The sequence below is a fragment of the Muscardinus avellanarius genome, assembly GCF_963383645.1.
Source record: "Muscardinus avellanarius genome assembly, chromosome: 7".
Lineage (NCBI taxonomy): Eukaryota > Metazoa > Chordata > Mammalia > Rodentia > Gliridae > Muscardinus > Muscardinus avellanarius.
This window is the reverse complement of record NC_137793.1, coordinates 72,054,636-72,177,334: the sequence shown is the minus strand read 5'-3', so window position 1 is coordinate 72,177,334 and position 122,699 is coordinate 72,054,636. Positions and strand designations below refer to the sequence as shown.

General features: G+C 40.1%; 1 protein-coding gene across 2 annotated transcripts; it reads left to right on the top strand.

Annotated features, from left to right (window-relative positions):
- Positions 1-16,277: 16,277 nt before the first annotated feature.
- TGFB2 (transforming growth factor beta 2) lies at positions 16,278-96,943 on the top strand (the record flags this gene model as incomplete). Of its 2 annotated transcripts, XM_080699577.1 has the most annotated exons (8): positions 16,278-16,623; positions 31,527-31,610; positions 69,201-69,364; positions 90,351-90,483; positions 90,606-90,716; positions 92,395-92,572; positions 93,742-93,895; positions 96,785-96,943. In XM_080699577.1, the coding sequence occupies 8 exons, from the start codon at positions 16,278-16,280 to the stop codon at positions 96,941-96,943; spliced, it is 1,329 nt and encodes a 442-aa protein (XP_080555703.1). The 2 variants fall into 2 exon arrangements, with proteins under 2 accessions (XP_080555703.1, XP_080555704.1); XM_080699578.1 differs by lacking the exon at positions 31,527-31,610.
- Between the last annotated feature and the right edge of the window lie 25,756 nt (positions 96,944-122,699).

The window sequence follows — 122,699 nt, the reverse complement described above, 5'->3', positions numbered from 1 at the left end:
CTTATTTGAGAGCAAGTCCAAATTCTTTAAAATATTTTTGTTTCTTTTAAACTACATAGATAAAGAGGTTTTTAAATTCTGGTAAACCACTTAGGGCTTTTTTTTCCCCCAATATTGGGAATTGAACCCAAGGGCATTCTACTCCCCATTCCTGCTTAATTTTTTATCTTAAAGCAGAGTCTCACCATGTTGCCGAGGCTGGCTTCAAACCTGCAATCTTCAAGCCACCACACTTGGCTTCATAGAGCTTTTTAACAACAATTTTGCATATATGAATACATTTACTATTCAGTGGCCACCAGCTAAACTAATCCTTTTATGGCGGTCTTTGGGCCACAATACTTCTTTTCAAAGTATTTGGGTTACAGTTTCTAGATACCTACAGATGTAGTAAAATACAATAGCAAAGAAAACATAAGATTTAATTATCAACAAAAACATGGACAAACTGGAAACATGAATTTTATTGCCAATTAAAGGAATTATAAGGTAGAAGAAAATAGTTAATATAGAATCTTCAAGGAGCATGGATACTTCTACAAAAATATAGTAGATCAAATGTTACTTTCCCAACCTTTGAATAATATTTTTTCTTATGTGCATTTGTTATTTTTACTATAGATTTTTATTAATATCTGTGTTGAAAGAGTCAAATGAAATGAAAATTTTCTTTTTTTCTCAGAATTTTTTGATGACTACAGAGTACCATTATTATGCTTAGTATATTGATGTGTATGCCACATGACTTTTACTTTTAAAATATCTAAAAGTTTAGTATATTTTATTTATTTTTTTATTCATTCATTTATTTATTTATTTTTGTGGTACTGGGGATGGTACCCAGGAGCTTACTACCTCCAGGCTACATTCCCAGACCTATTTTTCATTTTATTTGAAACCAGGGTCTCACTAAGTTGCTGAGAGCCTCACTAAGTAACTGAGGCTGGCTCTGAACCTGTGTAATCCTCCTGTTTCAGCCTCTCAAGTACTGGGAGTACAACCACGCCTGGCTAGTATTTATATTTTAGCATTTGTTATTGTGTATTTATATTTTGTTTTTGTCTTTTGCAGTTCTATACCATTGAGCTATACTCCTCCTCCTTTTGATATTTTATTTTGGGGCAGGGTTTCCCAGGTTGGCTTTGAACTTGGATCTTCCTTCCTCAGCCTCCTGAGTATCTGGGATCACAGGCATTTGCCACCACAGCTGGCCGTAATTGTTAAGAGGTAGAGTCTCTATGTTGCCCACGCTGCCCTCTAACTCTTGGACTCTGATTCTTCTGTTTCAGCTTCCCTGGTAACTGGAACTACAGGTGCATACCACTGCTCCAGACAACATTTTAAATTTCTTAAGGAATTTTACTCATGTGTGGTTATAAATACCAAATAGCGCATTTTTAACCAAGATGGAAAGTAATCTTAGCTGCTATTATTTGTCTTAATGGAATTTGAAAATTAAGCCAAATATTTAAAGAATATCCATTGAACACCTATTCTAGGAACTGTCCTAAAAAGTTTTATATATGGCAAAATAGGGGATTCCTCTTTAAAGACAAAAGAGTTGAATCTCCTATTCTTTATTAAATTCCTGCAGTTATTTAACATATTTAAATAGTGTGGCAATTCAATTGAACAGTGATAACTTAAAATAAGTCAGTTATCTACTAGGAGTTAATGTTTTGTTAAAAGATAACCATTTAAATAAGGCTATTTTGCTGGGTGTGTTGGCGCAGGCGTGTAATCCCCTCGCTTGGGAGGTGGAGATAGGAGGATCTTGCAGGTTTGAAGCCAGCCTCGCTGGCTTAAGAGACTCTGTTTCCAAATAAAAAAAAAATATAAACTAGGTCTGAGAGTGTAGCCTGGAGGTAGAAGGGTTCCATCCCCAGTACTACCAGAAAAATAAATAAATAAATAAGGCTATTATAATGGAATTTGGGTTCCAGCTTAATAAGGGCCTTGGAATAATGAAGCATATCTAGAACTGTGAATATTATAATTTGTTGGCTCTCTGTATGTTTGCTTTGCATTTTGGAGTTACCACTTTTCCAGTTGAGAGCAGCAGTATTCACTCTATTCTTTTTTTCACTCATCTGTTGGGATCAAAATGACTGACTGATATTTGTCTCCACTCTGTACGTCAGACCAGGTATAGAGACTGGTGAGCACTGTAGATAATTATGAGCAGAAAGACTATTTGAGGTGAACTGGCAGTAAGAACAAATTTTGGAAACAGGAGAGAGAACTGCTTCGTGCCTACAAAAAGCTCTCTCATTCCTTCCCCAAGAAAACAGGAGCCTGAATTTTGGCCAGCAGGGTAGATGAGTCTTACTGACTACTGCAACAGAGGTAGGCCTGGTAAGTTTTTTTACTAAATGGGATTTTTCTGAAATTTGAGTTAAATATATTAATCAAGGAGACCTATGGACAGATTAAGGAGGAGAATGGTATTTGAAGTAGGCATTTAGAACTGTGATGTTTTAACAAAATGCTGAGTTCTTATGAATTTAATCAGAATTATATAGATGAAAGATATGTTCTAACTATTCTTAAATAATTGTAGATTTTTTTAAAGAGTGTTTTCTAGCTTAGAAAACCGCATTAGTATTTTTCATCTAGCTTACTAAACATAATTCAGGGAGCTAGGATTTAGGGCTTTTATCTAGATATGTGGTGAGTCGTTTTTATTTTATTGTGCTTTTTAAAGAATATCAGACTCAGCATTGCTCACCTCACTTCTTAATAGCAGAAATGCATAGTTTTCTGTTAAGTGCTCTTTGGCTTTCTACTGAGTAAGGTGGGTAAGGTAAATAAGAATGTATATTGGAGGATTAGGTATAATTTCTTAGTTTTAGTCTCTAAAGTGATACTGTACAATAAAACTCTTGATGGAAATATTTTATGTCTTCACTATCCAATATAGTAGCCACTAGAACAAGTGGCGGATGAACATTTCACATGTGACTAGTGATATGAGGAAGGGAATCTTTAATTTTACTTAATCTTAAATACTTTAAATTTTAAAAGCCACGGGTGGCTAATAGATTTGTCACAACTAAAAAGAGAATCAAAAGTTACAGGGCATATATTTAATTTGATAAACTAACTGGATTTTGAAATTTAATCCTATCTTGAGTTTTTTCCACAAGCTATTATTAATACATTTATTATCAATAATATTATTAGAAATTACAAATATTGGTATGGTTTTATTGATACTTAATCACTTTCTTTACTGTATTTTGAAAAAGCTACAAATTGCTTTATAATTAAACCATATCTTGGGATAACATCCTTAATGTTAGGCTACTTTTAAAAACAAATAACATCTGATTTCTAGCATTGCCCTCTAAAGTTTTATAATTATTTCATCAAATTTCAAATCTTATTGTTTTCAAAAGAACAGGTTTATGAGACACTGAAAAGGATATATTGGGCACTGCTGGATCAACAGATGCCAGGCACCATTTATGTTGTGAATTCTCATGTTGAAGACTTCTCTCTGTCTGCGCCCACTTGTTTAGGAGATTTCTTGAGGAAGCGCCTTTCGTTGGAGGCCCTGTAGTTGTCTTAAGCGTTCCATTCTATTTCTGGCAATATGCTGCATATATTGCCAGAGCAAATGTAGGTTGCAGATTTGGAGGGTGGGGGATAGAAAACAGAGAGCACAATGAGTGTTATTAGCGCAGCCTATTTAGAATGATGAGGTGTTAACCACATTTGTATAAATAACAGTTTCTCTAAACCCTGAATCATTATCCTGCATTTTTAATGCAATTGGTTTATAAACATCAAAGGGAGAACACCAAATTTGTATCGGGTCAGGACCAACTTGGCTCTGAATGGAGAGACAGCTGAGCGCTGTGTGCATGTGTGTGGGTGGCCTTGCAGCTGTTGATTCACCCTCGGACTACTAGACAGTTGCTTCTTTGCACCCGCAGAATCAGACTTCAATCTGAGGTAAAAATGTATCTCCCCTCCTTTGGAAAGGACATAAACAATGGGTTGACATCAGCCCTGAAAACAGCAGGGAAGCAGCCAGACACAGCAGTTGTCCTGAAATACTGAGTACTACCAAGCCTGACATCGAGGCAGTTTCCACACAATAATAATATTTGTCTTTGTACAATAACAGTGAGTTCTCTTAAGTGTATTATAAATATAAAAGCTCATAGTCTAAAAAATTCAATGTGATGTTATCCTTCTCTACAAATGGCAGCAATGCTAGAAATAACTAGATTGCATGAGACACAACTGCCATGTCTTGGTCCAGACCAAGACCTTCAGATACACTCCTTAACATAAGTAAAATTCTATTCACATTGCTAATTTGAACCAGTATTTATTATTACATGAAAATATAATTTTGAAAAGAGAATTGAGGTGGACCCTTAGTAGATATGTGTCCTGACACAAATCTCTGAAACTTTTTGAAGCTAGCATGTAAATTAGGTATAACAATATATGGTTTCTATTGTAAGGATTAAAATAATATATGCACAGTACCTGTCAAGCAGTGTCTGATATTGTAGTGTTGTAGAGCTTCAAGAGATGCTCTCTATTATGTAGGTACTTGGAAGATTAAGAGCCATGACTATAGACTTGTCATTCATTTCTCATCTACATAAGTGTAAAGGTGTTTCTTCTACAGGGATCTCCCACAAAAACTTAAGTTTGACAAATACATTATTTATTGAGGTCTAGTAATTCTAATTCTAGAATTGTACTTCTAGAAACTCTCCAGAAAATTCCTGATTATAGAAAATGCTGTGTGGATCATATTGTAGAATTGTTTTTAATAGCAGGAATTTTAATCTCTAAATTAAATGATTATAGAACATTCACATAAATGATGCAACCTCCACTTTGTTGCTACTCTTTAAAATGATCGCTTTGGACTAACAGAAACACACGTCAATGACATCTTAACATTAATTATAAACATTACAGATGATGTAAAATTTTTTAATGTCCTAAATGTATTAGATGAATATAAGAATATAGTTTTTTTAAGAATATAATTTTGAGCCAATGCAGTGGTGCACACCTGTAATCTCAGCTACTTGGGAGCCTGAGGCAGGAGGACTACAAGTTCAAGGCCAACCTGGGCAATTTAGACCTTGTCTCCAAATAAAAGATAAAAAGGGTTAGGGATGTAGCTCAGTAGTAGAGTGCCCCTGTGTTCCACCCAAGCCACCCCCAATAACGTGTAATTTTGATAGTCTGAAAAGACAAGTCTCACTGAGAAAAGTAATTCTGACATTTAATAAGATACTAAAACATAACTTTTGCCTACTTATTTTGCTCTAGAATCCAAACTCTCAATAATGTTTTTAGAACACCAGTAGGATCAGGGAGAGAGAAAACGTATTGGATGACTGCAAAAACTCTTATTTGCTAGAATCCTGTTTTGTTGTTTATAGTTTACTAATTACCCTGCAAAGGACATTGAAGTTTGACTTCCCTATCATTGTGTTCACTTGTTTCTCTATGTCTCTTGATTAATAAAAACATTTTTAAGTGGGATCCACTGTTTTCTTATAGTCTAAATTTATTTACAGTTTCACCTGTAATTTCAGCTGCTCATGGGCAGCTATGATCTGAAAATATAAGAATTTCAGAAAGAGTTGCTGCATGCTATTCTGAGTAGCATGATAAAAAGCTACACTGTCTTGCTTGGGGTATGAATCATCCCTTCATTTACCAAATTCATACTATATGCACTACTCATCCATTAGTAGTGGTGCTTATATTTAAGCAGTCCTTATGTTATTTAGTAGTAGCCCTAAAGTGCAAGAGTAGTGATGCTGGCAATTTGGATATATACCAACAAGGAAAGCTGGAATGTGTCTCCTTTAAATAAAAGGTGAAAGTTCTTGATGATAAGGCAAACAAAAAAACACTAAGGTTGCTAAGATCTGCAACACAGTAAAATATTTTTAGAGAAATCCTATTCACATAACTTATTACAGTGCATTATTATCCTATATTGCTAATCTTCAATTATGCCTTATTTATAAATTAACAAGTAGAGCCGGGCGTGGTGGGGCACACTTGTAATCCCAGCATTTGGGAGGCTGAGACTGGAGGATTGTGGTTCGCAAACAGCCTCAGCTACTTAGGCCCTCCACAACTCGTGAAACCCTGTTTCAAAATAAAGAATAAAAATTGGGCAGCAGATTTAGCTTGGAGGTCAGACGCCTCTGGGTTCCATCCTCAGACCCGCAAAGAAAAAAAAGAAAAATTAACAAGTAGGTAAAATAAGAATAAATATTCATTCTCTCCTCTCTCTCTCTCTCTCTCTCTCTCTCTCTCTCTCTCTCTCTCTCTCTCTCTCTCTCTCTCTCTCTCTCTCCCCTCTCTCCCTCTCTCCCTCTCTCCCTCTCCCTCTCCCTCTCCCTCCTTTCCTTCCCCCCCCCTCTCTATATATGTATGACTTAGTACTATCCACAATTTTATTCATCCATGGGGTAGTCTTGAAACATCTACAGATAAGGGTAGGTAGAATACTGTATTTTAGAATTTTTTTTAGAAGTTGTTTTTTAGAGTTTGTTTTCAACCAGATTATTTTGCATAGTCTCATCAGTCACTCAAAAGAACAGAACAAGTAAGAATAAGAAAAAACATCTACACAACATTTATTGTTTACCAGTTAACAATGTAAGGTTTTTCTAATGCCCTTACTTCAATCTCAGGTAACCCAGTGAGGTAGGATGATATTGTCCCCATTATACAGATGAGAGGACAAACAATAGGTTAAATAACTTGCCCAAGGTCACACAGCTGATGTAGTCAAATTTAGGATCCAGTCACACAGCTGCTGTACATAGCAGTGATGCCTCACATTTTACACCGTATTTAATGTCTTAAAGTGAATGAAATTCTAAAAATTGAACTCTGGAAAAATAAATAGACATTCTAATTTTGGGGCCTGATTTAAGTAGGACATGCACCTATGGCCAGTGGATGACAGAAATAGATATCATGTAATGATAAGTGAAAATTTTTCTGGCAGTGTAATTGGAAGTTAACATACCATCCCAAGGTTTATTTCTATTGCTGTCAGTTCATTATACAATGTTCTGTTGGAGAATTTATTACCAGTCTTGCCTGAGCATATCTGATAATTAAAACTTCATATTTAAATTATCTGGATGCTGCAGAAATAGACTTATCAGTACTTCCGGAATAGGGTCCCAACAGTTTTGTCTGTTGGAAATTTACTTTGTATTGTTGCTCTTTTCAATACTAAGATACAATATACTGCCTATGTCCTGATGTTTGTTAATGACATTAGATAACTCATATGTAAGTGGCAGACGTTTATGCTATTAGGAATTTAGGAGCTGGGCATGGTGGCGCACGCTTGTAATCCCAGCATTCTGGAGGCTGAGACTGGAGGATCGCAGTTCACCAACAACCTCAGCTACTTAGCGAGGCCCTCCGCAACTTAGTGAGACCCTGTTTCAAAATAAAGATAAAAAAATAGGGCTGGGGGTTCAGCTCAGAGGTAGAATGCCTCTGGGTTCCATCCCCAGACCCACAAAAATTAGATATGAAATTTTTATTTTTAATTTATTTTCACTAACAAATCAGTAGAAAATATTTTTGAGATGGAAGTGTTATGTTTATTAGGTTTTTTTTTTTTTTTGAGGTACTGGGAACGGAACCCAGGGGCATTCTACCTCCGAGCTACACCCCTATCTTTTTTTTTTTTAATTTATTCGTTGTTTTGAAATAGGTCTCACTAAGTTGCAAAGGACCTCACTAAGTAGCTGAGGCTGTCCACCAACCGTGATTCTCCTGTCTCAGCCTCCCAAATGCTAGAATTAGAAGCGTGTGCCACCGCGCCAGGATAGTATACTACAGTTTTACAAAACACTTTACAGGAGAAATATAATATGCATTTGCTTAATAAGCTGTGATGAAAATTCTCAGTAAATCCAACATGTTGGTTTTCTTAAAATACAAAGTTGTAGGACATACCACTCTCCTCTAGATGGCATGATTTAAGCTATCATTGAATCAACTGAATAATATAATTTTTTTCACCACTAACAAATGAGTTTCTAGTTTCTAAACAATCAGAATAATTGTAATATTAACTAAATTGTTAGAACTGATCCGATAACCAGATTGACTTTGTAATGGTCACTTTATTATGACCTTAATTAACTTAAAATTATAAGAGAAAGACTTCTTAAAGAAGCAAATACCAAATCCAAATCATTTTTTTTGTATTGCTGAAGTCACTTCAGGTCACAGTGACACACACATTTTTAATTTATTCCTTTGGCTTATGATAAATAGACTGCCACTTGTAAGGAACTGTAAAGGTATCTGTACGCTCATGGCAATCTATAGATAACTGAAATAATATAAAAAGCAACCACAAATGTAGGCATCTTGATCACACAAAAAAATCTTCAACTTAACAAAAAATGCAAGCCTTTCAATTATATGAAGTTAACTTTCCAGATGTCCCTAGCTTTGTGCAGTTACTGTTTATTAAACAGAAACGATAACATGTAAAAGGCCAGTATTATGTGACCTATCAGCACATAATACTTTCTCTACTGGCACTAAAATGTGAAGGGGCAGGACTTATTACCTTTGAGATTCTTTAGCTGTTCCTCATTTCCCAACATTTAAAAAATAATTTCTCAGACTTTATGCAGGATGCATGAAATGCATGTTAATCCCCAATCATTATTATATTTACTCTTCTCTTTCTGCAATGGGATATTGGCTTTCATGGTATGCAAACGAATCCTGACCAAGCACCACTTGGAGGCTTCATTTTTGTATTGATACAGGTTTATATTGATGTAATTTGTGATGCAAATTTTAGTATTATTGATGTTAAAAAGCTAGCATTTTCAAAGAGGAAGTAGGATAGTATTTTTAGGATCTGCAGATTATTATGAAGAAGGAAAAAGACTTGGAAATACGAAAAATATGTATCACCACTGTAACAAAAAAAGGTGAAAGTCTAATGTTATGTTCGTGCATACTCAGGTTTTAAAACAGCTTCATCTTAAGAGTGACTCTCTGAGACAATCTTGTTTTATCTTCTTGGTTTGACCTATTTACATCCTATTCACTCTTACAAGTGCCTGGGCTTATGTGATAAAGTATGTGGTCAACCCAGTTATAAGATTTTTGAGTCTTGAAGCTTTCTTTTCTAAAATTTGAAATAATCATTAGGGAGAGTTGGTGGCCAAGAGTGTCAAGTTTTACAAATCAAAATCATCCATACAGCTGAGCTTTAAAATAATGCTTATTTACTAGTTTTATCTTAAAATTACATTTAGGTTTTCATTTTTATGCAATTACTATTGCCCCCCCTTTTGCTTTCATTTTTAATTGTAGACTAAGGCAGCAGAAAGGCAAAGTGAATTGAAATATGGTTTGATAATTTGCACAACTGGAATTTCACACAACCTATGAAGTCCACTCGGATGATGACAGATTTACCTAAAGATCATGTTTAAGAATATTTCCATTTTGTGTTATGTCATTCTCAAATATGACAATATAATTTTTCTATTATTTCACTTGTCTCTTTTCCTTCATTATCCTTTTATTTTTACTTGGCTGAAATACTCTCTCCTTCTTGCTCCTCAGCAACCTAGTTCTGGTTTCTTGCTTTGTGTTTGTGAACTGCAGAGATGGTGGATAAGTAAGGCAGAAGCGGGGTTTCTGGGCTCCAGTCAGTGCCCTACACACGAAGGAAAATTCGAGTTTCTTGCTTCCTTTTGTCAGCATTTACATTTTATCAAGCACATGTCCATGTTGTTATGCTATATGACAACTGTCCTCATCTGCTTATTTATATCAGTAACTTATAATTTGAATGAATGCATTTCACCAGGGGCCAGGAACCAAAGGCTGCCACTTATTTTAGAACATGGCGATGACATGTGCCAAACTACTGAGAATCTGCCTCCCAAAGAAAGACTTTTCTTCTATAGGAACTGTCACAGAGAACTGAAACTGTAGAGATGGGAGTGTTCCAAAAGTTGCAAGCAGTAATCAGTCAGTTATAATTTCAAAGGGAAGAGGTAATGTTTCCACAGTGGATCATTGGAATGTTAGGATTTTATCTCTCTAAAGCCTCATAACCTGTGGATATGCTATTATTCCTTGTTCCTGTCTCTTGAGATTATCCCTGCATCTTTTGCCAACTCAGATACCTTTAATTCCTTCTCTTTCCACTTTCCTCTGTACCCATTGTTTCCTCCTATTTCTCTTTCTGAGAGAAACAGGAAATAAAAGAAATGTGAGGAATAATAAGTAAAAGAGGATGAGAATGTGAAGGAGAAAGAAGTGAGGAAGAAATGGAAGAGGTAGAGAATGTGAAGTAGAGAAAGGTGAGAGAAAAAGGAAGTGAAAGAAAGCTGAAAGAAGATGTGAAAGAGTGGAAGAGAAGTGAGAAAAGGATGTGAAAAAATATTTTAGAAAAGGAAATGACAGAGGAAAGGAGAGAAAAGGATGTCTGAAGAAGAGAAAATGAATGAGTTAGAGAATGTGAGAAAGTGAAAGTGAGGAAGAGGAAGTGAGCAGGATGCCAGTAAAAAGAAATGGAAGAGGAAGTCAGGGAGAAGCACTGAAAGGGGAAAAGGATATGGGAGGCATAGGAAGTTACAAAGGAGTTAGGAATAGGAAGTGGGAGGATGTGAAAAAGGAACTAAAAGAGAGGAAGAGGATTTGAGAGAAACTAAAAGGAAGAGGATGTTGGGTAGGAAGGGGAAGTGAGGGAGAAGAACAGGAAGTAAAAAATAGTATGTTGCAAGTGAAGAGGAAAAGGATGTCAGAGAGATTGGAAGTGAAAGAAAAGATGATGTGAAAGAAGACATGAGAGGAACAGAAAATCTCTTCTTTACCACTTGTTAGATTACCCTGGAGATACAAAAATGGAAATGGTAATTGGATTACTTTCCACGTGGAACTCACTTGCCTTTCCATTTCATTATGCTAGATTATTATTCTATGGAAAATTATTGTTTTAGAAATGTACATATAACATGAGAAAAACTGATAAAGACCAAGCATTGTTTTTGAATTATAGAATAAAAGATAAAATTACAAGAAGCCAGACATGGTGGCTCACGCTTGTAATCCCAGTATTTGGTAGGGTGAGACAGGAGGCTTACAAGTTCTTGGCTAGCCTCAGCTACTTAGTGAGGCCCTCTGCAACTTAGTGAGGCTTTGTTTCAAAATAAACAACAATAACAACAACAAAATAGGGCTAGGAGTGTAGCTCAGAGGTAGAGTGCTCCTGGGTTCAATACCCAGTACTGCCAAAAAAAAAAAAAAAAATTACAAGTAAGAAAGCCAGGTGTGGTGGCACATGCCTGTGATCCCAGTACTTGGGAAGCTGAGATAGGATTCGAGGTTTGAAGTCAGCCTCAACAACTTCTGGTAGCCCTGTTTTTTAAAAAAATTTTGTAAAAAGACTGTGGGTGCAGTTCATTGGTAGAAACCTTCCTCCCAGGCTCAATCCCCAATACCATGAACAATAAGAATAAATTATAATAAGAATATAAAAGGCTTTTTGGTGTATTTTTTATATTAATGGGTTATTTTAAATCTATTAGGTGTCACTATTTGTTGAAAATGTGACTCAGTACAGTAGTTTTGTGTATTTCTTCTCCCACATCCTGGTCTTTTAAATATTGGAAACCATTGAGAAATTTCACGATTGTTACAGTGAAGTTGTTCTTTGATGAGAAGGACCTATCAGCTCAGATGCTCTTGCTATGACCCCTGTGGGTAATCCAGGACAGGGACAAGCAGTTCTGTTATGTTTGGCCTCTTACAGGAATTGCACATTACTAAAGTGAACAGGTCCTTTAATGAGTAGAAGGGCCACTGGTTGGATATTGTCCCCTCTGCCTCTCTGAGTTAGAAACAAAGATTTCTACTTTAGGATACTAAATAATAAGAGACCTTAATGGTGAATACTGAACACTGATAATTATTTAGCCTTTTCTTCACCAAAAGTATGTTTTCTTGTTCTTTTCTCTGACAATTACTAGGTGCTAAATACTATTGTGTTTTAAATAATGATCATGTGCTTGGAGGCATAACCAAAAAGCAAATTCTTTGTGCCCTGGCTTTTCATTCTATTTATGTTTGATAAAGAACAGAGGCCAGATATGTTTTATTACAAATTTCTTGACAGAAATGAAAGAGGAACAGGATAAGATAATGATGGGCAACTCTTAGCACATACTCAATCCCAGTCTTATTTTGGAAGTACCTCTGTGCTTTGTATAATTTGATTCTAGCAGTGATTTTATGTGGTTCTTGTTTTGTAAGTGTCCCTGTTGCACAGATGAGAAACTTAAGAGCGTCCAAATAACTTGGTCAGAATCACAGACAGAAAGTGACGGGAATAGGAAACCAAGAAACCCCCTGCTCTCCTGCCCACTTAGTATAATCAAGGTGATGTGTAGAGTTCACTCTTACCATAAAGATTGTATCAAGTCCCTAGCACACAGAATGTTAATAAATTTAGTGACTGTTTTGCTTCTTGCATACAGAGATAAAAGGGTTTTAAAAGGTTTATTTAATACAAGGATTTGTTTCTGATAACCAGGGAGATAGCTGTTAATGGTCTCACCTGTTCCACCCTGAAAGAACGGCTCACCTGAGAGGTAAATCAGAGCTCATCCTCCCCAGCTGTGCGTGGACACTGCTTACTTCCCCATTCCACAGGATTTCAACACCCTAGGCCCTGCCTCTCCCTCCGGGGCCTCATATGAATAGGTTAGGGGTCTTAGGTGATATATAAGCAGTAAGCTCAACAGACAGTAGTATGACCCAAAGTGTGGGTGTTTACAGTGGGAAGGGGTTGTCAGAATGTATGACTGATGTTCTTTTCCTAGAAGTGCTCTAGATAGACTTTTGCTGCTTTACCACTCTCTGGTCTTGTAACACAGGTGTATCTGTGTCTACAGCTGGAAGCTAGTCTCCAGACACTGAGAGAAGCTTTCTGGCTTGAGGGGAAACTGAACCCACATCCTCAGCTGACTATTCTGACAGCTAACTTCGGAAATCAGCCGTATTCCAAAGAGACATGCTCAGCAGCTGTAGTTTGTTGTCCTGCTCTACATTCTATCACTGCTCCAAAGAGAGAAATCTTCCCTTTTTGTCTTCTCTATAGCTAGATTACTGTAGTTCTCCAACTGAATTCAAAAGGATGACTTACCTGTCTGTTGTATTTTATTATGGTAATTGCAGTGGTCACTGGCTAACTTGTGACTTGCTTCAATGTGGAGCTTGCCTCAAGGAAAGCAACTTGCTGCTTCTGACTTATAGTTTTCAAAATTAATCAGAAGGTTAGAAAAAATCATTTATTCCAGACTCTTCCATGAGTTAATGGAGGCGGGGATCAGTGGAGTTAGAATGTTTTCTGCTGGGTTCTCAGAACCTTCAATGTGATCATGAGAATTGTGATTTTATAACAGGGCAATAGAGTACCCTCTATCTCTGAAACTTGTTTGACTACAAAATTCCTGTTTGTCAAAACATGTTCTGAGACCAGTGTTTCCTAGAAATGCATAATGGGTAAGAAAATAGACAACAGATTCTGACTGCATCATCCAGCTCTATACTCACTGTGGTCTTAACATATTTACCTTATTTGTGCCTTAGTCTCCTGATCTGCAGATCTAGATAATAATATTATCTTACTCTGTATATTGTACCTTGGTTCATTATTTATTCAGTCCTCTGTATATAAATGGTATAGGCTTCATACACATCTAAAGTGAAAACTCCAAAAGCTTTAGAAAGTTCCTTGTGAGTTTTGGGAGGGGGGTACTGGGGATTGAGTTTAGGGGCATTTTACTTCTGAGCTACACCCCATGTCCTTTTTATTTTTTATTTTGAAACGTGGTCTCACTAACTTGCTGAGGATGGCCTCAAATCTGTGAGCGTCCTGTTTTGGCCTCCTAAGTGCTGTAATTACAGGTGTGTACCACCATGCCTAGCTCACAAGGAACTTTTTGAACTAGGGAACATCTGAACCAAGCAAGTAATATAGAGGTCTTGAATTTGGGGGAAAAGTTGACAGAGTTTCCAGTTTAAGTCATCTGTCTAGTCAGTATGGCCAGAGAGTCTTGCTAAAATTAAAATGTTGACTTTGAGTAACTAAAGGTGAAATAAAAGAGAAAGGGAAAATTGAACAGTGGCAAGAATTATTCTTGTATTCATCTAATTTGGAGTAGGTCGAAGCAGAAAATATCAAGTTATGAGCAGTGGATAACAGTAGACATCAAACACTTAAAATCCCAGCTTCCTGGATGTATGCTGTGGAAAGAATGAGGTGGTTTGATAATGTCTAGTCTGAGGAGAAAGTGAAGAGAAAGCCATACCAGAAGTGGGTCAGGCAGCAATTTAAGATGGTCATTCATTCATTCAAAACAGTGAAACAAACATAACATCCTTTAGGTGAAAAATATGGATGTCTCTTTCCCACCAGTTAAACAGAAGGTTAGACTGTAAACAACAAATAGGCTCCAGGATAGCAACCTGTTAGGGAATCCTAGAAGGTAAGTCAGGAATATTAGGTTGGAAGGCATGTGTTCAGAGCTAGCCTGACTCTCCTTATACTGGTGTGTGTGTGTGTGTGTGTGTGTGTGTGTGTGTGTGTGTGTGTGTGTGTGTCGTGTGCACACGATACAGGAGGGAAGGCTTCTACTCCGAGCTGAGCCAGCGATTGAGTCTGAGAGAGCCACACTAAGTAAAGACAGGATGCTTGCTAGCTCCACAGACCTGTCCGAAAGGCCTCTAGAAAGTCAATACAGTAAATCGCTGTTGTCAAGGCGCACATGCCGCGGCTCCTCCCTTCCACGCAGCCATCCACATTTCCACACCCCCTTCACGGTTCGGGAGAGCTCGTGGTCTAAGTAACGAGAGGACTTCTGACTGTAATCCTAGCACGTCACTTTGTTGAAGGCAAACACGTGGTTTAGAGAGAACTTATAAATCTCTCCTCCCGGCAAGATTCTGATGTTATCTGCTGGCAGCAGAAGGTTCGCTGAGTGGGGAGCTCCAGAAGCTCCGGACAAGAGAGGACAAGAGAGGGAAAGAAAGCGAGCGAGCTAGGGAGCTAGCGCAGAGCAAGGGCGCAAGCGGAGGGAGGCAGGGCTGAGGGATGGAGACCATTAGTGTAACGGTCTAGGGAGCCTTTCGGGGACCAACTGAGGGCTGCCTGCTGCAGAAAGGAGAAAGGAAGAGAGGGTCCATTTCAGGGCGGCAAGTGCCTACCTACCCCGAGCGAGAAAGCCCAAGTGGGCCAGGAGCCAGGAGAGGTTGGGGAGGGCGGAGGTGCCGGGACCCCCTACCCCACGCAGCCCCCTTGGGAATAAAGCTCGCAGCCGGGCGTCCCGGGGGCCGCCCTGGCGCTGAGCAGCGGGTGAGAGCGACCGACCGCGGCGGCGGCCAGGCTGGCCTCTGGAGCGGGAGAAGGAGGAGCGGAAGGAGGGAGCTGGAGGCTGGACCCGTCTGCAGGCGGCGGCGGCGGCGGCAACGTGGAGTGACCTAGCGGGTCTGCGCGGGCCGGGGTGGAGGCCACTGCGCGCGGCTCCGGGAGCGGGGATCGCGCCCCCGGCACCGAGCGACCCCCGGCGGGCGCTGCCCAGCGCATCTGCCTCCCCGCGGCGCGCACACGCACGCACAGGCGCACGGACACACTCACACACACTCGTGCACACACGTGTGCGCTCCGGAGCTGCTGCTGCTCCTGCCCTCGGCTCCGCAGTGGATTCCTTTAAACATCAATCGGAGCGGGGTCCGCGCCGGCACCCCTCCCGTCAGTGCGCCTGCTGCCTGCCTGCCCCGGGACCTTTTCCTCTCTTCCCTTTTGGCCGGAGGAGCAGAGTTCAGACCCGCCACTCCGCACCCGAGACTGACACACTGAACTCCATTTCCTCCTCTTAAATTTATTTCTGCTTAATATCCACTCGTCTTTCTCCCCCACCCCCATCTCGCTCCAAGAAGATATATTTTTTTTCTGATTCTCTAAAGTCAGGGTCAACCCCCCCCGCCCATTCCATATTAATATTTCCACTTTGGGAACGACTTGTATTTTTCTTTTTTTAAAGGAATTCAAGCAAGATACGTTTTGCTGCTGGGCACTGACTCTCGATTGTTTGCAAAAGTTTCATATTAAAAACTAAACAAGCCTAGCTAGCTATTCTGACAATTATCGGGTTTTTTTCTTTTTTTACCTTTTTTTAAAAAAAAACTTTTTTCATCCTTTAAAAAAAATGCACTACTGCGTGCTAAGCGCTTTCCTGCTCCTGCATCTGGTCACGGTCGCGCTCAGCCTGTCTACCTGCAGCACCCTCGACATGGACCAGTTCATGCGCAAGAGGATCGAGGCGATCCGCGGGCAGATCCTGAGCAAGCTGAAACTCACCAGCCCCCCAGAAGACTACCCCGAGCCCGAGGAGGTGCCCCCGGAGGTGATCTCCATCTACAACAGCACTAGGGACTTGCTCCAGGAGAAAGCGAGCCGAAGGGCGGCCGCCTGCGAGCGCGAGAGGAGCGACGAGGAGTACTATGCCAAGGAGGTCTACAAGATAGACATGCCGCCCTTCTTCCCCTCCGAAAGTAAGTACTGTTTTTCGCGTGCATCCCTTTGGGTTAGCGCTGTCCCCAAGCTCACAGAGCCGCGGCCGCTTTGAGAGTCGCCCTCCCTCTCAGGGTCCCGTTCGCTCTTTTTCCGTTCAGTCCTTCGCCCTGTCCACGTCCCATCCAGCGTAGAGTATTGGAGACCCGCAGGCTTTAAAACGTTCCCTGTTTGCTTTATTTTTTCTCCATCTCTCCCTTCCCCCCACGCCTCAGTCCTTTTTTAAGGCGTTATTCTTTGGGTCTTCCCTGACATTCTTTGCCCGGCCACCAGCTAGGAGTCTGTCTTCCTCTTCCTCTGTCAAACTAGAGGCGCCCCCCTCTAGCGGGGGGGGGGGGGGTCAGAGTTTAACCGGGGAATCTCGGTAGGATTGTTTTCTTTGCCCCATCTGCGTGGGGCGCGCCGAGCTGGTGCACAAAGGGTTAAAAGAAAGTGGCTCCCAGCTAGCCTCTCCGGAAGGCGCCCCCTTTCCCTGCCGACCTATCAGCTGGTTGCCTGAGCCTTCTCCATTGTCTCTCACTCCCCTAAAAATGTCAGCATTGGCAAGACAGAACCCGGTTTGAAGACCCCTGGAAAACCTCTTTGGCTGCGGAATCTATTGCCAGCCCTAGGTGTTTACATTCCCCCAGGGCAAAGCCCTGCAACCAAGTTCTCTTTTGACTTCACCTGGAGTGATAGTCAGAACAGCTTCGCTTCGGACACTTTTTAAGGTTTTGCTGCACAGTGTTTTTCAAAAGTCACCAAATTTACCTTCTTAACATCTCCAGGGGAGCAGGTCATTTTTCTTAAGGGTCTATGGTTAGTCTTTTTAAACTTTGATTTCTCTACGCCCTCTCTTTCATAGGCTTTCTACAGTGGCTTCGGTGCATTTCTAAATGTGAGATAGAAGAAAAAAAAAAGCAGCTGATTTTTAAAATTTTTATTATCATACTGGCTTCTCAGAGAGCAGTTTCCTCAGACCCAGCTGGCATACAGTAGCAACGGAGTGAAATGATTTATTGTGGGGTTCTTAGAAGGTGGAGGGAGGATAGTGTAGAATTATTTCAGAGTTCTTAAAAAGAAAGAAAGAAAGAAAAAAGCAGCAGCAGCCTCTGTGATACCTGAGAGGGTTAAATACTGGGAAGAAGAACTCAAGAGAAAAAAAATAAAAACGATTCAACATTTGTGTATTCCAAATCCCAAGTCATAAACTTTTCATTGGCCGCCCATGTCTCTCCTCCCCTTTTTCTGCCCTATATACTTGCTGACTGCCTTTGGGAAGGCTCTCTGTCTTGCCTAAATAGATAATACAGCCATCTTGGTAATTTTATCCTAGAAGTTCTAATTGCAGGGTGGTGCTTTTCTTTTTTAATATTTATTTTTAGTTTGACAAGAAACAGCTCTGTGACTTGTCATGCCTTGCGCTTGATGGCCTTGGAATGTCTGCCCACATGTCTAACCCCAGTCTTTCTGGACACCTTTCTTTTGCTGCAGTGTCTCTTCTTCTTGTTCAGTGGCACAAGAGGGCAGGGTATCCTGGCAAACAGGATGCTTTTAGTCTTGTAATTATGGTGCTATCCACATCAGTGATACATAGACTCCACCCTGGTTATTCCTTGTGGGAAGTAAAGCTTTCTCTCTGGGGTGGAGCCAAAGAAATATTAGGAAAGGAAAGTTCATTGTAATTAGTCCAAAACCATTGAGACTGAACTAGGAGTGGGATCAGTTTGCTGTCTCTAGTCCTTGGATCGATTCTACTGAAATCTGGGCAGACAGACAAGCGTGTTATGTCGAGCCCCGATAACTCATCCTTCAGTGTTTACATGCAAAAGCTCAAATAAACTTCCAGAACTTTTACAATGCAGAGAGAGGGGGTCTGATTTCATCACTGCACAGGTGTGGAAAGAGCAAGTTACTCAAGAGGGCATTAAGTTTTTGTTCTCTCTCAAAAAAAAAAAAAAAAAAAAAACAGTTTGAGAGACGAAGATGAGCTGACAGCCTGACCCAGCAGCACAATCATTAACAAATTGGAAAAATTCCTGAATTCTCCTGTATTATTAGGAGGATTTCAGGGTATGGCCTCTAAGATCAGTGTGTGGATTCTCCTTTCAATTCCATTCCCAACCTCCAAATAAATTAAAATCACAGATAAGTCCAGGACAATAAATAGACTTATTAGTTTCATAGAATAAATACAGGCTTTAAGAAAGCCCGTTTTCCATATGGAAGTTTAGGAGCAGAAAGCCATATTAATAGCAGATTTGATACTACTCTGTAAGGACCATGGATAATTTTATAGAAAGTAGGTTAACTGATTTTCCAGGACTTTCTAGTTATACTGGAATATAGTAAGCTCTTCCAAAAAAAGGAAAAAAGAAAAAAAAATTACTCCACCATATTTTAAAAAAGCAAATTAAAAATACAGCATTGGCTTTTATACCAGCTTTCTCTCTTTAAAACTTTTCTGCCTAACTTTCAACTGGGCTGCCACCGAATGGCTGCGGGGAGGGCTTGTGTACTGTCATTTCTTGCGGTGGATCCTGCGAGGGTCACAAGTCCCAGGGATGAAGGCATGGGAAAGATTACTGGCTCAATTTTTTTTTTTTTTTACCACCATCTTATTAGTGTTCAGGGAGTGACTTCAGCTCAAGTATTACAAATATGCTCTAATTATACTCAATGAGCTATATATCATTACAGAGATTGCTGATAGCCCTTTCTGTGACATTTAATAAAGTTCAGACTAAATATTTTTAGCAATGTGGAGATTTAAAAGGAAAAATATAAGAGATATTGTATATATCCTCAGGAATATTTTGTCTTAAATATTATCCTTGGCCAACTGTACTATATAACTACAGTAAATATGAATAGAACTGGTCAGGTGCCAAGCTCCTAGTATGAATTTTAGTCAAGAATGTATTTATGGGATATAAATAAGACTGTGTCAACATTTAAAGAAGGGGTCTGATTAGTTTTGAATTTATTCATATTGATCTTTTCACATGCTGTTAGTTTAAGGCTCAAAGTGGAGTTATACTAAGGTTTACTGATAGTTTGCCAAGTGGGAATTAGTGAACTTTGAATAGTGTAACAATCCATTTAAGGTTAAGGCATATCAACTTAAAAGACATCGCACAGGGTTTTAGACATGTAGAAAGAGTGATCTTGTTAAATATAGGAGGATTCCAAATAGCTGACTTTCAAATCTGTAGATTCTTGGACAGGCACTTAAAGGAAGAGAGGAAAGGTTTCAGTTTCTTTCTTTCCTCTCTGGCTTTCATTGTAACAGATGAGGCACATGTTGTGGTTTTTACCATGGTGATTATGTACCAGACCTCCCCACCTACCACCACCAAAATCTGGAGACATTCATGGTTGTCATGACTAGGGATGGAGCAGTGTGTAGAACCCAGAGATGCTTATAGCCATCCTATAAAGCACAGGACAGCCCTCCTTGCCCCGGATATCAAAGAATAACCTGTCCCAAATGGCAATAATGTTTCTGGCAAGTGGCCCGGGTACCCTGGTATTTATCTTGGGCCACGGATTTTGATTAGTGGTACCATTTTAAAAGTAAAAATAGAACTAAAATATCTTTATGATTAAAGGATATTAAAATGAAAGCACTAAATGGGAGGATAGTCAGAAAGTTATTTCTTTGTATGGATTAAAATATTTTGTATGGCATATACTTTATTGTTATCTTAAAGCATCTCCATTAGGGACATCAAGACCTTTCATTCATTTAGTTAACCAATGCTATTGACTCAGCCACCAGCAATTTCAGTCAGCAGCAATGTGATAGTAGTCAGTACACAGAAGAAAGAAGTGAGGAATTATCTTGGATGACTCTTTTGAGAAAAATAAGCACTTGTGTTAATGAAGAGTGGAATCTCCAACCTACATAACTAAGGGAAGTAAATAATCAGGTCAGTTTACCCGATGATAATGAATTAGATAAACCAAAATATGCAGCCTAAAAAATCACAATGAGGTTTCCTTTGTAATTGTTTCAAGTGAATGCTAAACATTTAATACCAAGAAGTCTCCTTTTGTATTTTCCCTATAATTTTCCAAGTGAAGCTGTGGAATGTAAAATGAATACCAATGATGCTACGGTTTTGGGGAATGTGACTTACTATTCTACCCATGAATATGTCTTTCTATCTACACAAATTGCTAGTTTGTTGGGCAACTGCCCAATAGAGGAAAATATTAGCAATTGCTGGAACACAGTAGTAGTTTTGCTTTATGCAATATTTTGTTTTATTTTTTTAATAAAATACAGTGTGTTTTATGTGGGTGTGTGAGGAACAGAGACAGGGAAACAGATCAAAGACAGACTTGAACCTTTTGACTTCCAAAATGATTGAATTATTAATACACAACAGACCAAATTCCAACTCTTCCCTTTTTACTACATCATTGCTTGTATTAACTCTAGTGTCTAATTGTGGTTACATTTAAAGTTAGGCCACATTCTCCTCCTTCAGGATTTCCTCTTTTTTACTTTTCCGAGTGTGTGGGGGGGAAACACTCAAAGAAAAATATTGTTTATAACTGAAGGAGTTCGGTCCTCTTTGTTGCCAAGTGAGGCCTGCCTGCCTTTTGCCTCTCCTGAGGAGACTCTCCTGGACCCAGGCTGAGCTTGGTGAAACTTAATAATTACTGTGGGGACCTCCTGACCTCTCAGAAGGAACCTGGCCACCCTTTGTGTCTCCACAACGCCCCCTGTGGTCTAAACATGGACCTGCACTTTTTGAACAGTGACTCTTCTGCCTGGAGAAAAAGACCTGATTTAACCTAGACACAGTATCAGCCTTACGAAGATGCGAAAGAATGACAGATCATTTTTCCTAGAGGAAACAGAGATGTTAAAAAAAAAAAAGGGCTAATGACTCACTGTTGAACCCACATCAAATCTGGGTTAGAATTGAGGTCACTGACTCCTAGGCCTTCGCCCAGAGATTACAACACACTTGGGACTGCAGTTTTAGAAGGTTCTGGAAGATAGAGTGGAGGAGGCTGGCCCTGAGAGAGGTGTGCAGGCCACCCTTGGGGGTGCAACTGCGGCCGACTCCTCCTTTCCCAGTGCACTCCCACCACGCATTTGTAGGTTCAGGACTGTGCAGCAAGCAAAGGAGTGGTGGAAAAGCTCTGTTGGAAGAGCCCTTGCAGCTCTCTGGATGCAGTATTTCCGGTCCTGAGGGAGCCTGGTGAGAGGATTTGGATTTGCCAGATGTGCACTGGGCTTAGGCAGCCCTTCTGCTTATGGGTATTCCACTCTGCAGATTCTGAACAGCTTTATGAAATGTGGCTCTAGCTGAAATAAACAAATGTTTTTCCATTGTTGTTTTTAAAGCACATGGGGTGCTCTTGCTTTTTTAACCTGAAAATTCACTTTTCTCCAGGTATTTTCAGTTTGATAACATGTTAGGGATCCTTTGGTGGGTTTCTTTAGACTGAGAGGTTTGCTTCAGTCATTTATTTAGAACAAATTTGCATCATGCTCCCCTCACAGATATTTTATTCCTAGTTTGTTTTTTTTCTAACCTCGGGACCCAGAAGGAACCCTTCACTGCAAGACACTCCTTCAGAGCTTGGCCTTGAGATTGGCTGGGCGCCCTTGACTCTGCATGAAATGCCCCTTGACCTCTTCCTCATGACCCCTGCACTGCCTCCTTGCCTTACACGGTGATGGAGTATCTGCATGTATGGGGCCAATACTATCATGTCCTTATTTGATGCTCCGCTGAGTTGGTGGGAAACAGCAACCTCTTCACTAAAGTGGGCCACCATTCCTCCTGGGGCCATAGAGGACTGACAGTGCTGTAGATGAGGAAGCACCTGGTGCAGCTGCCTTAAGCCTGTAGCAGGCCTTTGCATGGCAGCTGGTGTTCATTGAGTCACAAATACCATTGACTACAAGATGCCCATTTTTTTTATGGGCCATTGAGAAAGGAATATCACTCCAGTTAATTCTAACATGCCACTGATTCTAAGAGTGGCTCTGGATTTTAGGGATATTAAAATATGATTTAAAAGTGGTGCCCTGGAGCCGGGGCATGGTGGTACATGCTTGTAATTCCATTACTTGGGAGGCTGAGACAGGAGATCTCAGGTTCGCGGCCAACCTCAACTACTTAGTGAGCCCTTGCAACTTAGTGAGACCCTGTTTCAAAATAAAGAATAAAATAAAATAGAGCTGGGGGTGTAGCTTGAAGGTATAATGCCCCTGGGTTCCATCCCCAGTACTGCAAAAAAAAAAAAAAAGTGGTGCCCTAGGAACCCTGTCCACTAGCCTGAGATGCCTTGGGACCTCCACCCCATTCTTTACTTTGTAGGTAGGTTCCACTCAATGGATCTACTTCCCTTTCTCACTCAGTTTCCGAGGTGACCTTTCCACCTGAGAGCGGGAACACAGAGTGGCAGGGCTGGTAATCTCCCATAGAGAAGACCTTGAGAGTTTAGGCTTCTTGGGATCAGCTTTCTTAGATGACATCCAAGATCTTTCAAAGTCTGGCTCCTCCTCATTGCTCAGCACGTTCTCTTACTAGATCCTTAAATGAAAGCTATACTCCTGCCATAGCACCCTCTTTGCTTTTACCCACATGGGCCTTTTATTTTTATGCCATTGGGCCTTGGTGCTACTTCTTCCACTGGGATATTAATTTTTTTTTTTTTTTTTGGTACTAAAGATTGAACCTAGGGGCACTCTCCCACTGAGCTACAATCCTCCTGCCTCAGCCTCCTGAGTACTTGGGGTTACAGGCCTGAGCTACCATGCCAAGCTGAGATCTATCTTTTTTTTTTTTATTTTTTTGGTGGTACTGGGGATGGAACCCAGGGGCCCTCTATCACTGGGCTACACTCCCAGACCTATTTTATATTTTATTTGGAGACAGGGTCTCTTAAGCCAGCTGAGGCTGGCTCTGAACCTGCACGATCCTCCTGTCTCAGCCTCCCAAGCGCAGGGATTACAAGTGTGGGCCACCACGCCTGGCTGAGATCTATCTTTTTACTAACACCTTTCAGGACTCTTCCATTCAGACTCTTGATTGTATCTTTTGCTGCACAGGAGCTTCTTAATTTGATCCTATCCCATTTATTGATTCTCGATTTTATTTCATGAACTTTAGGGGTCTTATTGAGGTAGTCTCTACAAAGTGCCTATATGTTGGAGAGTTGGTCCTATGTTTTCTTATAGTAATTGCAAAATTTCCAGTCTAATTTCTAGGCCTTTGATTCATTGTAAATTGACTTTTGTGCAGGATGAGTGATAGGGGATGAATTCCATTCTTGTATATATGGAAGTCCAATTTTCCCAATACCATTTGTCAAAAAGGCTACCTTTTTTCCAGTGTATGTTTTTGGTGTCTTTGTCAAAACTCAACTGGCTACGGTTTTGTCTCTGTAGCTGCTTTTTTTTTTAATCTTATTAGTCTTTGTGTTTGTTTTTGTGCCAATATCATGCTGTTTTTGTTACTGTAGCCATGTAGTATAATTTGAAGTCAGATATTAGGATCCCTCTAGCATGATTTTTATTGCTCAGAATAGGTTTTGTTTTTCCATATGAATTTTAAGACTTTTTTCTAGCTCTGTGAAGAACAACCTTGGTATTTTAGTAGGAATTGTGGTGGATCTCTAGATTCAAGGTCCTTAGTACAGGAACAAACTTTCACTTCTCTGCGTTCATAGAGCACATAATCGTTACAATAAGTATTTAACACATGAATACCTATTACTTTAGAGTAAGACTGAACCAGAAAAAGGGTCTGGATCTGTGAGTTCAAAGTGTCTGGACCAGGAGATGGACTTGGAGACAAAATCTGTTCACCTTCCATATCAAGGAAATGTGCCTGATAGATGTCCTTAAGCTAAAGGCAGCATAGGGCTTCTTATAAACTCACATTTCCTGTTTTCAGTTTTTCAGACCATATTGAAAAGGGTGGTGTAATGATGGTGAGAAAAGCTAACCTTACTGGGTACCTACTATGCGCCAAGCATAGTTTGAAATATTTCACATGTGTATGTACTCATTTTGGCCTCATAAGTCACCCTCCAAGTGTGATGCTAATATTTTCCCCAGGACATCTGAAGACATGGATATTGCTATTTCTATCAGTGATGTCCTGTAGAAATAAGGATTTCTGTCACCACAGGTAGTAGAAGCCCTACACCCTAATATAGATGCCCAGAAAATGAAGAGTATAACTTCTCTTGCTCTCTTGAAAAATGACATAATGCTTCTGTGAGAGAACAGTGATCTTCCTCTCCTACCAAAATTACATTCACAAGCTCAAAATTGTTTTCCTAGAAAAAGAAAAGCTTTGCACAAAGCTTGTCTCTTTTTTTTTCTAGCCGCTAACACACTCAGCTTTTATCTCTCCAGTTAGTTGATTCAAAAATTGTTATTTTATCAAGCTCTTGGTTTTGTTCTTTTACTATTACCATTTTTCCCACACAAATCTTTTAATAGATTTGATTCACAGTACATTCCCCTGGTCTCTTCCAGATACTATTTATTTATTTATTTATTTATTTATTTATTTGGGAAGACAGGGTAGTATCATACAATGAGCATGGGCTTTGGAGCTGGACAGTTCCACCAAGTAAAGGAGGAGAATAAATAAAAAGGGAATGGCATTGAAGGAATCTCAGAGACTGAAAGTTAGAAACCAGCCTGCATAATGGGGTGAGGCCATCTTTCAAAATAAAGTAAAAAAAAAAAAAAAAAAAAAAAAAAAAAGGGCTGGGGATGTAGCTTAGTTTAGGGGTAGAGATCTGGACCGGCATGTGCAAAGCCCTGAGTTCAATCCTCAGTACAAAAAGAGAGAGAGAGAGAGAGAGAGAGAGAGAGAGAGAGAGAGAGAGAGAGAGAGAATATGAATGTCTTATCTGGGGCCTCTGGCCATGGTTAAAAGTAGTCCTATTCAATTAGCAGGTTGGCTCCCTCAGTTCCGGTTATCAAGACTGATTCATTGAAATTTAAGTTGTTTCCTGCCTTCTCAAGATCTTGGCTCTACCACTGCTGGCTCTGTAGCTGGGACTGCAGCCCTTTATCTTAGCTAGCCTCAGTTTCTTCATTTGTGAAGATGAAGAGAATAATGCCTTTTTTTCTGGCATTGTAAACATCGGCAATGACCTGGGTAAAGAAGCCCCTAGCCAGCAGCTTCGGACATCCTTGGACCTGCTCCCAGCCCTCCCCATCCGTCTCTCCTCCTCTTCTGCTGAGAGTCTGTGTTGAGAAAGAAGCCAGGACATTGGGGAGTCAAGGCTGAGCCTGCTCAGGCAGCCGTGGTTAGACACAAGTAGACCTCATTTCACCTCTATAACCCAGGACTGCCCCAGCAGCCTCTGAGCTGCCAGGTTTAAGGGCTTTAGCAACAGAATGACTTTAGAAAGAAGTATCAAAGAGGAAGCTGGTTGGGGTGATAGGGAGGGACATTCAAGACTCCACCCCAAAGGATCTGAGAGGGAAATGGAAGTGACATTGGAGAGGGAGGCCAGCTGAGGTCTTGGGTCACTGTTAGCCCCGAGAGATGTTTGCCCAGTGAGTTAGCCTCCTGACTCTCCCAGGCAACCCAGCAACAGCACCTCGCTCTGTGAGAAAACACTGCAGTCTGACAGGGGTCAAAGTCACTGGATTTTGTGTCTTTTAGACAGAGGGAAAACCTCACCGTGCTGAGAAAGCAAGACTTTGGATAGGGCTTACCCTTCCCTCCATTCTTGGACTTGTTATGCCTGATAAGTCAGAAACATCTGGCTCAGATGTTCCTTTAACCAGTGACTTGAGAAACGGAAGGCAAGTGGAAAATGCGTTCTGGATGTTGTCGAGTGCGTTTCCAGCCCTCCACGGCAGCTGTTTCCTTTCACTCCAGCCCGTCCCACACTTTTCTGTTCCCAGGGAAAGAGTCTCTTGCCCCAGGACTTCTTGGGGCCTTGCGTGCTGGTAATAAGGAAGCAGGTTGTTTCTGAAGAAGAGACACTGTGTTTCTGAAAGAAAAGTCACAAAGCAGCTATTGGAGAAAAGGAGGGCTCCGTTGGAGTTGTAGTTTGTTTCAGGAAATACCATAACATCTCTCTAGTCTCATGAAAGGAAAAGAAAAACGCCATGACTTAGACCCTGGCTCTGCTCTTTGGGCTTTGCCTGTTACTGCCCTGACTAACACCACAGCTGTCTTGACAAGCTAGTTCACAGATAACCGTTCATTCATAACTTTTGGCTGTTGTAACAGTCTTATTTATTATCTCCTCTTGTGGACAAGAACACAGAATTGGGTTCTAAGACGGCACCAAAAGGACCACAAGTCTACACCGGTCTTTGCAAATCTTTCTACCTGAAAAAAAAAATGGATGGATTTTTTTTTAAGTGGACTTTAAAAGCACTGAAATGTTTATTGTTGCTAAAACTTAAATGGGAATATTCTGGAAAATAAACTTTTTAGGTTTTGGATTCATTTCAGTGATGGTAGTTTCAATGGTTTCTAGACCAACTTTACCTGAGACTATTCTGACTACACCAGCTGCAGCAGTGGCTTTGTTTTTCCTTCCAGTCAGGGATCTTTGTTTATGTGGCTGTGCATTTCCTCATCCATTTTAACTTCTGCTTTGACATTTTAATGGTAATCCCACTAGAACTATTTTTACTCGTTTTATAATGAACTCTTGTGATTATGCTCCTGGTTCAAACGGTTCAAAGAAAGAAAGATGTAGACCTTATGACTTTATTCTGATTCTATTTTTTTTTTATGGTACTGGAAATTGAACCCAGGGCCATTCTACCTTCTAACTACACTACCAGACCTTTTACTTTTTTGTTTTGAAACAGGGTCCCTAGATTGTTGAGGCTGGCCTCAAACCTTCAATCCTCCTGTCTCAACCTCCCAAGTACTGGGATTACAGGTATGCACCACTATTCACAACTCTGATTCTACTTTAGAAGTAGAAATAAAATGATCATAGACAAGACATTTCTCTGGAAAGGATGAATGATTTGGTGGAGGTCTCTCAGGTCTTTTTGTTGGCAAATATTTCCACATCCAAATACATCCCTTGGCACTTTGGACTCTGGACATAAGGAGAGAGACAGAGAACGGAGAAATTCCAGGCCTCTGACTTTCACCTGGAAGTGGCCAGGCAGGAGCATCCCCATCGGTGCTGATGCAGCAGGCACCATCTTTAGAGATGTCTGTTAAACTCCACCACCCTAGGCTTCTGGCACTTTCTCCACTGTTTTGCATTTGAGATACCATAAGACATTTTCCTTATGGTCTCATTTATTTCAGTAGTAATTTAGCCATTCATTGATACCTCTCTTTAGAGAACCCCACCTTCTGCTGTTCAGCATGTTCAGTAATATTGTGGATGAGGTTGATGAACTAGAAGCTGGCATGCCACTGTTTCACCTACTAAACTTGTGCTTTTCTTCTCCGTGGAATGAGGTGATGGAGCTAGTTTGTCTTGGAAAGTGAGATATTTCAGAAGAATCCCCCTGCCAGAAAATATCACCATTAATAATGAAACTATGCATGTAGAGACATGTCTAATTTCATTAATTCTTTATCACAAGCATTCGATTCTAGAGTTAGGGACCTGAGCCAAGATGAGCCCAAATCATGATATATACTTGGACTGGTTTTCTTTTTCTCAGTAATAGTTTCTTGAAATTCTCTAAGAAGAGGAAAACTTACTGCAGTTTAGTATTGGGAGGGAAGAATAGTACTGTATAGAATTATTAACATCACAAGAGAAATGCAGTCTATGTTTGTGTGGAGGGTTTGGGAGGATTGGGCAGGAACTAATTTGACATAAAGTTTATTGAAGCATTTTAATGGCATTTAATTAGGCTTAAGATGTCATCACACTAAGAATGCCTTTATCTCTAGCTCCCCTACACATGCTCACATTATACAAAACTACTGCGTATTCAGAACATTATCTTTCGAGATCAATTGGAGTCTCATAAAAGGCTTTCTAATTTGTAAGTCAAAAAGACCTGGACCATTGGTTCTCGTGTGTGTGTGTGTATGTGTGTGTGTGTGTGTGTGTGTGTGTGTGTGTGTGTGTGTGTGATTGGGATTGAACCCTGGGACATTCTACCTCTGAGCTACACCTACAGCCCTATTTTATTTTTATTTTGAAACAGGGTCTTGCTAGGTTGATAAGTCTTACAATTTGCTGAAGTTGTCCTTGAACCTGCAAGACTCTTGCCTTAGCCTCCCAAGTACTGGTATTACAAACATGTACCACCATGCCCAGCTCTCAACTTGTACCATGCAAAGAAATCACTTGTTGAGTTCATTATAAATGCAGATTCCCAATCCTCTGTCTCCTACTTCCATCTATATTATTATTGAGTAGTTTTAAGGTGTCCTCCAGAAACCTGCATCTTGACAAGAGAGACAGATGATCTCAAAACACACTCTAGAAACATTGTAGTTTTATTTCTTTTATTTCTGTCATCACAGGCGAAATTTATAGTTCATGTCATAATTGTTTATTTTGTAAGTGGTCCATGTAAAATTTTAATTCTAGATCTATTTTATTCTTATGACTTGTGTGACCCATAGTGCCCATTATTCATTGGTGCCCAATATCTTCTAAAAAGTTTAGTCTCTAAAGGAGACTATGGATGTCCCAAGTTTCACATATATTTAGAGCTTCATTGGTCTAAAAAACAAAGGTATATTCATAACATTATGCCACTTCAATCATGTAAATGATTGAAATTGGTCATTTAAAACTAAGAACTGCTTCCTATGGCCTGTGTAGTGATCTTAGCATCTTTATACTTCCATCCAATTCATGATCTTAACTTCTAAGGCACTAGGTCAGCACCAGAGCTCCCTCTCCCTCAACACTGCTTACAAACCAAAAGAAAAGAAAGGATTTTAAGACTGCAACTTCGTAGCGAAGGGAGAGTAAACCAAAGGTGCATATTTGAGGACTGCATGCTAGAAATTGCAAGTGACAAATAGGTACCTCACTGTCTTCCCACACAGACTTCCCTGACCAGAGTGACCATGGCAATGTCAGGGATCTGAATCCCAGGGACAGAACCATCCCTCTTCTGTACCAGGACATAGTCTGGCCTGAAGAAGGTGCTGTTTCCCAGGAAAAGGACTGAAATCCCCCCAGGAAATGCAGGGCCATTGTTAAAAGTCTTGCTAGCCAAGCAACTTCTCTGTAGAGCCTGTCTCTCTCCAGTTATATTCTTGGGGTTTTTATTTAAGATAACTTTCAGCATCTCTTTTTTAAAGGTCAGAGGTGAGTGAGCAAACTTTGTTTGACTTGTTAATCTTGTGACAAACAGTTTATAACCAGTGTAGCTTCTTGTCTTTGCTGACTGGTTATTTGAGGGAATAGTCTCCCTATCAAACTGCAGAGAAAGCTCTAAAAATAAACAGCATGGTGGTTGCTTATTGGTAAGAACATATGGGAGCAGATGTCAGCTGGAGGCAGCATGTGGTGGTAATATGACAGCAACATGTGCTTCTAGAAGCCAGTGTTGGGCCTTCATCTCTCCCGCCCCACTGGCCGTGTGGAGCCTGTGTCTCAGTTAAAATGTGTTCTGGCTAGAAAGTATCATCCATATATGTGGGAAAATGTCACTAGAATCTTGTTAGTGGGCTAAATGTTGGTGAAGGTAAGTTACAGGTCTGGATAAGGCCATCATTGTCCATTTTGAAATTGAGTGGTAAGATACACAAATATGGAGAGAGAGAGAGAGAGAGAGAGAGAGTGTTAGTTGAGTTTATAAGGCTTTTGTCCTATCAAAAGAAAGTATCAAGTCAAGCCTGAATAGTGATAGAGTTACTTTTAGAAGATGTGCCCTCTGTAAACAGAAGGGGCATGGATTCCTAAAATCTATGCAAGGAGCCAGGATGGACTTATAAAGGGGCCAGGCCTGGGAGGCAGACAGGGATTCTTTTATCACAAGTTATATAACTAATATAACTGCATTCCTCACTACTTTTTATTTGTCAGTCTCTTTTAAATATCGCATCTCATTTTGATTTTATAAAAACCCTCAGGGATAGCATTATGCCTACCTAATCTTACAGGCCTAGAGGTTCGAGTAAACTTGCGGTCTTGTCTGAAGATTCATGGAGGGTTTTAATCCAGATCTCTTGAAAAACCCTACCACAGGCAGCAAAACCTTTGCACACTCAATGATGGCTCCACCCCCCCTTTAATTCAAGGCTTTTTTGTTCTGTATTGTTTTGTTTTTTTGGTATACTTTCATTTCTAAGAGTAAGGTGGGCATTATCCAAATCTGGCCGCTATTCCTTTAAAAAATGTAAAGCTAAAAATTTCTGGATGTTATAACTCCCAGGGAAGAGATGCTTAATTCATTTCAAAAAGCTCTGGATTTTGAATTTGTAGTTAAGCAGCCATATATTAGCAACTTAATATATACTTTTTTTTTTTTTTTTACTTATTCAAGAAAGAGTTCTCATATGCAGGCTAACAATGATAACAGGTTCTGAAAGAAACCTGAAATCTAGGCCAGCCCAAGAAAAAACAGGTTTTATTCTTAATAGGTAGACTGCCCTTTGCCAAAGGGGGTCAAGTTCTTTCTATTCATCTTTAGTGTAATTCAAGGTATTTATTTGACTATTTCAGCTTGTAAATTGTACATTGTCATTTTGATGCTAGCATGTGTTAAAAGGGAAAACTGAATTCAGGAGTCTGATGGCTGATTAAGGAATGCCAGGAGAGCTGGTAGCATCCAGAGCCCTCCAGAGATCCCCCGGCCCTAGGAAGCAGGGACCTTACATGTCTGGGGGTATGATAAGAGCATTCAGTGATTCTCTCTTCTACTTTGAATCTTTGTATAGTTCTGTGCCGGCATCTCTTTAGTAAAATAGCTAATGACTGTGCTTTTTAAAACTCCTAGCTGTCTGCCCAGTTGTTACAACACCCTCTGGCTCAGTGGGCAGCTTGTGCACCAGACAGTCCCAGGTGCTATGTGGGTACCTTGGTGAGTACACTTGTCCGCTTTCTTCTTCGTTTGACATGGTGATATCAAGATATGGAGTCCATTGCTAGTTTTCATCTCCTGTGGGGAACTCATCAGAGGCAAAGTAGGATTCTGAAACGTAGCCTTGTAGCTGAGCAATCATGAAAGTGCTTGAAACGTTCTAGTCAGAGTTTACATGAGAAAAACTGATGTGTAGCTAGAAGCAATAACCATGACATGACTGCAGTATGTAGAAGAATGAGTTGGGTGTCTGAGATACCTGTTCCAGGAATCACAGACAGACTGGAAATATTGATCTCTTGACTCCCATGGAGACTACTCTCTGGGGGGTTGGACAGTATGGCCTGAACACCAAGGGAAGGTTGCTCTTTCATATATATATTTTTTAAATCTGTGTTGCTGTTCCTGACACATAGTAGTTGCTCAGTTAAACTTTGCTCAGTTTCACTTTGCTGAAGCACAATGAAGGACAGAGACTTTTCTCTTCTTTGAGGTTCTAGAGGGAAGCCACAGGGAGAGTGACTCTGATGTCATTATTTGTGACTTTCATATTGATGTGTCTGGGTTGCATGAGAAAATGGGTTGGCATGGGTCAGGCCCTCAGCTACCTGGACCTGGGAACTTGCTATTGCTCAGATGTTTTATCCCTGACCTGAAGACCAAGCACAGTCTCCTCAGAACCTGTGCAGTGTGTTAGGCTGAGGGGCACCAAAGCCAGAGGTTTGCCCCTGTTTTTGACTTGCAGCTTTCATCAAGTCCAGCAGCATTTATTGAATACCTTTTGTATGCTGGGCATTGAGACCTGAGCAATCCTGACCTGGAATAAATTCAGTGGCTAAGCGGTCCCAAAAACTTGTTCAGGAAGAAGGGAAATGGACTGGCAATCCTGGCCACGGTTTGCCACCCATATTTGAGCCCCTGAGGATGTTTGGATTATGTTAATTGTGGATGTGCATGGGGACCTGGATAGGGGCAAAGGCAATGTTTTTATTAACCAAGTCAAAGCCTGGATCCCAAGGTATCCTATTCTGCAAGTCACCATGCCTAATTTTGCTTTTCAGAGGTCAGTATAGTTTATTCACAGTGGCCTATCCTGGGGTTTCCTCAAAGGGAAGAGGAAACCCAGAAAAATAACTCTGATTTTTCTTGAGAGCACACATTTATCTTAAGAAAGCATCAAAGTGGCTAGACACTGCTGTATGAAGGAAAAGAGCAGAAGATTTAATGCAAGCTTAGAAAGCTCCCTTTTGTGGAACAGGTAGATTGGATTTCATTTGCAAGTTAATGGATCTTTATTTTGCTTCATTCTCTAAACTGAAATGTCATCTGTCCAATTTTCTCCAACTTGCTGACATTCTATTTTGGACAGAAAGAGAGAAGGGAAGGGAAGAAGGAAACATGTGTTGAATCCCCTGTATGTCCCTGGTGCCTAAGACACATAGACCTCTCCCCCAGCCCCTCGGCTGCTCAGGGAAGGCCAGGGCGGAGATCCCATCTTTCAGGAAACTGCTCTCTAGAGACACATGCCTTGTCCCTGGCCACAGATGTAGCTGGTGGCCGAGCCAGCATCTGAGTTCAGGTCTGGCCTGGTGCCCTCCACCCTCCACAGAGACCCCGAACTTCTCTCTTTTTCCTTTCGCTTCCCCTCGGGAATCCAGGCCCACTCGTGACATCACTTTCTTACCTACCACTTTGCATCGCTGTCCTTTCCAGCCCCTCCACCCGTGGGAAAGCAAGCGAGAGGCCTTCCCTGGTGTTTTGGGTGGTTTTTCTTCTCATGCACTTCTTTCTGCCTGGGATTATTTTTGGTCACTTACTTGCTGTGAGCACACTTCGAAACCCACTCTGCTCCTCAGTGAGTTTGGGAAAACCAGGTATCTCTGAAGGTGTGGAGGGGGAGCTGGGGCGCAGGCTGCGGGTGGAGTCCCACGAAGGGCCTGTGGGGAACCCTGAGGATGTCTCAGGTCTTCCATGCAGGACTGCTGAGCATTGGTGCTCTATGTTAGTTTTTTTTTTTTTTTTTTTTTGTCGTCTCTATTCTTAGAAATAGTAATTGAGTAAAAATGCAAGTGAGCTTATGCCAGGGGGCGAGCATCCAGGTCAGGGTGAATTTCTCCACGCTGAGTAGTGTGATTCTGAACCCTCCTGACGCAGAGTCTACCTTTGCCAAGCAGCTCGAGGGCCATCCCTGTCACCTTGCATGACCGCCTCTTCATTCCAAGGAGATTCTTGTAGCGGCCAAGGCAGTAGGGACCGGTGGCGCCTCCCGCTTTCCTCACTCTCTGAGAGCCTTTGATAACTACGTGCCCAACAGTGATGACGAGATTGATGCCCCATCAGCTTTAAATACGATACACTGGGAGATGAAGGAGCCCTGGCTCCTGACAGACCACATGGCTGCAGAATCAGTTTTCTTTTTCAAATTCATCATCCCCAGTAATAGTAATATTGGTTAAGGTGAGGTCAGACTGCCTACAGGCTTCCTAATAAGATAGAGGAATCCAGAGGATAAGCAAGAGAGACAGTCTCCTTGTGAATGAATGGATTCATAATTGTGGAGATGGATTCAATTTTTTAAGTATTTACTGAGTAAGAAGCTACTTAGTAGTTCCCTTAGGATGTGGAGAAGGTGTTCAAAGTACAGTTTCTATTTGTATCTCCTAAGTTATCTTTTTCTTTCTTATTTCTTTTTTGCCTTAAACAAAATAATTTATTTTTAAATCATCTCATTGGAGCATTCCAATTATACCACATAATGAGAAGTAAAACAATACATTTATATAAAAATGTGGTGTATACACACAGTGGAGTTTTAAAAAGCAGGTTCCTTGGCCCTGTCTGAGACCTGCCAGGCCCTTGGAACAGCTGGGGTAGGCGGGGCCGAGGAGTTCGCACATTTTAAACAGACCCTGCAGGTGCTTCTGGCCTGGCTGAAGCTTGCAGCTGTCCAAGGAGCTCTGATGGTGCAGGCCTGTTTACTCAGAGACATCCCACACGGAGGAATTCTGATCCAGGGGGGCCTGTGTTTGACCAGCTGGTCTTGCAAGTGTGGGACCCTGAACCCATAACCTGGTGGAGTTTTGGCCACGTGCTCCCATTCTCTCAAGTGCACCCAAAGCCCAAGGTAGCCCCGTGGTTAACAGTAGTGAACAAATCCCCTGCTCACCATCTGCCACAGTGAGAGCAATGGGTGTACCAGGAAGTCAGTCAGTCTCACCGGGTGCGTGGCAGACGCCAGCTTGGAAGTGATGCGCTGGAATGGAAACTTTCACTTGATTATATGTGGCCAGGCAGCAGTGGAATGGGAAGGGGTTTTTTGAAGCTAATGTTTAATGTCCATGTGACACATATTATGTAATGTATAAGTTAATATATAATTCCCTGGGGTAGTGTTTGGTTAAAGCACTGCCATCCTCTTTATGGCCTGAATCTAGTTCTGACACATTCCATGGGGTTAGGATCTAGCCAACAATGGAATGTAAACTCAACTATCTCGGCCAAACTCAGTTTCGGGTAACAGCACTTTTCTCCTTCCAAATGATGTTTTTCTTGAGCAAAGGTATTAGAGAAGGTGGGAATCCGACCAAGCTATTAATAAGTAAAGTTAATGATAAATTATGTGGTATTTGGTTCCTGTAACCCTGAGCCCTGGTATTCTGATGTCATTTTCTAACCACTTAGTATTTTGAATCTAACCATATGGCATGAATATTCTATAACATCTATAGATATTTGTTGTTGTTGTTCATTATACTGTTTAGAGAACTATCCAATTCTTTTGTGGGATCTTGCATCTCTAAATAGCCTAAGTGGCTACGCAAATATGAGAAAAGTGACAGGGTGAATTTTACTTCCTGATAAGTCTTCAATTAGAAGATCCCTACATTAATTATAAATATAGATATTATTCTAATATAAATGCCCAATGTGTGCAAAGATCTTGGGGGGAAAATGAAGAGAGGACATCCTTATGATATGCTAGTTTAGTCAGTGATATTTTAGTGTTTACTTATATCAGGCACCAATCTAACCACAAATGATAACAACAGTGAATAAAACAGTGAAAGTCTTTACCTTTGGGAGCTTATATTCTAGTGGAAGGTGTGTGTGTATGTGTGTGTGTGTGTGTGTGTGTGTGTGTGTGTGTGCACGTGCGCGCACGCGTGTGTGTGTGTGTGTGTGTGTGTGTTACTGGCTATTAAGCCCAAGGGTATTCAACCTCTGAGCTATACCCACATCCCTATTTTATTTTTGATTTTGAAACAGGGCCTCAAGTTGCAGATGGCCTCACTAAGTTGCTGAGGCTGGCTGAAAACCTGTGACCTCCTATCTGAGCCTCCCGAGTACTGGGATCACAAGTTTCCCCACCATGCCAGGTTGCAGATAGAAAATTTATAACAGATTAGATAATAGAGGTAGGATTTGAAAAGAGTTATGGGGGGCAATTGGACTTGATGCAGAGGGATGGAGGAGTGAGTTTTATATAAGCAAAACACAGAAAGGTGAAGAAGGTAGCATTTAAGCAGAGATTTGAAGGAAATCAGAGAGCAATCTGGGGCTCTGTGGGAAAGAGTATTCTTGGGAGAGGGAAAATCTAGGCTGTTCCTTGCATATTTCAGGATTACCAATAGTGTTTTAGAAGATAAGATTAGAGAGTTAATAGGGGACAATTCACATGGGGTTTGTAGACCATCATGAAGTCTGTGATGTTTCTTCTGAATGAAATGAGGAAAGAGTGGTTTCCACCAAGAGTCCACTGCGGCTATTAAGTTAATGGAACTTAGCAGGGCCAAGGTGGGAGCCAGAAGTCTGGTGAGCAGGTCTTCGAAATGCACTGAAATGGAACTGCAACTCTATTTCTAGGAGGGGAAAACTGCTCTAGAACAAGTATCTCAAGCTAGACTTGCTCTGTGCTGAGTTTTTTCTTTCACCAATCGTTTGATAGGTTCTTTATGCAGATTGTGGGTTTTGTCTCATTGCCTTTCATTAGTAGTCCTGAATTATTGGAAAATCACCTTTCTTTCTGGAAAGAAGCAAGCTTTGAATCCTTCTGTATGTGAAAATAACCCCTTGGGTATCCCATCTTGCTCTGACACATGTGAAATGGCAGCTGCTGAAGTTTGTACCTGCTATAATTTCTAGCAATAGCTCTCTCAGACTTGTTGGATAGGGATACATGGTATTAGATCCATAGGTGGTCCTGCCTTGGGCTACAAGAATTTCAAATTGCCTTTCCTATGTGAAGCAGAAAGCCAGACTTGGAAGGCTCTTAGGGTTCGTCCAGCTGTGCCTAGTGCAAGAAATGAAAGTGTCTTTGCCTAAATGTTGAAACAAGGTCATAAGCCAGGGAATTTGTAAAACTATGTCTCTTATCAGTCAAAAAGCATTTCTTTTGGACCAGAGTTTGCTTTCTAATTTTTAAGTTTTGAGCAGCAAGATTTATACTGGAATGTTGACTTTATTCCTTCATCTATCTACATAAGAAGTATTGATTGAGCCTACTGTGTGCCAGGTGACAGATACAGGAATATAGCACGGATCCTGTCCTCTGGGAACCTACAACTGACTGAGGATGTCAGGCAGACCAAACCAACCAACCTTAAACAAAAAGCCAGCTCTATATTGATTACAAGTGAGACCTCTTCGAGGTCAGAAGAATTGCTTAATGTGGTCCATAGAGGTGAAGGAAATCTTTTGGGGGGAGATTTTATTTACCTCCTGAAAGATGACCTTTGAGATTACAGTTTGGCCAGCAAGCAGCAATAGAAAACTGTTTTATATCTCCTGGAAGAAGAAAGTGTTAGTCAGCTTTTTATTGTTGTGACATAATACCTAAGAAGAATAACTTAGAGAAGGGAAGTTTTCTTTTGGCTCACGGTTTTGAGGTTTTAGTTCCATGTCGGCCAGCCCGGTTGCTTTAGGCCTGAGGTGAGGCAGGATGTCACTGTGGGAGGGCTTACTGGAGAAAAGCTGCTAAGCTCATGGTCTCTGGGAAGTAGAGCAAGCACAAGGAAGGGGCTGGAGACAAGGTGTGACCCCACTTCCTCCAACTGGGCCTCACTGCCTATGGTGTCCACTGACTCCCAATAATGCCATTAAGTTATGCATTTCTCAATGGATTCTCTTACTGATGAGGTCAGAGCCCTCAGGATTCATTCACCTTCCAAAGGTCCCATCTCTGATCACTGCTTCATTGAGGACCAAATATTCAACACAGAGATTTATCCCTTCGTGTTGTTTCTTCCTCTCTGCTTTTGCATGGCAACCATCTCGATGAATCATGAAACAGCCAGGAAGGCTTATGGGGTCTTTAGAAAAATAGATATAGTTCTACAAGAGAAGCGTTTTGAAATACTGAGCCTGGGGAATAGGCCATCGAGGTTATAGTAAGTGTTTGGTATTCAAAGCTGATACATTTGGAAGCTGTACTTAACTTGTTGTATATGAACTTCCATGCGCTGATGTGCTGTGGCATAACAAGACTTGGTAGAATATAGCATTGTTTTGTAAGTTCATTGTTACTATCTAGAGCTTTTCTCTCAATCTCAATGGCACACAACAAAGACTTATCTCTCATTTATATTAGATGGCCTTGGGGGTTGACTGTACTCATCTCTGTGAGCTCTTCACTCTGGTACCCAGGCTGGAAGAATAGCCACTAACCTGGGCACCCGCATCCCATGGCAAAACCATGAGATGCGGTGGTTAGTGCACCCATCTTTACTGGCTAAAGCAAGTCACATAGTCAAGCCTGATTTCAATGGGGCTAGAAGAGGGCACAGGGGAAGACTATATGGGTAAGTGGCCTGGGGGAGAGGGACAGTCAGCACTTTGTATAAATGATATAGTCTACTCCAGGAGAGTTGGGAAAGAATGAACGATTTATTCCATGTTTAAAACTTTGCTATTGTGAGTATGACACAATTGGAGCTAAACTGTTTCAGTCTGTATAGAGTTATGAAGAGTTTTTTAATGAATATTTACTAAATATTTAATGAGTTGATTTTATAGGAAAGACATAATGTTATTTTCTTCCACTTTTATGAATGACTTGCTCCTCCAATCCAGATATATTTATCTGTTACAAAAGGCACAGTTGGAAGTACCAGGTTTCTGAAGCAAGTCCTGATGTGTTATGTGAAGTTTATGTATGTCAGAGAAACTCTGAAACTCAGGCTTCCCTCCAAAACATGTAGTGACATTTCTTAGCCTTAGGGTCCTGGATTGCCACCCTGGTCCTAACATGCCCAGCAGTATCTGGAAGATGTTGTCCACAGTAAGGATTCGGGCTAAGTTTCCATGAGAGTATAAGTGTGTAGATATTTAACTGTTTGCTAGAAGGTGCATGATTTCCCTGCTTCTTATCTCTCTTGTGAGAGTCCCTTGCCAACTTAAACATTGTGTACCATGCGGATCCCTAGAATCTTGTCTAACCTGAACCTTAGTCTCCTGACAGCGACCCATTAGATAAATTGTTTATAGCCTCACTCATACCTATTGTATCCAGTGAGCAAACTGAAAAGCTACTCTGCCTGGTGTGGGGCATCTGCTGTGTGACCCCAACATAGTGACAGCTCTCTGCTCTGACAGACTCTGAATATGCAAGGTAGCTTGGTGCTTGCAAGTTCATAAATAACCATCTCCACAGACTATTCTTAGTAGCAACAGATGCTAATCTTTTCCAGCCTGCTCTCGGGGTCAGTGGTGGGAAAGAGAAGAAAAAAAAATGAAAGCATTGTTTTGCACATGGCTGGACATCTGTGTTTCTGAATCGCCCTGTTGTGTGTGATGCAACTGCTGGAGCTGTTTTGCTGAATGTGAACTTTGTCCACCAACTGGAGTCTAAATTGGTTTTGGATCCTTCTGAAATCTAAATGGCCAGACCATATTTTTCTAATATTCAGTTGGATTGCATCTTTGCTCCGAAGTAGAGCTGACTTCGAATGTGTTCACATCAGCAGCAGGGGTTGCTTCTCTATTTTTCTGGTCTGGGTTGCTTGTTTTCCCAAGACTGCTACTTACTTCTTCCGCTGTCCATATTTGGGAGACCAGGAAAGTAGCTCCCTATGAAACTGTGGCCTCAGTGACTTCAAGGATCATTAACTCTAATGTTATTGTTGGGAAGAAAGCAGTTTGTTTTTTAGAAACTAAGCAGGTGAATCACCAAGAACAGCTAACCCAGCAGGTATGCAGGTACCATGGCGGACTTGGACTTGAGCTTCAGATATCAAAGTATTCAGGTCCTGCCCTGGGAACTTAAGACTGTGGTTTGGTTTGGTAGCTCTAGTGAAAAGGTTCTTTTCTTTTCTTTTTTCTTTTGGTGTGTGTGTGTGTGTGTGTGTGTGTGTGTGTGTGGTAGTGGGAATTGAACCCAGTGGTAACCTACCACTGAGCTATACCCACAACATTTTTTATTTTTTATTTTGAAACAAGGTCTTGCTAAGTTGCCCAGGCTGGCTTTGATCCTCCTCTCTCTGTCTCCAAAATACCGAGATGACAGGTGTGTGCCACTGTGCCCAGCTAGCCAAGAGGTTTTTGTTTTGTTTTGTTTTGTTTTTGTTGTTGGTTTTTTTTTTGTGTGTGTGTGTGGTACTGAGGAATGGAACCCAGAGGCATTCTACCTTCGAGCTACACCCCCAGCCCTATTTTTATTCTTTATTTTGAAACAGGGTCTCACTGAGTTGCAAAGGGATTCACTAAGTATCTGAGGCTGGCTGTGAACCCAGATCCTCCTGTCTCAGCCTCCCAAATGCTGGGATTTCAGGCGTGTGCCACCATGCCCGGCTAACCAAGAGGTTTTTGACCTCATTAGGCACCAGGGTCACCTAGTAAATATTGAAAGTATTCCTTTATGTTACTTGTGCTGGAGTCTATTTCCAGAAAGTACCTCAGTTGGTCTGGTGTGGGCCCTGGTATCTTTGATTTAAAAGAGTCCCCCCCACCCCATGAGATTCTCATGTGTAACCAGAGCTGGGAACCTCCATTATGGGGCTGTGCAAAGCTTTTGATAAAAACCGTTTACCTCTGTCTAGCTATTCATGTTTTATTTTGAGTGCATTTCTGTGTAATTAAAAGGTCTTTTTTAGGTGGGGGGCATTAACAGATGAGGAGAGTAGATTTTTGTTTTTAAATAATAATAATGCTAATATCAGTTACTGACTAAATATATTAAGCACTGGGATAATATTTTATTAGTGTTATACATATACACTATTATTATTCTCAATTTTACAGATAAGGACACTGATGCTGACAAAAATCATATGTAATTTCCCCACAGTCACACAGCTGATAAAGGGCAGAGCCAGACCTTGAACTTGGCCTGTCTGACTCCAGAGCTCATCCTATTAATCACTTCCCCAAGAGGACAAATTTAAATAAAAATTAAATGTGAAGGCATGAGATGTCAAAACAGGAGAATCCACCAACTGAGAACCATCTGTATCTCTCTATATAAAAGAATCATTCTTCTAACAAAGAAAAAAAAATGTTTAGACATGTTTCTTTTTTTTTTAATCTTTTTCTTTTTAAATCTTTCTTTCCTAAACCCCATGGAACCTGAAAGCAGACAGCTTTCAATCTAATCCATGGGCTTGGATGCCAACACTAGAATTAAGCAGTGGCCTCTGAGCTTATCTCATGCACATTCTCTGTATCCTCAGTTGAAGAATGGAAATCATTTCTTGAATGAGTTTATATCAATAATAAGTACATCTTTGCAGTCATCATTTTGCTCAGGCTGGATAATAACTACAGTGCACAATATAAAATTCTAGTGTTTTTCATTTGGTTCCCTGGATAGAGCAACCATTTTTCGTTTTGTTTTTAGGCTGGTAAATCTGTGGAATTACTTCTTACTTAAGTGATTGTACTGATTTTCTAATGCCTGTTAAATTTTAAGTAGTATTAGTCATCTATCAATGGGTAGAATCCTAGAAATTCAATAGCCAGTTCCCAGCAGGCTCATCACTCCCCATACATAAAAAGGAAAGTTGTGGACTAAGGCATCTAATAAATATTTGCTAAATGAGGGACTGAATGGATTTTGCAAAAATGGGCCATAATGGAAATAGAACCCAGTGCATGGTTCAGGACTTCTTGGGAGATGAGCGAGGTCTTGTAAAAAGTCGATTGCTATGTTCTGGGATTCTCTTCAGGGGCTCCATGGTCAGCTAGCCAACTTCTAATTACCTACCTGGAGGAATGTCATGTACACTATGCATGGAAATATTAATAGGCTGAAAAAATCAAATCATCACCAGCCTCTGTTTATATCTTTCAGCCTTGATGAAAGGATACAGACTTTTCCTTCCCTCTAAGTATTATTTTTCATATTGTAAGTTAGAAAAGTTCAGCGTCCCCAGGGCACATGAGGAGCAGGAGTGAGGTGATTTGCCAGCATCTGTGAAAGATGAGAAGTCCAACTTCAATGCCTTTGTATCCTCTGCTATGGGACACCTGGATGAGACCCTGCTCCCTCTGAGAGTTCAAACTGCTGCCACTGGAACTATAAAGGGACATTTAGACCTGTGTTCATGGGTGTGTAGCTAGACAGCATGAGTATTTTTAGGCCTCTTCTTGTCTCACTCTGATTTCTACTTGAAATTTTAACACATATAAGCTGCACTGAAATGATTTTTAAACTGCCCTTCTGCCCTTTGGGTAGTGTAGAAGGAATTGGATTAGTTATATAGCCTTTAAACTCTGTTTTTTCTTCTTTCTTTCTTTCTCATTCTCTCTCTCTCTCTCTCTCTCTCTCTCTCTCTCTCTCTCTCACTCTCTCTCTCTCTCTCTCTCTCTCTTTCTTTTTATTTTATTGCTAAATATCCAACAGGCTGAATGAAGGAAATTCAAGCCTAACCCTGGAGGGACCCCTATTTAGTCATCTGTCTAGACAGACGAGTTCATATAATGGGCCTTTCTGTTTCTTTTGCTTTGAATAACAGACGGTGGTCCTTTACTTTTAACTTTAGGAAGATGTCCGCATTTGGTTTGTTGATCCCAAGCTGTTGTTGATAAGCCAAGAAAGTGACTCACCCATAAGCCAACAAGGACTCTTGAGTATGACAATTAGACTGTGATCTAGAAGGAAAATACAGGTTTTGCATATCTTTATGCATGCCTTTGCCATACCTGGGCAAAATCTACACTATGCCACATCAGACAAATCAATTCCCCTTGGTAAACCTCATTTTTTTCCTCTAAGATGAGGATTAATTTTAACCTTACTTTTTCATGGTTCTTTAAAGAAAGAAGTTATCTAACATATAAAAATGTTTATATATTGTAGGGGTTGAATAAATTGTTATTCATTCATCCATTCATTTCAAGGTCATTATTGAAACCTTTGACTCTTTTATTCTAACAATCTATTGAAAAACTAGGGATTCCAGTATATTTTATTTGTTTGTTTATTTGTTTATTTGTTTTTGCTGTACTGGGAATGGAACCCAGGGACATTCTACATCCAAGCTACACCCCCAGCCCTATTTTTTATTCTTTTATTTTGAAACAGGGTCTCACTGAGTTGCAAAGAGCTTTACTAAGTAGCTGAGGCTGTCCACAGACTAATACTCCAGTCTCAGCCTCCCAAATGCTGAGATTACGTGTATGTGCCACCATGCCCAGTCATTCTATGTTTTTAAGATCAAATTGGTATACATTGAGAACAGTAGTGATATTTTTTTCAAAGTCTAAAAATAATGAATAAATAAAAAAGGGGTGCTGGTTTCTGTGAGAGAAAAATAATATTGAAAATATTTTTATGTGAGGTATCTAAAAATAATCAAATACATAGAATCAAAGAAAGGAATTTTGGTTGCCAGGGCTGGTGTGAGGGATGGGGAGTTACTAATGGAAGGCATAAGTGTCAATTAAGCAAGATGAATAAGCTCTAAAGCTCTGTTATACCTATGGTCAACAGTAATACATTGCGTGCTTAAAGTTTTGTTGAAAGAGTAGATATCATATTAAGCATTTTTACCATGCCTGCCAAAAATATTGGTCAAAGAAATATGCATAATAATATTCTTTGTCTTCTTGAGAGGGCCAGAAAACCAAATAACTTGCCTAAAAGGAATATATATATATATATATATAATACATTATATATATTCATATACATATATATACATACATATGTGTATATTTGTGTGTGTGTGTGTGTGTGTGTGTGTGTGTGTGTGTGTGTAATTCTTTTTACAGTTAAGTGGGACATAAACCATCTTGTTTCCTTGTCAGTTAACTTTAAGGACTGCCTGGATTATCCCTGAAAACGATGATTTAAAAATTTTTTCTTATTCTATTTAATACAGTTAATATTCACTGAGCAGCCGGGTATGTTGGCACACGCTTGTAATCCCAGCATTTGGGAGGCTGAGACAGGAGAATCTCTGTTTGTGGACAGCCTCAGCTACTACTTAGTGAAGCCCTTTGCAACTCAGTGAGATTCTGTTTCAAAATAAAGAATAAAAAATAGGGCTGGTGATGTCGTTTGGAGGTAGAATGTCCTTAAGTTCCATTCCCAGTAACACACACACACACACACACACACACACACACACACACACACATTCTCTGAGCATATTTACTCCATCAAAGGCTTGAAGTCTGCATTAAAAAGGTGGATAAAAAGTAAGATAAAAAAAGAGATGGATCTCTGGAAAGAGTTAGCTCAGACTTCCTAACAGGAAGGTACTAGGTTTAAGTGGAAGTGCTACTATCTTTAGTGCCATACCATTGGAGAAGTTTCCTATAAGCCTCTGTTTCTTTTCCCCATCTAACTGAGATAATCCAAATGAGATGATATGCTCTCAATAGCTAGTACTATTGTGTTTGTTATTATTATTCTTTTCTTGTTAATATTCTATTATCCTTGCCTTCAAGTAGATTATAGTCATTTATGGAGACAGACTTGTAAATGAACTCTCATACACAAAGCAAAAAAATTCAAAACGACTGAGTAGCATTTACAAGCAGAGTGTTCTGGGAACACATAGGAAGGTTGGGTCGGTAACTGAACCGTCCTGTAAGAGAAGCCACCTCTAGTATCGTAGACCATGCTCCTGCCTTAGCAGTGAGTAGTGTCTAAATGAAAAAGAAAAGAGAATTTAGCCTGTTCTTTGATTCTTAGAGGACAGAAGCAAATGATATCTATGCTGGTAGCAAAAGTTTTCACATTTCATAGTATAGTTCATGATATTCTCATACACTGAAATTCCATTAGAATCCAGCACTTTACATGGCTTTGGATATGGCATGTCTGAGTCATGTCTCTTTCAATACAACTGTAATCAATAAAAATCCCCAGTAAAATGTGGTTAACCACAAGGACATCTCTCCCCACCAACTCCACCCCCAAGTCAGCACTGTGATTTATTCAGTTTAGCGCTCCTCCCCCTAATATACTTTACACTGGAAAGTTTTTGTGTTTCTCCAAGTATGAAAAACAGAAGTGTCACTCTTCCTTGCCGCGGCCCCTCTGATACACAGTTTCACTCACACTGGTCCTCTAATAAGCTCAGTCCTGTCCAATACCCAGGGTGGCTATGACTGGGAGATGTCTACCTAATTTCATGAGGAAGCAGGATAGAAGCTCCCAAAGAATTCAATTTGAGGTCCCTAAATGCCATACTGTGTCAAAGCCTTCCCCCCCTCCTAATATAACTCTGGCCTTTTCTGTATCCTCATTAAGATGAATGCCCCATCCCACACCACCTCCTTAGTTTACCTGTATCATAGTGTTTCCTTACCTGGAGGTGACCTGAAGTAACAGCATGTGTTGCGAATGGGAAGAGAAGGATGGGAGAGGGCAGAGGGAAAGAAGGGTGATGGGAGAGATGTGGAAGCCCATGAAGGTAGCCTTTGCCCCCTTCCTCTTTGGGTGTGGGTAGCACCTCTGGCACAGCGCTTCTTGGGCCAGCTGAGCCAGGAAGGAGAAGGGTGAGGCCATTAGAGGCCACTGTCACTACAGCATCTTGAGACATGACCTGCGCTCACAGAGGACACCTGGCTTCACTGTTACCTTTCCCTGTAAAAGCAGACGGAGAGAAGGTGCCGTGCTTACTTCAACCTTATCAAAACCTTGCTCCTTTCTCTGTTTTCTAGAATGCTCAAGTTTACTGTTCTTAGTTTTTCTCAAGGATACTACTTGGGAGGAACTTTTATTTAAAAGTTCTAAAGTTAAATATCAGGAAGGTAAAATGAGGCCCATTGAAAAGTGGTCTCCTTTTTCCAAGAGAGGTTTAGTGAGTCCTCACCTCTGAATCAGGGAAGACAGGTGGAATTGGATGGCTGTGCTTCGATCTCATCTTACCACTGACTTTTTACTTGCTCTTAGTTGATGGAGAAAGATGGATGTAGAAATGGCCAATTGCTATTCACTTTATTTACATAAGGACCCATTTACCCTTTGCTAAGTACCTATTTCCTGATCCTTTTATCCACCTTTGATATTTGGTCAATAACTACAATAGTAATAATAACAAGAATACTTAGAAACTGCTTTTTTAACTCAAAGTACTCTTTTATGCACATTGGAGACTTTCATTGCATCCTGGCAGGAAGAGAATTATCATTTTCTCCCTGTCATAAATGAGGAAACTGAGGCAGAAAAAGAGATTAAAGAACGTGCCTGAACTATTAAGTGGCAGCTCCCGGAACACGCATCCCCAAAGCTGACATTGCCATCCGTACTTGCTCCCATTAATGGGAAGCTGAGTCAGTTTCTCATTGTGTGACCTAAAGGCAGCAGTACGGTGCCTTGGTTAAGAGCACAAATTGTGTAGTGAAAATGGCCCAGGTGTGAGAGTTTGGGGAAAGGCATCCTACCCCAGAAGTGAATTCCACCTGGTCTAAAATAGAGACATCATCACACTCATCCACATTAGAAACCTGTCTGGTGCACATATACGCAGAGCTCCTTAGGGTCTGAAACTGGAAAGAGTAATCAGCCTGCCAAGTTCTCTTTAGATGACTTTTTTTTTTTTTTGCTAACTCCTTTGATTAGCAAACAGTACAAATGTTTATAGAGTTGGAAGATTTTTTTAATATCTTTATTTGAATTGCACAAAGCAGCCAAATGTAATTTGGCCCTAGGCTGCAGTATATGTGTGTCTTGGTGCCAAGAAGCAACCGCGCTCCGCCTGAAATGCCGAGCATTCCAGACCTGTTACCTTGTAAGTGTAATATTTACCAGATTTTTGCTTCATCTGGAGATGAAGAGCAGAGCTGAGCAGAGTGGGGGCAGGTCAGGCTGCTGGGAAGGGAGCTCGATGTCCAGAGGAACTCTTGAATAAGTAGGTAGCTGGGGAGGTAAATAAAGATTTCCCAGGAGTAGCCCTATTTTATTTTTATTTTTGGTACTGGGGATTGAATCTAGGGTCATCCTACCTCCAAACTACCTCCAGCCCTTTTCTTAGTTTTCCATTTTGAAGCAGGTTCTTACTGAGTTACAGAGGACCCTGATAAATTGCTGAGGCTGATTCCAAACCTGAGATCCTTCTGTCGCAGCCTCCCAAGTATTGGGATTACAGGTGTGCACTCAGAAGCAGCCCTTTGGCTGGCAACTTTGATATCGAGGATGAAGCAGTAGAGGCTGATGTGCTGGGATGCTTGCCATGTGCCATGATGCAGCACAGTGCTAAACGTCTTAGTTTCAGGATCTACTTTATCCTCAGAATTCTAGGAGATAGACACTGCTATTATCATCATTGCCAGGGAAAAAGCAGCAGAGTTGGGCAGAATACCCAGGTTCAATTCTGTGCCATCCTAAAGTCGCTCTGTAGTAAAACTGGTATAGAGTAAGGAGTGAGTGTACGAAGCTGAGCAAGAATCATGTCTCATTCCCCAACCTTCCCAACTGCCCTATTAATAAGGTGTTACTAAGATCCGACACAGGAGAAAACCAAGGCATAAGAAGTGAAGACATTTGCCAAGGGCCACACTTTTATGTGACAAACCCAGGCTCGGAGTCTGGGTCTGCCGGATCCCAAACCTTCAGTTACTTGGTGTTATTCCACAGCATCTTCATTAGGCACCACCGACAAAATCAGAAACAACAGTGCCGGGCGTGGTGGCGCACGTCTGGGAGACGGAGACAGGAGGATCGTGCAGGTTCAAAGCCAGCCTCACTGGCTTAAGAGACCCTGTTTCCAAATAAAAATATAAAATAGGTCTGGGAGTGTAGCCCGGAGGTAGAAGGGCTTCCAGGTACCCCAGTACCACCAAAAAAAAAAAAAAAAAAAGAAAAGAAAAAAGATCGGAAGCAACATAAAACCTTAAAATACTGGGCAAGCCTGGCTCTCTATGATGATCCTCAAGAGAAGGGGCTTGAGGTAGAGCTTCAACCTGTCTGCCCTGAACCCTGCAGACAATAAGCAGAGCCAGGAAATGAGATCTTTTTTGTAGGAGTGTGTGTGTGTGTGTGTGTGTGTGTGTGTGTGTGTGTGTACACAGATGGACATTTGTGGCTAGAGCATGGGAGAATTATTTCCATGTTGTAGAAATCAGCAGCTGCAAGAGAAGCGTAGTTTCTGTCTCATTCTCATTTCAGAGGATGAGAAAAGGTTAAAAAGTATCCATAGGACAGTAAGCAAAGGGACAACAAAAACCAACGCTGCCTCTTTCCAGCCTTGACTAGGTAGAGGCCACCAGTTAGTATCCTTAGTATCTCGGGGCGGGGGACGCCCTCTTTTTTGAAGTGTTTATGTGGAAGTGAAGCAGTGTTGGAAACTACTGCCCCTGCTCCCCCACCTACTTCGGTGCCAACACTATCTCCCAAGCAGGCTCGAAATACAAATGGGGGACTTCTTGCCCCAGGCCCTTTGTGAGAGCTCTTCTTTAGCTATTGCCTCCTTTGCTTTGGGGGGGGGTTGCTTTGGTTGAATCTTACCCAAGAAACAGAATTCTTAACTGAAGATGGAAACTTATAAAAGCAGAGGTATGAAGTGAAGCTCTTGGGTGAGTGCTGTCTTTGGAAGGGCTCACTGCCTTGGGATGAGAAGTTCAGATTGCAGCAAAGTGGCTTCCGCCATGGTACTCAGGGCAGGAGCTGGTAAAGTGGTGGTTCTGAGCAACCGGCAGCACTTCTAAATTAAAGCAAGAGGGTCAGGAGTTTTTCCTTTGTGGGAAAAATCACATTTTTCTAGTGGCTCCATAGTGTTACAGTGTTAGATGGGATATTAGGATACAGGAACTAAATCTGAAGAATGATGTGCCATCATTTGAAATCTTAAAATGGTGGAGAATTTTGCTTGTGATAAATCAGCTGGTCTTTGGGTAGAGGGAGTCAGGTTTTAGAAGACAGACTTAAACTCACCAACTCCTGCTCCTGAGACTGTACTCAGATCATCTTCAAATGCCACCTCCCGTGTCCTTAGGCAAGCTCATCCCCAGTGGCTTTTCTTTGTGATGCAAGCACTGGTTGTATATAGAGGTATGCAATACTGGTTCTCTTTTTGCTACTCATCTCAATTTTGGGAAATAAATGTTTGTAAGGTGAGGAGGTTGTTATATGACACAAGCCTACTCTAAGTTGTCCTTTGAGGCAGGCTTCTTGAGCATAGTATATTTTTTAAATTAAACACCAGATGATAAGGCAAGTGAGAATGAGAGGCAATTCCCAACTAGAGAGAAAGAAAACTATGTGTTAGAGGCTTAAACTTTTGGATTCTGCCCTTGGATATTACGGGAAAGCCCTAGCACCAGATTTATGATGTAATCAGGGGTTTAATTGGAAGACTCTGTGCATGAATGGGCCCACATTGAGTCAGGATCTGAAACCTCTGTTTTGTCAATGTTTAATCCTATAGAGATTTGCAGGTGATCTTTAAGAGGATGAAAAGGGCAGGACAGGAAAGCATGTGTCTTTTCTAAATATAACAGTGGCTGCAAATGTGAATCTTCATCAAGAGAAACACATTTTGAAATGCTATAAAAGGACTGATACAGTAAAAAGACTGCTAGTTTTCCTGTTACTAGTCTCTCTTTCTTTTTTGATGGGAAACCAGGTACACAAGGAGAAGTATGTGGGCCCGTGTGGCACTGCCTAAGACACCCCCTCATACATCCCCCTATTGGCTTCACAGGCAAATAAAAATTCTTAACAAGAACTGGCAGTCCTTGCATAAGCCCTTCATCCGTTCCACCATGAGGTTTGAGAGGTTTTTTTTATTTTTTTTTTTAACTAGAGCATTTAAACACAGCTACATATCAGAGAATTTGTAAGATTAGGTGACTTGTCCCATGAGTCAGGGATTAAGAGGTTAGAAGTTGCAACAAATCAACCAGTGGCTTCTGAAGAACTTTCCATTGAAGGCATTTTCAAGTAAGAAACATCACCTTTGGATTTCCCCATCCAGGATGGCAAAATGTAAACACGAGCTGACCCAAAGAACCAGATTCTGGACATTGTGAAATGACACAAGAATGCTCCCCCGCCCCCTTCCTTCCTTTCCACATCTTGGTTGCCATTTATGAAGAATGTCAGATTATTGTAATGGTTCTTTAAAAATGAGACACAGACACACAGAGATTGTATTTAATGTTTAAGTTATATAAAGTAATTTAAAAGTCCCTCCCTTCCAGGACATCTTGATTCATTAAAAAGAAAAAAAAATAAATGGCACACATATTTTGAATGCTTTAGATATGTATCTTATTTTAATGGCCATATCTTGTCACTCATTATTTTATAGGATTGGAAGTTAACTTCTTTTTTTCAGGTAGATATTAAAGTAACTACACATTTGTAACAGACTTAGAGTAACTTGAAAATATCTGATTTATTAGCAGCGACGAGTAAATGAAATACTTACCAAAGCAAATATATTACATGTTTTCAATACATGTTTTCAATGTTTAAAAGTGTTATAAACAAGATTTTATAGAGTAAGTATCTATCTTCCTTTTAATGTGAAGTACTAAAAGTAGTCCATGTTAAGTCACTTTTACTTTGACTTCACTACCTATTAGCTGTGTGACCTGAGAACAACCATTTAGTTCAGGCAGGCTGGTATCATACAATGAGACTTTAGATTTTGACAAATCCAATAAGTTAAGGAAGGGGAGTAAATAAAAAGGGAACTATACCAAAGAGCTCTCAAAGGCAAAAAGGGAAATGATAGAGTCAAAGATAAGAAATCCTACTCCAGGTCTCTGGTAATTGTTAAAAAGTGGTCCTTGTTTGGTTGGCAGGTTGGTTCTCTCAGTATAAGTAAATCAGAACTGTCTTGGTCTCCTTCACCTTAGTCTTCTCATCTGCAAAATAGAATTGGAAATAAAATTTACCTGGCAGAGTCTTTGTGAGGCATATACAAAATAAGCCAGGTAAGACCTGGCTACTGTACTGGCCTCTTGCATATGGGAAGGTTTCGCCTTCCAGGTAGTAGATTTAACACTCATTTGCTTCGCCTCATCTTTTCTTAATTTTAGGTACAGTCCATTCGCATCCCTAGAGTTTGGCCAAGAAGGGACAGAAGGCAAAACTCAAATCAGTTAAGAATGGGTAGTTAGCATGACCTTGGAGCATGACCTATGGGGAGGACTGATGAAGCCAGGATGTCTCTCATGGTTGAGAATAAATTGGCTGCAGGTGCTTCAGAGGCTTCCCAGGAGATCACTGCACCCCCATGCAGTAGCTTCGTAGGGCTGGTGAGGCAGTGACCTCACATCACACCCTAAGAGTGGCTCAGGTTGTATGCATGGAAATCGGAGTGAATATTCCTTCCCAGTGTGAGGTGGATGTAATTAAATGGGAAAAGTACCCACTAGGAGTTAGGACCTGGGTCTGATCATTTTTTCCTCCCACTTAGGAGTATTTTCTGGTTATTAGCTCTGAACCTCAGTTTCTCGATCTACTCAAGTTGGAGACCTATCTCAAAAGTAGCTTGAGGGGGCATGAAATTAGAAAAGATCTTTTTTTTTTTTTCAGGTCTGGGGATGGAACCCAGAGGCATTTGACTTCCGAGCTACACCCCCTGCCCAATTTTTTTATTCTTTATTTTGAAACAGGGTTTCACTGAGTTGCAAAGGGCCTAAGTAGCTGAGGCTGGCTGCCAACCAGGATCCTCCGGTCTCAGCCTCCCGAATGCTGGGATTACAAGCGTGTGCCGCCATGCCCGACTTAGAAAAGATCTTGTAAGCTAATGTTCCTTATATTTGAAAGACCTCTGGAGATGTGTGGACTGCATATTCTCATTCAGTAAAAGTGAGTTTAATAGCTGGGCATGGTGGCACACATCTACAATCTCAGTACTTGGAAGACTGAGACTTAAAGATTGCAGGTTTGGGGCCAGCGACTTAGCAGGAACCTGTTTCAAAATAAAAACTAAATAAGGCTGTGGGTGTAGATCTGAGCTAGAATGCCAAATGGGTTCAATTTCCAGCACCAAAAAGAGAAAGAAAGATAGAGAGTAAGTTTAAGTACAGCAATAACTATTTGCATTTATTTATAATTTCTCATTCAGCAAGAGTACTTTTGCATGCATGATCATATTTGAGTCTGTCTAGGACTCTATAAAGTGATCGAGCTCTAGTTCACAAGACACAACGAGCTTATGGAACTTCTCCAATGTAACAAAAATCAGAGGCAAAAGGGAATTCTTACTAAGAAATGGGGCCTTGGTAGAAATCCTTCCTTTTTTGACTATGAGATTCAGGAGATTTATACTGAAAGGGTTAACATGACTACATGTCAGAACTGAAGCTAGAGTCGCTTCACTTAAGCTTCAATAAAACTGGATTGATCAGGAACTAGAAAAATCGCATGGAAAGTGTGGCTGGTGAGGGCCGCTGAGAAGGAGAGTAATGTGGGCCTCATGGTGTCTCCTTCCTAACCTAAAGTAGGCTTTCATAAGCTCAGTTTTTCAACTCTGAGTGCTGGTTGGCTTTTCCCCCTTCTTTTCTCTTTGAGGAAAGTTGAAGATTCATATAGCTAGAATGGAACTTGTCTTGAAGCCTCAGGACAGTGGCACAGGTCACCTAGTTCTGTTATCTCCCTTTGAAGATTGTCCTAAGCCCCTGGCTGCTCTTAGGGTTGTCCCTAGATCCTTCTGCGGCCAGCAATCTATAGTGAGAATGCTCATTATTGTCCTGCTCTTGAGCTGTTATGGGGTTTTCCATTCCTGGGTCCTTGAAATACTACAGAACAAATCTTTATCAGGAGGGGAGAGGACATGGAAGAGTAGAAAGTGTGTGGAATTGGAGCTGCTTTTCTGCTTAAGCTGCATGCTCTTGCACAAGTGATCCACCTGCTGGAACCTCAGTCTCTCCCTTTCTACAGTGGGAATGGTGGGGGTTGGAATTTAACTAGCCACATAGCTAACAGGCACTCTCAATAAATAATGATGTAAGATAGCCAGATGTCATTAAGGTGAAAAATAAGATTATACTGAAGAAAAAGCACTATGTAAATTGTTTTTATTTATTTATTTATTTATTTATTTAGTGTCTGTGTGTGTGTATGGTACTGGGAATGGAACCCAGAGGTTTTCTACCTCCGGGATATACTCAAAGACCTATTTTTTATATATTTTATTTGGAAAGAGGGTCTCACTAAGTTACTGAGAGCCTCACTAAGTAGCCGAGGCTGGCTTTGAACCTGTACAATTCTCCTGTCTCAGCCTCCCAAGTGCTGGGTGTGCTCCGCCATGCCGGGCTCTGTAAATTGTTTTTGAAAGTAGATGCTGCTAATAGTAATATCACTCTTCTTGTATACACCTGGTTTATCAAGTAATCCAGTGGGTTAACAATCCTTATCACTCTAAAAGTGGTTTTCTGAAACATGTCCTGTTATAAGGCTCATGTCTTCCCACAGGTTATTGGTATTAATAGTAATAGACTGAGGTATAAAGGTAGACCCACAGACTATCCTGGTTTATCCTATAAGATGGAGAAAGGAATGGTTCACCTTTAAAAGGTCTTCAATACAGCTACTGGTTTGAGATTTTGCAGCCTTCTTCTTCTTCTTCTTTTTTTTTTTTTTTTTTTTTGGTGGAACTGGGTTTCCTCAAAGCCCTTCTACCTCTGGGCTACACTCCCAGACCTATTTTTATATTTTTATGTAGAAACAGGGTCTCTTAAGCCAGAGCAAGCGGCTGGCATCGAACCTGGGTGATTCTCCTGTCTCTGCCTCCCAAGCACGGGGATTACAAGCGTACGCCACCACGCCCGGTTTTGCAGTCTTCTTTATATTCCTGGTTAAAAAAATTTTAATTGGTATCAGATTCTGAAAAAAATACAACCTTTTCCCCCTTGCCCTCAATATTTGATTAATGATATAAGCTTATATTTATTATTTCTATGTTGTGATCATTATCTCGTAGCAATTTTTAGAGGCAACTGCCAGTATGATCAGAGTTTAAAGATCACACACCGTTTTAAAAAATATATACTGTGAGTCTCTGCTCTTTTGCTAATTACATCCTTCATTGTAAACACCTGAAGAAGTATCAGCACTACTCAACACAACATGATAAGTGTTGTTAAGACAAAAAGAAGGGTGAAATTGATAGAAATTGATTCTGCTCTGGAGGAGCTGGAAATAATTTCAAAAAGGCAATACATTGCCGGAGCTTCAAGGATAAATGGAGTTTGCCAGATGGCAAGGGTTACTAGGTAAAGAACTGGCCTGGCATGGGTGGGGTGCCCTGTTAGTGCCTGACTTGCTTGGAGATTGGAGGTGATATGGTGCCCTTAGGGCATGAGACAGAGTCCACTGTGGGGTTGGAAGGGAAGAGGAGGGGAAGAGAGAGAGTGCTTATGAATCTGGAAAGGTAGTTTGGGGTCACAAGGTACAAAGACAGACATGTTATTAAGTTTTCTGTTTAGGTATTTGAAACTTTCAAGAACTTTCACGTATTAGAGGTCAAGAGGGAGGAAAGAATGGTTAAGAACAGAAGCAGAAGTGCTTGGTACCAAGTCAAGCATGTTAGGCTACAATAGGATAGTGCTTTTATAAATTAATTAATTTATTTGTTATTTATTTATTTATTGGTACTGGGGATTGAATCCAGGGGCGTTCTACCTTGGAGCCACTCCTCTAGCCCTTTTTATTTTATTTTTTTGTGAAACAGAGTCTTGCTAGTTTGCTAAGTCTCACAAAGTTGCTAAGGCTGGCCTTGAACCTGTGATCCTCCTGTCTCAACTTCCTAAGTACTAGAATTACAGTGCTACACTGTAGCCGGCCAGGGTAGTGCTTTCTAATGATCCCCAGTAACCTCAAGGGCAGACACTGTTTCTCTCAGCCTTAGCTAGAAGAGTCCTGTCCAAGCCTGTCATTAGTTTAGACATAAGGGAACTGAGGTTTGAGGTGGGATTGATGATGCCCATAGTGGGATCTATGAAGAAACCAATGCCATCCTATCTTTAACACTCACTCTGAGAAGCCCCTCCCACCAAGCATACCTCAGACCCCCTCACAGTCCTGTGGTCACCCTGAAAAGCTCATTCCAGTTGACCTTTTCATTTCCCTTTACCCACACTGGACTCCTGAGGATGGGTGGTCTAATTGAAGGCTGGAGAAACAGGATTGATTGTTTTTTTTTTATTGACTACTTTTATTTATTGGACTGGAAAAGTGCTTTTAGGATTCCAAAATCTTTCTCTGAGATATTTTCAAATGCTTGACCATTCCATGCCTCTGTCTGTGTCTTTCCTTCCAACCTTCTCAACCAACTACCATGGTTATTACACTACATGGAAATGAATGCTAACGGAAAGGTTCCCAGAGAGCAAGGCCATGCTTCAGTGTCTTCTGCAAAAACAAAAGCTTAGTCAGATAACAGACCTGGCCCCCACAAAGAAGAGGATGTGGAATTAGACAAAGTGTATAATTAGTGTAGAGCTATGGAAAAGGCCTATTTGGCTTTTAGAGCTCTCCTGCTTCCTTCCCACAATAAAAAGTAATATACAGTCCAGTTAGCTTAAAAAAAAAAAAAAGCAAAGGGATCAGCTGGAGTTTCTAAAAGCCTGTTTGTGTTTGAGCTATACCAGAGCATATAACAGCAGAGCCTCTCTGCTGTTATGTCCAATGCTATAGCTGCTTGTAGTCCATTCTCATCACTCCCACCATAGAAGAAAGAGCAGACCAATCTAAAACCATCTTCATCCTGTCTCAAGTCTGGGGACCCTGGCACTCTCTCTGATTCTCTCTTCTAGGTCATTCTCAGAGTAATACTTACAGCAGCAGTGTGTTGTGGGTTGCTGCATATCTGGTCCTTGAGATCAACCTGCCTGACCATAAATTACTTTCTCCATCCTGGTTTCTTCCAGACTCTGTCATCCTCCCTTGAGCTGTCTTGTGTTTAGAGAAAGATGCTTCTGTACTTGACAATGAAAATAGCGATTTACAAAAACAATGAGGAGAAAAAAAAAAATGGCTCAACCAGAGGAGCGGAGTTGGCAGCTTGGTTTTCAATGTTACGACATCTCTTCCAGTTAGAATACAGTGATCTCGAAATAGCCTTCTAGCAGCCTATTTTAATTAGAAGGCAAGCCGTAAGGGACTGTGTTGTTCAACTGGCTAAATTAATTAATTTAGATGAAATTATGGATGTGATTATTTTCTCTTTTCTTTTTCTTCTTTCTCTTTTTTTTTTTTCCAATACTGGGGATTGATCCCAAGGGCACCCTACCACTGAGCAACATCCCTATCCCTTTTTATGTTTTATTTTTATATAGAGTCTCCCTAACCTGCCCAGGCTGACCTTGAACTTGTGGTCCTCCTGCCCTAACTGCCCAAGTAGCTGGGATTATAAATATGCACCACCATGCGTGGCCTATTTTCTACTTTTTTTGACACAAGGAAACCTTTCAGAAATGCTGCCTAGCCTTTAAAAATAGTCTAATGAAGCCAGTGCAAATTGCAAGAAACGGACATCTTTGGTGACATCATTCATGTACCCTGAGCTAGTAAAAGATATTCCACTGACTGTAGAGTATGCATAATGAACCCTGTGTTGGCTTTGTGTAAATTTTCCACCTCTACATCTTTGTTTGCTACTTATTCTATTCTGGTTGTATATGTACATATACTCCGCCATGGAATTTTGGAAAATCTATTTGCTTTTGCTCCAACACATTTATAAAGCACTGGATTACTGGAAAAACAAAAGAGGATTTAGTATATGTTTTTAAGATGCATAGGAGAACCATTGCTTTGGGCCGAGTCCTATTCTATCTCCCCAACTGCCTGTGTAAAAAGACCAAGGAAAGCTTCAGAAGCCTGCCGAATGTTGACCCCGTCACAGAGCCACCTGCAAGACTCCTGAAGAGCTTGAGAGAGCTGGATGACAGATCTTAGGCTTCCTCGAAGAGAGAACACTGACTCTTTCTTAAGAATTCTCCTTACATTCTCAAAATTACAGTGCCTTCCAGGTTTGCCGAGGTATAAATCAACTGGGACGGCTTGGATGAACTCTTCGGATGCTTTGACTGCAATTTTTCAATCAGTTACTTCTCCTAGTCTCCCTCAAGACAGAGTAAAATTTGGAACTTTTATAACCTCTTTACACAAAAATAATGAGAATGAAACTCAACCACAGGGTTCACTCTCAACTAGTTCAATTAAATGAAGGTAGCACATACTTTCAAATTTAAAGGACTTAAGTATGGTCGAGGTCTGCAATGGAGATTATTAAAGACTTTTTCTTCCTCTCACAAATGGTGGCCCAACTTTAAAGGGCAGAAAATTGTTTAGCACCTAAATGAACACAATTTCTTAAGGCAAGTATACCAGCCCTGGCTCTGTTCTAAAATTCCTTCAGACCACAGTTCATCTGGATTCATATAATTCCTAATATGTTTCCATATCTTAATTGCCTATAGCTATGTTGCCAATGCAAACACCCTTCATGAACACATTCACCAACCCTACAAAAGTTCTGTCATTGAAACTCCTATGTTCTTTGCAGGGCACTAAGTGACTGTCCACTGAAATACTACTCTAGATGTCTGCTAACTAAAAAATGCCTTCCAAGCAGTCTTACTCTCTTTATGTTCCAGATTGAGGGCTGCCATTTGCATAAAGAAAGAATTCAGACCTTCCATTCAACTTTTGAAGGAAGTGTATTGGAAACTTATCTCTCAGTGTGCTGATTATTTAATAAAGGATGGGTGTTCTAGGATGAGGTGGGCTCCAGAACCTTCTTTAGCCCACTCTCATTGGACGTTTTCAGTAGATACAGCTGGCCTGCTGATCCACTTTGAAGCTGGGCCACTGGGCAAGGCTCCAGGGCACCTTTCTCGCAGACTTGGCTGTTCTCCTTGGAGTTGAGCAACCTGGTTGCCTGGTGTAGTCAGAGTGCTCAGTTTGAAGAGGGTCAGGTGTGGATTTAGGTCTGTATCCACTTAATCAAATCTTAGAGACTTTTTTACTTATCTGCAAATTTAGGGAATTGAATGAAATAGATGCTAAAGATGGTTCTGATCTTACCCCCTGTGCCATGTCAGACTTCAAGTTCTTAGTTTATTTGTAATGAAGAATCAAATCAAGTAAATACACAATGAATAGTGGTATATTGTGAATCTTCCACATGAAGCCTCAGGCTATACGATGATGACATTTATAAAATAGTGAAAAGACCAAAGATCTGTAGTTTATTTTTATTAAAAATGCATAGAACAGGTGACTTGAGTGTAAGGGGACAGGGATTGGTTAACTTTTACAATGTATTAACAAAAGTATAAATTTCAGCTGGGTGCAGTGGTCCACACCTGTAATCCCAGCAAGTGAGCAGAGGATTGCAAGTTCAAGGCCAGCCTTGGCAATTTAGCAAGATCTTGTCTCAAAATTTAAAAAGAAATGGCTCAAAATAAATAAATAAATAAGTAAATAAACAAATAAATAAGTATGATATAAGTCAGTATTAGAGAGCCCCTGGGATCCATTCTGAGTATCGCAAAAAGAAAAAGAAAAAAAAATATGTGTTCCAAAAACAGTATAATAAATGATAGTTCTACTCTACTCTGCTTTGAGAAATATGTTCAGACTTAAGGACTCAGGTTTTCTTTTTGTTTTTGTTTTGTTTATTTTTGTTTTTTGCAGTACTGGGGATGGAACCCAGGGGATTCTAACTCCAAGCTGTACAGCTACACACCCAGCCCTACTTTTTATTCTTTTTATTTCGAAACAAGGTCTCACCGAATTGCAAAGGGCCTCACTAAGTATCTGAGGTTGCCCTTGAATCGCGATCCTCTGGTCTCAGCCTCCCAAAGGCTGGTGTTACAAGTGTGTGCCACTATGCCCAGCTAGGACTCAGACTTAAAATTGGAGTAAACAGTAGAACAACCAGAAAAGGTGAATGGCTTTCATAAAACACAATGAAAGAAATAGGGCTTGTTTGCTTGAAAAGGGAAAGGGATGGGAAAGAGAAGACGTGACTACTGATTTCAAAATTTTTAAGCAGGATCAAGTGGAAAGGTATCATCATGGGTCATCATCTGTAGCAGAACCAGAGCCACTGTGTAGCCTGTACAGGTAAGCAGCTCTCAGCCTGAATAGGGAAGGACTTTTATGCAGTTGGAGCTCTTGAAGGCTGGAGTTGGCCATCTATCTGCATTCTGAGTTCTTGGTCTCTGAAAGATTTCTGGGACAAGCTGTCTTATACTGTTGTAGAGAAAACTACAGTACGAGGAGTTAGATACTGAGAACACTGAGAGACAGTCTCACCTCGTAGGTGCCAGGCCAGCCTCCTATGCTTTCTCCTTTTTACCATAATGAAGAGTTGCAGAGTGAAGATCGCTCTATTTGTTGTACTTGTTTCAGGCTGGATAATCCAGATCATCTATTCCTCTTCAGATTTGCTCACTCCCAAGCCATGAATTTAATCCTTTAGTAACAACAGCCCATGCCACTTGGTTAAGTTGGTAAACAGCTTGCAATCTTAGCAGGGTGTGCCTTGCTGCTTATTAACTTAAGCTTTAGGGCACAGCCACAAATCAGCACAGTGCCTCAAAGTAATTAGGTGATTGCCTTACAAAAAAAAAAAAAAAAAGGCCACAAGCAAGAAGCTTACAGAAAACACAGAAGAAAAGCTTGCAGTAAGGACATGCATTGGCTCTTACGCATCGCTGCTATAATTTTGTAAAGATTAGGAAAAGATTTTCAGGCTAATCAGGAGCCAGTACACCCATTAAGCATATAAAAAAATTCCACACCAATTGTTACAGAGCTGCATTAGTTTCTGGAAAAAGGAACGTCAGGGTTTGTTTGGGATAAGAACACTCATTCTTTGTAGGCAATGAGCAACATTTCCTGAGGTTGAGCAAGAATATCAAGGGCTGCCCATTTTAATCTGTAGTTTGCCAGTGTTTGATGTAATTCTGGAATAGTTTTTTTCCTCAGTTTCTCAGTCTGTAGATAAGAAGAAAAATAAATTGTGGTTCTTATTAAGCGGTTAAGAATGGTTCGCTGAATTTTCCCAAGTTCATCTCATTGAAGGAATGCACAAAGGGTGGCTTCCTTGAGTTGAAATCATTTGAAGCCATGGCTGGGCTGAATTCTGAAACAGTTGTGTGGATAAATGTGTCTTGGGATCGTGGCCTCTTTAAATACCATCAGTGAAACGAATATGTGGCTGTTTTGCCCCTTGATTGAACAGAAACAGCAACGAAGGAAAGTAAGAAAAAGAGGACAGAATGGAGCAAGGAAGAAGCTAAGAAGAGAGAGAGAGATAAAGGAAAGCAAGAGCTTTGGGTGCCTTAAAGAATTGAACTGTGGCAGAGAAAAACTGCTTCAGTGGCCTGTTCCGGCTGTGGTGACAGCCTGACCGAGGCTACTGGAAAGGGGAATGTCACATCCACTGTCTGTCCTGCTGGTGCAGCCCTGCCAGTCATGCTCATTGTCCCTGAGTCTCCTCCAAGTTAGTGGCTGGCCTCTCAATAGCAACAGCCAGCCTGTCCTTCAGCACCCAAAGCTTCAGTGCTAAACCCAGTATCCCCTGCATAAATTGACGGACCGGCCCTGAGCTAGATGGGAAACCTGGAAGAACCATAAGCGAAATAAGTGTCTCCATGTAGGTGGAGTTTTATGGGGGTGATGGAAACTTTGGAATCGAAACTAGAAACCCTGTGTCTGTCACAGTTCAAGAAAACCAAACACCATGGGCCAGCACCACTGTTATTTTACTTTTTTTGCACCGTGTAAGAAGGGGCCCGAACACTTCATGCTGACAGTACACGTGGTCTCAAATAGCAGCTCTCTTGAAGGCCAAGTCACATAAGCTGATGCTGACACAATTAAGCTCGCCATTGCCAGCAGCACGTCAAGTTTGACACCATCCCCCTCTTTGGGGCACCCACTTTCGATCGCAGATGCGTTGAGGCCACATTACATTTAATAGGTGGGATGGCCAGAGAAAAAGTCAGAAACCGCTGCCGATGCACTGTTTATTTCTCAGTCATTTTGTGTTAAATTACTGTGACTTGAATGTCAGCAGCGTTTGGGATGTGGTAGTGAAATAAAATCCATATCTAGTGTGCCAAGACAAATTTCAGAAAACCCCAAAACACAATTGTCTTGGTTTCTTACTGGCCGCGTCTGTGCACACACAAATAGTAGCTCGTTTACTGCCCTCCAGCCATTTGGTGGGTTTCGTGTCTTGCTGCACTCTGGGGATGTCTAATGAACCCCAAACTACTTCCCTCAAAGCCAGGATGTCAGAAATAAGGGGCTGCTACACTTATTAAGCATGTCAAAAGTCCACAAAGAATCACTGCTGGGCTGTGAGAAAAGTGCAGTCACTTCTGGAGAGGGGGCTGGGGAGGTTGTTCTGTTCACTGGAGTGGCTTGAACAGAATAGCCAGGGGATGCTTCTGGCTGGGGACTGGGTAATAGGGACAAACATATGGAAGTCTGAGGTTCCTGAGCAACAGTGGTCTTAGCAAGATACCTGTTACAGGGGAACGAGTCACACAGTTGTGGGTCTCCAGCTCTCCAAACCAGGGCTGTTCTATTAAGGAATATCAGTGAAAATACTGGGCCCTGCCTTAAAGTGTTTTCCAGCTGTATGGCAAGGTCAAGCCGATCTCCAGTTGAGGAAGATAACTTCTTTGTGTCTTTTATGCAGCTGTGCACAAGTATACCTGTGCAGGTATTCCTGCCTAGGGTAGTGTTCCTGCCTCCCGCTCAGGGGGCTTCTTTGTCCAGAGGTAGGATATTGTAGCCACAAGCCCTTTTTTATTGAAAGGCCAAGATCACCTTGACCTTAGCCCAAAGTTATTTCCTGTACCTCACTCTTCATTTCTTTCTCATTGACATGGGATTTAAAACATCATCTTTGCTGAGATAAAGAATATAAAGCTATTATAAAATGGGAAGGGGCCTTGAAGTAGGATTCTGAGTCTTCAGGGGGAATCAGGCCATCCTTTTTATCGTGGTGCCAGTAGAATGGACACATTTTATCCATCTCTAAGGAGTTCATGACACTGAATAGCTGGAAGGGGAGCCTGGTCAAGTTCATTGTGGTCAGACCATCAGAGTCTAGGGCAGATGTTTTCAGACTTGAATGTGAGACAAAAATCACCTGTTAGTCACCCATTAGGTCCAGGATATTTAATAAGCTCCCCAAGTGATTCTGCTGCACTTGAGGAGTAGACAGTTATCTGACAGTGAGATTCTCCAACATTTTTGGAGGAAGATGTATGGCAGAGATGGGAAGGGGGCTGGGCAGCCATGTGGTGCCAGATGCCATCACTGTGTCCTTTGGGGAAAGTGCCTCATGTGAGCACATGAATTCTTCCACTGGGATGGGAGTTCACCACCTGGAGACACAGTGAATTCTTTGTCTTATTCTTAACTCTTCAAATTTTTAAAAATCTTCTTTATATATTTAGACTAAATATGACTCCCTGGATCTGCAGAAAGTAAGATCTTTCCATATGCAAGCCCATTAAGTATTTGAAATCCCTAAGGAACTGGCTATCCCTAAGTCCTCTCTTCTCCAGGCTAAGAATTACCAGTTCCTTTCAAGTGAGGGGCTCTCAACCCTGGCCCTATGTTAGAAACACTTGAGGAACTCAGGCAATTTCACCCCAGTCCCACAGTCGGGTAAGACGCACAGCCAGTGCAGATGGCTATGAAATCACAGGGCAGCTCTGCTTCCCTCTTTTGTGTCTCCCTTATTTATTTATTTATTTATTTTCCCCTCTATGAGTAATGTGTGGCCATGCTTTAGATGTCCCTCTGTATTTTTCTTTCATTCTTTATTTCAGTATTACTCACATTTGGGGGTACATGAGAACATCCCATAGAATTTGCTAAAAGGTAGACCACCATCTTCATTCTGTGAAAAACACTGCTATGTGGGACCTGTGCATCCAGTCGAGTCAACAAAAACCTGCCCTGCACCTTAAAACACTTGCAGCTTTTCCTGTAAGAAGGAGATTAGCTTGGATTCGAAGCCCAAGTACATGGTAGACACCCCAAGCAGAAGAGCATGCAAAACCTCCAGGCTACTCACTATCCCTTTCATACCTACACCTTCTGCATTTTACTTTGAGCTATTGATATTTCTGGCTTATCTTGGAAACTCCCCAAGGACACTGAGATGGGTGCCAGGTTCCCCTTTGCAGGTTCTGGTCAGCACTGACTTCAAAAAGCTGCTGCTACACACGAAGGTCTGAATCTGTTTGTTATTGTTACTAGCACTAAGTGTTCCCAGCTGGGAGTCAGCCAGGATCTTTTCACACAGTGGACCTCAGTGAGAGGCTTCATTCCTGGATGATTTGCATTTATCATAGCACTGAGCCAGGTCAGTGCTGTGGGTGTGGACCCTCGCTTTGAGAACTGCTGCGTCAACAAATACAGCCAATACCTGTCAGTCCTTGATCTAAGGATGTCAACGTGTCACACATTTTTGTTTTTCCTGCCAGTTCTGTGGTATAAGCAACCTAATAGGAAATAAATAATAATAGATTGAAGTTTTATCCTGGATAAGGGTCAAGCTCTGGACATTCTTTGGGTAGTTCCTCCCCTGTTCATCCTTTTTTTTCTTTCATTTCATTTCTTTCTTTCTTTCTTTCTTTCTTTCTGAAATGAGGATTGAACCCAGGGGCATTCTACTTCAAGATACACCCCAAGTCCTTTCTGTTTTTTTAAACAGGGTCTGGCTAAGTTTCTGAGAGTCTTACTAAGTTGCTGCGGCTGGCTTTGAGCCTTCAATCCTCCTGTCTTGGCCTCTCAAGTACTGGGATTACTGGTGAGCACTACCAAACCCAGCATCCTGGGGGTATTAGTCCAGCATCCTTGGGGGTATTTCTTAAAGGCTCCACATCTCTGTTCTCTGTCAGAGCTCATTCTGTGTGTGAGATGTTTTTAAACCTTTCTTCAACACACACACACACACACACACACACACACACACACACACACGGAACATTCTACCTCTGAGCTATACCCCCAGATCTGTTTTTTATTTTATTTTGAAACAGAGCCTTAATAAGCTTCAGAGGGCCTCACTAAGTTGCCGAGACTATATTGGGATTACAAGCATGAGCCACCATGCTTGGTAGAATATTTTTTTTTAAATATACTAGTAATGCAAGCATCGCAGCAGGAGGTAGACTTGCTCTATGCAGAGATGTTGGTGGGAAGATAGACTCCTCTGGCCGTCCTTTCCAATACTCAGAGCTCCCAGTAAAGCAGGTGGAATACTGAAGGACTGTGTGGGGCCTGTGAGATCTGCGGTGACTAATCTCTGCAGGGGGAGGGAATTTAGAGCACACAGAGTCATTTATACACAGTCTTGGGACACTCAGCTGCTTCTGTTCATTCTCTTTTTTTCTAATTAAGTCTGTCAGGCAGTAAGAGAACATTATCTCCCAGGGGTATTCACAGAAGGCCCAGTGACTACTTAGCAGGGTAGGAAGGGGTCAGAGAGGGACCCTAGTGGAAATCTGTGCTAGATTCAGAGCTCCAACTTTCCACCTGCTTGTGCATGTAAACTAGAAACGGGATTCAATGCATATTTATTTACCTTATTATATAGGTCAAGAAACAGATTCAGAAAAGCCAGACAATGTCTCTGGTTGCCACATAGCTAAGTCTCGATTGATTTGGATTACTATTGAGGTACCTCAGAGATTCTTTGCTGCATTAAGTTCTTCTAGCTTGACTTTGCCATAGCAGGGCGAGGAACAAAATTTGCAGGATCTTTCTTCAAAACAAGCACGTGAGGCCTCTGCTTCAAAAACCAAGAGAAAAATGCTGGTGAAAATTCTAGAATATAAGACTTTTTGCTTTGTTGCCTGGTCTCACTCTTCCTGTTATGGGTTTTGTTTTGTTTTGGGGGATCCTGAAGGTTGAATCTAGAGCATTTTACTTTCATGCTATACTTTCAGCCCTATATTTATTTTGAATCAGGGTCTTGCTAAGTTGCTGAGGCTGGCTATGAGCCTGTGATCCTCCTGTCTCAGCTTCCCAAGTACTAGAATTACCCAGGTGTACTACCATGCTCGGCCTTTTTTTTTTTTTTTTTTTTTTTTTTTTTTTTTTTTTTTAATGGGCAATTGATATTGTACTCCTTTGAGCAGGGGATACTTCCAGAGTGGGAGGGACTCACACATACCTGGGGCCTTATCCTGCAACTTGAAGCATGTAGCCCACTACCTGCTACATGCTACCAGCAGGGATGTGTGGCTGGGGTGAGGTGAGGGGGCCACCACTCACTCGCTGACACACTGGGACCTTCCAGGTACAAGATTTTCCCCAGGGGGAGGGCACGTGGGAGAACATGGAAGGAGAACAGAGCTGGCCTGTTGGTGTGAAATCCAAAGGTCTGAAGGAGAACTGATTTGATTGAACTGAAAAAGTGGGTCAGAAATTGAGAGGAGGAGCAGCCAGGATGTGAGTGTGGGTAAATTGGCAGAGGCCGCGCTCAAGTACCTGACCACCTGGCAGTGGAATAGGAACTGGGATTGGAATTACAGAGAACTCCCATTCCAGAGGGGGAAATGAGTTTTTGGAGAAAGCAGAGGAAAAAGCTCCATCTCTCCAAGAGTACGTGGGTGGATCAGGGCTCTGCACAAGCCATTAAACACCTACCCTGCTGCTCTGGCACCCTGAGCTGAAGGAGTGAGCCTGCTGTGTCTTGGCCAGCTGCAGATGGGCTTCTCTCTCTTCTCTACACTGAATATCCAAAGCCTTTATGAAATTAGGTAGGCTCACAAATCAGGCCAAACAATCTATACTGGAGAGAGAGGGGGGGGGAGGGAGAATTAAAAAAATGAAACAGATTTTTTTTCCAAATTAGAAGACTTTTGGCAAGTGCTCAAGTCCATCGGCTTGGGGGGACTTGTGACCAATAACAAATGATAGCAGAGGACATCTGGGAATGTCTTGAAAGTGGTGGTTGTTTTTCAGTCATTAGTTTTGCATTTTAGTTTTCTTGTTTTGTTATTTTTTTTCCCATGACTATTTTATTTTATACTTTTATTGGTGCAATGTAATTATACCTTATACTGAGATTCAAAGTGACACAAACACACACACATGACTTGGTGTATTTTCCTCTGTATGCTCCCCACCTGCTCTACCTTCCTCCCTCCCTATACATGTTACTGAGATTGGTAATAAAACCTTCTTGCCTGGATATAACCTTATTTGAACTGTTTCCTTCCTCGATCCTTGTTTTCCCCGCCCTACCTCCTTCTCCCAATCTCCTTCCAGTATTTTACTCTTTTCTCTCCTCATTTGACCGAAGTCTTTTTGTTTCCTATTTTCATTCTAGCTTCCACATATGAAAGAAAACATATGATGTCCTGAGACTGGCTGATCTCGCAACATAATATTCTGTAGTTCAACCCATTTCCCTGCAAATGGAATAATTTTGTTCTTTACAGCCGAGTAAAATTTCATCATGTATATGTATACACCACATTTTTTTTATGCATTCATATGTTTTTGGACATGTAGATTGGTTCCAAAGTTGGACTGTTATGAATTGTACTGCTATGAACGGGTGTGCATGCTTCACCACAGTATTCTAACTTCAGTTCCTTGGGAAAGATACTAAGCAGTGGGATGGCCAGGTCATGCGCTGTGTCTTGGAGCAGGGGATGGAGAAGGCTGCTATTTCCTCCTGGCCAGATTGCTACAGGGACAGGCAGGGGCTGCTCAATGACCTTTTACCTAGAGCATCGAATACTTCTGTTTATAAAACAAGAACCAGAAATGCAAATTTGCATTGTCCTGCAGTTGAAATATAAACTGCCTTGATGGTTCTAAGAAGCAGGGGGAGGAGGGCTCTTTGCCATGTAGAGGGAGTGGAGCAGGACAACTGTACTTAACTATCAAGCTACTCCTGTAAATATTTGCAGTTGCCCCTTCAGAGCTCAAAAGCCTAGGACAGGATCATTGGATGGTTTGCTTAGAAGAAGAAGAAACAAAATTGACCTCATGGTCTGAGGAAGCCATAAAAAGGAAGCGTGTATATGGGCAGAAGACCAGAAAGGAAAATGAAAAAAAAAAAAAAAGTTGTTCAGAGTTTAATAAACACAAAAGAGAATAAAAATAAATCTCAAGAGCACATATTTACAAACTTGATAGAGCAATAAGATTGAGGCAGGCAGGTGTGAAAGATGGGTTTGTGGAAGAACAGGCCTGTGGGGGATCCTTGGCACTCCTTCGGGTGTGTGTGGGGTGTTGAACAAGATGTTTATTCTTGCTAATGACGGGAAACACACTAAATTAGCCTTGCTCTTCCGGGATGCTCTTTCAAAGGAAGCTTTGAAGCTTCTGCTGTCTAATGCTGAGGATAAGTGGAGAAGAATGTAGCCACTCTGCCTGTGGAAGGTGCTGGCCCAGAAGGCGGGCAAAGCTGGAGAGCCTGGCCCCAGCCTTGCCCAGCCTTTTCTGCCTGGGCTCCAGCCTGTTCTCAGCTGAGCTGGTTAGGATAGGATCAGTCTTTTAAGTCTCTGGGGTGGGCATATTCCGTAGGAGAAACAGATCAATTTCTTTCAGTGGCTACCTTTTCAAACTGTTATGTTAGGGGGCTCCACAAACCTCTCTGCAGATACCAATATTCAGCCACCTGAAAATTGTCCACCAGCTATTTCGGTGTCCACACAGTGACTCATTGCTATGTCTTCATGAATACTTTCTTTTCCAAAATATCTGGAAACTTTGGATTTTGGGGTGTGTTTTGTTTGTTCATTTGTTTTGTTTCTGAGACTTCTAGTTCATGGGCTATAAAGCCCCAATTCACACCCGTGTTTCATGACTCGCATAGTGAAGAGCTTGGCTTGGAATTCATCACTTCTCCATGAGCCTGCAATTCAGAGTCTCAAGGAAGCGGGGGTGGGGAGGGAACCACCACGAGGGAAAACATGCAATTTAATTTCCTCTTAAAATGAGGAAAAGTTATTGTATTCCTAGAATTTTTTTCCCAGCATAATTGTCAGGGGATAGATTTCCCAAGAAACCATGAAAGGTATTTATTTCTATTTTAAGATCCTCAAGATGGTTTGTTTATTTAATAAGTTAGTGTTGCCAATAGCCAGAAGCCTGAGTCTTTCAAGACTCCCATTTGATGACCAACTATGCTAAATGTAGGTATTTGGTGAGCTCCATGTATGCAGAGCTCTGTCTTGAATATGGCAAGTATAATCTCTGCCCTTGAAATTCTTAAAATTTTATAGGGGAAGGCAAACATCAAGGAAACATAATATATGAGTAATAAGAATGTTTGTTAAAAAATAAGTGATCATATTGTGATAAAGCTACATTGCTGAAGAATGGGTAGAAAGAAATGGATCCTCCAGGTTGGATGGAGCACCCTGGAATGGAAAGGTAAATTTGTAGATTTTTAGAAGATGATTCTAACATACCTTTAACAGGTAGTCTGTTCAGTATTGGCACTCAATAAATGAATGCTTCACAGGGAATCATGGAGACAGAACTATTTGTTGGTCTTGGGGTACCCTCAGTTTCTTTCAAAAGCAAAACTCAAAGCAACCCATAAACTTGTAATAGTTGTGTATGCTCTTCAACTCTTACACATGGCTCAGAGATGAAGGAATTTGTGCTGATTTTCTTTATTAGTTAGGATTACTTCTCACGTACAGACATTATCCTGAAGAAAGAAAAGTTTGGACCTGATGTAGTAGCCAGTTTGTAGGTATTATTCTGTTTATTTAGATTTCTTCACCATACTTGATCAGAGGTATGTGAAAACCAATCTGTTGTAGTAAAAAAATGTAATACATGAAACTGGATAAAACTAGAGTATTTGGATGCCAAACTTTCAAGGAAAATAACTGCACAGGCAAGCTACTTGCCATTAGGAGCTATTTTCTTGGCACATCTGATTAGAGTACATGCAAGCCTTCAAAGGATAGGGTTAACTTCGTGCTCTCTGATGTAGTTGGAAGTGGTGTGTTAATCTCTATTAATCTGCTCCTCCTGTAACCAAGTGCACATGTTTATTTTACTTTTTTGTTCTGGTTAAATTGTTAATAGTATTAAATTGGCCATTGGGAATGAAATTGTTCTGTAGATATTTCCCTTTATGGTTCTTTGAGGCTGTGCCTGCTGCAGTCTCTTGTGAGAGCACGATAGGTTTTATCATTTTCATTGATGGCTCTGACTTTTTACAGATACCATCCCGCCCACTTTCTACAGACCCTACTTCAGAATTGTCCGGTTTGATGTCTCAGCCATGGAGAAGAATGCTTCCAATTTGGTGAAAGCAGAGTTCAGAGTCTTTCGCTTGCAGAACCCCAAAGCCAGAGTGCCTGAACAACGGATCGAACTGTATCAGGTAACTTTTGTCTCTGTCATTTTAAAGGGTTTGATGTTGTCAGATCCAAGACTTTCTACTTTCTTAGATTTTCTCAGCTGATTTAGCCTCTTTTATATGGCCATAGCCATGATACAGGCACTGTGTGTTGTCACTGTATAGTCATAGCTTGGCCCCAGTCAGAAAGGAAGAACCTTAGAACAGAGTACCAAAGTTGGGTGCACTTCTTCAGTGGCATGGGGTACCCACCTCTGGGCAGCTTTAGTTCAGAAACCAAACCTCTCCTCTGGAAAGTCAGCTGGTGCTGGCCTGATGCCACCCTGAGGAAGCAGTCAGTGAGCTGACCTCCACTTCTCAGACTGTGCCTGTCTCTTTCTCCTGTTTTAGTTTTTCATCTTTTCTTCCTTCCTATTATCTTCTCTTGTCCTGTCTTTTCCACTCTTTTTTCTTTCTCTTTTCTACCTTCTGCTTCTTGGCTAACTTCATCCGGTTTTTTTTCCTCTCTGAGTCTGCCATTGCCTTCCTCCCCCATGTCTATATCCCCCACCAGCCTCCATTATTTCTTATCTTCCTAGAAGTGTTCCTGGGCTGTGGGGTCAGAAGACAGTGATAAGGCCCAGGTCCTGAGACTTCAGACATGCTCCTCAAAGCCTGAATTCAGGTGGGCCTGTAGTGCTGCAGACTCAGCTTGCCTAGAAGCCCTGGGGGATGTAAAACCTCAGGCCCACCCCAGGCTCACTGAATCACAATCAGTATTTTGAGGAGATCCCCAGGTGGCTCTTCTGCACACTAAAGCCCAGATCAGCAGACAACAGTAACTAGGTCAAAGAGTCCTATGAACAGCATGTGCCAACAGGAGGAGATCTCAGCAGGGGGCTGAGCTTGAGTGAAATCGCTAGAAGAATCCCAAGTACAGTAAAGTGGGAGGAAGAGTCATCCCGCGTTAGGAGAATGAGTCTTTTTAAAAATATTTTATTTATTTATTTTGTAGTGCTGGGATCAAACCTAGGCCCTTGTGGACCTAAATGCTCTGTCAGAGCTGTATCCTCAGTTCCTCCAGTGACAGAGTCTTAATGGACTTATTGAGGGGACCTGGCACCAGGCGCTCAAAGCCGGGAGATAAGGAGAGACTGGAAGAAGGTTTTTCTTCAGTCAAAGTGTGAGAGGGAGACCAAGGAGAATTTAGAACCCCAACTTTAGAGGACTCTGGGATCCCCAGTGTCAGGAAACATGCATGTGTGGTAGTAGTATCTGAATGTGGCTTTAGTTGAAAAAAAAGAAAAGAGTGGACACCCGTGGGCAGAAGCTACAAGTCATATGGATTCTGATTACCTGAACATTTGCATAATTAGGCTAAGAATTTTTTGTGTATATATACATACATACATATATAGAATTATGAAAACGGAGAGTTACCATGCATACATGCTGTAAATGAGATCTCAGAAAAAAGTTTCAAGTTTTTAAAACACTGTTGAAGTCTTAGTTGATGTGTGAAAAATAATTCTTACTGATTAAGTCCTCGAGAACCTCTGCTCCATGACCTTTAAATCGCCACTCATCTCTTGAGAGTGTCCCAGGAGAGCCCTGGATGGTCAGCAAGTGTCTGAAGGGTGGACCCTGGCTTCTGCCACCCAGCTCAGCACCAGACAGCGCATATGTTTCAATGCATGTGTTGTTTCAGGTGCTACATCTATCCCATGATGTTTGTGTTATCAGATATTCTATCTGCAACTATCCCCTTCATCCTCTAAAGACTCTGAGTCCCAGAGAAATTAAGGAACTGGCCAAGGGTTACCTGGCTAAAATGGCAGACCTGAAACATGAATCCATCTCTGACTCCCAAGATCCTCCTGCTTCTCATCACGTACTATGCTGTTCATAGAAAATCTCTCCCTCTGTCTCTCCCTCAATAAGAACCAGACTAGAGGAAAAATAAAAGTAGGCCAGAGGGTGGGGTGATATTTGAGGGAAAGTGAAGGTTGGTTCCTGTGAAAAGAAGCCAGATTAAGGGTTGCCAGACACATTGCAAGGTGATTCAAACCAACAAATGACATGACTACATCTCCTTTTATCTTCTTTTTCAATTAAGTCACTCTAATGTTTTTGTCTGTGCTGACAGCAGTATCATGGATCCTTCTCTTTGATGCTGTTTCCCTACCTGCCATTAACTGAAGAAGGGGTCTTTTGGTTCTCGCTGCCTGCAGTGTGAGCTGCTAAGTCACTATTATTCTTTGGCCCCTTAGCCTTGTGCTCTGACCAGTGGCTTCTGCCAGCAATCTTGCTGATGACTTTCCTTCCTCTCAAATATCATTTCATCTCCCAGAAGGGATGTGTTCCACAAGCCTGGTAAAATTAGAGAACTTTGCTAAATTCTCAGTGGGTGGAGTGTATGCCTTCTCAGAGGTGTCTGCAGCACTGGCTACTCCAGAACACAAAGCAACAGGGTCTGTATGGCTGAGTTGGAAATGGTATAGCCCTAGAAGAGGTATAGCCTGGTCATCCACCCTGAACCTGGGGATTCTAAAGGAGGAAGTTCTAACAGACAAGTAAGAAAAAAATAGCAACTCCTAACTCACTTGCACAGCCATTGCCAAAGTCCAGGAAATAAGTCAAAGAAATCCCTGACCCCAAGAGAAGATTGAGCGCACACAGATAAGTCAGGGAAAAAAGGTAGCTTAACCCTCAATTCACTTCTGAGTAGGTGGATTATCTCTAGGAACACAAGAAATGAGAAGCTCAGGAATAAGAAAGAAGGGACAGAGGAAGATGCCCTGAGAGCCACAGGCAGTTTTTTCGACTGGAGGTTGTGGCCAGTGCCTCACAGTGATGCAACTAAGAAAATCAAGTCACAGAGACAATGCCTATTGTTTATGACTTCCTTACTCCTCCCTTCCTCCCTCTTTCCCTTCCTCCTTCCCTTCCTTCTTCCCTCCCATCCCTTCTGCCTCCCTACCCCTCCTTTATTTTCTTTTTTTTTTTGTGGTACTGGAAATTGAACCCAAGAGCATTTTACCTCCAAATCACACTTCTAACCTTTTTAGATTTTTAGTTTGAAACAGGATCTTTCTAAGTCGATGATGGTCTCACTGAGTTGCTGAAGCTGATCTCAAACTTGTGCGATTCCTGTCTCAGCCTCCCAAGTGCTGGGATTACAGGTGTGTGACATCATGCCCAGCTAACAATTTTTCCAAATCTACCATTTATAGTTAACCCACTTTCTGTCCTTGGCACCCTCTCTTGTGTCTGTCTTCTTTGTTTGGGGTTCCAGTTTGGGACTTGTTGTTCACCAACTTTCCATTTGTCTTTGGCTATCATTTGACCGTCTTTGCAACCTCTAGTAATAAACTCCTTTTTTTAGTCCCAGTACAGAATTTGGATGCTTATGATAGCAGCCTTAAATTATGAAGAGGCTAAGTTATAGTAAGAAACCTGAATGAATACAGTAAATTTTGAAGAATTTTATATCCAAAATTGCTGAAATATCACTCCGAAAAAATGGCTTGGTGCTTAAATGGGAAGATCTCCAACTATTTGAGAAACTCAACTGTTCATAAGAAACAAAGCCTCTGAGTTTCTAGATGTCCTTTGATTATTACCTGACATAGTTGACATATACTCCCTTGAGGAATACAGGGAGACTGTGAATCAAGTTTCAGGGTGCTGAGATGGTTTATGAGTGATATGTCAGGATTCCTTAGGATGCTGATTTTGAGCAGAAGTAGATGTGTATGTGTGTGAATGCATGAGTTCACAGCTGTGTGTGAGCTCACGTGTGGGCACAGGTACTTCCTCCCAAGTGTGGAATCCCTAGGGGAACTTTTACAAGGACTACCCAAAGATTTCTTCCAGGAGCTTCTGATCCTTCTCAGAAGGGAAGAGGACAGTTGCCTCTGGACAGATGTGGCTGTACACAGCTCTCTCTCTTGGTGATTTGGATATCATCATCCTGTTCTTTGGAGTCAACTCTTCCCATTCTCATTTGGGGAGCACAGATTTAAGGCAGACCCCAAGCTTTCTGAGTTATTCTGATCCATAGAATTTATTCAGATGCTCTTTCTAGAGTCAGAATACTAGACTGAGAGCCTACTATAGCATTTCTGAGAGTGAGCACAGATTTGTGTTGTCCAGGTCTTAGTGATTCTATATGCCTGGAAGATTAAAGACCTGAGCTTCTGTTGAGTTCATATTTAGACTAAAACTAAAAAAATCTTGTGTTCTCACTCTCTTCTTCTCTTTACAAAAGTAGGCTTTCAGAACTACTTTTGATGAACAGTAGTAAAAATAAAATCTTCCTATAGACTCTGTCATGTTAATGGACCCTAAATAGCATATACTGGTATGATTCTTGATTTGACTTCAAATGTACATTAATAATGTAAAGAATATGAGGGAGATAAAGCCCCTTGACAGATGAAGGAAAAGAAGAGAAAAACATAAAAACAACTTTTTCTAGGTAGAAATGATCCTAGCAGCCAGGTGTGTTGGCGCACGCTTGAAATCCCAGCTTTTGGGAAACAGAGACTGGCGGATCGTGGTTCACAAACAGCCTTAGCTACTTAGCGAGGCCCTTCTCAACTCAGTGAGACCCTGTTTCAAAAAATTAAAAAGAATAAAAAAATAGGACCGAGGGTATAGCTCAGAGGTAGGATGCCCCTGGGATTCATCCCCAGTAATGCCAAAAAAAAAAAAAAGCAAAGAAAAGAAATGATCCTAGCTATGTTTTGAAAGCTACAAGTCAAAGACAGGCTTTATTGGAATGTACTCACTAAAACACCAGCGCTCTGCAAATGCCTTTGAATCCAGGGTCGTCAGCACAGCTCTGCTCATCTGGATATTTGAACACATGTTTCTTTGGTTGAGTTACCCCTCTATTTATGATTAGAATCATGACTGAAGTTATAAGTTAGAGAGAGGGAAGATAGGAAAGGGAAAGATTTCAAGTTGGACATTGCCCATATTTGCTAGCATGTATACCTGTTGTCTCACAGTGGGATAAATCCTGCACTTTACAAGTGAAGAAATGAGACCTGGAGAAGGTAATGCCTTACCTGTGGATACCCATCATCTCGTGGCCCTAACGAATTCTTTGGGACCATCGAAGAATACTTAGGTTTAGATTTGCTGATGTCAGAGGACTTAGAGCACTCTAGTATTTCTAGCTTCTCCTTGCCAAATAATATTCTTTCCACACTTATTTTTCATAACTGAACACCTCCAGGACAATAAGACTCATATTGTTGTTCTGGTCATGTATTTTCTTGATAAATAAAAATGTGGCATAACTAGTAACCGCTTTATTTCATCTCACAATTTTTTTTTTATGGGTCAGGAACTTGGTAAGATCATGGCTGAATGTTCTTTTGTTTTGTGTGACTGTAACTGAGGCCACTTAGTGGCATTCGGGTGGCAGTTGGGCTAGTCTAAGGACCACTGCAGACTTTGCTTATATGCTTTGAGCTTTACCAGGATGTCAGAAAGGCTGGGTTCAGAGGGTCCTTCTCCCTCCCTAGTTAGTCTCAGAATATCTATATGCAGTCTCCTCAAAATATAGTTAGGCTTCTTTCATGGAGATTCAGGGGTCCAGTTTCCCAGGGAGAAGCAACCAATGCTTCTAAAAACTGGGACCAGAATTGACAAAGCTTTACTTTCACCTTACTCTATTGGTCAAACAAACTACAGATTTAAAGCAGAAGTAAATAGGCCCCTATTTCTCAATGGAGAGTGTATCAAAGAAGTTGAACCCAGGGATAATCTGCTCACCCACTGTGTAAAGTAGAATAACAGCAAATCCAGTGAGCACCTCCTGGTGTTTATAGCATACCTGGTACCAGCCACCTAGAAATAAATCAGATTCAGCTTCCACCTTCCTATTGTTCAGTGTCTGCTGGAGGAACAGGCCTGTAAGCTATGTCTCAGCAGGTATTCTTAGAGCAAAATCTGGAGACTCAAAGAAATGCTTCAGACCAAATTTGTGCCACAAAAGAAGTCCTATTAGTCTGTTTTTGTTACTATAACAAAATACCTGAAATAATGTACTTATAAAGAAAAGAGGTTAGCTCATAATTATAGAGGCTGAAAATTCAAATAGCATTACACTGGCTCTGGTTGAGAGCACCTTGGACTACATTGCCTCATGGCACCACAATGTCAGGAACATGTGCAAGAGGAAAAGGTCACATGGCAAATAAAGAAGCCAAGGCAAGGTGTTAGTATTGCCACCTCTTGAGGGGTCCACTACCTTTCAACACTGCCATAGTGAGGACCATGCTACGATACTTGAATCCTTGGGGAGGGGGACATACTCAAACCATATCCAAAATCATAGTGGGAGTTAGGAGAATTTTAGGGTAATTGTCATCTTGATTAGGCTTCTTGAAAGCCAGACATATAATTCCAAGGGGCTGAGCTATCTGCCTGAATTAAAACATTGCTTTGAGCCCAGTGATATTTATTGCAGGGATATATGAATAGATTCAATAGGGGAGGGTGTCATTAATATGTTAGAACTACCTTCATTGTGTTTCATTGTACACGCACTCATCGGGATTTGTTGGCTACATCTATGCTCCTTACTCAGCATGATTCGTGTTCAATGTCATAGGCATTAGGACCCAAGTTTTCTTAGTAATTCCTGATTCACTTGCTGTTTATTGTGAGAGTGAAAGTAAGGAATGTATATGGCTGCCAGGAGCAGAGTGGGCACCCAACATATGTTAGATCCCTTTCTCTTACATCCCTTCTTAGAGTTTTGGCTTTGATGTCTTCCATTCCTCCAGTGGAAAGAGCCTTGTATTGAATCATCTGTGAAAGTCAGTTACCACATTATTTATAGGATTAATTTATTACATCCAAACTAATGAAAAAATAAGCCCCTAGAGAAGCGGAATGATGTACTGGGCTCATATATTATGTCAATAAAAGAAAAAGCCACCCAAATGTCATATTCTCACCTGAGGCTGGTACGAGACCACAAATGTTAGCACCAGAAAGCAACTTAACAGAAGACAGTCTGCTGATGGGTCCTTGTTCATCGGTAGAAGGCAAATGTGTTGAAATGAATAAGCCCAGTGGATTTAAAGAAAATCCTAGATTTTCTGACCTGGGCCTTTGAAGGCGCTGGCACTGTGAATTTTTATTGAGAAGCAGTCACAGGTTCAGCACCACCAGTATCTTAGCAAGAAACTCCCCTCTTTTACAGACTATTCTATCAGAATTAAGAGTAAATAAGAGTAAAATAAAACCCCTTCTGATTTCTCTGACCTCTTATTTCACATTTGGATTTTAATGCCTTGCTAAATTTTCATGTGAGAAGTGAACAGTTTGTCAAATGTGATGAAATTTCATTTCTAGAAGAGATCAGTTACAAGAATATAAAAGAGTATCTAAATCCTAATCATTTATACACATTTATTTTTGGCTTTGAGCTATATACAGTATATGTCACATTATTTCTTATATTTGAGAATGAAAGGGTGAACTGATGACTTTGGAGCAAAATAAGTAAGCAATGATTTTTAGGAGGGAAGAGTGAATTATCTTTATGGATATTTCATATATGTATATTGCTGCTGCAAAATTTTTAGAGTGCACATTTCTAAGGCTTTATAGTAGAAGTTCAAGGTCAATGACCTAGGCCTGCTTTTTAAGAGATTTTAGTTCCTTAAACTATAAAGGTTTAATTCCTATTATTGCAAGGAGCACAGCACTAATGGGATTAATGAAAATTGCCCCCAATCAATCAATCAGTAATATCTCTCTCTCTCTCTCTCTCTCTCTCTCTCTCTCTCCCTCCCTCCCTCCCTCCCTCCCTCCCTCCCTCCCCCCCCCCTCTCTCTCTCTCTCTCTCTATCTCTCTCTCTCTCACACACACACACACACACACACACACACACACACACACGGATAGCAATGCACAGAAAGTACAGCTCTCATTTCTCATGTTGCCTAAGGGGGTAAAATAAAAAGAGGTCAGCCAAAAAAGCCGACTGTCTATTAAATTAGACTTGCAAAAAGTGCTGCTGGGAAAAAAAAAAAAGAAAAAGTTATACTGTGCTCTTCTTGTACAGGATTTTACAGCGTACAATCCCCTTTATACTGATCCTATGCCTGGCGCCACATTGGAGACATACACAGCTTACACTTTTTTTAAAAAAAAAGCCATGAGGCATAATAAACACTTTGTTTGAACAAGGCTATTAATATCTGGGGTTTTCTCAAACTGATCAAATGGCATACTTGCCTCATAAGGAGCATGGCTTGTTGTCATTCGCATTAGGTTATGATGTTATGTTACCCAGGGTCTGTTAATGTTGTGAGAAGATGGGACCCTAAAAGTAGTAGGAGCAGCAGTCCTTCACTGCTGTATTTGAAGAAATATTAATGATCATGTAATATAACTAATAATACTATTTTTTATGTTTATGTGACCCAGTAATAATATTGGTAGTTATTGGTACATACACTGCTTGCTTTGTGCTAGGCACAATAGCAGTTATATCTATCTATCTACCTATCTATCTATCTATCTATCTATCTATCTTTCTAGCAACTTAATAGATGGATAGAGATTAGATAGATAAATAGATATGTGTATGCTGTGTGTGTGTGTGTGTGTGTGTGTGTGTGTGTGTGTGTAGGTAGACAGATAAGCAGATTAATTTCATCTTTACAATAACCTTATAAGGTAGGTACCCCTATTACCCTTATTTTACAAAGGAGGGAACAAGAAAACAAGGATGTTAAGTAACTTGCCCAGGCCATGCAGCTGGGGAAAGGCAGAGCTGGAATTCCAAGCCAGGTGGTGTGGCCCAGGGGCCATGCTCTTAACCTTTGACAAACACTAAGCAAAAAGGCTGTAGGATGGGTTTCATGTGGAGTCAGTGTGTGACTGTGCCCCTTTGGAGAGTCTGAAAAAGTCATGCTACTGAGAAATCCGTAAAATTCATAAAAAATATCTACTTGACAAAGAGTTTGTAAGGCAAAAGACAATGCATGGAAACTCCTAGCACAGTATCTATCTCCTCCACAATTGCTATCATTATCTTTAGAGTTTTCAAAGCATGGAGTTTGAACTTTTGTAACAGTCTCTTAAATTTAAGATCTTTCTCAAATCTCCTAAAAATGAAAGTGAGTCTTCATTACCACAAGGTATGGGCTTGGGCTGCTCTTCTAGGAGCTGGCTTCAGGACTGCCTCAAAGAATACTTTCTACTTAGTCAGCTTGTCTCATTCAGATGCTGATGAGCCACTCAGAGTGGGAACTTTGCAGCCCTCAATCCTGGGTTTGTTTTCCTCCTTTTTCTTTATTGGCTTCATGGTCCTACAAACCACTCATCTCTCTGAGCCTCAGTTTTTCATCATAAAATGAAGATACCTGTTTTGACAAATGATTGATTATGAGAACACTGTACGATGTGGCACCTTAGATGCAGAAACAGTGGATTATTATCTGGATTTTTCTTGTCATCTAGAACATGGTTCATTTTCCCTTAGAGTCGGCTTGTGATTACAGAACTGTTCCTTGACTGTGTCAGTCATCCTTGGTTGCACGAGGTCTGACCCATTTCCTGGGATGGTGGGACAGAGCAGGCTGACAGGAGCAGGCCTCATTTTATTGCTCTGTGTGTTCTTTATCAAGACTCTTGAGGCAGCCATGGTGGGCTGGGGACTGTGATATGTCTTGCTTTTCTTTTTGAATAATTATTACAGAGGGATGGAGATGTCTTTTGATTTCATACCTGTCCCATTATTACTTTTCCTTGCTCCACCACCACAAAAAGTAGATTTGATACTTTGTCACCTGAAATAATTTTAAAAAATAATTTCCCTCTTTTGTTTTTCTTGTTGTAAATGTTTAGTATGCCAACTCTCCTAGGATCTCTACTAGGGAAAATCTCATTCAAGGCAAGATGCATGCTTATTTTTTTTTTATGCCAATAATGTTCAGAATAGTTTTTTGGAACTCCTGATACATATATCTATCTATATCTATATCTACATATCTATATCTTCTTCAAGATATATAGATATATCCTTCAAGCAGGAAAAACTTGGAGTTTTGAAAGATTAGTACAATTTTTTTTCTTTGAAAACTTCCAGGGTTGTAGCAAAGAATTCAAAAAATTAAGTTGCTCTTCCAAGCTTTTGTTAGCTATGCCTGAAATCTAGTCACTTCCCACATCTTGGCTGCTACCACCCTTGTCCTCGCAGTTCTTGTCTCTCACTTGGGCTGTTTCCAAAGGGCCTCTTCGTTGTCCTCTTTCCCTTAAACATTTTTGGCAACTTAGCTGTCAAAGGGATTCCTAATGTCATTCAGATCAAAATTCTGTGTTCACTATAGTCATCCTACTGTGCAACGGAACACCAGAACTTGTTTCTTCTAGCTGGCTATTATATTGTATACATTCACTGCTGACCTCCTCCCCCTGGCCTCTGATAACCACTATTCTACTCTTTACTTCAAAGTAGCTGGAAGAGAGGACTCTAAATGTTCTCATCACAAAGAAATGACAGATATTGGAGATGATGGAGATGCTTATTATCTTCAGTTGCTCATTACACAATGCATATGTGTATCAAAGCATCCTACTGTACTCCCTTAACATTTCTCAAATAAAATAGAACTTTTTTTTAAGTCTCCTGTCTCTTATCTTCTTATCTCGTGGACTGTGCCACGGGAGGCTGTCGCTGCCTGTTGCTCATTTATCTGCCCCTCAGCTGTAGTGTCTCTTGCTCATGCAGCTTCTATTTGCTGATTCTTTGCTAGTTCTCAAAGACTTTGAACTCATCCCCTCTTGTGGCTATGGCTGCTGCTCCCTCAGTCTACAAGGATCTTCCCCAGCTGTTCATGTGGCTTGCTCTCTTCATTCTGTTAGAATTTTCCTCAACTGTCACCTGCTCAGAGGTTCTGGGGTTCCCTGGCTCCCCACCTAACATCTCAGAGTCTTCTCAGCACACTCAGACCCACTGTCTACTGTACTTTTCTCCCTGGTACTCTTTATTATTATCTGTACTTGATCATCTACCCATCTTTAGATTGTTATGGTGTTACTTCCACTTCTAGAGATAACCCCCCGAAATGGTACCTGCATAATGGATGCTTAATAAGTGTTTTTGACTGATTTCAAGAAAAATTTCAGAACATTATTCAGATATAAAGAATCTTGCCAAAATATTCAGCTCTTCCATTGACTCTTCTTCTCTGCTGTGTGTTTTCTGCTTGATGGTCTCATGAATGTTATTGAGCTGCAGCATTTCAGAAACTTGCCTTCACACAAAGGATTCCTTCATCCCTGAGACCCACAGAAGTGAATTTACTAGTTCATGCACATGCAGAGTCAGCACAAAGGCTCATATGTAAAGAATGGAAAAAAAAGAGACAATAGATATTTATAAGGTGCTTTCATTACAGAGAAGAGACTTTCATTTGTGTGTATAGGTTTGTGTGTCTGTCTATATTATTATTATTATTATTTTTTTGCAGTACTGGGGATGGAACCCAGGGGCATTCTACCTCTGAGCTATACTCCCAGCCTTATTTTTTTTTAGTCTTTTTTATTTTTGAAACAGGGTCTCACTGAGTTGTGAAGGGCCTTGCTAAGTAGCTGAGGTTGTCTGTGAACTGTGATCCTCTGGTCTTAGCCTCCCAAATGCTGGGATTACAAGTGTGCACTACCACGTCCGGCTTGTATGGATATCTTTTTTTTTTTTTTTTTGGTGGTACTGGGGGTGGAACCCAGGGGCTTTCTACCTCTGGGCTATACTCCCAGACCTTTTTTATATTTTATTTGGAAACAGGGTCTCACTAACTTGCTGAGAGCCTCACTAAGTAGCTGAGGCTGGCTTTGAACCTGTGCGATCCTCCTGTCTCAGCCTCCCAAGCGCTGGGATTACAAGCGGGTGCCACCATGCCTGGCTTTGTATGGATATCTTGAAGACATATCTGGTGACATTTTGGTAAAGGTTATTAAAGTTCTATTTATGCTCCACTTTATCATAATTGTATATTGATATGTGTAATATAAGTGCTTATCAATGCATATAACTAAGTACTATAAAGAGGAAGAATTAATACATTGACATAATAATGTATCTAACTGAGCTCCAAAGAGCTAAAGCTTTCACCAGCTTCTTTCTTCAGAAGTGGTCTTCATGGGAGCTTATTATGTATGCTGTCACAAAACTCTTTCCAGGAGAGCTTAGGACATCACTTAGGAAATCTTAGAAAGGTGTAATTACAAAGGAGCTGTGGGAATCACAGGACATGGCAATTCTGGGTCTGGAAGCCACTTTGGAGAGACAACCATGTAGTGTGTTGGTCTGGAAGGCACCTTGATGTGGTCCAGCGTGACCGAGGAGACCACAGTTGAACAGTTTGAGAAAGTGACACGTGTGCCCCTATAGAGTAAAAGTCATTTGAGCCCATTCTGATTCTCCAGAAGGCCTCAATTTCTATGACTTGGAAAATCTCTTACTTACTTGCTTTTCCCTCCCCCATTATCATTGTCTTAGTAAAATATATTAAGTAGGAAGGGTATCATGCAGTAGGAAATTGCTTAGACTGTCTGATGATCCTAGCTTCCTTGACATACATCATCCGTGGTGGGTTTTTGGCTGTTGATAAAATTCCAAGAAGTAGTGTCTATCACTGTAAGTGACTGACCATTTGAGGGATTGTCACTTGATCATGTGTGACTTTTTAATGAAGTTTATTAGGCAGTGAGAATTTACCAAGCAGGGATTGTGTAAGGTGCTATGGGTAAGACTCTGAGGCACTAAGAAAGACAAAGAATGTTCTCTGCCCCAAAGGATTTTGCAGTGAGATGGAGCATTTAGGACGTGTGCATTGGAGTATAGTTTGTGAATGCCCACTATGATAGGGATTGGCAGAAATAAAGAGACATGTTGAAGTTCTAATTTTCATAATGTGAGCTTATTTGGAAGTAAGAACATGCTGAGGTAATTAGTTACTATGAGAGTCATATTGGGGTGGGGGGACAAACATGACTGGTGTCCTTATAAGAAGATGACCATGTGAAGTTGTAGACTTACAGGGAGAAGGCCATGGGGAGTTGAAAGCGAGATGGAGTTATGCCACAGAAGCCAAGGAATGCTTAAGGTGTCTTGAAATTAGCCAGAAGCTGGAAGGGGCAGGGAGGGGTCCTTCCCTAGGGACTTAAGAGAGTATGGCCCAGCCCACACCTTGATTCCACACTTCTAGCCTGCAGTTCTGGGGGAGAATAATGTTCTGCCATTTTAAATTGCCTTGTTTGTGGCACATTGCTACTGCAGTGGTAGGAAAACAATATAATTATCAAGCAAATTCTGCATAAGTCTAAAGATAGGATCACTGCTATAATACAAATATCTGACCACATCAGTTAGGGAAAGATATATTTGCTTGCAGTTTTCTTGAGGATTTTGGATTCAGTTCATGTGCGGCTGGGGACAGTAGATCTCAGGGAATGGCAGGGGCGGGGAGCAGAGAAAGAGATAGCACAAGGCTTGGCTCTCACAACAGGGGAGATAGAAGCAAGAGAGAGAAAGCAAGAGTCTTGAGTCAAAGACAAAAGCAGAATTCTTAAGGCTGCACCCCAAGGACCCACCTTCTCCAGGGACCTAAGTTGGCCCTAAGTTTCCATTTAGATTTATTCCTCTTTTAGGAGTTTAATATCCAATTGGGAGAAATGGACATTAACACACATGCAAATTTACCCTTAAATCCCTGGTGAGCAAGGGGCCAGATGCTTGGCATCTAGGAAATGCAGAGATATCTAGGAAAAGAAATGACTTCAGTTCAGAGCAGTTCATTAAAAAGTTGGACTTGAAGTTTGAACTTGCAGGACAGAAAGGTTTGTTGTTTGAGCATTTTGTTTTGTTGTTTTGTAAAACTCAAAGGAGGAAGGAAGGCATTTTGATAGGATTACTAGCCTGAAGATAGAATTTGGAATATAACACATGTCTTAGGGATATGATTTAGCTTTGTCTTCTCAGAATGAAGGTGAACCTGTGATAACAGGTTGTTAGAAGGTTGTATATTATGTCACCTAGGCATTAGGAACCTTTGGAAGTTTCTGACCAGGCATGGAACATAATTACAGCAAGAATTTACCTTTACTGAATGCCAAGCACTATGCTAGGTGCTTTTTCTACACGGTGACATTCAGTTCTCTCAACAAATGTACAAAGTGGGCTTGAAAATTGTGGATCCAATAGATAATAGCTTGGGTTTGCCCAATTTCGAAGTCTCTGAGCCCTTTCACTATGCTTGCTAATGATCTTCGAGGGTACTTGGCACAGCCCTCTGGATTCTTCAAAGAACCCTAAGGGGCCATTGAGAAAATGGAATGCATGGTCAGTCAACCCAGGTGGACAGGACTCCTGGCCTAAATGGGCCTCACAGATCTCTTTGATTAGTGAAATTCTACTTTTTTCTGCTGTGTACAACATTCCATAGAGTATCAATTAAAGAAACAACCAACCAGGAAGGAAGCAACTGAGGGTCCAGGAATAGATTCTAGTTTCAGCCCCATGATAATTAATGTTGTTATTAACAGTCCACTGATGACACTGGATGGCAGTCACTGGTACCCTGTGGCTAAGGCTAGCTTATACCTTGGATAGCAAACCTGAGATTCAGAGATTTCAAAACATTAAAAATCTGGCCAGGCCTTGTGGCGAATGTCTGTAATCCTAGTACCTGCAGGATTGCAGGATAGAGGAAGCCTGGAAAATGCACCAAGACTCCCTGCCACCTAGCAAGCCCCTGTTTCAAAACAAAATAAATAAATAAACAAATAAATAAATAGTACTGGGGAAGGTTAGTTTGAAGATAGAATTCCATTGCATTTTATCTCCAGTACCACAAAAAAGGGCTAAAAATCTCTATCAAAGTTCAAAATTAATGGAGACATAAGTATCATTTGCATTTGTGTTAAAAATGACATTAAGTATGGACTGCAGCAGTAAGCATTCAGAGTGATCCCTGGAGCAGCAGGTCTTCACTGCATAGGAACAATTTTGGTCCTGGCCTCACCCTATGAAATTAGAAACTCTGTGTTTGGAACTCAGGAATCTGTGTCATTGAGCCCCATAAGATGGTCCTGATGCAGGCTAAACTTGGAGACTTCCCTCATTGTTTGCCTTCTTTTATTTATTCTTCTTTATTCACTCATTCCAGAAAGTATTTGAGGTAGAAAATTAGGCTTAGTGATACTGTGTGTAAGAGCAAAGATTTTATTTTCATAATGTTTTTATTTAGTACAAGCACAAAGCATGAAGCTTTGTGCTTGAACCAGGGACATCCCATGTCTGAGCTACACCTTTTGTTTTGAAACAGGGTCTCACTAGATTGCTGAGAGACTTGCTACATTACTGAGGCTGTCCTCAAGCCTGTGATCCTCCTGCCTCAGCCTCCTGAGTACTGAGATTATAGGCATACTCCACCACGCCTGGCAAAGGTTTTATTTTATAAAAATGTACTATAACTCAATGGGGGTGATGTGGCTGTAGCCAGAAATAAAACATTTGCACTAGAAGTAGTGACAATAACAAGGGAGACAGCAGCATTGCCCTGTCCACACTCACCATATTCTCTATATTCTTCATATTCAGCTAGACTATATCTGGAGTCTGTTGAGCTCATTTAAGAGGGAGATAGAAAATGGGCTTGACAAGGACAGTGAAGCATCTTGAACTTCTCCTAAAGCAAGCAAATGAAGGATACCACCTCCTGTGATTGGGGCCTGCCATGGAGAGGAAAAAGAATTTTCTATCTTGCTTCAGGAAGAAAAATGCAATATTGGGAAACCCTCTTTACTAGTGCTTAGAGGGCAAGATGTCAGGCCAGGGTCTTCCTGTAGGGCTTTGTTAATGCACCTCAGTATCTCAGGGTTCTTTTCCTTTAGCTTTAGAATCTTCAGAATAAGGACCATGTTGTCTACTCCCAAGGCTTTGTGAAAACTAAAAAATGTGAAAGTGTTTAGATGTTTGAAGAACTACACTGATTGTGTGATTCTGAGGCAGTGATACTAGTATTAACTGAAGCAACTTAATGGAAATTTTAAGTCCAAATTCAAGAAAAATCTGAATGTTATGAATTGTCCAAAACTGGGACAACTTTTCTTAAAAAGTAGTGAATTCATTGTCTTGAGAGGCCTTTAGACAAAGATACATCAGAGATGAATTGTATTGGGTCGGAGCAGATGGCCTCTAAGTGCCTTTCTAGTGCTAGTGATTCATGATATTGAAGTGAATAAGTCTGGGTCAAGAAGATTGGAGCGAATCATGCTCGTAGCCAGCAGAGTGAAGGTTTAATTCAACATTTGTTAATCATTCTGTGCAAGTCACTGCAAACACTTAAAATGTTTTAGTACATTAAGCATTAAATGCAGTTGAAACATTTAAAAATATTAAATGCATTTAAAACCAAGATGGGCTAACATCACTTAACTTGATGTCAGTTTTTCACTATAGCCCTATTGTTAAGTACCCTTTTTATTAGAAGCCTGAGTAAATTGGCTCCTCGGTTCTCCTGTAGGATCATTAATGTCTGAATATGGAAAATAACACTGAATTCTCAATGCTTTCTTATAACTTATGTCTCATAGGAGTGTAAGAGATGTTGCCCTTGGTGTACAAGCCAAATGCTGAATTTATATACAGCCTTATTCTTTTAAGTCTAAGATTTTCTCTGGCTATAATTTTGCATTTAGGCTTTTGCTTCTCTTTTACTCACCCCCAAACTATTGGGTAACATGAGTGACTTTCACCTTTCCTCATCCTTTGGCTGGCTCTTTTCCAGTGATGGAGAAATGAATGGATCCTTTTGTATAGGGGTTTTGTAACTCAGCAAAGAGCTTAGAGCCTTGCAAAAGGTGATATGTGGGTATTTTGTACATGCTATATAAAATATGTATATAGCAGTAATGTAATGTGTATATAGCAGTGTAATGTATATAGTAGTAATCTTTGTGGATGGGTATGTAAGCCAGAGACAGCTAAATCTCCTTTTATATGCATTATATACATAGAGCCCTCCTTTCTAATTCAGTCAGGAACTTCTGTTGGTCAGCTGTTTAAAGAAGAAAATAAGTTAGGGAGTTATAAAAACTAAGAGAAGGAGAGAGATGCAAATCTTAAATTTTTTAAAACTTCAAATGAATATGTACATGCATACACACACACACACACACACACACACACACACACACACAGAACCATGTGCCCCCGTGTGTTGTAGGCACCAGCCAATATACAAAACAAAACATGGAATGAAATAAAATACTGGTTAATCAGGCCAATTAAGTGCATGCCAGTGAAAAAAGTTTCTGTCAGTCAACTAAAATGTTCTTGTTATGATCATATGTGCATGAATTTACTATGGTGGATCTAGGTAAAATAACAGCTGTATACTCATGACCATTAACATTCAGTGTCCGTGTTATTCAGAGATTGGAGCAAGCCAGTGAAAGCTAATATAGAGTGAGAAGTTGACTGATCTGGTCAGTTTTGATATAAACTCTTGAATTTAAGAATTGACTAATGAGAAAAAGGAGAAGGTTAGTTACCCAGACCTTATTCTCTTAAAGTTTCATTTAGTGTGGGTTAGAAATGGGAAATAAACAGGAATCAGGGAGATTGTACCTATTCTTAGGAAGAAGATAGCTTTCAAGTTAAGGTTTTGTGTTGAGATATGATTAGAAGGCTTTGCAGACTGTTCTGAAGTGAAATCATGAAGCTGTAGGAGGAATTCTTTTATATAGCATCATCCATCCTTGTTAGCCACCCAAATGATTAAAGGTTTGGGAAACTGCCCCTCTAAATATGGCCTAAAGAAACTGGGTTTATTTAGCTTAGAGAGAGAAAGCAAGCACGCTGAGGGGGACTTAATAATAGTCTCCAAGAATATGAGGGATATTCTCTGAGTGATGGAAAGCAGCTGTTTCCTGTTTCCACTAAGGACTGGATAAGAAGAATCCAGTTAAATTGCAACAAGTGGGTTTAAGAACTCCTTGTCCATAAAGTTCAAGACAACAAACCCACAAGACCAAAGTCATTTCTGTTTCAGAATTATGTAGTTAACTGTCTTTTTAGAGTGATTTACATGTAGCATGTTCTTGAATCATAAATCAGTAAACAAAATAAAACAAACAAAAAAGCTCTAGAGGACCTTTCACCCATGTGAAAGCATGAAGTTGTCCATTGTCTGAGTCCAACAGCCCTCTGTAATCGAGGAAGCCTTTACCCCTCAGTCTTTCATGAGATTTTAAATAGAAAGAACTCCAGTCTCTTTACTCCCCTTTGTTCTCTTTCTAAGGCAAGAAAATTCAGATGTACTAATTCTCGATGGGGTAAAAAGTTTCCATAGACTTGCCAATCTGTATTATTGCTGTGCATTTTGTCAATGTGGTCATAATTTTTTGTGTGTGGTACTGGGGCTTGAATCCAGGGGCATTCTACCTCAGAGGTACACCCCCAGACCCATTTTTTATTTTTTATTTTGAAACAGGGTCTCACTAGAGTTGTGGAAGGCCTCACTAAGTAGCTGAGCCTAGCTGCAAACCTGCCATCCTTCTGTCTCAACTTCCTAAGTACTAGAATTACAGGAATGCACCACCACGCCTGATAATGATTTTTTTTTTAAATTCCAGGTCTTCAGTGAAGCTAAATACTAGATATGTTGTGTGTACATCTCTCTCTATATCTATACCTGTGTTTGTTTATATTTCTCCATCTCTCTCTATGTCTATATATGTCTGTGTGTATGACATATATGTCATGACTATTTACTATATATTTATTTTGATGTATATATAACTTATATCATTATGTGATCTATGTATATAATTTATGTGTAATTAATTTAACAGTGAATGCTTTTTTCTGGGCAGTGTTTCTTAGTTATCTGAATACAACTAAGATATATAACCCGTGTTAATTAGGAGCACAGCAAATATGCAAAGCATTATGTAATAATACATCATTATGGGAGATCAGTTACAAGAAAAAATTAAAGACAGAAAAGTGAGTTCTGGATATGTTATTAACTTTTAGCCAGTGAGACAGATGGAAATGCCTGAAAATTTCTTCTCAAGCATTGTTTTTGTCATTCTTATCCCATATTAGGTTAATTATGCCATTTATTCTGAAGTGGATAAGTGGTGTCTTATTTGCCCAACTAGGAGTAATTTTCAAGGCAAGCTCTGATTCCCAAAGGAGTGACTGCTGTTAAGTTATATCTTGAAAGTTATAGCTTTGGGTCAGCATTAACTGTGATACTTTCCACCATGTTAGATTTTCATCCTGGACCAATATTTATTATAATCTTATTTAAAGCTCTTTGCCTTTATTATTAAATGTTTTCTGCTATTAGGAAAGGAGTAAGGATGAATTGACCCAATTCCAACTCCTATAACTTTCTTTGGCTTTGTAAAATCCATCCCTGAAGTAAGAAAGTGGCTAGGAGTTACTACGACTCCGCCTTCACTGGTTGTTCATGTGAGACGATGGACACGTTAACTCCAACCTTCTGAGTTTCAGTTTCCTTAAACTACATTACAGGAATATTTTGAAAATTAAATTAAGTCAAGTGATGTGTGCTAGGCCCAGAGCATATTGTGCCCAGGCCTGGAGTCAGGTTTATTTGGTTCTTTAATTCACAAAGAGAGTCCTCTTATTACAGGGTCATGATGCCTCTAAATTCTAATCATGTAGAGGGGCTCTGTGGACCAAAAAGCAAGCCTGTAAAGCAGGATTTTTCTGATAATATGGCCTTCTTTCTTTTTTTTATACTTATTGCAGAAAAAGTCTACTATTAATGCCAAATATTCCAGGAAATGCTTGTTGCCAAATTACCTGAAACAAATCATGTACACACATGGAAGGAAAATGCATTTTAAGATCAGTGGGAAGATTACACATTTTTGTTTTATGAGGTTTAAGGGAGAGTTAATAAATCTCGATATTCAGATAGTCATTTAGCAAACATGGATTCAGCTGAATCCTTACTTTGAAATGATGTCAAATTGGATATGTGATCCTGGTCCTAGAGAAGCTTATGACCTTGCCGGAGAGACCAAACCCATAAGTGTGAAATGACCACAGAAGACTTAGAATATGAGGAAGGAAAGTATAAAACAGGAAGGGGATTTACTCTGACCCAGGAGACTTAGAATCCTGGTTTGGTTCATAAAACACTATCGTTTCAAGATAGAATTGTTAAAAACCACCTCAAATGTTCACTTCCCATAGAAACCCAAGAACATACGGCAGTCTCTCTTCAGTTACTTGAAATAAACAGCTCTTTCTAAAGTCACGGTATTAGGGCTGATTTGCTTTCAGACTCTCATCAGTGCACTGTGCCAGATTGCTCCTGCCCAGATTCATTCTTAGACTGCAGGATGTGGAATATCTTTATAAATCATAACAAGTCACACTGAGAGTAAAATCCCAGCTAGAGGCTTGCCTCAAATGCTGAGGCATGACACATGTTTTAATTCCAATGGATTTAGGAACCAGGGGTAAGCCCTCGCTCTCTTTGTTCAAAGATTTACAATTCAAGGGACTTTAGAGGGTAAGAATGGGTCTTCTGGAATGGAGCTCTCTCTCCTCTTGCCCCCTCTGTGCCCCAGCTCCCCAAATTAAAGAAGTGAGGAAGCAGAACAGCAAAACCATTAACTTAATGGCAGAGAATTTATGACTGGAATCTTGCAAGGCTTATGTCAGCAGAGTAAAATAATTACTGTCACTTTCTTTTAGACACTTGGCTTTATGGTTCCTGTCACCTTGATCATAACATGCAGCTGATTTAGTAGCTCTATTTTTCATGGCAAGTGGCCTGGTGTTATGCTTTTATGCAAGTGGCTATGCTATGGAGATGGCAATGCAGGGATATACTAGAGTAGAGCTAAACGTAGGCAATTAACTGGGATAATGCTAATGGTTTGGATTTAGTCATGATACCAGTGTGACAACTGACCTTTTTCTCTTGCTCTCTCTCCTTCTAGATCCTCAAGTCCAAAGACTTAACATCTCCCACCCAACGCTACATCGACAGCAAAGTCGTGAAAACGAGAGCAGAAGGCGAATGGCTGTCCTTCGATGTCACTGATGCTGTCCATGAATGGCTTCACCATAAAGGTGTTAAACCGCCTTCTTTTTCTCTCCCTGGATGTTCAGTGGCCCAAGTTATTATAGATTGATTACAGATGTATGGGCCTAGACACTCATACAAATGACCTCCTTGACTTTATGTTTTCCAGATAGGAACCTGGGATTTAAAATAAGTTTACATTGTCCCTGCTGCACCTTTGTACCATCCAATAATTATATCATCCCAAATAAAAGTGAAGAGCTTGAAGCAAGATTTGCAGGTAACGGGAACTTGGTCATACGTGGCTGAACAGGGCTTGTGGTGGTAATCACATGGGGGAAGGAAAGTCAGTTGGCACCTGGAAATGGGATTGTGTGGTGAGGTGTGGGAAGTGTCATTTGTTTGGATAATTGTTATGAATAGAGAAAGCTATAAAGAGGAAGAAAGGATTAGAAGAAAGGGGTTGGTACCCAGTTTTCACTGTTTGATGCCCAGAGATGACTTGGCCAATAGTAACTGACTGGCTTATTAATCCTACAAACTAGTCAGTAGTCAATTAAGCCCTTTATTTTTCATTTATAGAACTAGATAGCATGTTTTCAAGGAACTTCATTGATAATCTCCCAAACCAAATGTCAGGAACTGACACTGTGTTTCATTAAAGAAAAGAGTCCTCAGTTTCTATAACTTATTGGTCATGAGTGGAAACACTCAACATTTTCTAGCCTGTATCTGACAGTTTTAGTTGCTTTCTTATAACACTTTTATAATAGTTTATAAACATATGAAAACTTTCATTTTCCCCATGCTCACACTTAAGTGAATTAGCCAAAAGACAGAGAGAATGAAGAGATGCCAAGGTTTTGAGTCTTGTGGGGTCTGGGACAGAGTCTGTGGGTGAGGAGAGGAAAGGTCTGTACCAAGTACAGGAGCAGCATCCGCCTGCTCTGCCATGTCAGGCACTGATTTCTCTTCCCTATTAACATTACCTGGAACCTCCATCCACTTTTAGAAGGCCAAAGTGGCCTTTGCTCATGGAAAAACACTCCCAGAGGTCTAGAGATTTATTTCAGTCTCTAACCCAGTTAGGATTCTCTTGAGTGTGGAGATTAAATGCTTAAACTGGCAGTCTCCTGAGCATGTTCTTGAGAGATCTGTTTCCAAATCTCAGATGGAATCAGGAAAGTGTTGAGGATGCCATAAAATAAATGAAAAAGCCCTTTCTTCACAGCCTCCCAAAAATAGCATTAGGTACGGGTACCTTCTGTTTCCCTTGACCCTACTTCACTGCCATTTAGTTAAGTCTCAGTTTATGTTCATTGGGGAAGCCTTCTGAACTTAGCAGTCTTGGGGAGACCGTGAACCAGCGGGTGTCAAGGCATGTTCTGTGGCTGTGTGTTCATCGGTCAAGGGCTTGAACACAGCCTACAGGGAGGAGTGACTAAAATAAACTGCCTTGATTGCCCCCGGACCACAGGTCAAAGACTTCTTCTCTATAGACTTCCATAAGTAACAACAGCCCTGCCATTAATGCTCTGAACTGCCTTCTGACAAGCGCCCATTAGAAGTGTAAGTTGTCACCTGTGGCAGTCTGGTCCACCGCATCTATTTTCATAGAGGATGACTCTAGCCAGGAGATGCTGTCTTGGTGGCCATTGCTGCCATTTGTGACAATATACAAAGGAAAATAATAAGTTGGGCACAGTGGTGCATATCTATAATCCCAGCACTTGGGAGGCTGAGAGAGCAGGATCACAGGTTTAAGGCTAGGCCCAGAAATTTAGCAAGACCTTGTTTCAAAATAAAGAATATAATAGGGCCGGGGTTATAGTTCAGAAGTAGAATACCCCTGGACTCAATCCCCAGTACTACCAAAAAACAAAAGTAAAAAATATATAGCTGATTACATATGATGATGGTAAAGCTAAATGTTTATTACCCAAATGCATTTTTTCAAGGTATTGATGGCACCTCCACATATACCAGTGGTGATCAGAAAACTATAAAGTCCACTAGGAAAAAAAACAGTGGGAAGAGCCCACATCTCCTGCTAATGTTATTGCCCTCCTACAGACTTGAGTCAGAACAGTCCAGCCGGCGGAAGAAGCGCGCTTTGGATGCAGCCTATTGCTTTAGGTAAAGAGATGAGATGAAGTCAAGTGATGGCATCTGTGAACCCTTGCATGCCTTTGCTTGTTCTACACGTTAACTCAAATCGAGCTCACTGAGGGAGGCCAGGGAGAGGACAGTGTATTTCTGCTATCTTAGAGCATCATTCCTCTCAGGTGCTTATAACAGTTACTTCTTTGCTGTATTCATCAGCTCTTCAGCAAAGAACCAAGGGAGAAAAGAGAAAACGATCACTCCCCACCCAATATTTTTCCTAATCCCTCTGAAGTACTCTGATGCTGAAGAATAAAATGAGCTCACTGACCCCCTCTCCCTGAGAAAATATAAGTTTATTTGAAATATGTGATGGTGATGCCATAAATCAGGAGGACCACCATCTCCACAAAGCCTCGGCCCTCTCTAAGAGAGCCAGTGGTCAGATCTTTTTCAGCAGCAGAGGTGAGATGGGAGGGGAATGCTGTTTGTTACGTCTTTAGCTACAGAATCTAACAGAAGTGAGGGGTGCAGGGCAAGACCTTATTTCCCATTCCCATGTGAATTTATGGAGGAGAAAGAGCTTTGGTTTCTGGCAGTGAGAGATGTAGAGGGTCCTCTCTGATAAGATGCTCAGAATGTCAGATATCACGAGGAGTGTGGCAGCTTTGGTTGCCAGAGCCAGTGACTGTATGGAGCAAGACTCCATGGTTCAGGATTTCTAGCTCATTCCTGGATCAATTAGTAGGATATAAGGTGAAAACAAGGGCTATGTTCTCAAAGGAAAAATGCCCTACATGGTTCTTTGGAACTAGCCATTTATACTTCATTCATTATATATGTCAAAGGACATCAGAGAGCAGGTAGCAGAACTGCCCAGTGGTGGTTAGAAAGGCTCAGACCCTTTCAACCACATCCCTGCTCATCCCTGCTTAGAAAGTCAAAGGTTCGACTTTCTTTGACTTTCTAAGTCACAGACAAGGGAGTCAGAGTATAGAACTCATAAGAGAAAATAGTCCAGTGAATCAGTAGAACATCTTATCAGAAAAGTCACTTGACATTACATTAAAAACATGAGAACCTGGTCTGTGCTCTTTGCTCATCTGATATTTGCTGAATAAATGAATGGGTCATTTCTCTGGTTTGGGGTGAGGCAGGTGGAAACTCGGAATTACAATCTCCATTGACTTGTCTTTCAACAGAAATGTGCAGGATAATTGCTGCCTACGTCCACTTTACATTGATTTCAAGAGGGATCTTGGGTGGAAATGGATACATGAACCTAAAGGGTACAATGCTAACTTCTGTGCTGGAGCATGCCCATATTTATGGAGTTCTGACACTCAGCACAGCAGGGTAAGTGTTTTGCTAACTTATCTCTTCTGTTCTTGCATGGGTGCTGGAGAAAATAATTTTAGATGATGAGGAGGAATGTAGGCTGTAGATATAATCAGAAAGCTACACTGATCAGATTCAAACAGTAAGGTCACACCTTCTCAATTAGATTATAAGTTTTGTTTAATATTTTCTTTGCTTTATATTCTTAACAGGTACAAGCATAAATAGGTAGATCTAAACACCCTTTTTGAATCATTTACATATAGTATCATATATAGCTAAAGCATGAAGGGCCCAGGTCTCCATAAAAAAAAATGACATTTATTACTTCCATTAGGGATTATCACATGAGAAAGAATGCCAGGGACTTTATTTGGTGTTTTTGCATAGTAATGTACTATTGTAGGAGACTTAAGGAGTCACTTAACCTCTCAGAATCTCAATTTTGTTTGGTAAAAAGCAGTATTTGAATTAAAAGTTATTTTTAAAATAATAATTCCAAACTTAACAGTTGTTTGGGGGGAAAAACCATGAGAATTAAATAAGAATTTGAATGTTTTATCAAATTATTTCTGTGAAGATAGTGAGCTAATTTAGAAGGTAATTTTCTGTGAAAATTTTCCAAGATTTTTTCTGTGTAATAATGATATTTGTTCATGTGCCTCCTCCTGGTGGCTCATGATTTAAGATTTTTGGAGATGGGAAGGACTCCATAAATTAACTTATTCAAGCTTTCAATTACTAAAAAAAAAAAACAAAAAAAACTGTGTTCTAGTTGTAAGGAAGACTTGACCAAGAGCAAACGGAACACCAGTGACAAATCAGGGCTTGGAATGTAGCCTCTGTCTTTTAACCACCTCTCCACTTGCTTTGTCTTGCTGAGTTTAATTCCTAAAATGTGACTGCATTTGGGGGTTTCTGTTCTGCTCTTTATGCCTCTGTAAATCTCCCTATTAAAGAGGCATTAGAAAAATTGCCTTCGCTGCAGGGTAGGAAAATGAATCTGTTGCCAAGAAGATCACATAATGCATTCAGCTGGATTCAGGAGTTTGGGGTTATCAATTATTTGAGACAATCAGGGTTACAAAAATTCTGCTTTAGGTCTTATGAAAAATCATGCGTACGTGGAATCTGAAGTATATTTACTCATAAATGCCTGCATAGGCTGGAATTGAAATTCACAAACATGGCTTCCCCTCCTTCAGCTGTCTTCCCAGCTCCCTGTAGGCTCTGGCACTTTGGGATAACCACGTGCTTGGCCATGTGAGGGAAGCTTGCTCATGCCTGTCCCTTTGTCTGAGCTCTCTGGCCAGGCTGCTTCATCTGGGCAGTGGCAGCAGTAGCTGTAATGTGGGCAAGGCCTGGTTGCCAAGTAGAAACATAATTCTCCTCCCTGATACACAGAGGGAGTGTGTGAAGGCTGCGACCAGGCTTGTTTTTCAAGGAGAGAGGAAGAATAACTGTCATGGTCACAAATATGTGGTTTGGACCGTTACCCAAGAAGCCAAGGGTAGCTTAATAAAGTAGTCAGTGTTGCTGCGCTGAACAGATCTTCTGTCTTAGGCTGAAGAAATTGCAGTGAATCTCTAGGAAAAGGTCACTTGCTGTTTGACTAACACATTAATGGCATCCCTGGAAATGTCTCTGTGTCATCAGTGGGGAACCTACATATTTCTATTAGTAAAAGTCACACACCCTTTGATACAAAATGGGGATAAAGGCATAAGTCTAGCTGTTTGAGAACTGCTTATCCACTCCTCCAACCCACTAGCTACTGTTTATTACCATTCTCTACTACATTGGAAGTACGTGGAGGGTTGATTATTATTACTGCTTTAAGCAAAATGTAAGAAAGTGAATAGTTAAGAGGGTAGATTGCTTTTTAAGTCATTGTTCACATTATTGTAATTATGAAGCAATGATAAATGAATGTGTGTGTGCATGTGCACGCGCGCACGCGTGTGTGTATTACTGGGATTGAACCCAGAGGCCTTCTACCTCTAAGCTATACCCCCAGCCTGTTTTATTTTATATTTATTTTATATATGTATGTATATATATAAAATTATATTTTATATTTATTTTATATTTCAAACAGGACTTGCTAAGTTTCTGATGCTGGCCCCAAACTTGTAATGCTCCCATCTCGGCCTCCCAAGTCTGGGTTTACTAGTGTGTGGCACCACACCCAGTTTATGATGATAAGACCTTTTGAAAATGAAAATTTAGGTGATATTAAATTGGTCTTTAGAAGACATTTAACACAGAGAGATTTTACATTGCAGACAGATGTCTTTTTCTATACACCAGGGTAGGTTAAAGCTACCATGAGGATGTTAATAAAACATTTATTTTCTTCTACATATCCATGTGTTCATTTCTTTACCTAGCATATGAGTCTTATTTTGTCCAGAGAAGATTTACCAGGGCTACAAGGTAGGAAGTGTATAGAATTCTCCACCTCAAGGCCAGCTCTTCATCTGTTGGTATTTAAAAGTATTTCCATGGAACAACTTCAGTTACAAAGTAGTATAGAAACAAGAAGACCAGATACTAAGGATTCTCACCAATGCGTGTGGTAAAGCAGCTATCAGGGCAAACTTACTGAAAAATTTAGGAAAATTTGCAGAATGAACAATTTTGTCCAATCTGACTTTTATAGAATCATTTGTTTAAGATGTACAAGAACTATCGTCCTGTGGTAAAAGAATGAAGTTGGTAATTGCTAAGGACACGTACCAATCTGACCATAATTTAGAGTTAAGAGAAAACAATCATAAATCAAAATACGTGATGCTGCTTACTCTGTTCTGTGACTGATAACAACATGAAGTTGTTCTTTAAAAAAAATTGCCTTCTTTAAAAAATCTTTTTCTATATTGTCTCCCCTCTCCTGTGTCCAATCAGGTCCTCAGCTTATATAATACCATAAACCCAGAAGCATCCGCCTCTCCTTGCTGTGTGTCTCAAGATTTGGAATCGCTGACCATTCTCTACTATATTGGCAAAACACCCAAGATTGAACAGCTTTCCAATATGATTGTAAAGTCTTGCAAATGCAGCTAAACTTCTTGGAAAAGTGGCAAGACAAAATCCTGATGATGGTGATGATGACGACAACAATGATGATGACAATGACGGATGATGATGATGTTTGTAACAAGAAAACCTAGAGAGCCTTGGTTCATCAGTGTTAACAAATTTTGAAAATGCGGTACTAGTTCAAACACTTTGGAAGTTTGTGTTCTGTTTGTTAAAACTGGCATCTGAAACAAAAAATAAAAAAGAAAGCGGAAGGCCTTACTCTGCATTTTACCTACTTTGTGAGAGAGACAAGAAGCAAAATCTTTTATTTTAAATGAAAAAAATAAACACTGGAAGAATTTGTTAGTGTTAATTATGTGAAAGAAAAAAACAAAAACAAGAAAGTCCCATTAAGTGGAGTTGCTGTACTTACTGTTCTGCCCCACACTTCACTTGATTTTTCTGTATTGCTATGCAATGGGCACCCTTCCCATTCTTACTTTTAGAGTTAACAGTGAGTTATTTATTGTGTGTTACTATATAATGAACATTTCATTGCCCTTGGAAAATAAAACAGGTGTATAAAGTGGAGACCAAATACTTTGCCAGAAACTCATGGATGGCTTAAGGAACTTGAACTTAAATGAGCCAGAAAAAAGAAAAAAAAAAGAAAGAAAAGAAAAGAGGTCATATTCATAGGATGAAAAACCCAAGAGAGTTATTACATGACCGAGCAAGTCTGCATTCAGATAAAAGCCCTCGGAACACATGTTATGTACCAACTGCCCGAGGAAGTTTTGTGTAAGGTTCAAACACTAAAAAGTCTGTTAATAAAGGAAACTTTTACTCAGAATAAGTCTGTTAGATTTTTTTCCTTTTAATTGTAAATGGTTCTTTGTCAATTTAACAAACCAGTGACATATTGAAATGTTTTGACATGTATTGGTCAAACTTCAGACCTTCATGTATTGCTGTATAGCTATGCTGCAGGTTTTTCTCTTTGTTTTGATATATGTAACTGTGCCTATATTATTAAAATAGATGGGTATAGAAGCCAGCATAATTGAAAACACATCTGCAGATCTCTTTTGCAAACTATTAAATCAAAACATTAACTACTTTACGTGTAATGTGCAAATTCTTACCATATTTTTTATATTCTGTAAGAATGTCAACCGTGATTTAGGTTGGATTTAAATTTGTGCTCTTTATAATGATCATTCACAATCATATGTTTCCTTTAGCTGGCCAGTTATTTTGAGTAAAGCCCCTAGATTTTGACTTGCCCTACAAACACATGGTTTATGGTATTTTCTCTACTTACGCTTTGTGTATTGTCTATTCTTATGACATAAGCTACCTGGCTCCACTTGTCCTGTTTTTCTTTTTTCTTTTACAAAATGAATAAATTTGAGTTCAGTGGTTGGCCTTCATCCTTGAAGCATCATTACTAATCAAGTTGGCTGTTAAAAAAAAAAAAAAAACTTCTGTGTTAGGGAGATGGAAACTTGGACACAGATAATTAAGGGAAAATGTTTTAATTTTAATGAAGATTCAATGATATAAACTCAGAACCTTGGTGACTGAGCTAAGAAAGATTTTTTTTCTAACTTAGGTTAATCAGTGTTTTCACAGAATTTTATTGTTATTCAAAAGCAGTTCAAAGAAAATACTTTTTCCTTTGACCAGATTTTTTAGTGCTAGGGGGTAGGGAATGATGAAAGATACACATTTTAGTTGGTTCTCAAATTAAAGAAGAATCCAGGTCAGCCTTTGTCATTTCATTTATTTCATTAAAGTTAAGGATTTTATAGATATTCTTTGAAAGTTGAAAAGGCACAAGCCAGATTCTCCCATGATCAAATTACTCTCCTTCCTCTGAGTGAGAGCCATCTATAGCTGAGGCTAGAGTTTACTTTGCTTTAGTAAACAATTTGCATCAGTGCAGAGGAAGTCCCCCATGTTGGGGTTCTTCATTTGTCATTCAGCTTTAAGATTATAAATTCATAGGGAGGCTGGATATGGTGGTGCACGCTTATAATCCCAGAATTTGGGAGGCTGATACAGGAGGATCACATTTCACAGACACCCTCAGCTACTTAGGTCATTTGCAACCCAGTGAGACCCTGTTTCAAAATAAAGAATAAAAGATAGGACTGTGGGTGTAGCTCGGAGGTAGAATGCCTCTGGGTTTCATCCCCAGTACCACCAAACAAGAAAAAAATAAAAAGGAAATTCATAGGGAAAACAATGAAATATTTATTTGCAGTTTCAGCTAAAGGACAGCATAGCGAGGTGTGAATCCAAAAAGAAGTTTCTTGATGTTGTATACATTTTTCTTAATTTCCTGACCATTAATAAAAATAAAGAATTGGATTTTCAAGTTTGAAAACTGGAAAAGAAAGAGGTGGGATACCGCAATAGTGAACAACTCTAATGCTGGGTGTTACCCAACCCCAGATATGAGTGTGTATTGATTTTTTTCCCTCTTCTACCTTGTCCATGAATTCTGTGTAAATCACTCATTTCTGCAGGTATTTTCCTCTCAGATAAATGACATTTTGTTTTGTATTATTTTGTCTTTCCTTATGAATGCACTGATAATATTTTAAATACTCTATTTTAAGATCTCTTGAATCTTTTTTTTTTAAATTTGGGGGTTGTATAGGTCTTTATTTCCCATAAGTAAATATTGCTGTGGGAGGGGGAGGGGAGGGGGAGGGCCTGAGGGAGTGTTAGTATGTGGGTGGGGGCGGCAGTTTGTATGTGCTAAGCAGCAGTACAATTTTACGGTTGGCATGGTTTAAAAAATGGAATATAAGAATAGTTGTTTTGTATTTTGATGACCAATTATGCTGTATTTTAACACGATGTATGTCTGGTTTTTTTTTTTTTTGTGGTGCTCTAGTGGTAAATAAATTATTTCAATTATCCATTGCTGTGTTTTTCCTATCATAGTATCATCATCAAGACTAGAAAATACCTGTAATATAGTGGGACTGCTCTCAAGTTGGAAAAGTCAGGCCACTTTAAAGTTGCTCTCTGTGCTTTTTACTTAAGGTTATTCACTCTAGAAATGTCATGTTGTAGCCCAAGAGCCAGGATATATCTATCAAGGACTAAAGAAAGCCTTGTGCAGTCTTTCTACTCTCTTGTTTATTGCTATTTGGTAATTGTTTGAGATTTAGTTTCCATCCAGCTTGACTGTCTACCAGAAAAAATGCAGAGAGATATTTGCACCACGATTTGGCTTTCTGGTTCTATGTTCTGCCAACCTCAGGGCCAAAAGAACTGGTCTAGACAGTATCCCCTGTAGCCCCATAACTTGGATAGTGCTGAGCCAGCCAGATGTAACAAGAGCCACGTGCTCTTTGGGGTTGGTTTGGGAGCAGCTACTTGCGTCTCAGTTTTATCCATACCACTGTGTTTTATCCATACACACACACACACACACACACACACACACACACACACACACACCACACAATATCCTATTCCTTCAAATTTACTTGGCTGTTAACCTACAAGACCAGACTTCTCCAGTGAATTTTAAGTCTCTTAATAAATAGAACTAATAAAAAAAAGTAGTTGTGACTCAGTCTGGTTTTCAAGCTTTATCTAATCAAAGAACTAGTTTGTGCCTGTTGTATTGTCTAGACATCACATAGAAATAAACCATCAATTTGACTGAAGAAGATGGAAAATGGTTCTCTTTTCTACAATCTTGTGTGTGCTTGATCATTTATAAGTAACTCATAGAAAAAGCTTTCCACTTTAAACTTAAATCACACTTCTGTCGATAGTGCCAAGCTGTCTCCCTAGCTCACGTTATGTCATCTTTAGTCAATAAGTGAAGATCATATTAATGAAGAGTCATCTAACAACTGACTCTGTGGAATACGTCTCAGTTATTCAATTTCTTTTTGTCAGTGGTGCTGCTGAGGGTTGAACCCAGGATCTAGTGCATACTAAGTATGCACAATACCACCGAGCTCCACCTCTAGCTCCACCATTTTTGTTTATCTTTAAATGAAGATGAGAATATCAGCTGTTACGGTTTGGGTTTGGAATGTCCTCCAAAAGCTCCTGTGTTGAAAACATGGTCCCCAGTGCAGAAAGGCTTAAAGGTGAGGCAGGTCACACGGGGCATGGCTGTAGTGACTATAAATGCAACCGGAAGCTTCTTTCTCTTCTCTTCTCTTCTCTTCTCTTCTCTTCTCTTCTCTTCTCTTCTCTTCTCTTCTCTTTTCTCCTTCTCCTTCTCCTTCTCCTTCTCCTTCTCCTTCTCCTTCTCCTTCTCCTTCTCCTTCTCCTTCTCCTTCTCCTCCTTCTCCTTCTTCTTCTTCTTCCTTCTTCCTTCTTCCTTCTTCTTCTCCTCTCTCTCTCCCTCTCCCTCTCTCTCTCTCTCTCTCTCTCTCTCTCTCTCTCTCTCTCTCTTTCTCATCTTCCATGAAGTGAGAGCAGTTTTTCTTCCACCATGCCCTACCATCTAACCATTTCTGACTTGGAGCTGGCTGACCATGGATTGATCTCTGAAACTGCGAGCACCAAATAAACCTTCCATCCTCTAACTTGTGCTTGTCAGGTATTTTGGTCTCAGCAATGAAAAATCTGACTAAAACACCTGCTCTACAGAGCTTTGTCTGCTTCTGTGCCCTTATTTTTCCTAAGTTAATGAACATATGAAAATACTTGGTTTAGTGTTAGGTCTGTAGTTGATAATTAGTAAATGGTCATCTTTACAATATTTTCCAGCCTGTTTTGATTTGGGTTTCTTCGCAGTCTTGCTGCAGTAAGTTTGTTTTCAGATTGTGACCTAGGTCACTGTAACCAACATACCCATATTTTGTAAATTGATCAAGCCATCAGCAATTCCTGAGAATATTTTACAAATTCATATGCTACATTTTGCTTATGTGACAGGCAAAAAAAAAAATGTTCCTTTTAAGTTTTGATTAAGTTCATCAAAATTTCCAAGAAAAGTTGCTAATTGAATGAGTCTCTAATATGATGATGATAATAACACAGTAACCCTGAGCACATTCCAGAAACTGGTCTATTCTGATTTAATCTCACATTTAATGCTTAGATGAGGGTGTTTTTCATATAGCTCCATTTTACAAGGATGTTTTCAGACACAAAATGGTTAAATTACTTGTTCAAGACCATATAGTTTGTAAGTGGAGGGTCTAGAACTGCATTGTCCAATACAGTAGGTACATGTGGCTACTTGAGCAATTAAAATATATGTCGAATATGAATTCAGATATGCCAGATGTATAAAATATATAGCAGACTTTGAAGACTAAGTAATAAAGTAAGATGTCTTTGTACTATTTATATTGATTGCATGCCTAATATTATTTTGGATAAGTATATATCAAATAAAGTAAAATTAATATCACAGTCAGGTGTGGTGGCTCATGCTTGTAATCCCTGCGCTTGGGAGGCTGAGACAGGAGGATCACACAGGTTCAAAGCCAGCCTCAGCTACTTAGTGAGGTTTTCAGCAACTTTGACCCTGTTTCCAAATAAAGTATAAAATAGGTCTGAGAGTATTAGTATTAACCTGGAGGTAGAAAAGCCCCTGGGTTCCACCCCTAGTATCACCAAAAAAAAAAAAAAAAAAAAAAAAAAAAAAAAAAAAATCATCACCTATTTCTTTTCACTTATTTCATGTGGTTACTAGAAAAATTTTAAATTACATATACTGTTTACTTTTGTGTCTTGTTTTGTGTCTTGAGTTCTATTGTATTTAGAATTTGAAAGTAACAGGTATAGAATTTGAAAGCAACTCCATTGGGAAACAGAAGCTAAGATATTCTCATAAGCTATATTATTAGCTTTTGTGTAATTAACATGTGATTGAACAGTATCAGGTTATACCCTACAAACTTCTGTGTTTGTGGGTCAAAATTGATTGAATATTGGCAGTTCTGTAGGTTCAACCTAATAGTTGGTGCCGACTGGCAGAGGTGGGTGATGAAAATACAAGTATCATGTAAGCCCCATGGGCAAAGCTCCTTGTAAAATTGATGGTTACCTATATGCAATGTCTGCTAAGTGTGACAGTGCAGCCTACTCCTATCTTCATTAATGTACCTGGGACAACCTTTCCTGGCATGTATTAAGGGGAAAAAAGAAAAAGAAAAAGTCAAATCTCATGTGCTCCTTGGAGTTGCTGGTCTTGGGATAACATTGATTTTCTATCTGGAAGTAAACTGGGCTGAGTTCCTCTTGCTAACAAACCTAAAGGTGTGAAACCAAGCTTTTTATTCCTGAAGCTAATTTAAGTGGAGATACTTTAAAAAGTAAAAATTGCAAGAACAAAATTGAACTCAGATACTTAGAAAGGACTCATTGAAAAGAAAAGCCAGATCATGTAAGCTTCAAGAGCCTCCTGGCAAATCTGTCTCTGGGCTTTGGCTAACAAATTTCTTTGTTTTTACCAAAGACTACTACCTATGATTCTAGCAAAAACTGGATCCCAGGTCTTTTTTACTCATCTGTGAGGTTGGTCACTCTATTTTCTAGCCTTTCTTGTGACATTCTATATGATGAACAAAGAAAAGTAAAACCCTGCTTTTAATACCTTTCCAGGTCATAGGCAACAGATTAATTGCTACTTTTATATTTCTTGTGAAACATCAGAGCTAGACCTTTTGAGATTAAAGAGATCATTATTACAAATATTTGGTCATGGGATTCATATATATGAATAGCTTTATGTGAGGCTGCCAAGGGAAGGATTTTCAATTGCCTTTTCAAAGACAAAAAAATTGTTTTAGGTTTTTCCCTGATTAAGTCTTTATTTCCCTGAAATACTTTGTTGTTGGCTCCTTTAATTTAACAAGTAATGTCTGTTTGGAGGAGGGATGAGTGTGTTCCTGTAATTGGACAGAGACCTAGTCAAAGGAACAGAATGTACTGAGGGAGACTGTGCTGTGTGATCAAAACTAGGGAAAATTGTTCAGCCTAAGTGAACAGGCATAATTAAACAGAAAAGCAAAAAAGAAAATGTAGTGGTAAAGAAAATGGTCCAATATAATCTCTCAGGCTTTCCCCCTAAAGCAGAATATTATTCCCTATAGATGCCAACCCCACTAAAAGAACACAGATGTGTTACTCAGGTGACATCACCAAACTCTGGTCAGCCATGAAGATGGAAACCCTCTCCTTAGGTCCAAATCTCCAATCTGAATCATATAGAAAATTCCAAATCTCAGGATGTTGGGAGCAAACAAGCTCAGGAGTTATGCAATCCAATACCGCTCTAAAGGCAATGTGAAGTCATGCAGTTTGGCTTGTCCTCAAGTATGGGTGTAACACTAATTTCTTCATTTAAGACAAAATTAAACAGTACAGAAAATGGAACCAAACTTTAAATCAAGTAGTGGTGGTTCATTTAGTGAGGTATCAAATTTCACACCACCATGTGCGCACATCTTCCCTTTGCTCATATCCTGGTGTTTGGAGAAAACTTTACTGCATTCAGAATTATACAAAAGTCAAAATAGAGAGAGAGAGGCCCCTGGACCAATGTCTGGGGAGGTCCAAGAACCTCCTGAATATAATATCATTGCCACAGGCTCTGACAGTCAACCATAAAGAAATATTCATCTAAAGTTCTTACCCAACAAGAGATAAATGTAAACATATCTTATGCACATACACAATATATATTAATAATGATAAATTTAAGTTTTTTTTTTTTTTTTGGTGGTACTGGGGGTGGAATCCAGAGGCTTTCTACCTCCGGGCTATACTCCCAGACCTATTTTATATTTTATTTGCAAATAGGGTCTCAATAAGTTGCTGAGAGCCTCACTAAGTAGCTGAGGCTGGCTTCGAACCTGTGCGATCCTCCTGTCTCAGCCTCCCAAGCACGGGGATTACAAGTGTGTGCAACCACGCCCGGCAATAATGATAAATTTTAAATATCCTCCATTGGTGTAGCATAGGAAATAATTTCAATGCAAAGATGGTGAGATTGATTCTGATTTATGTACTTTCCATCAAGGATCAGGTACACTGAGACCAAGCAGGACCTCAGAGCAAGATGGAAGTGGAAGGGCAGAAAGGATAAAGAGAGGTGGGCAAGGAAGGGAGGGGGAGGCATGAGTATGACTTTATATGAACCTCACCTTAACACCTTTGGTCCAGACTGGTACCTCTCTACAACACCAAAGTGGCTTAGCAAGTAGAGAGAGAGAAGAAAAAAAAAAAAACAAACAAAACATTGTTCAACCAGGCTTAACTTCAAGTAAAAGATTCAGATAAGGAATCAATCCTACAATGCCATGGGCTTTTTGGAGGAGTATGTAAAAGCCCAAGTGCTAGATCCATAAATGAAATGGCCAGGACACTTATCCTGTTTCTGCCTGCATTACTCTGGGAATGGGCATGTCCTCTGCTCACAGGAGTTTCCCAAGAACAGTGAGCATTTCCAGTCCTATGCTCTCTGTTCTGGATGACTGTTTATTAAACGTGTGTTCTCAGTACTTAGCACATAAATTAGCTCAGTAAATAAAAAAGAAGTCTGTTAAGAAAGAGCACAGATGATGATATCTCCATCTTTACAAAGGAGGAACTATGAGAACCAGAAAAATCACCTGTCTCTCAGTGCCTTCTTCTTCAATAAAACAAAAGCATTGGATTAGTCAACCTATAAATTCCTTTGCAATTGATTTTTTTTTGTTTTGTGTTTTTTTCTTTTCTTTATTTTCCCTCCTGAGTTTTTCTCTAATTATACAAGCGATCATGATGTATTTGTTCATTAGTTAATTCATTCAAAAAGTAATTACTGAGTTCATCTTGATAATGTTAGAAAATAGGAGCTCCTCAAACCTTACCTAGCTTGTGAGACCTCGATCCCCTTCCCATGGACTAAATCCAAATCCAGTTGCTTCCAATCCCCTTTCCTATTTACTTGTGAAACTCTTATCTCTTTCCAAAAAGATAATATGTTCTTCCTGTCCCAGATTGGGCATGGGGTAGAGGAGAGATGAAAACATCATTCACTGGTATTCAAATCAGCAACAGTACTCAGGTAAATGCACTTGAGAAATTTCACCTGTCCCTAATGCACAATTGGATCTTGTTTAGAGGACAGGCTAGTGATGTGAGATATAGGGATCTTGAAGGAGGGGTTAAATAATGTGGCGTGTGGGAAGAACTCGAATCACTGTAAAAAGATAGCAGATGCTGGCAGAGGATGTTTTTCCAAGATGGCTGCCATGATATCACCCATCTCATACGCTCATTTTTGTTTGTTTGTTTTTTTGGTGGTACTGGGGATCAAACCCTTCTACCTCCAGGCTACACTCCTAGACCTATTTTATATTTTTATTTGGAGACAGGGTCTCTTAAGCCAGCAAGGCTGGATTCAAACCTGCGCGATCCTCATCTCTAAATTCTTTTCGAAAGTCCTGTATTATTTCTACAGTTATATTCCTGATTTGATCTTCTGGAGATCTTTGAATTTCTATGTTATCAGGTTCTGATAATATGGGGTTGTGGGCATTCATTGCTCTATTGCTGTTCTTCTTTCCCATGATTTCAGAATTTTGTGCCTTCCCTGGGTCACTGCAACTTCACTTAGGGTGCTCTGTATCTCGAGTCTGTTGTAATCTCAGCCGCCACTACTCCTTTACTGGGTTGTATCTCAAAGTCTTATACCCAGGAAGTTAATCGAAGCTGCGTAAGACCATGGGGGTGCCAGGCTGGGCGTTTTCCCACGGGGAGCTGTGACTAGGGTGTGGTATCTCTGCCACCACTACTCCTTCACTGGGTTGGACTGCAAAATATCTGACCCAAGGAGATTATCAAAGCTATGCAAGTCCCTGGGAGTGCAGTACAGGGATTTCTCCTTTAGGGGCCGCAATTTTACTCATGGTTATTGTGCGTGCAGATCTGGAGCTGTCACAGGGCGTGGTGAACTTGCTGTTGCTGCTGGCAATATGGCGCTGCTGTCACACCCTCGGCTGTGAGGCTAGCACTGTTGGCAATATGGTGCCACTGCCACGCCCTCGGCCGTGAGGCTGGCATATTTCTTTTCTGGTTTTGAGCTCTGTTCTGAGTCCCTGGAAGGCGTGATGAGCTTGTTCAATGGGAGTTTTAGATGTTCATTGCACTGAAAGAACTTCTGAATTACACCCGAATGATCCGCAGCTGCTCACTTCAGCTCCTTGTTTACCTTTCCTCTGGAGCCTGGTGCTGTGAGGAAAGATGGTGCTGCCGCGGCTCCACCGCCTCATTTTGGGCTTGATTTCTGGTCTCTGGTTGTTCTTCTAGTCTTTTTTTCTCTGTCCCTTGTGTTTACCTTTTTTTAATTTCTCTGCTGATGGTGTTTTCTGGCTATGAAAAGCGCTGATTTTGTGGCAACGGAGATCAAGCTTTAGCGGGACTCGTAAATGCTGCTTTTCTCGGTCGCCATCTTCCCAGAATTCCTTGAATCTTGATATAAGGAAGACTTGCTTAGCAGAACCTAGTCAATTCCCTGAACCACAAAAGATAATAATAAAGCAATTATTGCTGTTTTAAGCCACATTTGAGTGATTACTTAGCTGCATGACTTCTAACTCATTGCTTAAACTAAACCAATCAGTAAATAAATTAAGTGAATTCAGTCATTCAACAACTTCTTATATTACCAGGAACACGTTAGTTACTGGAGAGTTACAGATGAAAATTCTACGGTCTCTACACATAAGGATTTTATGGTCTCCTGAAAGAGATAAGTATATAAGTGAATACAATCTGAAAATCAAAAGCAACTAAATTGTCCAATATTTATTGAGTGCCTATGATGTGATAGGTTCTCTACAAGTATTAGAAATATGGTGTTTGGGGGAGAGGAAGTAAAAACTCTCTTCCAGGTACATTTGATATAATCCTATTCCAGCACTTGTCAACTATGGTTTAACAAAATGAATTCAAATTTATGAGAAAATGTTTATAAAAATGGGGCCATTTCAATAAGAGTTTTCTGGTGGCTGCAAATATTTGAAAGACTATTAATTGAAAGATGAGTGACTTTGACATGATGTGGTAACAGAATCACATTCACTTATCTAGAAATCCAAATCATGTTGGCTCTATTCTTTGGTAAAAGAGGCTTGTTTATCTGTTTAGCTCTCAAAGAAATGTTGCCCAGCTCTAAAGAAAAAAAAAAAAAAAGAAAAGATGGTTTCTATCCCATTCCATTGTGTGGTGAGGGCATGGTACCACTAAGTTACATGGGAAAGTGTCAAACATCAGTCATGAAATTTTTAGAAGATCACAGTTTGCTATTTCCCCCAAAGATGTACCCTAGGGCTAAAAGGAGATTTATTTACATAATGGTGCCCAAAGGAGGTTATAATGGAAGTTTGGCAAGTGGGGCAGTCTGTGATCCATCATCTCAACTAGACATTTCCTGTGGGCCTGTGTTGTTCTATGGGAACTTTATTGAAAGATTCTCTTGAAGAGAGTCATTCCCTGGGGGAAGCTCTTGATTGTCTCTCCTTAACTGATGAAGATGTCTGGCTTTGAGATAAGTCCCCAACCAATTCAATCACATGGTAAAAAGACCAATTCAGTTTTGCTATTTCTAGTTGATTAGTCTTAGGTTTCCAAAAGAATATTTAAATTTTTTTCCAATAATTGTTTTGGTGTTTGCATATGTACCTTTAATGAGGACAAGAGGAATACTATTTGAGCTCATGGCATAGGAGATGGAAGTTGTCCTTACTTAGTTGAACTGCTTGGATTAAACATATGTTTTTCCCTCCCAGTACCTGTATGCCTGGTGCAGAGGGCAGTAGAGTGAATAATAAAAAAAAATTGTCTTCATGGACCAGTATTTAGTGCTTAATTGCCGTTGGGCAACTAGATCGCCAAATTTATTTCTAAACAAAACAGACTTTGAATGAGAATGTGAGTGATTGACCCATAGAGTCCCATGATAAAATATATGAACATATAAATTCATAATACCTGCCTTATAATAGGTGTTCAACAGAAGTCAGTGACTTTTCTTCTTCTCTCTCATCACTTTATATTTTTACTTCATGGCATCTTTCTTAGTGGCAAATTTCCCTCTAATGACAGCTTTCATCTTTTCTTCAACAGTGTTCCAATGAGCTTGCTTGACAGCTATTACCTGGCCATCAGGCAACACCTGTATAAGTTGTTCATCAATTAGGAGGCGTACACCAAGGTGAGCCCAAATCCACAGATCCCTCATCTGTCCTTACACCTCTCCAGTTACTCACTTTTGGAAAGCTGCCCTGGCTACGACTGTGCCAGAGTACCCCAGAGGGCAATTGGCCATTATCTGATGTCCTTCGAAGGAGGAGGCAACCTGCTTTTAAAGAGGTAAGGGGAGAAAGCACTGTTCTGACAACTGTTGAAAGTTGGGCCTCCTAGGGATCTGCTCAGCTGGTTCTATAAAGGTCATCTGCCCTTTACCATGCCCAACACAATTGGTTTTAAGGAACATTTGGATAAAACATTATCCAGCTACACTTAGCCCTATGAAAGACCATGTTATATGTGACTACATTCCAATTTTAAGGCATGATTTGTGCCAACTCACACAGGCAATTAGAGCTGACACATTCCATGGACCATTGGTCAAGTCCTCAATAGACCAGAAAGAAAACACACAAAGGAAAACTTGACCAACAGAGAGAACCAACTAAATCCTTGCACGGAACCTTAGAGCAGAGGTTTCTTCCTCAGGTTGCCTTGTGAACTCTTCTATGATCTTAACTGTTTCTCTTGCCTGATCCTTTGCAAGTCTTGGTGGGAAGCGGTGGTGTGCAGGATGCTACACTATGTGGCAGAATATGGCTGATAGTGGTGGGTGATATTTGAATGCGAACCACTGGAGCGGAACCTGCAAAGCTCAATTACTCTTCCTAAAGAGTTTGAAACCAAGTCATTTCGGGGGACATCATAGCCAGTCAACCTGAAGATAGCCTTTGTGGAAGAATATTGCTTAGTGGCATGAAACAAATGTTTCTGCTTCACCTCACAGCCGTCCAATCACCATCATGTGCAGACAGGTGCACAAATTATGTACTAAACCAGAATTACATCTGGGGATGTTGTGATGTGTTGTGGTTAGAGATAGAATGACCCCTGAAAAGCTCATGTATTAATGTTCAGAGTTAATGTAATTAAGCCATGATAATTATAATATTAGCAGTGAATAAATCTAGTATAATAGATTTGCTGGGTGGTAACCTAGGCTGATGAGGTATGGCTGGAGAAGGTAAATCTTTGAATCACCTGCTTGCTCTCTCTGCTTTCAGCTTCCATGTTATGAGTGGAATTCTGATTCCCTCTTTTTACTTCCCACTGCTATATTCTGAGATCCCTGGACCCTGGCTTCACATGGACTGAACCTCGAAATATCCCAAAATTGTGAGAAAATAAAATTTCCTCCCTCTAAGTTTCATGGTCAAACTTTCTGGATTACCTCAGTGAAAGTGTTGACATTATTTTTTCCCCCCACAGTACTGGGGTCTTAACTAAGTTTGTAAGTGTGCACCACTGCATTTGATATCACTCCATAGATGTGAATATTGTTAACACATACCAAGAATCTCACACAAAGAAAATGTTACTTCAGGATTTCTGTGCTTTCTTTAGCAACATTAACCAGCAACTCAAAAAGGCAGTTTGTTGCAGGGATGGTTTTGGAAACTTCCCTGGTTCCAGAGGCCTGATTCCAATCACTGATCTAGGTTTATCCTTTTGTTATCTGTGTGGTCTTAATTATAGAAATGTGTTCATTGAACCATTTGAGTTAATGGCAAACCTGAATGTGAGATATAACTTAAAAGTGCAATGTTAAGAGCCGGCTGTGGTGGTGCACGCTTGTACTCCCAGTACTTGGGAGGCTGAGAAAGGAGGATCTCAGGCTCGTGGCCAGCCTCAGCTACTTAGTGAGCCCTTCCACAACTTAGTGAGACCTTGTATCAATTTAAACAATAAAAAATCAGGCTGGGGGTGTAGCTCGGAGGTAAAATGCCCTTGGGTTCAATCCCAGCACCACACACACACACACACACACACACACACACACACACAATGCAATTTTAATATTTTCAAGGTTCAAAATGCAGTGACGGTAGAAGAAAGTGTTATATAACAAAAGCTTTGGGAGAGTAATGCAAAAATGAAATCGATAAGACAGAAGAACTATCAGATTTAGTTTGTAAATAGCTTGTAAAGAGTTTCAGATTACTTTCAAGTGTGTCCAATAAAAAAATACAATCTTTGTCCTAAGACCTTATGAGTTTTTCAAGCTTTATAAGAAAAATATATTGCTTCTGATGTCATAATCAATATATTATGTTTGCATCATATTTGTATTAATGTTCTTTCAGATATTTTATCAAAAAGTATAAGTAGGAATTATATATAGCGGTAAAAATAAAATACTATACTAAAAAGCACAGGCTTATGACAAAGCAACTACAGATTTCTAAACCAAGGGCCATCTGTTAAATGTGTTGCGATTTAAGTTTGTATTTTAAAATATTATTCAATTTAAAAAGCAAATGAATATGTACTTGGACAGCACGGGGAAAAGATGAGAAGTGGTTGCCAGAAGAACATCTGTGTTTTTGGTAAAAATTTAAAGTACAACCTCTACTACGTTCTTTATGATCTCATATATAAAAGATCATGCCATAATTCCTCTTATGGTTAACTGCTAAATAAAAATATAAATATTTCCTGACACAATAGGATACTTTAAAAAATAAGATTATGGGAATGTAGTGCAGAGATTATCCAACTTTATCCTGGCCACAGTGAGCTCAGAGTTGAATTTTATAGTTCACCACAGGTGTTTCCTTACCCCAGGTCACCAGGTAGATGTCTTCTCATCCATTTCTCTACTCTGTTATCTCTCCTTTTGATGTAAGTCATTCTTTCTGGATTTAGACAAGACATAAATAATAAACTAAAAAAGGAAAAATTAACATTAATGGGAAGGTAGTACAAAGTTTAGTCCCTGTGTGAATAATGACAATTTCCAAATTAATATGCTCTTATTAACAGATCTTTGCTTCACTTTTACTTTTTCTTGAATTTAATCTAAATTTTCTGCCCCCATTTAACTAAACCTGTTCTTTCTTGGGATCATAGTCTAGTGAATGACATAATCATAACAATTAGCAATTCTAGGTCATGAGACGTAAGATACATTCTGTTTGTAGAAAGGTAACATTGATTTTTTTTTAACTTCAGCTGTAAAATAACTAAAGGAAAACATATCTTTGAGAATTACAAATGATATCTATAAAAATAGTTACTGAAATACAGTGAAAAAGAGTTTCAACAAATAGTGGCATTTATAGAAAAAAGTTATAATTTAGATTATTTATAGTCATAAAAGTCCTAAACTCAAAACCAAAAGACATTATTAGTCTTTACATTGGGTATTAGAAATTACATTGGGTGAATGTCATAGTATGAATTATACACCTTAATTAAACTTAAAATATTATAGAGAAATGATTATTGAAATGTTTAATAAAATATATTTTATTAATATTCTAGTCTAGTTTTAGTTTTGTTGCTTACCAGGTATGTGACCACCATAGATACATCACTAATCTCCATAGCAAGTGCTACCCACTAGACGTAGAATGTAAACCAATCATAGGGTTTAAATATTCCAGAATCCATTAGAAGAAAGTAGAACAAAACAAGTGAAATTCACATAGATAATGTATTTCTAGCACAGTATATCCAAAACATTATTTCAAAATGTAATTGATATAAGCCGGGCGTGTTGGCACACGCTTGTAATTTCCACGCTTGAGAGGCAGAGACAGGAGGATCGCGCAGGTTCGAAGTCAGCCGCGCTGGCTTAAGGGACCCTGTTTCTAAATAAAAAGTATAAAACAGGTCTGGGAGTGTAGCCCGAAGGTAGAAGGGCTTCCAGGAACCCAGTACCACCAAAAAACAATAAACAAAAAACAAAAAAACAATGTAATTGATATAAAATTTTATTGTCGAGAAATCTTACATTCTTTTTTCCCATCCTGCCTTCAAAATCTGAAGTGTACTTTACACATATAACACATTTTGCTTCAGACTAGCCACACTGTGTGCAGCTAGCCATGTGTGGCTGGTTGTTACTGTATTGGAGAGTACAGGCTTAAAGCCTCTGTTTCCACTATTAAGAAATAAACTATTGTTAACACTCAATACTAATGAGGACTGTGTGAAATGAGTGTCTTTCTGCAATTTGAATGAATGCATAAGCATGCTTAAATTTTAGAAATAACTGACTGTGTCTATCAAGATTCTTATAAATATTTATATCCATCTAGTAATGCTACTATGGGAAATTACTCTAACAAAATAATAAAAAATCACTTTAACCAGCAAGATATTCATTACATTGTTATTCATAACTGGAGAAAAAATAATCTAGAAGCCCAACCATATGAAATTATTTGAATAAATCACATGTGCAGTTTAGATTGCACAGTATAATCATATAGTGCAATAACGAATAGAGGTTAAAATCACTCTGACATGAGAGACAGAAGTATTCTAAAGCTGAGCTTTGGTAATGTTCACATAACAGAATAAATATAAGCAAGCTCACCAAACCGAAAATTACATTGGGTGAATGTCATAGTATGAATTATACACCTTAATTAAACTTAAAATATTATAGAGAAATGATTATTGAAATGTTTAATAAAATATTCACAGTCATTATTTAAAATGTTCCAAAAATTTTTATATTTAAAAGCACAGCAACATGAAAATTTTAGTTGTCATTATTTGAGAGCAATAAGATTTATTGATACTGTTATTTTTTAATTTTTTTAAATTTTTGCTTTTTGGCGGGTCTGGGGATGGAACCCAGAGGCATTTGACCTCTGAGCTACACCCTCTGCCCAATTTTTTATTCTTTATTTTGAAACAGGGTTTCACTAAGTTGCAGAGGGCCTCACTAAGTAGCTGAGGCTGTCTACCAACTGCTATCCTCTTGTTTCAGCCTCTAGAATGCTGGGATTACAAGCGTGCGCCACCACGCCCAGCTGACACTGTTATTTTTTGTGTGCTCTTCTATATCTTACAAATTTTCTATAATGTTTATTAGTTTTTCATTAAAAACTATAAATGCCACAAAGTTACATTTATGAAGATTGCTGGTATTATGCCAAAAATACATGGAAGAGCTATAATTGAGATCAATTTATAATTTGAGGAAAATTTTAAATTCACAGCTTAATTTTAAACCACATAATACAAAAGTACATGTATGAATAACTTAGTCTTGAGTAAAGCAAACACTTCTATACCATTTACTATACCACACACTATTCCTAAGTGCTGTGCAGTAATTAATTCACATTCACATGGTCTTTACCACAGCCATAGGAGATGGATTCTATTATATGCCCATTCTTCAGATGAAGAATGTACAATGATGAAGGTTAAGTAGGTTGGCCAAAGTTATACAAGTCTTAGAGGAATAAAAAGAATAAAATGTAGGCAACAGTCTTTAGTGTACGCTCTTACCCACTGTACAACTCAGCATGAAAATGTACCAAAAGGCTAATGGTTCTTACCTTCACATGGTGGGTCAATAGTTTTATCCTTCTGTTATCTTTATGATTTTCACATAGTAAACACAGTACAATTCTATGACAATTTTTTTTTTTTACTGAAAGGATAAAACATTAAACAACACCAACAAACTAAGGCCAAAAGGCACTGCCTGTTCCACAATGTTTGGTAAGGATTCCACATAAACAAAAGGCGCCTTCACTGTGTAAAGAAGACCGATGATTTTGCTAGGATTGTGTCAGCACAGTGTGGGTCTTGATCACTTTGTCTACTTTCTGAAGAGCAATGAAGTGGAGAGAAGGGATAAGACCAGGAAGGGGAGTTTGTGGAGCTCTCTTAGGCAGGTGGCCAAGGTGGCCAAGAGGCTTGGCTATGGCTGTAGCAATGACACTGGTTGAAAGTGCATCTAGGTTATTTGGGGACAAAATTTGGTAGTTTCAAGTTTTCTTGCACTGAGCCCTGAGTCTGTTTCCCTTTTGTCTGTTACTTGTCATCCAAAAACGGTCTTGTTCTGGAAACATTTTACCCACTAAGTTTAGCCCCTGCCTTTTCTTCCCAAAAGTGGTTGGTGTCATTCAGATCTCAGACTCTCCTCCTTCCCTTTCTCCTGGAAGTCCCCAGAGCAAGACACAAGTAAGTGCAATATGTGAAGTCATGGCAGCAGAGGTGACCTTGCCTGCAAGTTGCAGGAGTTCTTCCTTACAACAGAAATGGGATTCCAAGACAGACCCAGCCGGATCCAGTTGAGGAGTTTCACCAGTGTCACAGCAGGGTGTTCAGCTTTATGCATAGTTGTGGGATGACTCACTACCAAATGCTTTCTAAAAGGGACTCCTTAAGTTACGGTAACATTTTAGAATGGTATTTATAGTGCCAATAGAAAATAGGAGGGGCAGGTTATTTGGAGCCTTGCAAGCTCTGAGCACCCCTGCTTCCCTGCCAGCTCTTTTCCTCTTCTTCAGTTTCCAAGTCTTCTTTGTCTCCTGAGTGAAGGCAGAGCCAGCAAGAGACAGCTTTTTGATGCCGGAGGTGGCTCCATGACTGACACCCTCACTAGCTACAAACAGCCTCTCAAGGATTGTCATATAGTTGCCTGTCACCCAACCCTGGCCTTAACCCTTCAGTTGGACCCTCCACTCTGCTCAGTCCCTTTCAACAGCTCTGCTTGGTGTTTGGTAACAATTCGGATGTACTGTCTTAAAATGAGTGGAAATGCCAGAGGTTATTTATTCTGGTTTCCTTCCACTGTGTATGCTCCGTTTCTGTGACTGTCTCTTGGTTACCTAGGATATGGCCAGGAGAGACAATGGATTGGCCGGGAGTTTGGACAGATTCCCTGAAAGTCTGTGGAGTAGGGCTTGGTGGTCAGTAGGATACTCTACTTGAGTGACTGATTATACACTCACTGACCCCTTCTGAGCTGAGTTCACAGTGGTCTTTCTAGGACTCTGAGAGGTCTGTGTGTGTATGTATGTATGTATGTATGTATATACTTATTTTGACTTTTCCTTAACTGGTTATATGAATTTATGTTATCTGGCTATCTATAGAATCCTCTAAAGCAATGCTCATATATTATCTTATGTTGCACCCAGTGCACTTCAAAGCATACAAATGGTGCTTAATATCTGTAGGTCAATGTACACTTGTTCTTTGGGGTTTGGGGAAGGAGGCAGTGGAGTTTGAAATAAGCTTCAGCCTTTTACATTCTGTCAATGTTTTTTATAGAAAATATACCTAATATTCATTTATTAATGACCCATTGTGTCAGGACTCTTTTAGATATTTTATCTTACCTAATTATCACAACAACTCAGCGATAAAGTAAATATTATTATCAAGCGTTTACATGTGAACACCAAGTCACTAAGTTCAGGAACATTAAGTAATTTTGCCTAAAATCTCTTTGTTTCTAAGTGGTAAAAGCAAGATTTGGGTCTCTGAGTGTTTCCTTGTTTACACTGCTCCTTCATGCCCCCAGACTAGGTCATTAGCTGCCATATGTGTGTTGTAACTGTGTGACTTAAACTGGGAAAATGTGCATTTCTGAAAGAGCACACTCAAAGAGTTTATATGAAGAATAAATGAATGTCTAAACAAAAATGCTTAAAGTTTGTAATAATGGAAAATTCTAAGCATACAAAAAAGTAGCAAAAACGGCACAGAAACACCGCATCCTTTATCTAGCCACAACTGTGTTACCTACATTTCTACTCACTTCCCTCTGTCTTCCACTGCATTATTTTGAATGAAATCCCAGGTGTTATATAACTTGACTAAGATATTTAAAAATCATTAACATGATATACCTACTTCTGGATCATAAACATATCTGGATAATTTCGATAAAATCAACTAGAGAAATTGATTCCTTCTGGGTACCACAGCCATTGGGCTGCTCTTATTTCCAAAAGAATGGGGCTGATAGTTTACATTATCTTCAGACCCCATTTTTAAGGAGATCACATGTGTCCAGGATTAATGGAAAGCAAAAGATCCATTAAAATGTATTCCATATTTAGATTTATTTACAATTTGGGAATAAAGATGCAATTCTGCATGTCCCAGGAGGAACTTCAACAGGGTGCTCTAGATCAGCACAAATAAGTGTCATTACTTTCTTTTCCATTTCAGACTTTTATATGTAATATCATGTAAGGAAAGTTTTTCCATTCTGTTCAATGGCCTCTCTGTCCATTTCTCGGAGACTTGTTATTTACAGTAACAGCAGGGAGGATAGATCCACCGGTGTTTTCCCATTATGCCATCAAGAGTTTGAGACTGGTTTGGAGAAATAGCCAACAAGCAAATGCTTATAGAAAATCTTGCGACCGCCCCAGTATTTTTTAGAAAAGTTTTGAGAAAGACTTATCAAGAGTGGTCTTTCATCTGAGGGAAACTTTTATAATTCCACTCCTTGTTATGGCTTGGGTTATGATCAAAGCTAGAGATTGTGACAGTAGGATTTTATAAAGAGGTCTGATGTGTGTGTGTACGTGTGCATGTGTGTGTGTGTGTGTGTGTGTGTGTGTGTGTGTGTGTGTGCATAAAAATGCCAGACTAAGGGGTCAATGAGTGGTGTGTGAAAGCAATAGCAGGGGCACACTCACAGGATGAGAACCATTCTGGTGTCTGTAGTTTTATATACTTTGGAATTTCAGGTCTAAATATAACTCTCATTTGGAACCGTTGTTGTTTATCTGTATCCTGGGTTTTCCCATTCTTAAAAATACCCTGACATGCATATAAAGACTGTGTTCCAGAGGCTAATGCTCCTTAATCCTGAAGGGAGTGGAGAGTGAATTCCTTATATATCAATCTAAGAATAGGTCTTGGAGCTATTCAAGCATATGGCACAATGTGAGTGGTTTCTCTTTTTTTTTTTTCTTTTAAAGGAAGCAAATGGTAATGAATGTGGAGAAGAGAAGTAAAAGGAAATGATGAATACATGGTTTAGACAAAAATAAGACTTATCCTTAATATTTGTCGACAGTTGAAAAGACTCATTGCATAGAAACGGTTTTATCTGGGGTAGGGAGAGACTGTGTGAGAATATTTTCCCCCTGTGGCATTTCCAATTGACACCTAACAGAAAACTCTGAAAATCAGAGAAAAGTAAGCACTTTTTATTTATTTATCTCTCTCTCTCTTTTTTTTTTTTTTTTTTTTGGTGTACTGGGGGTGGAACCCAGAGGCTTTCTGCCTCCGGGCTATACTCCCAGACCTTTTTTATAGTTTATTTGGAAACAGGGTCTCACTAAGTTGCTGAAAGCCTCACTGAGTAGCCGAGGCTGGCTTCGAACCCGTGCGATCCTCCTGTCTCAGCCTCCCAAGCCCAGGGATTACAAGCGTGCGCCACCACGCCCGGCACTAAATTGCCGAAGGTCTTCGCTGGCCTCGATCCTCCTGTCTTGGCCTCCCAAGCGCTAGGATTACAGGCGTGCACCACCACGCCAAGCCTATTTATGTCTTAAGGCTGCTTTGCACTCTGTTTTTTTTTTTTTTTCCCCCTTCTTCAGGGGATTCTGATTCTTTCCTCTCCATGCAAGAGTTAACATACCCAGGTCATGTCCAACCTGTCCCTCAACACAGTCAGAACCCCTTCTGTTCATCTGCTTCCAAAAGAATGTATGCCAACCAGGACTTCTGTTATCAGTGATGCTTCGGTACTGCGGCTCCTGTGGCCCTGGAGTCCAGGCGAAGAGCAAATGGAACGAATTGAAACTAACTCTGCAAGATGAGTAAAGGTTTCAGAGAGATCCACATGTTCTCTCTGAATGGCCTGCCCTCCTCTGTGCCCCTTCATGCCCCTGGGCATCACCCTTTGGGCTGAAGGATCTGATCAACACCTAATCCTATTTCTCCACAGTACTTGTTTGTAGTTTGTTTGGTGATTTAAAAACAAGCAAATTTACTAACAGTGTACATCTGAACAAGTTGGAAAGGTCAACCAGGGTTTTTTTTTTTCTGTTTTTTTTGTTTTGTTTTGTTTTTAAAGGACATATTTCTGCATGACTCACTGGGCTTCTCACTTCCTGCTAGAATTATTACAAAATGAATTTGGAAGACAATGAGCCTGCTAGAGACTTCATTTCATGGACTGTGGATGGGTTTACTGTAGGATCTGGCAGCTGTTGGCCAGTGGCCCTTTCCTTGGCCCCCTGTCCAGGGTCATCAGCAAGGTGAAAAACTGCCCATACATAGGAATGTCTTCCTCATGCCTGATTTGTTCCATTTGGCGAAAACCAGTGACTACTGGTGATTGAGGTTTTGCTCATATGTAGCCCTCCTGGGTAAAAAGCATTTTGGAAAGAGATTATATAATGGATTGTGTTAACATTGCTGATGCTGACTGTTATTTTGAAATGTGCTCTCTCATAATCCATTTTAAGCATTTAATTTAGATTTCAAGTTCTCAAGAAAAGTCATATATCATGAGGAGGTAATTTTCTGCCCTCAAGAACCTTTTATTCTTGATGGCATGCCTACAGTCATATTTGTTTCTGCAGGACAAATTTATATATCTTCTAAGATATTTTCTATATGTCTCCCAAGATAATTAGCTGTATGTAGTCACCCCCTTTCTTTATTTGGAATATTTTCAGAGAAGAATCTAATTTTTAGAAATAATTAATGTGGAATAAAGATGGAAAAATTGTAGGCATTTTAATACATCAGCCTAAGAATAAAGAAAACCTGACATAATTATAATTACATTTTATGATGTATGCAATATCAGGCTCACCTTTTCTCTTCAATTCCCCCTTTATTCTCAAAATTATCTATTCACATGGTTATGTTGGTAGCTTGACACTCTGAATCCTTACCCTACCCTCTCTCATGAGCTCGGAAGACTCAAAGTCTGTCTTCCTATGACTATTCATCTTAACACAGTAGTTCTCATCCAGGGCAATTTTTATTCCTCAGGGATATTAGATGACATCTGAAGACATTTGAGTTGCCACAATTTGGTGGGAAGGTTCTGCAGCATGTTGGATAGAGGCCAAGTTGCTGCTAGACATTCTACAATGCATGGGGATGGCCCCTCCTACACAGAATTATCTGGCCCCAATGCCAGTGGTGCCTAGATTGAGAAATCTTTCCTTACCTAAGATTGAATGTATGAAGTATGCATCCTAAATCTCACTTCTTCTATTAAATTTTTTCTAGGTAATCCCTTTAACTTCCTCCTTTGAACTCCACTGTGCATTTGTCACTAAGTCATGTACTGCTCAGTACTGCTCATTTGAATGTGTGTGTATGGCTTGCCTTCCTAACTGGATCCAAGATTTCTTAACAATGGTGCTTATTTCCATTTCCTTCTTATGACTTTAATTGTACTCAGCTCAGTGCTTTGCACTTAGCATATACTCAATACATTCAAATAAATGACCATGTCTTCAGTGCATAAATGAATCCTGAAGTTTGGAGATGATAGATTGGGGTGGTGGCAAGGATTTCTAAGAAATTCTGATATGAGTCAGGGTAAAAATGGATGCTTTTAGAGACTTAACAAAATTACATAAGCATCTAAAAAGAGTGGAAAACATGTCTTCTATTTGATATTTGTTAACAATAATCATAACATTTTAAATGATGTGCTTGGAAGCACAAAAAAAGAGAAATAATAGAGCTGATGATTTAGGTTCAATCTTAGAGGATTCAGGTGACTGAATTGGGGAGATGGAGATACCTATAGAGTGTTATTCTCTTTGGGAGGCTGGACATTTCATTAAACTCTATCTTCACTCTGTTTACACAATCCCCAAAACATTTCCCTTCTATTTGTTGTAGTTCCATGCCAACCAGGCAACATTCAGATAAATAACACCACTTCCCAGCTGGAAAGATGGAAAGCTTTCCATCAGTGCATGAAAAGGGATGTCTTAGGTACTAAAGGCTCAGGACATGGGACATAGATATCCCCCACAAAAAACTAGTCAATTCACCTTTTGGTTTACATTTCAAATTCATGTGAACTTCAAGAATCTGACCATGTCTGGGATTACTGATAAGGTCCATTTTCTGGATTGAAAAATCTAAGGGTCAGGCCCTAGTTTGTGATTCATTCACCAGACAATGCCAAGGTGGAAACTGCTTGACCAAGAGCTATATTGTTGTTCCCTTGTGACATCCCTATTTCTTCTTAAGCCATTTTTTCCAGCTTCAAGGTATCTTAGTACTATAAGATTTCAAACCCCATTCTAGATTCTGAAATTATTAATTTCTCCCCCCCTCAAGTACTTTAACAATTCCATTCATATTCTATTTAGAAATATTCTTATTGGGGAAAAAACTCACATGAAACTTCTTAATAAAGAAAAAGAAATGGGAAGGTCAAATTGCTTTTAGAACTTTTTTTATAGGCCTGGGAGCATATTGGAGACATTTCATCATGAAAGAAAATGTGACAACCATCAAGGAACATTTACTGAGAGTTTCTCAGGGACACACCAAGAATAGAAAGAGATCTTTTCTAAGAGGTTCCATATTTGACTTTATTTTCCTGAGAACAGCTAGGACTAATTAGAAATAACTTAGAGCTTGTATTAGTTACATCTGAGCATTTGTTAACAAGCTCTCTCGTATGCAAAACAAAGATTAATTTCAACTTGATTCGTCACCCTAGTTCTTTTCCCATGTTCTGCTTACATCATTCCGTTGAATTGCAAGCATGCCTTGTTTAATGTCATTAATTAACAGAGGAAATATCTTCAGTGCTCCACCTAATTATAATCCCAGTCATGAATGCTGGAGAAAATGTGGCTTCTTACTAAAAAGAAAACAGTCTAGAACAATGTTATGCAGTTTATAAATTCCACTGAACCACTGTACAAATAAACAATGCTACTGAATCACACAACAAATCATCTCATAATTAGGCCACACAAGACCAGCTGCCTTGTGAAGGAACCTATGAACCAAAGAGGAGAACTTTGAAGATAAATATTGCCATATGTAAGAAGAAAAAATCATCCTAAGAAACCTTAATTGCATGGAGTTTCATTTTCAAATGTTATTTGCCATGGGAATAAAGGATTCTGTCATGACCTATGACTATTGTAAGCATCATCTACAGTGTGGGTGATAGAATTTCGGATCTAATTGGAAGCAACACAGGCTTGGATACCTGTGAAATGTGCCTCTTCCTGGTTTTATTCCTTCTTCCTTCCCTCACCCCACTGGCATTACACAACACTCAACATACATGATCAATATCCCATTAGTCTGCATGGATTCTCCACTTTGTGCCTCAACTGAAGAAAAATATTAAATGCAAGCTGTCTTCTCAGAACCTAGTTGGTAGAGATCCCCAAGGAAGACTTCCTAAATTTGATGACTTACCCCAAATCAAACATTAATGCTTTTTGGATGAACTGAAATTCTTATATTATCTTGCATTTGACAGTAATGGTAGTTCTTGGATTATCCTTGTCACTAGCCACCTCTTCCTTTTATTTATTTTTTTGTTATTCTTGACAGAGACTGCATTTTTCCAATGTTATCTTTAATTTATGTCAACTAATAGTCATAGTGGGATGATAACTACTGAGAAATCTAGAGAAATATTCTGGGAGTCAGAAGCTTAGATAGCATGTGTATCATTAATTACTATGAACTGCATTATGATATGAGGCTAAAATGCACTAATAATAGCCTAAAGAAGAAAACTATTAGATAGTAGTGCCATTGGTTAAAGGCCACA